Here is a 144,179-nt window from a genome sequence, read left to right as displayed (position 1 = left end):
TCTGTGTTCATCTTGATCAGCTGAATAAGGCTAAGCCAGATGCAGGGTATTCAAGGGCCAAGTAAACATGGTTGTAAATAAGAGTAGGGGGTAGTAGTTAGTTGAGAAACATACCATGTGTATATAGAAGCAGAGGAAGGGAGAAGTCAGGATGGGAAAGCTGGGTACTTATATCAATGCAGCTTAAGGCAGGAAAAAGACTGGGGAAAAGCCGGGGTTTGGAAGCCACTTACATTCCGGTTTCATGCTGGAGAAAATTATAAAAATAAAAAGTAAAAAAAATACATATAACAACAAAAAGAACCTCATGAGATTTCCATAACTTGCCATCAACTGCCCAAAAAATGCTTGACATGACCCTATTTTGCCTCCTTGTTTTTCTGCATAGAGATGGCCTGTGCTGAGCTCCGGGATGCAAAAACAATTTTAAAATGAAAGAAACAACGATGAACGTTTTAATCCTCTGCAGAACGCGAAGAAACAAACAGCAGGGTATAAACAATATATCTGACGAGAGCTGTATGACACATCGAGCCGCTGGCTAATGGGGGGAGGGCACCGGCTACATAAATTTAGTTAAAAGAAGAAATAAATCCCAAACTATTGGACACAATCCAGTCTGTGTACAAATTGCTGAGTCTGGATTTTCTGCAAAACGAGGAAAAAAGGGAAAAAAAAAACACATTTATAGTTCTCTTGGAGGTAATGATCACTGGCGCTGGGGAAGGGGGGCGCCATCTAAATGGGGGCGATCATTATTGTCAGTGACTAAGGAGCTGCGAGTTCCCAGTGGAAGTGTAATTAAAATGAATGGAGGCAGGAACATGTGTTGCTGATAAATATGCGATAGCACAAGGCGGTGTGGGATAATAATAAGAGCTATTATCCAAAAGGGTTTTTTTAGTTAAAGAGTCCTAGACTTCTCCACCTTGGATAATTATTAGAGAGATTAGCTGATCACAGGGCATCCTGCTGGTGGGAATCGCAGCGATCAGTTGTAAGGGGAACCTGTGCTATTTCCCTGCAGCGCCATCACAGGAGAAAAGAAGCGTTGCACCCGATGAAGTCAATAGCATGTGAGTGCATTACACAGAGCCAAAGACACTATTTGTAGCCATTCTCTACTCTGGATAATTGTTGCGGCTCCTGGATAGATATCCCCTTTAATATTTGGACAGTCCCTTTAATATTTAGTCACATAGCCCTATAAAGGTCTTTGGAGAAGTCTCCTTTCTGATAGAGGACCCTGCTTGTCTTTGAATTACATACAATTTGCACAAATACGACAAAATGGTGACCGGCCTCTGATCGACGGGGAATTGCCTCGGCGTTGGAATCAGCGTATGACAGGTGAGTAATTATTAACCGTTTATCATGCTTTGGGGTCAGACTGAATCATGCAAATCTGCCTGAAACGAATAATGGGAGGTCAAAGGTCCTAGATGGCTGATGATTAGGGGAGCAGTTTTGTGTCCCCTATTATGTTGCTGGATTTTGCCCCCCTGGACAGAAGGGCTCGGCGCTCATAGGAAGGGTAAATGTTCCATCCTTTGTTTGCTAACAAAGTGTTGGGTGTCCTGCAAAGGGAGCAGCCAAGGGCCCCATAGCAGTCGCATGGGCTTCCTCTATGATACGTTCGCCATTGTGTTGTGCACATCGCCGCCTCCTGACCGGACGTCTACTTTCTCACCAGGTCTCAAATTCTGGCACATTGTGGCAAGTTACAATTGTGTGAAAATTTTAGTAGAATGTGTCTGTTCACTGACAGAAAGCAGAGTCCTTGACAATAGTCGCAGTGCAAGATGGCGCTTGTAGGATAGTAAGTTTGGCGCAACGCACTCATATTCCCCCATGTTGCTCGGTTTTATCTTCCAGCCCTGGGTCACGGGACGTTCATATTCTACAACGAACAGAAGAGGATTTATATTTACAACCTGGATTATTAATGAAGAGACCAATGAAGAGTAAACATTTTCTGCCCAGTCCAGTGATGTCTGGTGGCATCTACAAAGCAGAACAGAACGGGTGGCGGAGTTATTCATCCTGAGTGGCTCCACCGACTTCAAAGCACCGCAGGATACTAAGCGCTTACTTGTCCGAGAATAGATACAAAAAGTCCTAATTAATTACAGATCTTGTGTGTAAGGCAAAGAAGACTGAAAGGAGAAGTATTCACCGAGCCGCAGCATCACCAAGCCATAGTGTCACCAAACCGCAGTGCCACTGAGCCACCTGTCACATTCGGCTCAGGAGATCTATCTATCTATCCCATATTTATCTATTATCTATCTATCTATCTATCTATCTATCTATCTATCTATCTATCTATCTATCTATCTATCTATCTATCTATCTATCCCTCTATCTATCTATCTATCTATCTATCCCTCTATCCCTCTATCTATCTATCTATCCCATATTTATCTATTATCTATCTATCTATCTATCTATCTATCCCTCTATCTATTATCTATCTATCTATTTATCTATCTATCTATCCCTCTATCTATCTATCTATCGATCTATCTATCTATCTATCCCTCTATCCATCTATCTATCCCTCTATCTATCCCTCTATCTATCTATCCCTCTATCTATCTATTTGTGGCTTCTCTGCGGGTTCAGTCGCCACAGAGGTACTGCACCTCACCCAGAGGTGTGGTGTCTCCTCTCAGGTAAGGATGGAGTACTACCCGGGACCCACCCACCTGCATCCAACACTACACCCTTCCAGACCAGCAGGCAGGGCAAGATGCACTGCCTTATGCTGAGCCCTGTCCCTGGTTGGAAGTGGGGGAAACGAGTGAGGGGGAACCATGTAGTGGGTGTGGGTGGAGGAAGCAGACAGGGGAGCATTTCAGTAGGAGTATAAAAAGGGGAGCCATCTTGGGAGAGAGAGTTCAGTGAGGAGAGAGTATGGGAGCAGGAGCTCTGCTCAGAGAAGAGGGCCTAGACAAAGAGGCCCAGGAGGACTGGCTGAAGAGGAAGGGAGCAGAGGAAGGCTCCAGGAGTGAGGGGATCCCAGGGGCACGGCGAGTGTGGAAGCCACCCGTGTGCCCGAATCTGCAGGAATGTGGAGGGATCAGGCCGCAGGGGGGACCGGCCCCTAACTAGTGGAGAACTACAAGGCTCAGCTAGAAACCGGAGGCTTCTGTACTTTCAGGGTGCAGCTGCTCACAACTGCAACTACATCGCTAAAAAGGTGGCCGCATAGGATTCAGGGGACTGCACGTTGCCCGCCAAGATCCGAGGCTACTGGCTTGGGACACTGGTTGCAAGGCGCGGGGCAGGAGGGTGAGAGCCAGCTCAGGAAGACGACCAAGGAAGGCACACAGAACGAGGTCCCATTATGTACCCCTGAAACACCTGGGAGTTTGCTGAACCCCTGCCTTTGTGAACGCAGGACGGCGTAGGAGGTTACCCTGGCGCTGGGAACCTGGAGTCTGACAACTGTGAGTAAATCTGAAGACTGCACCCCACTGTGTCCTAGAATTATTATCTGCACCATTACCTGCACTACACTGCACAGCAACATTAATCATCACTGCACCGCCCTGGAGCTAAGCTCTGCCTGTGGAGAGCTGAACCAACCCTGCTGCGTCACCATCAGCTCCAGAGGATCTGCACCGCAGCGGTGGCTCCATATAGCCGCATACCACAGGTGGCGTCACGAACTTTATATCTAAAAACTATATTCCCTTTTCTTTATTCTCCTTTTATTGACCGCCCTGGGTCACGGACCGGGTCACCGCCACTGTGACACCCCAGCACCGACCGGCCCAGCTATCGAGTACCCCATAGCCCAGGGGGCGGGTCATATCTATCTATCTATCCTCTATCTATCTATCTATCTATCCATCCTCTATCTATCTATCCATCCTCTATCTATCTATCTATCTATCCATCTATCTATCCTCTATCTACAGTGGTGGCCAAAAGTATTGGCACCCCTGCAATTCTGTCAGATAATACTCAGTTTCTTCCTGAAAATGATTGCAATCACAAATTCTTTGGTATTATTATCTTCATTTAATTTGTCTTCAATGAAAAAACACAAAAAGAATTGTCCTAAAGCCAAATTGGATATAATTCCACACCAATCCTAAAAAAGGGGGTGGACAAAAGTATTGGCACTGTTTGAAAAATCATGTGATGCTTCTCTAATTCGTGTAATTAACAGCACCTGTAACTTACCTGTGGCACCTAACAGGTGTTGGCAATAACTAAATCACACTTGCAGCCAGTTAACATGGATTAAAGTTGACTCAACCTCTGTCCTGTGTCCTTGTGTGTACCACATTGAGCATGGAGAAAAGAAAGAAGACCAAAGAACTGTCTGAGGACTTGAGAAACCAAATTGTGAGGAAGCATGAGCAATCTCAAGGCTACAAGTCCATCTCCAAAGACCTGAATGTTCCTGTGTCTTCCGTGCGCAGTGTCATCAAGAAGTTTAAAGCCCATGGCACTGTGGCTAACCTCCCTAGATGTGGACGGAAAAGAAAAATTGACTAGAGATTTCAACGCAAGATTGTGCGGATGGTGGATAAAGAACCTCAACTAACATCCAAACAAGTTCAAGCTGCCCTGCAGTCCGAGGGTACAACAGTGTCAACCCGTACTATCCGTCGGCGTCTGAATGAAAAGGGACTGTATGGTAGGATACCCAGGAAGACCCCACTTCTTACCCCGAAACATAAAAAAGCCAGGCTGGAGTTTTCCAAAACTTACCTGAGAAAGCCTAAAACGTTTTGGAAGAATGTTCTCTGGTCAGATGAGACAAAAGTAGAGCTTTTTGGGAAAAAGCATCAACATAGAGTGTACAGGAAAAAAAAGAGGCATTCAAAGAAAAGAACACGGTCCCTACAGTCAAACATGGCGGAGGTTCCCTGATGTTTTGGGGTTGCTTTGCTGCCTCTGGCACTGGACTGCTTGACCGTGTGCATGGCATTATGAAGTCTGAAGACTACCAACAAATTTTGCAGCATAATGTAGGGCCCAGTGTGAGAAAGCTGGGTCTCCCTCAGAGGTCATGGGTCTTCCAGCAGGACAATGACCCAAAACACACTTCCAAAAGCACTATAAAATGGTTTGAGAGAAAGCACTGGAGACTTCTAAGGTGGCCAGCAATGAGTCCAGACCTGAATCCCATAGAACACCTGTGGAGAGATCTCAAAATGGCAGTTTGGAGAAGGCACCCTTCAAATATCAGGGACCTGGAGCAGTTTGCCAAAGAAGAATGGTCTACAATTCCAGCAGAGCATTGTAAGAAACTCATTGATGGTTACCGGAAGCGGTTGTTCGCAGTTATTTTGGCTAAAGGTTGTGCAACCAAGTATTAAGCTGAGGGTGCCAATACTTTTGTCCGGTCCATTTTTGGAGTTTTGTGTGAAATGATCAATGATTTGATTTTTGCTTCATTCTCTTTTGTGTTTTTTCCTTGCAAGCAAATTAAATGAAGAGAATAAGACCAAAGAATTTGTGATTGCAATCATTTTCAGGAAGAAACTGAGTATTATCTGACAGAATTGCAGGGGTGCCAATACTTTTGGCCAGCACTGTATCTATCCTATCTATCCTCTATCTATCTATCTATCTATCTATCTATCTATCTATCTATCTATCTATCTATCTATCTATCTATCTATCTATCTATCACATACAGCTAAATTGCTGACCTGAAATAATACTAAAAATATGTATTTTTTTAACACTGGAAGAATGACTTTCTTTAAAGTGAAACTCCAGCAACACAGACCCATAAAATCACAAGGATTTGGTAAAAATTGTAGGAATCTTTTTCTTTTAAGGTAAAAATGCCTTACAATGTCCATGGAACACTGTACAGAAAAAGGGAAGGATTTTTTTTATCTCATCAAGTGTCAACCAAAAGGAAATAAAGATATACAAGATGTAGGATGGAAGAAGGGCTCCTGGGAACCTGCAGTTGTCTGTATGGGGCCAGATAAGTCTTATGGTCGCCTTGATATCAACATCCAGCAGCCTCTATTTCTTTGCTCATTAATCCAGAAGCTGTGAAAAAAATATAATGATGTTTCAGTAATTTCCCAGCAGGTTCTCAAAGGACCAGAACAACAGCGGAAAAAATGTAGATTCACAGAAAAACACAGCCACACGTTTTCCTTGAGGAGCTGCTCATGGGACGTGACCCGGGGGGTTGAGCCTCCCATTATCATCATCCTAATGCCATCGTCTATCATTTATTTATATTGTGCTGACACGTGTTATAGACGACACAGAACAATGATCTATAACATGATCATTTACATACAGAGAATGGAGACATAAGCACATCTATAGGGAAAGAGCAATGAGTAAGCATGAGAAAAGCTCAACACATCTGGAACTGTGTCCAAGAAAGCAACAAAATAATATTCCAGAGCTGCACTCACTATTCTGCTGGTGCAGTCACTGTGTACATACATTACATTACTGATCCTGAGTTACATCCTGTATTATACTCCAGAGCTGCACTCACTATTCTGCTGGTGCAGTCACTGTGTACATACATTACATTACTGATCCTGTACTGATCCTGAGTTACATCCTGTATTATACTCCAGAGCTGCACTCACTATTCTGCTGGTGCAGTCACTGTGTACATACATACATTACTGATCCTGAGTTACATCCTGTATTATACTCCAGAGCTGCACTCACTATTCTGCTGGTGCAGTCACTGTGTACATACATGACATTACTGATCCTGTACTGATCCTGAGTTACCTCCTGTATTATACCCCAGAGCTGCACTCACTATTCTGCTGGTGCAGTCACTGTGTACATACATACATTACTGATCCTGAGTTACATCCTGTATTATACTCCAGAGCTGCACTCACTATTCTGCTGGTGCAGTCACTGTGTACATACATGACATTACTGATCCTGTACTGATCCTGAGTTACCTCCTGTATTATACCCCAGAGCTGCACTCACTATTCTGCTGGTGCAGTCACTGTGTACATACAGTACATTACTGATCCTGAGTTACATCCTGTATTATACTCCAGAGCTGCACTCACTATTCTGCTGGTGCAGTCACTGTGTACATACATACATTACTGATCCTGAGTTACATCCTGTATTATACTCCAGAGCTGCACTCACTATTCTGCTGGTGCAGTCACCGTGTACATACATTACATTACTGATCCTGTACTGATCCTGAGTTACATCCTGTATTATACCCCAGAGCTGCACTCACTATTCTGCTGGTGCAGTCACTGTGTACATACAGTACATTACTGATCCTGAGTTACATCCTGTATTATACTCCAGAGCTGCAATCACTATTCTGCTGGTGCAGTCACTGTGTACATACATTACATTACTGATCCTGTACTGATCCTGAGTTACATTCTGTATTATACTCCAGAGCTGCACTCACTATTCTGCTGGTGCAGTCACTGTGTACATACATTACATTACTGATCCTGTACTGATCCTGAGTTACATCCCGTATTATACTCCAGAGCTGTACTCACTATTCTGCTGGTGCAGTCACTGTGTACATACATTACATTACTGATCCTGAGTTACCTCCTGTATTATACTCCAGAGCTGCACTCGCTATTCTGCTGGTGCAGTCACTGTGTACATACATTACTGATCCTGAGTTACATCCTGTATTATACTCCAGAGCTGCACTCACTATTCTGCTGGTGCAGTCACTGTGCACATACATTACATTACTTATCCTGTAGTGATCCTGAGTTACATCCTGTATTATACTCCAGAGCTGCACTCACTATTCTGCTGGTGCAGTCACTGTGTACATACATTACATTACTGATCCTGTACTGATCCTGAGTTACATCCTGTATTGTACTCCAGAGCTGTGCTCACTATTCTGCTGGTGCAGTCACTGTGTACATACATTACATTACTGATCCTGTACTGATCCTGAGTTACATCCTGTATTATACTCCAGAGCTGCACTCACTATTCTGCTGCTCCAGTCACTGTGTACATACATTACATTACTGATCCTGAGTTACATCCTGTATTGTACTCCAGAGCTGCACTCACTATTCTGCTGGTGCAGTCACTGTGTACATACATTACATTACTGATCCTGTACTGATCCTGAGTTACATCCTGTATTATACTCCAGAGCTGCACTCACTATTCTGCTGGTGCAGTCACTGTGTACATACATTACATTACTGATCCTGAGTTACCTCCTGTATTATACTCCAGAGCTGCACTCACTATTCTGCTGGTGCAGTCACTGTGTACATACATTACTGATCCTGAGTTACATCCTGTATTATACTCCAGAGCTGCACTCACTATTCTGCTGGTGCTGTCACTGTGCACATACATTACATTACTTATCCTGTACTGATCCTGAGTTACATCCTGTATTATCCTCCAGAGCTGCACTCACTATTCTGCTGGTGCAGTCACTGTGTACATACATTACATTACTGATCCTGTACTGATCCTGAGTTACATCCTGTATTATACTCCAGAGCTGCACTCACTATTCTGCTGGTGCAGTCACTGTGTACATACATTACATTACTGATCCTGGGTTACATCCTGTATTATACTCCAGAGCTGCACTCACTATTCTGCTGGTGCAGTCACTGTGTACATACATTACATTACTGATCCTGTACTGATCCTGAGTTACCTCCTGTATCATACTCCAGAGCTGCACTCACTATTCTGCTGGTGCAGTCACTGTGTACATACATTACATTACTGATCCTGAGTTACATCCTGTATTATGCTCCAGAGCTGCACTCACTATTCTGCTGGTGCAGTCACTGTGTACATACATTACATTACTGATCCTGGGTTACATCCTGTATTATACTCCAGAGCTGCACTCACTATTCTGCTGGTGCAGTCACTGTGTACATACATTACATTACTGATCCTGTACTGATCCTGAGTTACCTCCTGTATTATACTCCAGAGCTGCACTCACTATTCTGCTGCTCCAGTCACTGTGTACATACATTACATTACTGATCCTGAGTTACATCCTGTATTGTACTCCAGAGCTGTGCTCACTATTCTGCTGGTGCAGTCACTGTGTACATACATTACATTACTGATCCTGTACTGATCCTGAGTTACATCCTGTATTATACTCCAGAGCTGCACTCACTATTCTGCTGCTCCAGTCACTGTGTACATACATTACATTACTGATCCTGAGTTACATCCTGTATTGTACTCCAGAGCTGCACTCACTATTCTGCTGGTGCAGTCACTGTGTACATACATTACATTACTGATCCTGTACTGATCCTGAGTTACATCCTGTATTATACTCCAGAGCTGCACTCACTATTCTGCTGGTGCAGTCACTGTGTACATACATTACATTACTGATCCTGAGTTACCTCCTGTATTATACTCCAGAGCTGCACTCACTATTCTGCTGGTGCAGTCACTGTGTACATACATTACATTACTGATCCTGTACTGATCCTGAGTTACCTCCTGTATCATACTCCAGAGCTGCACTCACTATTCTGCTGGTGCAGTCACTGTGTACATACATTACATTACTGATCCTGAGTTACATCCTGTATTATGCTCCAGAGCTGCACTCACTATTCTGCTGGTGCAGTCACTGTGTACATACATTACATTACTGATCCTGGGTTACATCCTGTATTATACTCCAGAGCTGCACTCACTATTCTGCTGGTGCAGTCACTGTGTACATACATTACATTACTGATCCTGAGTTACCTCCTGTATTATACTCCAGAGCTGCACTCACTATTCTGCTGGTGCAGTCACTGTGTACATACATTACATTACTGATCCTGTACTGATCCTGAGTTACCTCCTGTATCATACTCCAGAGCTGCACTCACTATTCTGCTGGTGCAGTCACTGTGTACATACATTACATTACTGATCCTGAGTTACATCCTGTATTATGCTCCAGAGCTGCACTCACTATTCTGCTGGTGCAGTCACTGTGTACATACATTACATTACTGATCCTGGGTTACATCCTGTATTATACTCCAGAGCTGCACTCACTATTCTGCTGGTGCAGTCACTGTGTACATACATTACATTACTGATCCTGAGTTACATCCTGTATTATACTCCAGAGCTGCACTCACTATTCTGCTGGTGCAGTCACTGTGTACATACATTACATTACTGATCCTGGGTTACATCCTGTATTATACTCCAGAGCTGCACTCACTATTCTGCTGGTGCAGTCACTGTGTACATACATTACATTACTGATCCTGGGTTACATCCTGTATTATACTCCAGAGCTGCACTCACTATTCTGCTGGTGCAGTCACTGTGTACATACAGTTAGGTCCATATATATTTGGACAGACAACATTTTTCTAATTTTGGTTCTAGACATTACCACAATGAATTTTAAACAAAACAATTCAGATGCAGTTGAAGTTCAGACTTTCAGCTTTCATTTGAGGGTGTCCACATTAAAATTGGATGAAGGGTTTAGGAGTTTCAGCTCCTTAACATGTGCCACCCTGTTTTTAAAGGGACCAAAAGTAATTGGACAATTGACTTCAAGGCTATTTCATGGACAGGTGTGGGCAATCCCTTCATTATTTCATTCTCAATTAAGCCGATAAAAGGCCTGGAGTTGATTTGAGGTGTGGTGCTTGCATTTGGAAGGTTTTGATGTGAAGTAAACATGCGGTCAAAGGAGCTCTCCATGCAGGTGAAACAAGCCATCCTTAAGCTGCAACAACAGAAAAAAAAACATCCGGGAAATTGCTACAATATTAGGAGTGGCAAAATCTACAGTTTGGTCCATCCTGAGAAAGAAAGAAAGCACTGGTGAACTCATCAATGCAAAAAGACCTGGGCGCCCACGGAAGACAACAGGGGTGGATGATCGCAGAATAATCTCCATGGTGAAGAGAAACCCCTTCACAACAGCCAACCAAGTGAACAACACTCTCCAGGAGGTAGGCGTATCAATATCCAAATCTACCATAAAGAGAAGACTGCATGAAAGTAAATACAGAGGGTTCACTGCACGGTGCAAGCCACTCATAAGAATCAAGAATAAAAAGGCTAGACTGGACTTTGCTAAAAAACATCTAAAAAAGCCAGCACAGTTCTGGAAGAACATTCTTTGGACAGATGAAACCAAGATCAACCTCTACCAGAATGATGGAAAGAGAAAAGTATGGCGAAGGCGTGGTATAGCTCATGATCCAAAGCATACCACATCATCTGTAAAACACAGCGGAGGCAGTGTGATGGCTTGGGCATACATGGCTGCCAGTGGCACTGGCTCACTAGTGTTTATTGATGATGTGACACAGGACAGAAGCAGCCAAATGAATTCTGATGTATTCAGAGCCATACTGTGTGCTCAGATCCAGCCAAATGCAGCCAAACTGATTGGTCGTCATTTCATGCTACAGATGGACAATGACCCAAAACATAAAGCCAAAGCAACCCAGGAGTTTATTAAAGCAAAGAAGTGGAATATTCTTGAATGGCCAAGTCAGTCACCTGATCTCAACCCAATTGAGCATGCATTTCACTTGTTAAAGACTAAACTTCAGAAAGAAAGGCCCACAAACAAACAGCAACTGAAAACCACCACAGTGAAGGCCTGACAGAGCATCAAAAAGGAGGAAACACAGCGTCTGGTGATGTCCATGAGTTCAAGACTTCAGGCAGTCATTGCCAACAAAGAGTTTTCAACCAAGTACTAGAAATGAACATTTTATTTACAATTATTTAATCTGTCCAATTACTTTTGGTCCCTTTAAAAACAGGGTGGCACATGTTAAGGAGCTGAAACTCCTAAACCCTTCATCCAATTTTAATGTGGATACCCTCAAATGAAAGCTGAAAGTCTGAACTTCAACTGCATCTGAATTGTTTTGTTTAAAATTCATTGTGGTGATGTCTAGAACCAAAATTAGAAAAATGTCTCTGTCCAAATATATATGGACCTAACTGTACATTACTGATCCTGTACTGATCCTGAGTTATATCCTGTATTATCCTCCAGAGCTGCGCTCACTATTCTGCTGGTGCAGTCACTGTGTACATACATTACATTACTTATCCTGTACTGATCCTGAGTTACATCCTGTATTATACTCCAGAGCTGCACTCACTATTCTGCTGGTGCAGTCACTGTGTACATACATTACATTACTTATCCTGTACTGATCCTGAGTTACATCCTGTATTATCCTCCAGAGCTGCGCTCACTATTCTGCTGGTGCAGTCACTGTGTACATACATTACATTACTTATCCTGTACTGATCCTGAGTTACCTCCTGTATTATACTCCAGAGCTGCACTCACTATTCTGCTGGTGCAGTCACTGTGTACATACATTATTGATCCTGTACTGATCCTGAGTTACATCCTGTATTATACTCCAGAGCTGCACTCACTATTCTGCTGGTGCAGTCACTGTGTACATACATTACATTACTGATCCTGTACTGATCCTGAGTTATATCCTGTATTATGCTCCAGAGCTGCACTCACTATTCTGCTGGTGCAGTCACTGTGTACATACATTACATTACTGATCCTGAGTTACATCCTGTATTATACTCCAGAGCTGCACTCACTATTCTGCTGGTGCAGTCACTGTGTACACACATTACATTACTGATCCTGAGTTACATCCTGTATTATACTCCAGAGCTGCACTCACTATTCTGCTGGTGCAGTCACTGTGTACATACATTACACTACTGATCTTGTACTGATCCTGAGTTACATCCTGCATTATACTCCAGAGCTGCACTCAATATTCTGCTGGTGCAGTCACTGTGTATATACATTACATTACTGACCCTGTACTGATCCTGAGTTACATCCTGCATTATACTCCAGAGCTGCACTCACTATTCTGCTGGTGCAGTCACTGTGTATATACATTATATTACTGATCCTGTACTGATCCCGAGTTACATCCTGCATTATACTCCAGAGCTGCACTCACTATTCTGCTGGTGCAGTCACTGTGTATATACATTACATTACTGATCCTGTACTGATCCTGAGTTACATCCTGTATTATACTCCAGAGCAGCACTCACTATTCTGCTGGTGCAGTCACTGTGTACATACATTACATTACTGATCCTGTACTGATCCTGAGTTACATCCTGTATTATACTCCAGAGCTGCACTCACTATTCTTATGGTGCAGTCACTGTGTATATACATTATATTACTGATCCTGTACTGATCCCGAGTTACATCCTGCATTATACTCCAGAGCTGCACTCACTATTCTGCTGGTGCAGTCACTGTGTATATACATTACATTACTGATCCTGTACTGATCCTGAGTTACATCTTGTATTATACTCCAGAGCTGCACTCACTATTCTGCTGGTGCAGTCACTGTGTACATACATTACATTACTGATCCTGTACTGATCCTGAGTTACATCCTGTATTATACTCCAGAACTGCACTCACTATTCTGCTGGTGCAGTCACTGTGTACTTACATTACATTACTGATCCTGTACTGATTCTGAGTTACATCCTGCCTTATACTCCAGAGCTGCACTCACTATTCTGCTGGTGCAGTCACTGTGTACATACATTACATTACTGATCCTGAGTTACATCCTGTATTATACTCCAGAGCTGCAGTCACTATTCTGCTGGTGCAGTCACTGTGTACATACATTACATTACTGATCCTGTACTGATCCTGAGTTACATCCTGTATTATACTCCAGAGCTACACTCACTATTCTGCTGGTGCAGTCACTGTGTACATACATTACATTACTGATCCTGTACTGATTCTGAGTTACATCCTGCCTTATACTCCAGAGCTGCACTCACTATTCTGCTGGTGCAGTCACTGTGTATATACATTACATTACTGATCCTGTACTGATCCTGAGTTACATCCTGTATTATACTCCAGAGCTGCACTCACTATTCTGCTGGTGCAGTCACTGTGTACATACATTACATTACTGATCCTGTACTGATCCTGAGTTACATCCTGTATTATACTCCAGAGCTGCACTCACTATTCTGCTGGTGCAGTCACTGTGTACATACATTACATTACTGATCCTGTACTGATCCTGAGTTACATCCTGTATTATACTCCAGAGCTGCACTCACTATTCTGCTGGTGCAGTCACTGTGTACATACATTACATTACTGATCCTGAGTTACACCCTGTATTATACTCCAGAGCTGCGCTCACTATTCTGCTGGTGCAGTCACTGTGTACATACATTACATTACTGATCCTGTACTGATTCTGAGTTACATCCTGCCTTATACTCCAGAGCTGCACTCACTATTCTGCTGGTGCAGTCACTGTGTATATATATTACATTACTGATCCTGTACTGATCCTGAGTTACATCCTGTATTATACTCCAGAGCTGCACTCACTATTCTGCTGGTGCAGTCACTGTGTACATACATTACATTACTGATCCTGTACTGATCCTGAGTTACATCCTGTATTATACTCCAGAGCTGCACTCACTATTCTGCTGGTGCAGTCACTGTGTACATACATTACATTACTGATCCTGTACTGATCCTGAGTTACATCCTGTATTATACTCCAGAGCTGCACTCACTATTCTGCTGGTGCAGTCACTGTGTACATACATTACATTACTGATCCTGAGTTACACCCTGTATTATACTCCAGAGCTGCACTCACTATTCTGCTGGTGCAGTCACTGTGTACATACATTACTGATTGTGCAGGCTCGATAGTGTCAGATTCCCTCCCAGGCCCCGTTTCTGTGGGGCCCCTCGTCCTCGCCGTGCATTCAGGCACTTTACAATGGAGGAGAGCGGGCGCTTTGTGGCATAATTAAGCATGTGACAGCAGATAAGAGTCGGCCGTGGTGAATAAGAGGCCATTACTGACAGCTGCACAGAGAAGCCATACTTCACCACGAGGCTTCAACACTGTAAAAAACACTCCACTCCCTCACAGCGAAGTCTCTCCAGAACCCGAGAAACGCGGCTTCACCCTTGACATAAATTGTTTCCAAACTCACTTGGTCGAGAGACCAATGTTTACACGACATCTGATAAGTGGCTCTTGTTCAAACAGAAATTACATGGAGGTGATTAGGCGCGTATGTAGCCCTGACGAGACATGTGCCTCCGTGGTGAGGCTAAACACAAGGCAGCGAAACGCAAGAGGGACCTCAACTCGGGCCCCTCAGTGTCCTCCGGTGATCACACAGGTCAGAAATGTGCCCCCAGCCAAAGACCCGCCACTGATTCATGTCTAAATACGAGCCAGATGTGAGGGGCCGTCTCCGCATCACACTGGTAACATCACAGGATGGGAGCCGATAACTCCAGCTGGACCGCGCCCGCACCCATACAGCCAGGACAAGGGGCACTACAGGTCCCAGACACACTGGCATATCTGGCTGGACACAGCCTGTGCCACCCAGAGGTTCAGGTCCTTACGTCTCCTCCATCACCAGTGCCACCCACAGAATAAATGACATTTTTATGAAGAATGTGCTCAACGTAAAACGCGTTAGTGATCAACTTCCATTCGATTGCTGGACATGTAAAGACTGGGCAATGATTGTGATCGATCGTTCAGGTGATTATTGCCGCATGTCAGAGGTCCTCATACACCGGACCCTGTAAGGCCCCTTCTACACGGGCTTCGTGATCATCAGACCATGTAAAAAGCGGCCGATCAGCCGATGAAAGAGCAAACACTTGTTGATCGGCGAGTATAGCTGGCCATGCACCTGAGACATCTGTCGACCGAGCGTCCATTTAACAGGCACCCAACTCTCCCGATTCCCTGATACGAGCACCTGCATTGGGCGAGGCGAGAAGAGCCTCTGGCAGCGGGTTGTCTCCCATGAAAACAAAAAATTCCAACTTTTACCTAACGTCTTAAATGGGTCATAAACTTCAAAGATAAATTCCTCCATGAGCGATGGTCCTCCAGAAACTGTTCACGGAGGGTCTACTCTTGGAGGAAATCCATCTATTAAGAAGGTCCTAGGAAGTTCTATAGGTTAAAAAAAATTGGGAGAATGTGCGCATATTAACCCTTTCACGCTGCAGGCCTTTTCCATTTTTGCACTTTCGTTTTTTGCTCCCCTTCTTCCCAGAGCCACAACTTTTTTTTTATTTTTCCATCAATATGGCCATGCGAGGGCTTGTTTTTTTGCAGGACAAGTTGTACTTTTGAACGACACCATTGGTTTTACCATATCATGTACTAGAAAATGGGAAGAAAATTCCAAGTGTGGTGAAATTACAAAAAAAGTGCAATTCCACGTTTTTTTGTTGTTTTTTTTTACCATGTTCACTAAACGCTGTAACTGACCTGCCATTACGATTCTCCAGGTCATCATGAGTTTGTAGATACCAAACATGTATAGGTTCTTTTTTATTTGAGTGGTGAAAAAAAAATCAAAAATTTGTTTAAAAAAATAACGCCATTTTCCGAGACCTGTAGCGCCTCCATTTTTCGGGATCTGTGGCCGAGTGATGGCTTATGTTTTGCGCGCCTAGCTAACATTTTTATTGATACCATTTTGGGGTAGATACAATCTTTTGATCGCCCGTTATTGCATTTTATTGCACTGTTGCAGCGACCAAAAAAACGTAATTCTGGCATTTAGATTTTTTTTCTCGTTACGCTGTTTACCAATCTGATTAATTCTTTCTTTATATTGATAGATCGGGCGATTCTGAATGCGGCAATACCAAATATGTGTATATTTGATTTTTTTTGCATTGTTTTATTTTGAATGGGACGAAAGGGGGGTGATTTAAACTTGTATATATTTTTAAAAACATTTTTTCTACTTTTTACTTGATTGAATAGTCTCTATGGGAGACTAGAAGCTGCCACCGTCCGATTGCCTCTGCTACACATAGCAGGACTTCAGATGAGGACTTCAGATGAGCAAAAGTGCTCATCTGCTATGAATGCAGACCCCGGGTTGTCATGCCAATCCATCGGCGACTCGCGGTCATGTAACAAGGGCGCCGATGGGTGGAGCTAGTGACGCGCTTCTGGCGCGATCATGTTAAATTCCGCTGTCAAAGTTTGATAGCGGCATTTAACATATCAACAGCTGCGGGTGGATCGCAATTCCACCTGCGGCTGTTAGAGGCACATGACAACTGATCAGATCAGCTGTCATGTGCCTGGAAAGGTGCGGGCTCAACGCCCAGCCCGCACCGTAGGGGGAGGCACGACATGTGCCGTACATGTCGTGAAGGGGTTAAAGAAAGAACACACGTAATGCTTACGCGTTTCGGGTATAAAAACCCTTAATCGTAGCGGACAGCTTGTTGGGTCCCTCCTTCCATCAAAATTTTTATCCTCTTCACATATTGCAGTCATCATATTATATAGCAATGTATACTTGTATGTATTGTAACATACCTGGCGGCGTTCTTGCATAGGGCACCATCTCCCACTATGCAAGATCGCAAACTTGATCATCAGTCCAGTCTGCTAGCCTGGCTTCTTTCCATGCTGTCTGCTTGCCTCTGTTCTGGCTGCTTAGTGCGGCGGCCCGGTCACTTCCTGTTTCTTGTAGCTGCTGTGGGCACACCCCTAATGCGTCCTCAGCCTATTGCAGTCTGTCACTGGATATTTAAACCAGCTTCACCTGGAAGCTGATGCCTGAGCAACTCTATCATTCAGTGTGCTCCTTGTCTCTGAATGTGCCAGGTCCTGTCCTGTCCTGTTCTGCTCTTGTCTGTTTCCGCCACTCTGGGGACTGTATTCCCAGACTGGCTCCTGTATCTCTTTCAGTAGCAGTTCCTGTCTGAACTGTATTGTAGCCTGTTCGTCCCACCTTCTAGGGGCCACATACCTAGATCTGTTATCTGTGTTTTCTTGCCTGTCTGTCCGCCTTCCTGGAGGCTGTATTTCCAGGCCAGTCTGAACACGCTCCTAGCCTGTTCGTCCCGCCTTCTAGGGGCCGCATACCTAGACCTGTTGTCTGTGTTTTCTTGCCTGTCTGTCCGCCTTCCTGGAGGTTGTATTTCCAGGCCAGTCTGAACACGCTCCTAGCTTGTTCGTTCCGCCTTTTCTGGGGGTCGCATACCCAGACTCGCTCCTGTATCTCGCTGCAGTGTCAGTTCCTCTCTGAACACTCAGTCCCTGTCTGAACACTCTCCTAGCCTGTTCCTGTCTTTCTCTATGTCCGTACCTTCCCTTTTTCTGCAGAGTCTGCACCTGCACCTAACTCGTTGTCGCTGTACTTCCGTTTGTGAGTTTAGAGTCCACTCGCTACTTCATTGCAAGTATATTGTGTGTATCTGGTTCTGCCTTTCCCTTCCAGTCTGTTCTGTGTGAACAGAGCCCTGTCCCCTCTGCTCTGCCTTTGCTCACCGCTCCGGCGGTTCTTGCCTGCTCTGCCTTGCTCACCACTCCGGCGGTTCCTGCCTGCTCTGCCTTGCTCACCGCTCCGGCGGATCTTGCCTGCTCTGCCTTGCTCACCGCTCCGGCGGTTTTTGCCTGCTCTGCCTTGCTCACCGCTCCGGCGGTCTCTGCCCGCTCCGCCTTGCTCACCGCTCCGGCGGTTTCTCTCTGCTCTGCCTTGCTCACCGCTCCAGGCGGTCTCACTCTGCTCTGCCTTTGCTCACCGCTCCAGGCAGTCTCTCTCTGCTCTGCCTTTGCTCACCGCTCCAGACGGCCTCGCTCTGCTCTGCCTTTGCTCACCACTCCAAGTGGTCTCGCTCTGCCCTGCCTTTGCTCACTGCTCCAGGTGGCCTCGCTCTGCTCTGCTCTTGTTCACCGCTCCGGCAGCCTCGCCCTGCTCTGCTCTTGTTCACCACTTCGGCGGCCTCGCTCTGCTCTGCTTGTCTACGGCATCTGCAGTTCTGCTCCTGAGTCCCAGTCTGTACTGGACCTTATCCAGTCTGTGCTCCAACCTGCTAGTGCTTCCCTGTCGGCACTCCAGCCGTGCGTGCCAGTACTCCCTGCCTGCATACCAGTCGTGCTTACCAGTGCCCGCCTGTCTGCATACCTGTCGTGCCTGCCTATACCCACCAGTCAGTGTGCCAGTCTAACCTGCCTGTTCCTGTATTCTCCGGTGTGGGTCAACAGCCGTGTCCGGGGTCTGACCTGTTGTAGCACCTGGTCCCTCTGCTCGGTTCCTCCCTGGTGCACTGGCGTCGTTAGCCGTCGTGCGACCTTGGTCGGATCTGGTAGATACTTAGTTACGCCCCTCCAGGCATTCACTCTCCGGTACGGTCCAGTGGAATCACTACATATACACGCACACGCCAGTCAGTCCGGGCGTGTGCATAACACTCATTTTGCCTTTCTACCCAGATAATTCTTCTCTGGGTAGAAAGGTAAAGACAAGGTAAAGATCCCCAACTCACATCAGGACTACAAAATCCCAGGTACTTTCAGCTGCATCACATCTAATATAGTGTACTTAATTATATGCAGCTGGGGGTCTGTATGTTGGGGAGACAGGACAAAAACTTAGAACAAGGATGAATTCTCATCTCCACACAATAAAAGAAAAAAGATTAGATCTACCTGTGGCCAAACATTTTTGTATCTCTGATCAAAGCACCATGGACATTAAATTACTTGTATTAAAAGAAAAATAATAAGATTTGAGCGTCCTCAGTGATCGATACCTTTTAATGGCTAACTGAAAAGATGGTAACAAATTGCAAGCTTTCGAGACTACTCAGGCCTCTTAAATCAAGACTCTCAAATCGTAATATTTTTCTATCTACTGGCTAACACGGTACAAAGATATATCTTTTTCCTGGTATTAAAAGGTAACTTCAAATCTCAGAGAAACAGGAGAGTCTGGGAGTACAAACTTATGACAACCTTTGACACACTCAGTGCAGGAATGAATGTGTCTCATGGATTTATGTCTTTATATATCAACTAAGGAATGTTCTCCTCGGACCATGTGGGGGCATCACAATCATGGACCAGACCTCAATCAGAGGACTATAAAACTTTCACATTCCTTATCTATGAACTGTTCCAATATTTAGGGTCACAACTGTTTATCCAACTCCCACAATGATAGTTCTGCTTTACGTTACCTGTCTCATCTAGTGCATTATTTCTGTGCCCTATTGTGTATAAATATGTGACTCTTCAGATTTTGTGTTATACTATGCCTGATGAAGAGACCCTAGTAGTCTGTAAAGCTTGTGTTACGGGGCCGGGTGGTGGAACCTCTGTGCCGAGGTGCAAGGAGGGACCCAGAGGGGCGTGACTAAGTATCCACCCGAACCGACCCTGGTCGTACGGCAGCTAACGACACCGTGACCAGGGAGGATCCGGGCTGAGGGACCAGGTGCCACTCTGGGGACGACCTTGTAAGAGAGCAGGTGGCTCCCACGGGTCAGATGTCTGGAACTGACCGGTATGGCAGATGGACACGGCAAGCAGGCGGAAGTCTCTGGTAGCTGGCAGGTGGACACAGTTCGAGAAAGCAGGGCAGGTAGCAGTCTATAGGTTTTACCAGGAAGATGGTCACAACAAGTGACGGCAGGGTCTCCAGGCGGGCTGGCAGGAAACAGGCAGGTGCTCCCATGTGAGCGGGCAGACAGACGAGGCGGGTAACTGGCAGGTAACTGGTGGGCGCTCCCAGGTGAGCGGGCAGACAGACGAGGCAGGTATCAGGCAGGTAACTGGTGGACGCTCCCAGGTGAGCGGTCTGACAGACGAGGCAGGTAACAGTCAGGTAATTGGTGGACGCTCCCAGGTGAGCGGTCTGACAGACGAGGCAGGTAACAGTCAGGTAATTGGTGGACGCTCCCAGGTGAGCGGTCTGACAGACGAGGCAGGTAACAGTCAGGTAACTGGTGGACGCTCCCAGGTGAGTGGTCTGACAGACGAGGCAGGTAACAGGCAGGTAACTGGTGGACGCTCCCAGGTGAGCGGTCAAACAGACAAGGCAAGTAACAGGCTGGCAGGCGGGACGAGAAGTCAGGCTAGCAGCGGAACCTGAGGGCTGAAGCACAGGTGAGACACAGTGAAAACAACTTTGCTCGGGCACCTCCATTTTGGAGGAGGTGCCTTATATATGGGAAGTCCTCCGGCAATTGGCCGGGGACCCCTTAGGACGACACGCGCGGCCCCTTTAAGAGAGGGGGAGCGCGCGCGCGCCCTAAGCACAGTGCCCGGGAAGGAGCGCGCACCGGCAGCAGCGAGGGAAGGAGCGCAGGAGGACGCCGCGCGCTGAACAGGAGGTGAGAGGGACGGCGTCTCTGCCTAGCAGGAGGCAGAGACGCCGATGCTACAGCTTGCAATTTGTTACCATCTTTTCAGTTAGCCATTAAAAGGTATCAACCATTGAGGACTCTCAAATCTTACTATTTTTCTATCTACTAACACTGTACAAAGATATTTATTTTTCAAAGATATTTGGCAAACTTTAAACACAGGTTCTTTTTTTTTCTTCTTATTTTTTCCTTGAAGATTTATTACGCCCTGAAGACAGGGTAGAAGCTGCGAGGTTTCCACTCTACCACAGTCCTGACCTTCGAAAGAGGATTCTGTCTTTGAAACTTTGTCTTGATTACTTCCTCATGAAGTTTCATTAGTAGCTAAGCTCTTTCATCATTACCGAGCTTTGAAAAAAAATATCTGAATGGCCAAAAAAAGGAAACAAAAAAAAAGGATCATTATCACTCATTAGATACTCCAATAAGTCATTCTGGGAAAACCTCTCCCCATCAAACAGTGGAATAACTTGATCTTCTTGTAAGATATAGGCTACAGATGATATTAGTCACATAAAAGGACTTGAAATTGCAGAAATATATTATTTCAAAATATTCCCGCCACCTAATTGGAGAAAAAAGTGGCTACTTTGAGTCCTGGCGACCTACATGGATCTTAGGGGCTTGCACAAATCTTATGTCATTGTCTCATGCTTCTTGCATAGAGAGTGACCTGAAACAAGGCTGTGCAAGAAAGGAGGGTAGTCTCCTATATAGATGACAGTACATCCAGTGATATGACCTAGGCATTGATTCTCCATACGCAAGGAATCAAACAAAAGTTGTTCCTTTTGTCATGCTGGACCAGACGATTTTTATATAAAACGGACCCTTGAACAAATTAAATAAGTGGACCCACCCTCGACATTTTCAAAAATGGTTCATTGTAATGTCCCTGGTGATCTAGGGAAGCGAACGGATCAATGGCAGAGTTCTTGGTAGTTCAGGACATTGAAGGGATTAACAATAGAGTCCCTGGTGGGTTAAGGCAGTAAGCAAATTAAAAGTAGAGTCCCTGGTGGTGAGTTTGATCAGTGAAAGGATCAATGGCAGATTACATGGTGGTCCAGGGATCAATGGTTGAGTCTCTGATGGGTTAGAATAGTGATGGGATCATTGTCAGAGTTCTTAGTGGGTTAGGGCAGTGAGTGGATTAAAAGTGAGAGGCCCTGGTGGGTTAGGGCAGTACAGTGATCAATGGCAGAGTTTTCAGGACACTGAACGGATATATGGTAGAGTCCCTGGTGGTTCAGGGCAATGAAGAAGTCAATGGTCCCTGGTGGGCTAGGGCAGTGAAGGAATCAATGGCAGAGTTCCTGGAGATTCAGATAAATGGTAGATATCCTAGTGGGTTAGGATAATGAAGGGATAAATGGCAGAATCCTTGGTGGCTCGGGGCAAAAAGTAAGGATGAATGGTAAAATCCCTGGTTGGTTAGGGAAGTGAAGGGATTAATGGCAGAATCCCTGTTGGTCCGGGACAGTGAGGGGAATATTGGTATAGGTTCTGGGAGTTCGGGGCAGTGAAGATTTTCATGCTCTATTAGGTTATTCAGGACCCTAGTAAACAGAGGGGGTCTGGACAGTTGGTCAGATTTTATTACTACCTAAAACCTGTCCTGCACCCAACGTCCATTGACCGATTCCCTTTGCTGCAGACGTCCTATTCCACAGTCCCCGGCAGACAAAGCCGTCAGGAGCGGTGCAGTTTTAGTGATACTAGAAATTCCCGCTATTATAGCAGATGCTCAGGAGCGGTGCACACCTCACCTGTCGGGTATCAGATCCCTTACAGATCGGTGACATCTGTTGTATGAACGGATCGTGTTACTGGCCCCTTGTGTGAAAGGATTAGCACGACTTTAGATCCATCACTTGTGCCGCTCCTTGTTTTGTTGCCGAGTTTCTGTAAATAATGATCACTGTGCCTATTGGGATAGAGTTACACGGGTATCCGTGCCATGTGGCGCCCAGAGACGGTGGTGGATCAGGATGCAACTTTCACTCAATTCCGTTTCCGTTAGACTCTGTGACCAATTCTTGTGTAATGGCTGTAGGCAAGTGGACGGATGGGTAATGCAGCCCCTGGACAGCACGGTGGCTCAGTGGTTAGCACTCTTGCATTACAGTACTGGGGTCCTGAAATCAAATCCCACCAAGGACAACATCTGCAAAGAGCTTGTATGTTCTCCCTATGTTTGCGTTGGTTCCCTCTGGGTTCTCCGGTTTCCTCCCACACTTCAAAAACATACTGTGACAGAGTCACTGGTGAAGCATGTGAGGGGAGATATGTTTCACTATGGTTATTAGCCTTAGTGAACTAAACCTACAATTTCCTCCAGCATGTTATGTGTTGTGGGTTAAACCACCATGTTCAAAGGGAGTTTTTTTTGTGAATGACCATTGTGAAGAGCGGGAGGTCATTCACCATATCTCCACCTCAGGGTGTGGCTGAGCAAAGTTAAATGCTCAGTCCCTGTTTTTTTTTCTGTGTGGTGTGAGTCTAGAGAGGCAAGACTCCAGACTGTGGAACTTCAGCTCAGGAGGAGCTGAAGTGTGCTGCAACTTGTTCACACTTATGGACTGTGCTATTGTTTGTCTTTTGTGTCACCGTTATGCCAGCAAGGCTGAGTTTATTTTGCTGACCCTGCAGTGCTTTATGCCTTTATAATAAACCTGCAGCCATTCACAAGACCCAACTTTCAAGTGACTTAAGAATGTACCGCAGATGGCATCTCGTTCCAGCTACCTGACTGCTGCAGCCAATCACAAGCACCAGCGGTCAAGTGATTGAAGAACGGGATGTCATCACTTCCTGTTCCGGTGGAGCCTTCTGGAACATCCTAAACTAGGGTGAGAGGGACACAGCCATTTTCAAAAATTTTTGAGCAAGTTAGACAATGTTGCGTATGCTACACTGAAGTCCTATAGGATCACTATGGGGGAAGAGAAGCAAATAAAGTAGTCACACACAGGTCCTCATGTAGATCCCTGATGGTTGGATGACTACAAATCCAATATTGTTGGTCAATCTAAAGTCAAAACCAAGCCATCCATTAGCCAGGACGGAAATTGATAATCCTCTATCCAGACACCCCAGCCAAGGCTGCGTGAGTTGTTGGCGTTCCCACCGGCACCCATGACTTGGGAGTCGACTCCTGCTCCTCCAGCCCTTCCCCTACTATAAAGGATAAGAGTTAAAGCTATATTCTGAAGATGAGTCAGTTCTCTCCTTCCATCTGATCGATTCCCCGACTCCAACTGCAGCACCGGAGTAGATAAGTGATGGACTCCACCGTCTTTTGGGAGTTTTTTTTTGTCAGATTCTAAAAGCAAAATTCTACAGATGGAACATAAGATGACTCGAGGCGGCGCATCCTGAGGGCCGAGGAATGTTGTGAACAAGGGCTGGAGAGATCTCCCGCTGAGAGTGCAACAAAGGAGCCAAAATACAGACACTTAACTAGAGACTTACGTGGTTAAACCACGTCCTCATCTCTATTGTCAGCCAGACGGAAAGCAATTTTACTAGCCCCATCATCCAGCAAGTGGGTATTCATTCCCCGTCCACCTGGAAGAAGCTGAAAGGAGATAACGCATATTATTATATTCATCGTGAACAGAACGTTTTCACATAGCTTTTTGGCGCTGGAAATGTTCCTATTGTTTGTTGGTGTCAGACACGGATCTGCTTATATTCACATCTTGAGAACGTAGTACTTTTGCAAACAATGCATGACAGTTTTAAAGAAAAAAAAAGCTCCTACTGTTTAGTGTATGCAGCTCCTTTGAAAATCTATGTGTCTCCATGGTTACAGACTACAAACAACCCTGTGTGTAGTCAGATCCCGCAGTCATGTTTTTCCCCATTGCCTCTATCATCTCGTTGTGCAGAACTCTGGCCGTATCTGCGATATCACCGCTGGTCCATCACAATTTCTGCGCTGATGCCTGTTCGGCTTGTAGCCTATGATTACTGATAATAATGGAATATTTTGGCAGAACCTGGTGGATTTTACTAGCTATCTAAAGTCTATGTGTCCTGGAGAACTCATTTGAAGGCCGATATTGGGGGCTAAAAATAAAATCGGTCAGATGGGATGATCAATCCTATTCCTTATCAGGTCAGGGGTAACCTCAAGGAGACCTGCCGAGTATGGTTGACCCTTCAGGGTATCTCCCTCCACTAGGTGGTCTATTGTTCCTTCCTTCCAGGAGAGAGCTAATTTGCATGTTTTTCCCATGGAGCATTGCCATATTCAGCAGGTATCCTTAAGGAGAGTCAGAGTTCCCCTTCCAAAGCTCCACCGAGAAATAATTGGTTCCGGAGATGTCTGGATAATTCTTATCTCCCCCATATTGTTGGATTAGCATGCCCGTTGGGGTTGGTAGCTGTTGCTGAACGACCACTATCTTATGTATGGCAACCTCCCCAGTTTACCCGAACTAACCAATGGAATAAAATTAAAGTCTAAGCTACATTGGCCATACAACAGTACAGAACATTGAGACTTTGGGTGTAGGTTTACCCCAGGTTTTCGTTGGCATGGGACACTTATCTGGTCATTCATATGGGCCATTTGCTGCTGGGAAAGATCTACAGAATTCACTCATGGTCAACACATAACCAAGTCTTTATTTTGACACATAAATGACTACTATGATGGAAGTTGGCACCTAAAATGGTATTTGTACCAATATGTGCAGATAATTTCCCCTGTTGTTTTCAAAATCAGAATCCCACCCTATTCGCCTGTGTAAGGACCGGAGCATCTCTTGACCTGGAGGACCCATCACTGTTCCCCATGCAATACTTCATGTCCCCTGCGGAAGTGCTAAAGAGCAATTGAAAACAGATGAGAGCTGATTGCTAGGGGTCCCATTAGTGGAGCAGTCTTTGATCCTTCGAGTATCCTTCTCAAAATTGGACAGGCCCTTAAAAATGACCACGGCTTCCCCCACGATATGAAGTTTGCAGGTCCTTTACTAGATATGGAATGACCTCAGGAAATAGAAAAGGAAGGAAAAAAATATATATCACGCTGCAGCCTTTTGCTGATATGATATTCCAGCAGATGACATTCCCTGAATGCCAATGCGTTCTCCTTGGAGTATGGGGACACCCTCCTCTAGTAATCGAAACCAGAGCAAGGCTTGGAGCCGCATGTCTCCTAGCACAACCAGTTCATTTTCTCTGCTTAGATCACTGGGCTGACAGCGTAGAGTTACACCCTCCAGGGACGCTGGCACAGCAGAGTTTAGAGGCTGTACTAATGATTGACTAATTAACCAATTAAAGGGAAACCAACACCATTTTATCACTCTGAAATGACTACCTAGTTGTTGTCAACCTTGGTGAGAACAACACATTAATAACCGTCATGCCATGCAAAAAATGGCAACCCGCCACTGAAAGCATCGCCGTGGCGGCGGCTGCTATTGTGTCCAAAGGTCCACAGGTTGACAAATGGGCTATGATTATGATTATGAGGTCCTTGTCCTCGTCTGTGGTCGCAGGATTGTATTGCGGAGACACTATGTGCTTGCTAGGGACCATTGTGCAGACAGTCGTAATCCTGGGACTGGGCCAGATCAAGTCTGTACCTGTAGAGGCCACTGGACAAGAAGGTGTCTGGACCTCATGTTTCAGAAAGTAATACTGGCAAATATTTCCCAAAATGGGACTAATTGATAACGTCATACAATAGAATATATAGTAACGCCATATAGTGAGTATATAATATTGACACACTGGGATTATATAATAGTATGCATACAGTGAACACAAAATACTGTCATACAGGGATTATATAATAGTATCATGCAGTCAACACATAGTCCTGTCATACAGAGTACAGTATATAATAGTGCTACACAGTGAAAACCTAGTACTGTCAAAGAGTGAATACTTACTACCATGCAGTGATCACATAGTCCTGCCATATAGTGAGTAGATAATAGTACTATGCAGTGATCACATAGTCCTGCCATATAGTGAGGAGGTAATAGTACTATGCAGTGATCACATAGTCCTGCCATATAGTGAGTAGATAATAGTACTATGCAGTGATCACACAGTGCTGCTATATAGTGAGTAGATAATAGTATTATGCTGTGATCACATAGTCCTGCCATATAGTGAGTATATAATAGTACTATTCAGTGATTACATAGTGCTGCCATATAGTGAGTAGATAATAGTACTATGCAGTGATCACATAGTGCTGCCATATAGTGAGTAGATAATAGTACTATGCAGTGATCACATAGTCCTGCCATATAGTGAGTAGATAATAGTACTATGCAGTGATCACATAGTCCTGCCATATAGTGAGTAGATAATAGTACTATGCAGTGATCACATAGTCCTGCCATATAGTGAGTAGATAATAGTACTATTCAGTGATTACATAGTGCTGCCATATAGTGAGTAGATAATAGTACTATGCAGTGATCACATAGTGCTGCCATATAGTGATTAGATAATAGTATTATGCAGTGATCACATAGTCCTGCCACATAGTGAGTAGATAATAGTACTATGCAGTGATCACATAGTGCTGCCATATAGTGAGTAGATAATAGTACTATTCAGTGATTACATAGTGCTGCCATATAGTGAGTAGATAATAGTACTATGCAGTGATCACATAGTGCTGCCATATAGTGAGTAGATAATAGTACTATTCAGTGATTACATAGTGCTACCATATAGTGAGTAGATAATAGTACTATGCAGTGATCACATAGTGCTGCTATATAGTGAGTAGATAATAGTACTATGCAGTGATCACATAGTGCTGCCATATAGTGAGTAGATAATAGTGATAATAGTACTATGCAGTGATCACATAGTCCTGCCACATAGTGAGTAGATAATAGTACTATGCAGTGATTACATAGTGCTGCCATATAGTGAGTAGATAATAGTACTACGCAGTGATCACATACTTAAACAGGCCATTATACGTTAAAGCAGGTGGATCGTTCATGACACGAGTCGGCACACATCATATTTGGGCTCAAGGCCAATATAAACCTGCTCCAGGATAGTTTACATGGGATGAGTCATCTATACATGCCAATAAAACACAATGATTAGTCTTTAAAGAGAAGATGCACAACTGAAGAAAGTAGAAGACTTCAAGAAGCTCTGACCCTGCTGATCCGTCTCCTTCCAAGGTTTCCCGTCAGAGATTTTCACACCGGCCGATAAGTTGTCAGATTCTAACGTTAATGACCCATCATTCACGATGAATGTGTGACGTGAACAGGTAATCTGAAAGCAGCATAACATAGGGCAAGAAAGCCTGATTCCAGGGATGCGTCACTTACTGGGCTGCTTGGTTTCATTTTAATAGAATCCCCGTTTTATCTGTTGTAGATGTAGCAGAGCTCGGAATGCTGGACTATCTAAAACCCCGCCTACACTCCTGATTGTCAGCTTCCTGTGTACAGTGTCAGCAAACTGCCAATCATTAGTGGGTTACACAGATTAGCTGGACTGCTGTGCACATGAGACCTAGTCAGGCGGCGATAATCTCCTGCTGATTAAACACTGATTGTGTTGAAACTACAGCACACAGCATGATAAGTGACACATCGCTGGAATTAGGCTTTCTTGCCCTATATTATGTAATACAATAATACGGCCGTCTGTCTGCGCCCTTATACTGTGGAAGCCATGGAATGACTCTAGACATCTTCTGGGAATTTTAGCTGATTAGGAGCCCTTGATGTGACCTCTGAAAGATCTTCATAAGTGTGTAACTTACTGAAACTTGTCAAATAGCCTGGAGCTCCTCAACCACACGTCCACAACCCAAGCGACAGGTGTAACATGAGGTTTCTAGCCCCCGATGCAAAATCTAAAACTGGGGCTCTCAACCACCATGTGCCATTTATATAAAGGATCTGGGTATGACTGCTACCTCTATACTCTTGTATGGTTACACCATTGACTCTGGTGCTATAAGACAACAGGGACTTTTTTATTACTTAAATGCATGTATTTGAGGCTAAAAATCAGTTTTGCGATTGGGTTTCATTAAAAATTTTGCACCGTTAGGCTTATACTGGCTCTTCACATTCATCGTTGATGAGGTCTGTGGTCAGAAATGAGCTTAGAGAAGCTGAGAAAAAGACAGGTAAGAGGCACAAACTCTCCTGTCAGACCATTAGAATGAGCTCACTGATGGATTCTCAGTTAACTCATTCTGCAGCCAGTAAAAGGCAGTGCAACACAGTAACCTACGATGCAAAAATTTACATGAAACCCAACTGCAAAAATTATAGATACACACTTTTTTTTTGCAACAAGGCAATTCCTTTAAAGGGTTTGTCCACCTTTGGTTATTGCTTCTCAACCCCATTGACTGTAAGCTGCAATACCAGACAGAACCAAAAGCATCAGGGTGGCGCTGTTTATTGAAAAAAAAAAACCTTTATTTTTTAATCCAAAATAATCCTGGACTTAATCTCCTGAAGAAATAGTGTTAGAAAATGTCGATATCTTTGGATACGGATTAGTTACACACCACAGCTTCCCCCCCCCCCCCCCCAACATGTTGCAAACTAAACTGGTATCATTTCTGTAAATTGCATTTATTGACATCAGGATTAGGACGGCTTCTTGGCGAATGAGACAAAAGAGATGGATTCACAGATTACCAGTGTCAAACGATTAGCAATATAAATGGGTCATTGAAGTGATGGATCACTGTCACTTGTAATAATGTGCAAATGGCCCGAGCTTAGTTTACAGCCGTGGTCAGCAACCGGTGGCTTCCCCTTGGTGTAAAAGTACCACAACTGTCAGCATACCCTTCTAGCACCACCACTGGAATCCCCAAAAATGGGGGTCCTGTGTCAGTCATATCAATGTAATGGATCCTTATTACCCCTTTAGGCAAGTTTGTAGCGAGGATCAACTTGGTAGTTGGATTTATGAAGTTGTCTACTTTAGACCAATCCTACCTACTCTCCTGGAACTTCATGAAAAAATTAAAGACTTTTTGAACTCTCTAAGAAGTTTGCAAATCTTCTTGGCACTGCAAGTACCCTTACTGGAAAGCAATGCAAAATTTCTCCGGTGCATGACGTGGAGATGCACCTTCAGGGGGCTTGAGAAGTGGGAGCATGGAAGAGGTGCAAAATGGGGCATGGTTTTGGGGGAAAAAAAGTAGCATTGCACATCAGATTGGATTCTAAATATGGACAAGCCCATTCCATAAATACCATGAGGATACATATGGGGGCAGAAGACAGAGGTCCCCACAACTTTGGCAGAGCAGAAAGAGCAGTTCTTGCTTTGAAGGACCATTGGTGTTGGGCATGTAGCACCCAACATGTTAATATGATTAGACCTTCTACGTAGACCCCCAATGATCAGCTATTGCCAGTTGACTTACAACATGGGAAGAACCTGTCAAAAGTTGAAAAACCCTTTAAGGTACCCAAAACAGTATATATAAGGTCAATGATTCGGAAACAACCACTCAGCTAAACGAAGATCTCATAGATGATTAATAGGATGCCTTGACCTACATAAAGGTGCCTATCTGCCTATACTTCCGCTGAATACTGGTAACAGGTGTGATTTCAGCTCTGCAGCACCGACCATGGATATTAATCCTTCACTCCGTCCATAAAGTAGAAAATCTATGTATCCTTCCTTCAATACAGATAATAAAACAGATCTATAATCTCCTGTTATCGGTCCCCGCGCTTTTGTTTTCTTATCACCTGCGTAGTTCTACCTGCTTTTGTGTAACGGCAATCACACTTAATTAGCTAATTCGTCTAATTACCTAATTAACCGAAATTGCTAACAGCAACGTAACTTAATTAGGCTTAGCCAGTAGTGGGTGATTTAACTTTAACGTACGGCGAGGCAGTTAAGGTAAGGATCGTATGACTGAGGGCATTATATGGTTCTTCAAGATTAAGAAAATCAATTGGGTTTGCAAAGCGGCAGGCACGTCCTGCAATATCGCTTTTGGGATAAGAAGATTAGTTTTGCCAAGATGGGTTTTTTTTTCCCATCGAAATTAGGTTGTTGTAACGTAATGTGATTGTGTATGGTACAAGCTGGTGCATCACATTTTATTGGCATTTGGATCACCTTTGGTACCAGGGCAAAGGCGCCGCTGATGTTTTAGCTCCTCTTACCTCACTGGACTTATATCTAGAAGCCTTGATCTAACAAATACACATGATCAACTCGTCTGTTACTCACCTGTCCCAGCTCCATCACCGGGATCTGCTCCTTTTTTCCTTTGGCTGGTTCCAGTTACTACATACTCCTCTGAAGTCATCATCCAAGGCCTTTTAAGGTCAGCTAAAGCATATATTCAGGTTGTAATGCCCACATGCCTTTCAGGAAAATACCTACTTGGCACTGCTACAGCCGAATGTCTGATTTTCTACTCAGCTGCTCCTGAGTGCTACTCAAGCTCCTTCTACCAACTCAGCTCTGCTGTTCCTCATGCTGACCACATGCTCAACTCTACTGTATCAAGGTACTGTCGGCCTATTCGTCTCGGTCCTGTCTGCACCCTCAACTCTGCTGCATCAAGTTATCTGCAAGCCTATTCATCTGTGCTATTCCAAGTTAATATCTGCACCCTCAACTTTCCTACTTTAATGCCTACTCAACTCTGCTGTGCCTGTGTGCTGTCCACATTCCTGTATCAAAGTGCTATCCGCTCACATTTGGCTATGCTGAATGTAATACTTCAAGCTCTGCCGATCCACCTGCTGTTCTGGATTTCCATCTCTACTGGTCCACGCACCATCCGGCTGTTCTTCTACACCTCCGGTTTGTGCTGCTCACCTTGGCTTACGGCTTAATGGATTCACCTCACTAGGTGAGCCCATAACATCTTCAATACAGAAGGAAAACTACCACTTTGTCGGAGATGAGCAAAAATGGAGTGAGAACGACAAAAGTCGCTAAATTTTAGCACAGACTCAAGTTGCACCTAAATTTAGCGACTTTTCAAAAGCCTTTTACTCCAGAATTCTGATGTGAAAGCTTTGATGAAATGGGCTCTATGTTTCCACCAGACAAACATCTCCCAATAGCTCAGTTTACTGGATTTAAGTCAGGATGAATACATTTAAAGGGGTTGGACAGGGTTAGAAAAACATAACATGGTGGATTTCTTCCAAAAGCATCATAAGTGTCCACAGGTTGTGTCCGGTTTTGTCTATCAGACCGTCATTGTTACCTCTCCTAACATGAAGACTCCATCATTAGCAGGTGTGGATGTGTCATAATTCATTGGCAGTAGCCATTTTCCTACATCACGTTTACCATTTCATTGGAATCTTTGAACCCCCCCCCCCCCCAAAAAAAAAATATCACTATGCAGTTTTTTAAAACAAATTTTGAGGACTTTTATGGATTATGCTGGAATCCAGTGTATACTGGATCCAAATTCTGAACTAGGTGAGCCACTCCATGACAAGTGGACATGCTCCATACCCAATCATTTGGATCCTAAGGTGCCCATTCCTTTCAGAAATTCATTACGGTTCATTCAGTTTTGGCTTATTACTCCTTACTATCTTAGAAATGGTCTATGTCATTGGGTATAATGTCTCCAGGCATCTTCCATCTAACCTAGCATTAATGTACTAGAGATGGAGAAGTCCAACATGCCCCACCACTCCAGAAGATTTTGAGGAACAGCCAAGAGCCAGATATATACATCAGATTATTGGTCAACCACTATGAGATCAGCTAGTTTGACCAACTTTGAAGACCTTGAATGGCTTTATTGGTGGTGGACATATAGATGTGACAGCAGTGGGTGTGGACCCACTGCACTACTGGCCGGGCTTACTCTGGAGGGGCATGACTAAGTGGCTACGAGGTCTTCACTAGAGCCTCTGATGGTGAGGATAGGCTTGGGCTATTAGGGTAGCCATCAGGTGCCACTCCAGGGCAGTGCCCGGACCTGTTGGCTGTAGCAGCTGACCGAAGGGTCAGAGGCACAAATGTAAAGCACAGAGGGAGTAAACAGAGACGTGGTAAGGAAGTCCGAGGTCGGGGCGGGCAGAACAGGTTCAGAATACGAAGGCTGGGGTCACGAGTTGGAAGGTCAGACGAAACGAGTACAAAAGCTGGGTCAGTAACATGAGAGTCAAAAAAGGAATACACCAAGACAGGTAACTAGAAACGGTATGAAACTAGCAACCTAAGTTCAGGCAAGGTGTGGAGAGAGAAGCTGCCTAATATATCCCCTGCTGGCAGGAGATAGCCCAGGGAAGCAAAACTCTGCAGGACACAGCAGGGTTAAATTCCTGCAGAGTCTGGCCGTGCCTCCCTATAGCCAGGTGGGGGTATCTAGGTAACATGCACCCCGTTATGTGCTGATGGGGAATCTAGGTAACGTACACCCCGTTATGTGATGATGGGGGTATCTAGGTAACGTGCACCCCGTTATGTGATGATGGGGGTATCTAGGTAACATGCACCCCAGCTGGAAGATGCAGCACCTGGGATTGCTGCAAGAGGCCATGCAGCAAGACAGCCTGACACGAGGAGCAGCAGAGCGATGAACACAGTGGGTAGAACGGCGCCCACTAACTGTTCGAGTCACCAGGGTGACAATAGATAAGATAAATGTTGGTTGAACCTTTACGGAAAGCCAGGGGTATTTTTGGAACCCCTCAGAAGACATCAACATGTCTTACCTTAGCACTGGTGATCGACTGGTTCTTGGTCTTCTCCAGGAAAGAAATATTTTTCTCAAGTTCCGTTATGTAGAAATAGTTGGGATTACTGATCAAATTCTTTAGATATCTCTGAATAATACTTATGGTATAGGATCGAAATTTGCTCATGTTTGGACCCATTATCTGGAGAACCTTACCAACTCATTAAAGTTTGGTACAATAATAAAGACCAGACCCTTCCGATTTTTTATGGTACACTTTAACCATAGGGGGGTGGGCCGTATTACCCATTTTGGCATCTGTTGAGGAAAAGAAGGATTGGGCTGTTGGATTTCAACATGTCCAATCCTTTTGTCTTCAGTGGAGAAAAGCTTTGGCCAGAAGAGTCTAGCAGAGGCATATGACCCTCTCCCCATCCAGAAGACACACACAGTTGGTTGAACTGATTGTGCATGTGCTTGGGGAGGTCAGAAGGAGGAGTCGATGGTCAAACAAGTGTAAGGTGACATTTAGGCCTCAGATGTGCACAGGGAAGATCTTATTATGGATGAACTCCTCTGCAGCAATTGAGGTCAGGACATTAGAGCTTTGCCTCCATTGTGTCAAGTGCCGTTCTCCAGTGATCTTCCCCCAATTTTCCACTACCTCTATCACTCTCTCTTTCCACAATGTATGTACAGAGCACAGGTTAGATATTATGGAGCCATAGTGACTCCAAAAGGATTGGACATGTTGAAATAAATCAGCCTGATCATTTTTTCCCTTGCTCTCAGGACAGTGCTAACAATCCAGGCTGTTGCGATTTAGGCAAAATAGGTAATATCTCAGGTCAAGAAGAGGCAGGGTTTCCACAACGTAGGGCCCAAAAATTACTGATCCTGGTTAAATTGGAGGAGGGACCGAGCCAGGCTAAACCAGCAATGTTGGTAACTATAAGACGCCATACACATTAGATGCTCCTGAATGGGCACGACCCCCACCAGGAGTTTTCAGGAAATTACAGCACAGAGTATTTCAGGCAGCAGTCGATAGAAGACCCGATTTAACCCCTACTTGACATTTTATGACTTATTCTCCAATGTACATACTTCTCTATCATTAAGGTAATTCTAAAGCGTACCATTATGAATGGCACAATTTAAAAGCCGGCTGCCAGTCAGCGCGTGGCACGGGGGGCGCCCATCACTTAATATATTAGAGTTATTGCATCGGGCGCGGGAAATATATTTCCGATCACGATTAAGGCATCCGGGCTCCCGGCTCTGCTGCATTCAGAACGCGGAGACATAATTAAGGCTGTTAAATAAAAAGCTTTTTTTTTTTTTTTCCTCCTTTTCTTTTTTCCCCCTTTTATTTCACCCACAGAAGGACGGAGGCGAAAGAAGAGAATGTGTCTAACACTCACGCTGGTAGCCGGTCTGGTTGCCACAGAGACAACCAATACTATGGCAGAACCTGCTCGGCTTCTCCGAGAGCTCGCTCGCTAAGATGCTTATCCCTCTAAGTGCTGATCTGTGTATTTAGCATGCTCAATAGGCGCCGCGCCATTCTCTTGTGTCTGATAAGTGGACGGGCAAAGAGCGCCGCAACACTACTCAAGAACCTGCAAAGCGTTATTCAATGGTGGGCACTTGCCCATTTTATGAAGATGCCGTTGACTGGTGAAATGCCAGTCCTTGTGCCATCTTCAGGCCAGACCTGAAGAACAATGGTCAAGTGCAATTTATGGAATCAAAGAACAATGGGACACGGGAGTATTATAAGAATATTGAGACTGGCACAATGAGAACACTGACCCCGACTCTCACTCAGCCACAGGGGATTATGGAAACAAGGGGGGTGGCATTTATGGGGATAGATTTGCACCCAAGATTTGGGGATACCACAGACTGGAACTCGTCGGCACACTGAGGCTGGTACTTATGAAGACAATGGTAACGGCACTCATGCCAGAGGCACTGAAGCGGGTACTCTTGGTCATACTCCTGCCAAGTACTTTTGGGGGCAATACAACTTCTACATTTGAAGACTCTGCAGCTGACACATATAGGGATGACGCAGCAGGTATACAGGGGGCACTGCAGTGGGTACATGTGGGGATACTGCAGCAAATATATGTAGGGCACTGTAGCTGGTACATAGGAAGGTACTGCAAGAAGTGCATAAGAAGCACTGCAGCTGGTACACCTGAGACCGTGCAGAGGTTACTTATGGGGCACTGCTGCTGGTACATACAGGGGAACTGCAGCTAGTCCACCTAATACCACTGCAGAGGTTACTTATGGGGCACTGCTGCTGGTACATACAGGGGCACTGCAGCTGGTACACCTAATACCACTGCAGAGGTTACTTATGGGGCACTGCTGCTGGTACATACAGGGGAACTGCAGCTAGTCCACCTAATACCACTGCAGAGGTTACTTATGGGGCACTGCTGCTGGTACATACAGGGGCACTGCAGCTGATACATCTAAGACTGCTGCAGAGGTTACTTATGGGGAACTGCTGCTGGTACATACAGGGGAACTGCAGCTGGTACACCTGAGACCACTGCAGAGGTTACTTATGGGGCACTGCTGCTGGTACATACAGGGGCACTGCAGCTGGTACACCTGAGACCACTGCAGAGGTTACTTATGGGGCACTGCTGCTGGTACATACAGGGGCACTGCAGCTGATACATCTAAGACTGCTGCAGAGGTTACTTATGGGGCACTGCTGCTGGTACATACAGGGGCACTGCAACTGGTACACCTAAGACCGCTGCAGAGGTTACTTATGGGGCACTGCTGCTGGTACATACAGGGGCACTTCAACTGGTACACCTAAGACAGCTGCAGAGGTTACTTATGGGGCACTGCTGCTGGTACATACAGGGGAACTGCAGCTGGTACACCTGAAACCGCTGCAGAGGTTACTTATGGGGCACTGCTGCTGGTACATACAGGGGCACTACAACTGGTACACCTAAGACCGCTGCAGAGGTTACTTATGGGGCACTGCTGCTGGTACATACAGGGGAACTGCAGCTGGTACACCTGAAACCGCTGCAGAGGTTACTTATGGGGCACTGCTGCTGGGACATACAGGGGAACTGCAGCTGGTACACCTGAAACCGCTGCAGAGGTTACTTATGGGGCACTGCTGCTGGTACATACAGGGGAACTGCAGCTGGTACACCTGAGACCACTGCAGAGGTTACTTATGGGGCACTGCTGCTGGGACATACAGGGGCACTGCAGCGGGTACACCTAATACCACTGCAGAGGTTACTTATGGGGCACTGCTGCTGGTACATACAGGGGAACTGCAGCTAGTCCACCAAACGCCACTGCAGAGGTTACTTATGGGGCACTGCTGCTGGTACATACAGGGGCACTGCAGCTGGTACACCTAATACCACTGCAGAGGTTACTTATGGGGCACTGCTGCTGGTACATACAGGGGAACTGCAGCTGGTACACCTGAGACCACTGCAGAGGTTACTTATGGGGCACTGCTGCTGGGACATACAGGGGCACTGCAGCTGGTACACCTAATACCACTGCAGAGGTTATTTATGGGGCACTGCTGCTGGTACATACAGGGGAACTGCAGCTAGTCCACCAAACGCCACTGCAGAGGTTACTTATGGGGCACTGCTGCTGGTACATACAGAGGCACTGCAACTGGTACACCTAAGACCGCTGCAGAGGTTACTTATGGGGCACTGCTGCTGGTACAAACAGGGGAACTGCAGCTCGTACACCTGAAACCGCTGCAGAGGTTACTTATGGGGCACTGCTGCTGGTACATACAGGGGCACTGCAGCTGATACATCTAAGACCGCTGCAGAGGTTACTTATGGGGCACTGCTGCTGGTACATACAGGGGAACTGCAGCTGGTACACCTGAGACCACTGCAGAGGTTACTTATGGGGCACTGCTGCTGGTACATACAGGGGCACTGCAGCTGGTACACCTGAGACCACTGCAGAGGTTACTTATGGGGCACTGCTGCTGGTACATACAGGGGCACTGCAGCTGATACATCTAAGACTGCTGCAGAGGTTACTTATGGGGCACTGCTGCTGGTACATACAGGGGCACTGCAACTGGTACACCTAAGACCGCTGCAGAGGTTACTTATGGGGCACTGCTGCTGGTACATACAGGGGCACTTCAACTGGTACACCTAAGACAGCTGCAGAGGTTACTTATGGGGCACTGCTGCTGGTACATACAGGGGAACTGAAGCTGGTACACCTGAAACCGCTGCAGAGGTTACTTATGGGGCACTGCTGCTGGTACATACAGGGGCACTACAACTGGTACACCTAAGACCGCTGCAGAGGTTACTTATGGGGCACTGCTGCTGGTACATACAGGGGAACTGCAGCTGGTACACCTGAAACCGCTGCAGAGGTTACTTATGGGGCACTGCTGCTGGGACATACAGGGGAACTGCAGCTGGTACACCTGAAACCGCTGCAGAGGTTACTTATGGGGCACTGCTGCTGGTACATACAGGGGAACTGCAGCTGGTACACCTGAGACCACTGCAGAGGTTACTTATGGGGCACTGCTGCTGGTACATACAGGGGAACTGCAGCTGGTACACCTGAGACCACTGCAGAGGTTACTTATGGGGCACTGCTGCTGGTACATACAGGGGAACTGCAGCTAGTCCACCAAACGCCACTGCAGAGGTTACTTATGGGGCACTGCTGCTGGTACATACAGGGGCACTGCAGCTGGTACACCTAATACCACTGCAGAGGTTACTTATGGGGCACTGCTGCTGGTACATACAGGGGAACTGCAGCTAGTCCACCAAACTCCACTGCAGAGGTTACTTATGGGGCACTGCTGCTGGTACATACAGGGGCACTGCAACTGGTACACCTAAGACCGCTGCAGAGGTTACTTATGGGGCACTGCTGCTGGTACATACAGGGGAACTGCAGCTGGTACACCTAAGACCGCTGCAGAGGTTACTTATGGGGCACTGCTGCTGGTACATACAGGGGCACTAGAACTGGTACACCTAAGACCGCTGCAGAGGTTACTTATGGGGCACTGCTGCTGGTACACCTGAAACCGCTGCAGAGGTTACTTATGGGGCACTGCTGCTGGTACATACAGGGGCACTACAACTGGTACACCTAAGACCGCTGCAGAGGTTACTTATGGGGCACTGCTGCTGGTACACCTGAAACCGCTGCAGAGGTTACTTATGGGGCACTGCTGCTGGTACATACAGGGGCACTACAACTGGTACACCTAAGACCGCTGCAGAGGTTACTTATGGGGCACTGCTGCTGGTACATACAGGGGAACTGCAGCTGGTACACCTGAAACCGCTGCAGAGGTTACTTATGGGGCACTGCTGCTGGTACATACAGGGGAACTGCAACTGGTACACCTAAGACCGCTGCAGAGGTTACTTATGGGGCACTGCTGCTGGTACATACAGGGGCACTAGAACTGGTACACCTAAGACCGCTGCAGAGGTTACTTATGGGGCACTGCTGCTGGTACATACAGGGGCACTAGAACTGGTACACCTAAGACCGCTGCAGAGGTTACTTATGGGGCACTGCTGCTGGTACACCTGAAACCGCTGCAGAGGTTACTTATGGGGCACTGCTGCTGGTACATACAGGGGCACTACAACTGGTACACCTAAGACCGCTGCAGAGGTTACTTATGGGGCACTGCTGCTGGTACACCTGAAACCGCTGCAGAGGTTACTTATGGGGCACTGCTGCTGGTACATACAGGGGCACTACAACTGGTACACCTAAGACCGCTGCAGAGGTTACTTATGGGGCACTGCTGCTGGTACATACAGGGGAACTGCAGCTGGTACACCTGAAACCGCTGCAGAGGTTACTTATGGGGCACTGCTGCTGGTACATACAGGGGAACTGCAACTGGTACTCCTAAGACCGCTGCAGAGGTTACTTATGGGGCACTGCTGCTGGTACATACAGGGGAACTGCAGCTGGTACACCTAAGACCACTGCAGAGGTTACTTATGGGGCACTGCTGCTGGTACATATAGGGGCACTGCATCTGGTACACCTAAGACCGCTGCAGAGGTTACTTATGGGGCACTGCTGCTGGTACATACAGGGGCACTGCAACTGGTCCACCTAAGACCGCTGCAGAGGTTACTTATGGGGCACTGCTGCTGGTACATACAGGGGAGCTGCAGCTAGTCCACCTAATACCACTGCAGAGGTTACTTATGGGGCACTGCTGCTGGTACATATAGGGGCACTGCATCTGGTACACCTAAGACCGCTGCAGAGGTTACTTATGGGCACTGCTGCTGGTACATACAGGGGCACTGCAGCTGGTACACCTAAGACCGCTGCAGAGGTTACTTATGGGCACTGCTGCTGGTACATACAGGGGCACTGCAACTGGTACACCTAAGACCACTGCAGCGGTTACTTATGGGGCACTGCTGCTGGTACATACAGGGGCACTGCAGCTGGTACACCTAAGACCGCTGCAGAGGTTACTTATGGGGCACTGCTGCTGGTACATACAGGAGCACTGCAGCTGGTACACCTAAGACCGCTGCAGAGGTTACTTATGGGGCACTGCTGCGGGTACATACAGGGGAACTGCAGCTGGTACACCTAAGACCACTGCAGAGGTTACTTATGGGGCACTGCTGCTGGTACATACAGGGGAACTGCAGCTGGTACAACAAAGACCGCTGCAGAGGTTACTTATGGGGCACTGCTGCTGGTACATACAGGGGAACCGCAAATGGCACACCTAAGACTGCTGCAGAGGTTACTTATGGGGCACTGCTGCTGGTACATACAGGGGAACTGCAGCTGGTACACCTAAGACCGCTGCAGAGGTTACTTATGGGGCACTGCTGCCGGTACATACAGGGGAACTGCAGCTGGTACACCTGAGACCACTGCAGAGGTTACTTATGGGGCACTGCTGCTGGTACATACAGGGGCACTGCAGCTGGTACACCTAAGACCGCTGCAGAGGTTACTTATGGGGCACTGCTGCTGGTACATACAGGGGCACTGCAGCTAGTCCACCTAAGACCGCTGCAGAGGTTACTTATGGGGCACTGCTGCTGGTACATACAGAGCAGTGCTGCTGGTACACATAGGACCACTTCAGCTAGTACATTCAGAGGCACTGCAGCTGGTACATATGAGGGCACTGCAACTGGACATATGAGCACACTGCAGATGGTACATTCAGGATCACTGCAGATGATACATACGGGGCACCGCAGCTGGTACATATGGGGGCACTACAGATGGTACATATGGGGGCACTACAGATGGTACATATGGGGGCACTGCAGATGATACATACGGGGGCACCTCAGATGGTACATATGGGGGCGCTGCAGCTTCAGTTTTCAATGAAGGAGAGATGCTGTCTGGTTGCTGACGGTAAGGGTATGTGCACACAGTGATTTTCATGCGTTTTTGCTGCAGCAAATATGCGCAGATTTGGCCCCAAAAATGCATTGCAAACCTTATCCCAGCATTTTTATGGGATTTTGGAAGATCTGTGCACATGATCACGAATTTTCCTGACAGGATTTCATGTGCGGAAAAAGAAGCAACATGTCCATTCTTTGTGCGGATTTGCATGTGTTTTTCCTATACAATGCATTGGAAAAAACGCATGGCAAATCTGCAGGCAAAAATGCGCAAAAAACGCATGTAGATGCAAAAAAAAACCACATCAAAAGCGCGCAGAATATCCACAGCGTTTTTGATGCCAAGAGGTGCAGAACCTTGCAGAAACGCTTTAGAAAGTTCTGCAAGCAATTCCTGATCGTGCACAAGTAACCAAACTGTTCCACCTTTCATTGTGTTGATAAATTTCCTCCATTAAGCCTCTGTTTGTGTCAAAGAAGATGGAAGTTGTGCCCACGTTCCCCCTTGAAGATATGTAAAATAATGTAATGCATTATAGTATTTGAAATGTTTAATGATTACATTAGTGAGAGTTGTGGTCTGCCCAGCAACAGGTACTGAGTAGGTGTGGATAGAGTTAAGAGTTGGGACTAGCCCAGCGAGGAAGGGGCAATGTAGCAAGATCAGAGAGGACTTCCTGGTAGTGAGGGAGATAGGGCCCAACCGGTAGTAGAGGCAGACCTATGGCCTGACCAGCGAACAGAGCCGCATGAAGAGGGTTTCTCTGAAGTGAGAGGAGACCGAGGCTAGAGATAGCGTGATCCACGCTAGAGACGAGGAAAAGTGCTAGAAAAAGTGAGTGATTCTTTGGAGACGGGATCTGTGGCAGGAGGCCTAACAGGACGGTCCCGAGTTCACAAGCCAAAGAGGTAATGGGACAAATCAGAGCAGGGAACGCGAGATGATTAGAGTGCCCCGTGTGGTAGTTCTGAGGCGTTGGCAAGCAGAGAGCTAAGTACCGGCCACAGTGGCAAAAGTAGCTCCACTAAGGGGAAAGGATGCGGCACTACAGGTGGAGAATTAGGACTCTCGCTTACTGAACCATCTATGAAAATTTTCACCCTCTATCCACTGTACATACCCCTCCCCACGTTATGGTTTAGTTTACTTTTGAGTGGTGGTCTCCCTCATTGAACTCTATAACATCCGGTCCTGGCCAGTAGAAGTCAACGGCACCATGCAGTCTAAAAGGGCGTAGCACCCCCATAGACAAAGTCCACACACACAGCCAGGACCCCCATTTTCATGTAGCGTGAAACACAAGTGCCTCTCCCATGGCTTCCGCCACGTGCCACGTTTCACGTCATGTAAGACGTATACATCAGAGACATATTGTACGTCGTGTTCCCTGATATACTCCTCTGTACAGCCATGCCGTGACGTACAGCACGGTATACATTATTTTTTTTTCCAGTGTCTCTTGTGTTCTTTGGTGGCAGACATGTTGTGAAGTCGAAAGCAACCAATCAGGTTACAGCTTTAATTTTTCTAGGGCAGGTTAGAACATATAAGATGTGATCTGATTGGTTGCTATGGGTAACATTTCCAACTGTCGTGCCCTGTTTATATACACGAGACCCAAGATACGTATAGATAATCCCATGATGTATAGGTGATGCTACGCAAGGACTACTACTCCAGCATCCTATTATATTAATCAATTAAGTGACAAGTACCCGATATACCGACTGTAAACTGTCTAATCCCTGCATCACATATCCGCAGCCATGAGTAAACACAGGTAAGCATTTTGGGGGGTCCGGGAAGTCAATACATATAACGATCAGTATGTGACGCCATCACTGTAGTAGGAAAATCCCATTAACATTGATTATTTTCCTGTGTTTTTTTTTTTCTTGAAATTTGGGGGAATTTTATTCTTCTTATTGTGGCTTTGCTTTTTGTATTTAGTGTAGGTACTCGTAAGCATGAGGACCTTGACGCGGGTTACGAGCTTACGTATTTTGGCCAAAATATCAACTAATACCTCATATATTATATACAGTGGGGAAAAAAAGTATTTAGTCAGCCACCAATTGTGCAAGTTCTCCCACTTAAAAAGATGAGAGAGGCCTGTAATTGACATCATAGGTCGACCTCAACTATGAGAGACAAAATGAGAAAACAAATCCTGAAAATCACATTGTCTGATTTGGAAAGAATTTTTTTTTTCAAATTTTGGTGGAAAATAAGTATTTGGTCAATTACAAACAAGCAAGATTTCTGTCTCACAGACCTGTAACTTCTTCTTTAAGAGGCTCCTCTGTCCTCCACTCATTACCTGTAGTACTGGCACCTGTTTGAACTTGTTATCAGTATAAAAGACACCTGTCCGCAACCTCAAACAGTCACACTCCAAACTCCACCATGGTGAAGACCAAAGAGCTGTCAAAGGACACCAGAAACAAAACTGTAGCCCTGCACCAGGCTGGGAAGACTGAATCTGCAATAGACAAGCAGCTTGGTGTGAAGAAATCAACTGTGGGAGCAATAATTAGAAAATGGAAGACATACAAAACCACTGACAATCTCCCTCAATCTGGGGCTCCACACAAGATCTCACCCTGTGGGGTCAAAATGATCTCAAGAACGGTGAGCAAAAATCCCAGAACCTCACGGGGGGACCTAGTGAATGACATGCAGAGAGCTGGGACCAACGTTACACAGGCTACCATCAGTAACACACTACGCCGCCAGGTACTCAGATCCTGCAGTGCCAAACGTGTCCCCCTGCTTAAGCCATTACATGTCTTGGCCCGTCTGACGTTTGCTACAGAGCATTTGGATGATCCAGAAGAGTACTGGGAGAATGTCAATGGTCAGATGAAACCAAAGTAGAACTGTTTGGTAGAAACACAACTCGTCGTGTTTGGAGGAGAGAGAATGCTGAGTTGCATCTAAAGAACACCATACCTACTGTGAAGCATGGGGGTGGCAACATCATGCTTTGGGCTGTTTCTCTGCCAAGGGACCAGGACGACTGATCCGTGTACATGAAAGACTGAATGGGGCCATGTATCGTGAGATTTTGAGTGCAAACCTCCTTCCATCAGCAAGGGCATTGAAGATGCAACGTGGCTGGGTCTTTCAGCATGACAATGATCCCAAGCACACAGCCAAGGCAACGAAGGAGTGGCTTCGTAAGAAGCATTTCAAGGTCCTGGAGTGGCCTAGCCAGTCTCCAAATCTAAACCCTATAGAAAACCTTTGGAGGGAGTTGAAAGTCCGTGTTGCCCAGCGACAGCCCCAAAACATCACTGCTCTAGAGGAGATCTGCATGGAGGAATGGGCCAACATACCAGCAACAGTGTGTGCCGGCCTTGTGAAGACTTACAGAAAACGTTTGACCTCTGTCATTGGCAACAAAGGATATATAACAAAGTATTGAGATGAACTTTTGTAATTGACCAAATACTTATTTTCCACCAAAATGTGAAGAAAAATTCTTTCCAAATCAGACAATGTGATTTTTCATGATTTGTTTTCTCATTTTGTCTCTCATAGTTGAGGTCGACCTATGATGTCAATTACTGGCCTCTCTCATCTTTTTAAGTGGGAGAACTTGCACAATTGGTGGCTGAATAAATACTTTTTTTTCCCCACTGTATATGCATTTTTTCACTTTTTTATTCTGGGGTGTAGCCGGGCCCATTAGTGCTGGCATTGTAAACTGGGGTGTCTGTTCCCATGGGGTGCACTTGGATAGTACCGTGCAGCCCGCCTAATCTAATAGTATGGGCGTAACTAATAGGCTGTAAGCTGGATTTTGAGCACTACCCTAGTGTGAACAGCGCCCTTTACAAGCCTTTTTGTGTGCAATTCAAATGCTAAGCAGTCACCCCCTCCATGAAATGGTAGGTTGTTAGTGGTTGTCTCATCAGTATTTTGCACCTGTGTAGCCGCCATCTTTATGTGGGTCTGCTGCACCCTGGTAGTGTATTTTGGTCAGAAGATTTCAGCAGGTAAATACTGCTGATTATTTTGCTGTGTTTTTTCTTTCTTTGAATTTTGGGGGAATTTTAATTCTTCTTATTGTGGCTTTGAAAATCCCATTAACCCCTTAATGACGCAGCCATTGTTGGTTTTTCTGCGTTTTCATTTTTTCATCCTCTTCTTCCAAGAGTCATCAATTTATATATATATATATATATATATATATATATATATATATATATATTACAGCATTTCATTTTTACAGCATTCATTGTGCCATAAAAATGACCTGCTAACACGATTCTCCAGGTCAGAGCGAAAACGGCGATACCAAACTTTATAGTTTTTTTTATTATTATTTTAGTGACTTAAAAGAAATTCTAAACAAAGAAAAAAAAGTTTTTTGTCGTCTTTTTACAAAATTTGGAACTTTTTTTGAATTCTTCTATCGACGGAGCCGCGTGAGGGCTGTTTTATTTATTGCTTAGCTTTTCGTGATAGCATTTCGGGATACATACTAGCATTTGATCGCTTTGTTTTTCATTTTCTTTAGTATCGGAGATGTGGCCAGCAAATATCGGCAATTCTAGTATTTTGATTTTTTTCTTTTCTTTAAGTTGTTTATCTGGGTTAAATGATTTTATATTTTGATGGACTGGGCTTTTATAGACGCGGCGATACTGACTATGGTTATCTTTTTTTGAGGGGGCGATAGGGAAAAGGATATTTGTATTCCCCTCCCCCTCAACATTTCACTTATTTTTAAGGGACTTTGATAGTTAGTATTACAGTATATAGGAAGAATCACTGTCTCGTTAGAAAACCAACTTGAAGCCTAGGTTTACAGCAGCACCAAGATGGAGGTGACACGGGGCTTTCAGTACCCACCAATTGCATCAAGCAGGGGCTAATGGGTGCCCCACAGATGCCCCCACCAGGATCACATCACTTAAATGCTGCTGTTGGGGATAGAAAGTGGTATTTAAGTGGTTAAACAGCAATGAATGGAGCAGACTCTGGTTGTTGCTGTTAGAGATAGGTTCCAGCTGTATAGCACAGCCTTCACCTGCCCCCTGCGGAGAAGGCTCAGCTCCTGAGCCAGCTCCACACACCCACACCCACTCCATTACATAATAGTATCTCATGGTGCATTATGGGGGCAGGGTCTGTCTGATGAGGACAACCCTTGTCCATTTGCTCCGTTGGTCCATCATAAAGTGGACCCTGCTACATCCTCCCCTCTTGGAGCCAGGACAGCGATACATTCCTGATCTTTTGGGGTGGCTCCTATAATAGTGAACTCGAGCCATCCTATGAATGGCCGACATGTAATACTACATTTCCCCTGCAAGCAGTTTGCCGGCAATGCCAGGAGCTGGACTCAACATAAGGCCGATTGCCCCAGCGGCCATGTTTTAAAAGGGTTTTATCTCTGATAAGAGAGTGCCTTTAAAAGCGCAGTCAGACGACCATATAAATCAGACTGAGATCAGACCCCAATGCACAGACTGGCCGGCGGGTCTCCTGACCAGAGCGTGACCGATTCATCTATTTCTATGAGGCCGTCACGCTCGGGTCAGGAGACCCGCCGGCCAGTCCGTGCACTGTGAGTCGATCTGGGTCCAGACTATACGGTGTTCTGACTGCACCCAAATGGAGGGTCTTATTAGCGTCCTCCATCGCTTTGGAGGACCCAACTCGTCTGGGCAATGAATTGTGTAATACTTCATATTTCCTGTGGAGGTGCTGCAGGGAAAATGAATCGCTGCCAAGTTCTGCTGATCACTGGGGATCGCCAAGTGATCAGCTTATATTTAAAGACACATGCTAAGAAAAAGGAAGCTCCCAAAGTGGACAATCTTTACTTCCGCCATGTAACTGAAATCATCAGCTCTGGGATCCACTTCCTGTCCTCTACTCGTCATCGTATCCTTGTCTCTCACCCCGTCCTCTATCTTTCAAAGCTTCCTGTGCCATCTGCTCGCAGTAACATCCTCTTTTCTCGGCGGACCCCTCGTAGCTTCCTATACTTGTGGTATCCGCTGCTCTCCGGCATCCTCTGTGGGTTTTTAATTAGCCTTTACATTTTTTCTTTTATTTCTTTCTATCTCGTTCGTTATGCTCGCTTTGATCGTACATAGTCATTTTATATTTCAAGGGAGTGAAAAGAAAATCCAAGCAATCAGATCATTGCAAACCTCTAGGGTACTGCGACCACGGCAAGCAAGTCACAAAACGGCTTCCGGGGCCCCTTCTGATTAGTAGGCGCCTGCAATGTCATTACACTATGGAGCAAGGCATGATTGACTTCCACGTAGCCTACTGGCCAGTGGAGATGCTGGGAAAGTTGCAGGTAGGAGCAGGCTCGGACTGGCCAACAGGCAAGCAGGAGAATCCTCCGGTAGGCCGCTCTGAAGGAGTGCTGATGAGCAGTGCTATTACACTTGAAAAAAGGTATCATCTAATCATTCATTAAACAAGCTAGGCAAATTAATATTACATAGAAGCAAAAGTAAAGTTGTGTGCTAGGGTCCGGTCACTATTGCATGTAGCTGAACAGTGGCCCCAAGAGTCAATGTTACTGGTGGGCCTTTGCCATCCCAGTCCGGCACTGGGTAAGAGGAGGTTCGCAGTGATCTGGCCCAGCGGCAATAAACTACCGACGTGGCCACCGTGCCAGGATCTTGCAAATCTTTTTGCTCAACTCTAGTGGTCACGTGTTCAATTTCCTTTGGATTGTCACATACCCAAGCACCATACTCACACAGCCTTTGCAAAAACTACAACTCCCAGCATGCCCTAACTGCCTACATCAGATGTACAAACATTAGGGGGTGAAGATGTTCATTCAATGGCAAGGGAAAACATCACGTCTGGCGGTCAGCACATGCTGGGAATAGTAGTGCTACAATAGCTACAGAGCTGCAGGGAGGAGAACCCTGGCCTAGGGCAATGTTCCTACAAGCAGAATTTAAAGGTCCTATTAAAGTGATGTCATGTATTTAGGGGTACGCATCCATAGGTCTCCTTTAGCTGCTTATAATACTTGCCATTCCTCCTGGATTGTCCTGGAGCCTCATGAAATCTACAAGGCTCTCATATACATTCCAGCTTTTTTTTTTTGCCAAAAATAGCGCCACCCATGTCTAGAGGTCATGTGCGGTATTACACCTCAGCTTCATTTTCTTCAATGCTGCTGAGCTGTAATACCAGACACAACCTATGGACAGGTGTGGCGCTGTTTCTAAAGCAGCCGTGCTTTTCTATTCCTGGACAGCTACTTTAAAGGGGTATTCCAGTCTACACTTATCCAATGGATAGTCATAATTGATAGATTGGTGTGGATCCCACTGCTGGCGCTTTGCATCTTCATTCAGAGTTTATGTCGGTGACGGAAGAAGACAGATGGGCACAGTGCTGCGCTCGGCCATCTTTGTATCCGTAGCCTTATAACGAAGGGGTAGGGTCCATGCACGACCAGAAGCTCCATTCAGCTGTAGTCTTGTGGCCAGTATGCAATCAGTATGCATTTCCCTTCTATGGCCCGTGCATTGCACTGTCTATTGCTGACTGCAGAATGAGTTAACTGAGAATCCATCAGTGAGCTCATTCTAACTCTTTTATCTGTCTTTTTCTGAGCTCCTCTCAGCTGATCTATGACCACAGACCACATCAAAGTTGAGTGTGCAGGAAACAAAGAGCCTTTAAAAGCCAAAGGGTGCAAACATTTTAACAAAAAAAAAAAAACTGCAAAAATGATTTTTAACAAAAAATATATATTGTCCCCTTTTATATCCATATTCAGCACTTACTTCAATGGTGACAAGTGACTTTCAGACACGACCGGCGACGTTTATCACGTCCATCTTTAGGTTTTCTACACTCAGTAGATGGAACAAAACAAGTCTGAACATGTGCAGCTTAAAAAGAAAAAAAAAGCATGGCCTACATTGCTGAGAGAGTTGCAGTAAAATGGTGTCTGGGTGTGCTGGGACTTGCAGTTCTACAACTTCTGGAAATGCTCCAAAAGAAAATTGTTTTAATGAACGCAATAGTTCTAAATTAATTTTGCAAGATCTTAAAGTGACAGGAATCCATTCTCTGCAGTTCTGTCTTCAACAGTCCCGATGACCAGATATCTCCTACCAAGAGGTTCCGCAGCAGCTGATACCCATATCTTCGCTTTCCACAGCTAGCAATCTGAATATTAAGGTGCTTGCTGTGAGACTGTCTCTCAAGCTGGGCTTTTTAGTAAAAATGTCAGTGAGACAAACTACCTGCTGAGACTTGTAGTTCTACAAGACTTGAAATGACAAGAGACTAACACATAAAGCTGCAAGAAAAATCTGGGACAAGAGTCCAGTGTTGAAAATTTGCTGACACAGTCTTTGCATGCTGGAACTTGTAGTTCCACGCTACGATTGGAGCCTTCTATTATCCCGGCACGCTGAGTCTTGTAGTTCTACACTTAGAATGATACACGATTCCCAGACTTCTTAAATTGGCATCAAGAAGTACTAAAGAGATTGGACACTGTTCTGAAACTCACACCCAGAGTTATATGAGAATGCTGGGACTTGTAGTTCTAGGGTAAAGGCTGCCCAAACCTTTCTGACACTAGCTGAAAGTGTACAGAGAGCAGACAATTGAGCTCTGACAGTTACAAACCATCTGTAGCTGCTGCGGAACTTCTTTCCTAACATGACATTCAACCATTCCTCTGCTTTATCAAATCACAGCTGCAGAAAGAAAACGCCAGATTACTACAATTCTCCTACCAAGAGGTTCTGCATTAGCTGGTACCTATATCCTCTGAATTTAAATACTGAAGGAGACAGCCAGAAAAAAAAGTGATCAAAGCTGTGAGACTGACATGTGTGCTGGGATCAGTAGTTCCACAACGCCTGGGACAACTTTTAAAGTGACAACTTTTAACTTGACCTGCTGGGTCCTGTAGTCCTACTGCAAAAAAAAGTTGTCAAACTATCCAGAACTAGCACAAAAGAGACAGGTGACAGTCACAATACACCTGTAGCTGCTGCAGAACTTCTTTGCCAGACAGGTGACAATGACAATACATCTGTAGCTGCTGCAGAACTTCTTTGCCAGACAGATGACGGTCACAATACATCTGTAGCTGCTGCAGAACTTCTTTGCCAGACAGGTGACAATCAGAATACACCTGTAGCTGCTGCAGAACTTCTTTGCCAGGCAGGTGACAGTCGCAATACATCTGTAGCTGCTGCAGAACTTCTTTGCCAGAGAGGTGACAATGACAATACATCTGTAGCTGCTGCAGAACTTCTTTGCCAGACAGGTGACAGTGACAATACATCTGTAGCTGCTGCAGAACTTCTTTGCCAGACAGGTGACAGTGACAATACATCTGTAGCTGCTGCAAAACTTCTTAGCCAGACAGGTGACAATCAGAATACACCTGTAGCTGCTGCAGAACTTCTTTGCCAGACAGGTGACAGTCACAATAAACCTGTAGCTGCTGCAGAACTTCTTAGCCAAACAGGTGACAGTCACAATACACCTGTAGCTGCTGCAGAACTTCTTTGCCAGACAGGTGACAGTCACAATACACCTATAGCCGCTGCAGAACTTCTTTGCCAGACAGGTGACAGTCACAATACACCTGCAGCTGCTGCAGAACTTCTTTGTCCAATTACTCCTCTGCTCTATGGAGTCATATGGACCTCCCAGATCACATCTGGTTCAAAGAGGTTCTGCAGCAGCAGCTTATGGCCCACCCCTCCCATTTTGGGGCAGTTGCACACCGACCCCCCATCAATTCTAAGAATATTTCACCTTCCCCACTTGCTGGACTTTTAAATCCCCCACGCGCCGCGATTGGCTGCCGGGAGCTGTGACGTCACGGCGGCTGCGCCCCGCCCTTCCTTCCGTCCCTGAGTCTGTGCAGTCTGGCAGCGGATCGGCGAAGGAGAGAGAGCACGGCTGGGGCTGCTCCCGGACCTACCGAGGAGGACCTGCCAGCCCCCCTCTCCCCGACCACACCATACCTCCACAGCTATAGCCCCCTCACCTCCAATCCACATACCTCCCCCCCTGGAACCTCCCTTTAAATCCCCATTTATTTATAGGTGTTGGGGGGGTTCCCTGCAGAACACAAGAGGGGGGAGGGTGCACCAGGCGTGCAGGATTTTACCTTCATGATTATGGGCGACAAGAAGAGCCCGACCAGGTACAGTGCAGCAGGGGACGGGGGGAGGGGAATAATAATAAGCCTTAAAGGGGAGGGGGTCGGTTTATTTATATACCCCCCATTACCATGTAGACAGATGGAGGCATAATCCCCCCCCCCCCCCCACCTCCTCCTCCCCAATCATCTCCCTGCCCTTGTAAGTGGAGGCTGCAGTACCACCACCCTGCAGCCCCCTCCCCAGTATAGAGCATATAGGCTGTATATAGGGAGCTGTGTGTGCTGGGGAGGAAGTGCACAGCTCCACTATGGCGGCTGATCCTCTCTCAGACACATAACACACACTCCCTGCACAGAGCCTCAGACAAAGAGAATATTTACCAGGAGAGAGAGGAAAAAAAAAAGAGAGGGCAGGGTGGAGAAAGAGAGAAACGCCTCTGCTACCCTTAAAATCTAAATAAGTCATTACCCCCCCACCCCAATATCCTTTAGTATTATTTCATTATTGATAGGTGAATGGGGAGGGAACGGGAGGCGGTGGGTGGCAGGAATGTCTTGTGTCGGCTACTGCTTCTTTGTCTTTTGTGTGTTATTTTCACAGTGGGGTGTGTTGTGTTTTTATAATGCATTATTCCTTGCAAAGCCGCCCCCCCCCCCCACCCTTCTCCAATCCACCTCCCTTCCTTTTCCGTGACCATCATCTTATTTCTATAGGAGCATGTAAGGGTTAAACATGACGGTGACGGCTTTAGAAGAAGGCGGAGGGGGGGGGGGGTAGTGTTGTTGGAATGGCTGCATGTCATAATGGGGGGGGGGGCAGATCATTGGGGGGGTAAGGTGAGGGCATAGCGGAAGGCTACAAGGGTAAGGGTAGATGGTTGGACTCTTCCTTGGGGTTGTTTTTAACCCCATCCCTCTCTCTCGACACCGTAAGGTTAATTTGAAGGGCAGGAGGTCGGATATGGCAATTTTTCGCGTCAACCTGCTTTTAGGATGGGCTGCAAAGTTTGGGATTTCTATCCCTATGGTGGTGGAGAGGTTGGGGGATTGTGGTAGATGATGGGCTCATTTGACAGGTTCTGATATTTCTTGTCTCTTTTTTGCTTCCCAGGCCAAAGCGGCAAGCGAAACCGTCAGCGGATGAGGGATATTGGGATTGTAGCGTGTGCACTTATAGGAACAGTGCAGAAGCCTTTAAATGCAGTATATGCGATGTCCGGAAAGGAACGTCCACAAGGTACGGTGCCCGCTGCTGCCAGGTCTCAGTCCTGCATGGAAATGTTGCCTTTCTCTTGTGTAAATATTTACATGATACATTTCTTGGTTGTTACTTTTTTTTTTCTCTGCCTGATACATTTGTTTATCCTTTCCCAATGATATTGAGACAGCGTGTGCCATGTGGTGCCCATTGCAAATATGTCATGCCCATTTCCTCCTTTCATGCCACTTTGCATTATGTCATACAACCATGGACTTCCATGGATTGTGCAAAAGTTGTCAAGTTGCGCACATCAGTGCCTTCCTATAAAATGCAAATGTTACTGGGCTAGAATATATTGTTTAATGATGACCTAAGATGCCGTTTAACTCTATAGGGGCTGAATTGTGGTGATGGAGCATAAGTGGTGCCATGTGGCAATCTGCACTCTGATATATGATCAGTTTATGTGAAATGTGGCATTTGATAGCAGGTGATGTCTAGACGGTTATTTTATTTTTTTTTTTTTTACCTCTCTGCAAAATGACATTTCCAGGTGTTTCTACGTTCCATAGGTGACATATTACTATTGGTTGCAATGAGAAAAAAAAATGCATATCTTAAAATGTTAATTTTAATATCTTTATTTGTCTCGTGACTTGTACGATTGTTAACCCTTTAAAAGCCTATCAAATCAAGCACTGCTCATCTATAGAGTGTGACTATGAATTACAGTATGCAACGCAGTATGCTGGGAATTGTAGTTCTTCACAGTGGGAAATGTTGCCATCTTTTGGATGCTTTTTGTCTTTGCTTGATATAATTTGTATTATGGACCGTGCCAATTATGTTCTTTTTTTGCTTTCATTGCTGGAGTTTTCTTTATCCATAGATTGGCCTGATCCATAACAGGTGGTTGAAGCAATAATCTGAGCATCTGTTGTTGCTTCCACCCCCAATGACGATTGGGGTTTGTTCTTGGAGATATCGGTGTTTTGGGAATTTGTACTGTTATTTTTCTAAATATGTAATTATAAGACAATTGTTACCACTATACGTCTTATAGGGGCTTTCCACTTTATCTTAATTTGGAGGTCGGCAGTGCTTAATAAAGTGCTGAATCCCCTTAGCTATTTGACATTGTATAAAATGTCTGTTTTTTTTTTTTTTTTTCGTGATGTATTACCATTGATACTAACTTGGAGATTGAATTTCGGAAGTCTCTGACCAACACCATAGGGGTCTGACATCTACAATCTGTATTATCAGTGGGGGCTTAAGCTCACAGCCGCCATTGATGTTGCCTTTGGATATGTGGATAGATTGACATGAATTCGCTCTTCTAAGAAACTTCTTTGTCAGGGCAGAACACATGTAAAGAGTATGTGATATCAAACTTATGGTCGGACAGTTCAAAGATAAGTCATTGAGGTCAGCGCTCCCCTCCCCCCTATCACGAGTGCCTATTCCTGTCCCTTTTACATGCTGAATTCGCAGAATTTTTTTGACGTTGCTCGACATGACACACGGGATTCTCTACAAACCGAATGATTCATGTGAAACTTCCAGCATGCGGCCAGGAGTTCTTGTTTTGAGCGTATGCGAGTATTTCCTGCACGTGATTGACAGTTAATAATAAACTAGGTGCAATTCGTGAGCGTTTATTGACTCGTAATGATACCGAAAGTGTGTTGGTGTTTGTGCAAAGCCAAGACAGAAATCACTCATGTCGTGTCCTTCAGAATTTAGAATGTTTTGGAAATAAAGTAAAAAAAACAAACAAGCAAGAAAAAACAACTTTTGGAATTCAAAGGAGTCTTCCTATGAAGAAATCACCTATCCACAGGATGGGTGGTAAATGTATGATCGCTGGGGGGTCTGACTGCTTGGACAAGAATAGGCGTGCGGGAATGAGCATGTACGACCATCGCTCCATTCTTGGTCTTAGGGGGGTATTGGTTGTGCAGACGCTTTACCGGAGTGGTGGCCATACATGCTCACCACTGCTCCACTCACAAAGGGTTATTTGCAATCCCCATCCCTAGGACTGGTGGAGGGCCCAGTGATCATACGTTTTCTTATGTATTCTATGGTGAAGAGATAAATGTTTATTAGGGGAAAACCTCTTAAATGGACCTGACCAGTTCCTTAAGTCTGGTTTACACAGCTGGCTCTACTCTTCATTAGAGTGCGTCGCCCTCTGGCATAACGGGGTCTGCTTAGGCCATATCTAATTATAGGTATAGACATAACCCAGGGAGATCTTGCTTTCTGCAGTTTTTTGTGTCATTCCAATGACCTCCCTAGACCTGGTAATATGACCTATAAGTGTTTTTGTTGAAAAGTTTAACACTTGGAGATTTCCCAAATGTGGGACAATATGAAAGGTCATTTGTAGGGTGATCATGGCTGTCTGGTGACTGTCCATCATGAACAATCCAGTTCTCTTTATCAGCACCAGCGAGTGCGGGCTCTGGCTATTGGATTTGAGGAGAAATATAGGTGCTCTACCCTTTTAAGTATTTTCTAGTTTTGATTCCCATGTGACCTTGGTTGTCTTTCACTTGCTGTATAGGAAACCTCCCCCCTTCCCCTAGGCAAATCTAAATGACTCTGGTAAAATAGGATTCCTTCTCGTGATGTCATGATTGGAGGAGGGTAAAGCATAGTCAGACATTTGACTCATGACAGGTGTGAAAGCCCTTAAGGTCTATTCAAGTGCCGAGGTCATATGGCAATTTCAGAAGTGGGTTTTGTGGCAGAATAAGACCTTTCCACCATAACTACAAGGATACATCACCAGAACCACTATCAGTCCAGAAATATACCACCAGGAACCACCATCAGTACATGAAGTGCCGGAAGTCATAGCTTCAATTGTACTCAAACCTAAAAGAAGAAAAAAAAAAATTGAGTTGAAGCATATCCTTGTAATGGCTTTTGGGTTATTTGCTAAGGTGCGTTGTCAATTGGTTCAGAAGGCAAGACTGGAGTACATTTATTACGGTCCATTGGGTGATCATTTATAGAGCAGAACTGGATTTTGACTCCGTAGTTCTTAAATGGTACCTGTACTGTAGGATTTCAGAATACGTTGTCCTTTGTGTGAACCTGAGAGATAACACTATTGTTGGCCATTACATGACTTGTATGCTGCACATTCACTAGTTTCCCCTCAGCAGGCACTATGTCTTATTTGCAATTTTCTCTGAGCTGGTGCGAGGAGATTTTGGGCTAGTTATCTAATGTGTATGGGGGCCTTCCAACTCTCCTCTGTCAGATGATGCTGGATATGGTAAATTTATCTGCCCGATTCCTTAGTTCTCCCAGAAGTCAATAATCCACTTATTCCCTTTTCCCAATAGATAACACATGAACACTTGGCTGAGCTGAGCGTGCTTGTGTACGGGGGAGCAATAGATGCATCTGAATGCTGCCTAATGTGTATGGGCATCTAAAAAACAAAAGTTGTGTAATGTCAAAGGTTTTGCTCAACTTGTAGCTCGTGTTTTGTGCCAGTCCAAGCCATCTGCGCCAACTTTTTCTAAAGAAGTATGTGACCCAGCACAACCGGAAACCTCATTATAAATTATGCCAAAAAAGTGGCGCATCTTAGGGCAGAAAAGTACTCTGTTCCGATTGGAGTAAATTTCTTGAATTGGCGCACAGAAACCAAAAGATGCGCCTAGTAATGCATTTGGCACTTATTAGTCGAGCTCAAGATTAAAATGCCTGTCTTGATGAATCGTGGCCATTGTTTTTAATATATATATTTAATGAGTTTCCTGGAAAGCGGGGCGTGCTAGCTCTTAAGGAATGTTCCTCGTACATAATGTCACAGTGATATAACTCGTTCCTTATAATGAAATCACCCAGTTATAGGGCCTCCTCTATGTTCTACCCAGCCATCTAAAATTTGGGGCATCAATACCCATTTCACAATCCAGTTATGGCTTCCATCGGGCATGATTCTACCTGTTGTCTTTGGGTTTGGTTATTTTGTGCGTCAGTCGCAGCCCGACCACATTCACTTACTTCATAGCACAATTTTTGCCTGAAATCGCTGTGTAACCCCCAGATTTCTAACTGTTGAACCAATGGAGCGGCTACCTAGGCTGCTGATTTTCTGCGATACATTGTTGCAAACTCTAGAGTAAATCTTTTTGTTGCTAATGTATCTAGAATGGATGCAATTGTAACAAACTCTCTGCCTAAGGCCTCAGGATAACAGGGATGTTTCCATTCACTGATGTTCAGCAGAGATCTTACAGATGATGGAAGGTTATTCTAGGCCGATGTACATGATGATTTATAGAATTCTCCACACAGGTAGTTCATCAATCCAGTCTTCCCTCACCGTGTTGGCTGATGATTTTTTTTTTCATACCTCCATTTGCCAATCTTTAATTTTGGAACTTCCATTTTTTATTTTGCCTTTTTATATTAGTATTTTCATGATTCATGAACTTTGTAAATTGAGATGATGTCGAGCCGCTGCCTCCTGTATGCTTTATTCAGATGTTTATGTTGCTCGTGGGGTTCTCGGTGTTTTTAGTAAAATGATCCGGCTCGTTCGGTGTTTGGCTGATTCTGCGCTCGTCTTGTTAACACTTTCCCTCCCTGTCCAGTTGTAGTATGTGCAGGCATTTAGTCTGAATGCAGAGGCGGCTTCCTTGGAGTAAAGCTCGGGAAGCAATTTTTTACGCCTATGTGAAACTATGGAGGTATGCCTTTTAAAGGGTAGGTTCACCATTGCGACAAACTTTTAACTACTATTCCTATACACACAGAATAATAAATGTAGCAACGAGTCTTGATTTACTGATTAAGACCCGGGAGATATTTGCAACCCATCTGGGTGCATAGCTTGAAATGCAACAGTGTGCAGCAAATTGCACCAAAACTTAAATGCAAAAATTTGCCCCATGTAAACCAAGTGGTGCAAAGTCAGAAAAGAGTGCCAAATTTACCATCCAGCATGCTCTACTGTGATAAATTTTGGCTTATTGCACAGGATTTAGCAAATATGTTCAGTGTTTCTGTTTTACCCGGAGTGTTTTCAGAAAGGCGCTCTGCCAGGATGTGCACACAATTCCTTCTGGAGTGTCACTACGTCATCAGTGCCATCAATGCAGAAGTGAGTGGTTCCGGAGAGCCTTTTTTTCTTGTTGTTTGCTGCCGGAGAGCCTTGTTTTTAAGAAAACTGATCCTACAAAATAAAATCAAGCCTTGATATTCCCTATCCAATGCTGTAGCCCCCCTTAAGGTTTTATATGTATGCTGTTGTTTTAACTTTTACAAGAAATCCTTTTTTAATTACACGCAGCCCGTCGTCACCGAAGGGCATTGTTAACATCTATGTAAATGCGTGCTTATTAATTTGTACAATTAACGCCGGTCTTGTTCCGTATTGCACGTTAGACTTTTGTTTTTGTGCAGCTTTCCCCCCTCTCCCGTCACACAGCTGCATTCGGTGGCTTCGCACTGTCGGAGGCGCTGGCAGCGAACACTATATGACAAGGGCAAACGAGGTGATGAAAAGATGATGCATTGAGCGGGACTCTCCAACCATTCTTATAGAAAATCACTTTAATTTCTTCCAGTCGAGGACTCCGCTTGTTAATTGATCCGTGGACGCGGCATGTGTCTTCTCCATCGAGCTGTTACTGCTTCACATTTGCTGTATTTTATTAAATTTCCATTCTTAGGAGGAAGAGTTTTGTATTGTGGACCTGATCTAGGAATAGATTGACTTTGTAGGACTCATTAGCTAATCATAAATGTTGTCTGCATGGCTGCTTTCTTTAGAAAATAGCGCCACACTTGTTTACTGGTTGTGTGTGGTATTGCAGCTTAGCCCCAGGGCTCAGCCATTGCCGTCCCTCCCTATGGCACGGGGCTCAGCCATTGCCGTCCCTCCCTATGGCACGGGGCTCAGCCATTGCCGTCCCTCCCTATGGCACGGGGCTCAGCCATTGCCGTCCCTCCCTATGGCACGGGGCTCAGCCATTGCCGTCCCTCCCTATGGCACGGGGCTCAGCCATTGCCGTCCCTCCCTATGGCACGGGGCTCAGCCATTGCCGTCCCTCCCTATGGCACGGGGCTCAGCCATTGCCGTCCCTCCCTATGGCACGGGGCTCAGCCATTGCCGTCCCTCCCTATGGCACGGGGCTCAGCCATTGCCGTCCCTCCCTATGGCACGGGGCTCAGCCATTGCCGTCCCTCCCTATGGCACGGGGCTCAGCCATTGCCGTCCCTCCCTATGGCACGGGGCTCAGCCATTGCCGTCCCTCCCTATGGCACGGGGCTCAGCCATTGCCGTCCCTCCCAATGGCACGGGGCTCAGCCATTGCCGTCCCTCCCAATGGCACGGGGCTCAGCCATTGCCGTCCCTCCCAATGGCACGGGGCTCAGCCATTGCCGTCCCTCCCAATGGCACGGGGCTCAGCCATTGCCGTCCCTCCCAATGGCACGGAAAGCACGATTCCTGGCCCTGGTTGGGTAGAACTGGGGACATGAGTAAATCGTTCTGGTCATTAGTGGGACCCCATCCGATTGAACAATTATTATTTTTCTAGTATATAGATTTATTTTTGCAAATGGATCTTAGCTGCAATACCAGGCATGACCCACAGGCAGGGGTGTCGCTGGTTCTGAAAGAAAACTGCAATGTTTTCCTGATTTGTACAATCCTTTTAACCAAATGTATGCCTGTCACTTGTTTGTGGGGGCTTTAATTGGCGGTGATCACCAGGTCCCCTCCAGCATTGCAAAATCGTTTTTTTTTTTAGAAGGATTTTGAAGTGGATCCACTTCAGATACTTTGAATACTCTTCCTATTCGTTTCAGCTGAAAATACACTTTAATTAAATGAAGTTGTTTTTTTTTTTTTTTTTTTTTTTTTTTTTTTGCAAAACTAGTTAGAGAAAAAAAGTGTCACTTCTATGAGGCTGTATCCTGATGGAATCTGCTGAAATTGTGATGCCAGCTAGTCAAAAATCTGCAAAAAGCAAAGTGCGGAGAACAAAACTTTTCAATGTTGCGTAAAGAAAACGTTTCTGGATTTAAAAAGCCTCAATGTTAAAAAAAAAAAAAAAAAAAAATGTTTACTGAACTCCTCTTGGAAAAATTTGTCGTTTTTTTTCCCTTCCTCTATGTGAACATATTATAACAGACCTAGATCTACCAGTGCCCGCTGTCACAACAGGGGGCGGTTTCCTCCTAGAAAGCCCAAACAAATGCTCTGGGTGCTTTAGTTTCAGGAAGAATCTGCAAAATCAGACTACCGTATATTAAAAAAACAAAAACCTCTATAATGAAAAAAAAAAGCCAAGATAAAATAACTGTAGGGTCGTTAACCTTCCAAGTGCTCAAAGTAGCCCAAAGTGTCTCATTTAGGACCAAAACTCTGACCTTTTAACCTCTTAGCTCGGGGTGAAAAAGAAATCCTGTCCAGATCTATTTGTTCCCGGCTGGGATCTTCTGTCCTGCTATGTGACCAGGTGTGTATATATAAATATATTCAGCATGTCGTTAATATCTGGTAATTTTTTTTGGTCATTACTCTGTCTAACTTTGTAACTTTTAGGAAGATCTTGTTGGTTCCTAGGTTTCAGTCATTGGTTTCTCAAGTTATTTATTTTTATTTTTTTAACAAGCCCCCAGGCCAGAAGAGCTGTCCCCCTAAGCCTCCATTGTCCTCTTCAGCACTCTCCCTTTCTTGACCTGCTCTGGTTATCGGAAGCGTCTGCACCTTCAGCAGCAAGTGAGGTCAGGACATAAAAACTTTGGTCTCCACTGTGACCCACGCCCCGTCCCTTAAGTTTTCTACTGCCCCGTGTGCGCTTGGTTTCCGTCATACAAGATCTACTACCGTGTGATCCTTTATCGTCGCACATAAAGTTCCTGGGGTTCTGTATTAGAATCATAGTCCCTTAAAGCGGGACCTGTCACTTGTTAGAAATGTTATTTTTCTTACCTGGTGTAAATGCTGCTGTTCTCCTGAATCCGGCGATTGTTTTTCTCTTGTTCCTGCTCCTCTCTGTTCCTCGAGATATGGCCACCTTTTTCCCTGTATAAAATTGCATATATATTTTTTATAGCCAAGTGGGCATGGCCATCAAAAAGACTCCCACAGATGATAAGGTGACCATGCCCACTTGGCTAATAAGACTAGATTTATATACAGGTAAGAAGGGGCTATATCTCAGGAACGGAGAGGAGCAGGAAGAAAAGAAAAACAATCGCCGGATTCAAGTAAAGAAATACATGTTTATGGCAGGTGACAGGTCCTATTTCAGATGGTTGTTTTTCCTAACCCCTCTAAATACACACGCATTCTCAGCTTTGCCGAATGTACATGAGTTTAATTGAGGAAAGGGAAGTAGGCAGCGATTATTCTTATTTTTTTCTTATTATTCTGAGAACAAAAGGATCAGGCATGTTGAAATCAAACTGCCCATTCCTCTCTCCTGATATTTTTTTGCAGAGAAAAGTCAAAACTCTTCATACACATTTGATGGCTAAATCATCCGTTCCGGTCCACCTTAATGAATCTGGCTAACCTTTTAGTGCTCTTTCTATAGATGAAAACATCTGTAATGGAGCATGCTGAGAAATGTGCAGAGAAATTGGCGTCACAATGAGGTCCAATATGGGTCCGTTAATTTCCCAGGCTGATCCCTTCAATATGGCTACGCCTTATGGTTCTGAAGTAGATCGCGGTCACCTGTAAAGTTGAGACTGCACCGCCTAAGCCCGACCCAACCCTCCCCTGCAGGACCCCCCCCCCCCCACCTTGCTGGATCCAGGGACGGCACCGCCTAAGCCCGACCCCGCCCCCCCTCCCCCTTGCTGGATCCTGAAACTGCACTGCCTAAGCCCGAAAACCCCCCCCTCCCCCTTGCTGGATCCAGGAACTGCACCGCCTAAGCCCGAAACCCCCCCCCCCCTTCCCTGCTGGATCCAGGGACGGCACCGACTTAGACCCGACACCCCCCCCCCCCCCTCTTTGCTAGATCTTGGGACTTTACCGCCTAAGCCAGAAACCCGACCCCCCCCCACCACCTTGCTGGATCCAGGGACGGCACCTCCTAAGCCCGACCCCCACCTTGCTGGATCCAGGAACTGCACTGCCTAAGCCCGACACCCCCCCCCCCCCCCCCCTCCCTCACCTTGCTGGATCCAGGGACGGCACCGCCTAAAACCCGAAACCCCCCCCCCTACCTTGCTGCTGGATCCAGGAACTGCACCGCCTAAGCCCGGCACCTCCCTCCCCCTTGCTGTATCCTGGGACTTCACCGCTTAAGCCCGAACCCCGCCCCCCTCCTCCTTGCTGGATCCTGAAACTGCACTGCGTAAGCCCGACCCCGCCCCCCCTCCCCCTTGCTGGATCCTGAAACTGCACTGCCTAAGCCTGAAACCCCCCCCCCTCCCTTCCCTGCTGGATCCAGGGACGGCACCGACTAAGACCCGACACCCCCCCCCCGTACCTTGCTTTGCTGGATCCAGGGACGGCACCGCCTAAGCCTGACACCCCCCCCCCCCCCCTCCTTGCTAGATCTTGGGACTTCACCGCCTAAGCCAGAAACCCGACCCCCCCCCCCCCCCCACCTTGCTGGATCCAGGGACGGCACCTCCTAAGCCCGACCCCCACCTTGCTGGATCCAGGAACTGCACTGCCTAAGCCCGACACCCCCCTCTCCCCCCCCCCCCCCCCTCACCTTGCTGGATCCAGGGACGGCACCGCCTAAAACCCGAACACCCCCCTCCCCTACCTTGCTGCTGGATCCAGGAACTGCACCGCCTAAGCCCGGCACCTCCCTCCCCCTTGCTGTATCCTGGGACTTCACCGCTTAAGCCCGAACCCCGCCCCCCTCCTCCTTGCTGGATCCTGAAACTGCACTGCCTAAGCCCCAACCCCCCCCTTCCCTGCTGGATCCAGGAACTGCACTACCTAAGCCCGACCCCCCCCTTGCTGGATCTAGGGACGGCACCGCCTAAGTCCGACCCTCTCTTCCCCCCCCCCCCCTTACTGGATCCTGGGACTTCACCGCCTAAGCCCGCCCCCCGCCCTCCCTTCCTGCTGGATCCAGGGACGGCACCGCCTAAGCCCGACCCCCCCCCCCTTGCTGGATCCTGGGACTTCACCGCCTAATCCCGACCCCCGCCCCCCCTTCCTGCTGGATCCAGGGACGGCACCGCCTATGGCCGACATCCCCCCCCCCCCCGCCTCCCCTGCTAGATCCACCAGGGACTACACCGCCTAAGCCCCCCCCCCCTCCCCACCTTGCTGGAGCCAGGGACGGCACGCCTAAGCCCTCCCCCCTGCTGAATCCACCAGGAACGGCACCGCCTAAGCCCGACCCCCGCTGGATCCATGTTTCTGTATCTTGCACTGATGAGGATCATCATCAAGGTCTTGCTGTTCTCATGAACGAAAATTTATGGTCTTCTGGCCTGGTGGGCCATATCTTCCCTCAGGTCCTTGACCTTTTCAGGTCAGGTTGAAAGGTCAGAAGAAAATGTTAGATAAGATCAAGGAAATGGATCAGGCGTGAATGGAACAGGAAAGATGAAAGCAGTTCTTTAATATCCTTTTTACAGGCCAAGTCCTTGTGTGTTGCAGATGGGCCAATTTTTTTATTCCTTCGACCTAGAAATACCAGCCATACTAATCCATACCTGCCTGGTGACAATATGTATTTTATTTTGCGGATTGACCCCCATAATAATCATTAATCTACATGCAGCCATTGTGCTTTTGCATTAAAACCATAGGAAATGGTATGTAGGTTTAAATTCTTGCTGCTTCTTATCCTTTTGATGCCCAGTGACTTGTTTTTGCTGAACTTAATGATCTGTTTGGAGATGGGGGATATATATACATTTTTTGCAATTTCTTTTTCCCCATGTCAGAAGTTTTGATGGGTGGGGGGTCCAGCAAATTAGTAAAATAAGGGCGCGGAAACGTGTAGCAGAGCGCTGATCTCCGACCAGACGTAAGATAAGAGCTCGGCTGAGCATTTCTGCAGTTGTGTTAGCGATTGTTGGAGGTGTTGGCACCTGACTGTGACTCTGTATTTTTCACCTTTGTTTCTGTAGATGTCCCCACAATCTGGCTATTCTTATGGCTATGTACCACCGGCTCCTTATGTTGGCCACATCTTCCATGGCCAATGACTTTCTCCACTTTTTTTTTTAAAAGTGATATTTATTATATATATATATATATATATATATATATATATATATATATATATATATATATATATATATATATATATATATATATATATATATATATATATAATAAATATTATATTTATTGACGTTTCCTGGGGAAAAAAAACCATCTGGAATCTTGTGTACATTATGACTTTAACCAATGGGTCCCAGGATGGCACAAGTCATTGCCAGAAATCATACATCATCCTTGTACATGTTCCTCTAATTGTGCTTTGGGCACATTTCTTGCCAAACACCTATTGATCCAAAAAAGAGATGAATTAAAAAAAAGTAGAATTGGCCTAGACTAGCCTGAATTTTGCCTTCAAAAAGGTGTCTAAACTTGATCAAAGAGTCGCCAGATGGTGGTACAAGTGACTAAAGTCCTGCAAACTCCCTCCTGCCTGATGGCTTCTGATTGGAAGGCCCAGCGCGGCGTCTAGCGTATGTTGCTCCACAACGGGGTCGTCGCGCTGGGAATGGCGGCAGGTAGGAGGAGGTTTGGAGAGTTCTGGTCTGGTAGCCTCAAACTATCAATGACAGATTTTAGCTAGGCAGAAAGAACTCTCATAGAAGTCAATAGAATAATTTAAATCCCCCAAATTCTGTCCCCAGTAGCAAATTTTTGGGTAAACCTGGTTCACGATGAATCAATGCTGCAGTGTAGGGAAATAGTTTGGACAATTTGCTAGGATATAGTGAAATCAAAATGTGACTCGAGGAAAAAAAGGCTGAGGGATCATTTGGTGCCTTCACCCAACCTTGAGCATCATCCTAGGACGCCCCCCCATGCCCAGTACAATTACTGCCACCCTGCAGATCACAAGGGTTGCGGTAGCAGTTGTGTGAATCATGGCCGACGGCTATACCCCAGTGACTTGCATGCTCAGTTTAGCCGATCGTGCATGTGCTTCCAATAGTTTTTCTCTTTATTTCCTCTTCTTTCTGACTACATCGGGGATAGTCTGAGGCCCTAATGAAATCAGCGGGTTCGGCTGACTTTGCTCTATATAAGGACATCTTTACCAGGAGCTCAACGTTTAAAGGGGGTTATCTCATCATAACTCCTTACTTATGACCCCTTACATGAATGTTGTTCAGTCGACATCCATCTTGGCACAACCCTCTGTCGTTGGAGACCTTCTAAAAAACAGTGATCCTAGCGGACTGAGTGCATGTAATACCACTTTTCCCCTGTAGTGGCCTCTGCAGGGAGAATAAACAGCTGATGTCCCCTCATGAGCTGGATCTGCAGCGATCAGGTGATTGCCTTGGCAGATACCTTGGAAAAATGGTAACGGCCCTTGCACCGATGACATTAATGATTATGGGAGGATATAAAAGGAATTGGGAGCAGAAGCTAGAACTCCTTTAAATGTGGCACGTGGATGTAGAAGAAGGGACTCCCAAACTTGGGACACCCCTGTGTGAGTGGACACTTGATAAAGTGTCCATATAGTCCACGTCACAGGCATTTGTTTGGCTCACTAACTGCATGTAATACCTCTTTCCTCCTATAGTGGCCACTGCAAGGAGAATCAGGAGCTCATTGCTTCTCTTGCACTCGATTTGCAGCGATCAATTGATCGCCTATGAAAATTCTCCTATCCAGCAGGTTGCGTGTGATTTGGAAAGGTGGTGGAGAGCTGTGGACTGGTGGCCATGATAAAAAAAAAATAAATAAATTGGTGGAGTATACAGAATTCTGCCCATTCTATAGGTTCCAGTAGAATATTTTTACCCAATTTATATATAGAGAGATGGAAATATGGCGGATGTGTTTTTAAGTACACCCCTGCAACTGGCTTAATCCATCTCAATAAAAATGTATACAGCTCTGTCGCCGCTCGCTCCCGGAGCCCGCACCGCGTGGTATAACGGAGATACATTTGCCCTGTATGCAGCAATTAGAATGGTGACAAATTTTCACCTCCGCAGCACATTCGGCTCGTTTGTCTGCGGCGATGTCTGCAGTCTCTAATGCACAGTATATTACATTTTCCACGAATCCCCGATCATTCGTCTGGATTAAATTTAGATATATGCACAGCTTGAGAAGTGTGGATTGAAGCATCCGTGTAAATCCAGGCGATGATGGATGCGTGTCGCGTGCCAATAACTTCAGGCAGTAGGTTAAAAAATACATTGTAAATATAATGTACTGGATCGTCCTCTTTTAAAGGGATATCTGGGATTGGGGGGGGGGGTTAAAGGAGCTGCTCAAGGGAGAGGTTCAGTGGGGGGAGTGAGGAAGATACATGACATTGTGGTCTTCTCCTAGGTGTCGTGCACCGCTGTTCTCCGCTTTTTCCTGATAATGTTATGCAGTGCAAAGTCTGTTTTTTTTTTTTCATTATGAGATTGCCACCAACAGGTAACCCCATCTGATGTCCAAGCCGTGGGTCGTTAATCTGGCACGGCTCTACCAAATTCTTCTGCTAATTTTCATTATTTCTTTCCATGGTCTCTTCTCTGATGGGTCGGTCACTTCTCAACCCTAGTGGAGTTCTTGTACGAAGCTGCAGGCCTTAGAAGGTCCATGGCTGCTTTCCTCTGGTCCTGAGGCTTATTTGGAAGTTCCAGGGTATTGACCTGATCAATGGTTGGAGTTGAACGCTTTGGATGATGTGGAGTGGGCTTGTAAGTTTGGTTTGGCATTTGGATGTGGCTGAGGAGCAGTTCCAAGGATTGGCATCTGGATTATGGTCTGGATTGAGTTGAAGAGCACTTGCAAGCACTCGCATCCTGGTAATGGTCCTGATGTGGTTGAGGAGCACTGCCAAGGGCTGGCATCCTAATAATGGTCCTGATGTGGCTGGGGAGCTTTGCCAAGGGCTGACATTATGGTACTGGTCCCAATGGGGCTCGGGAGCTTTGCCAAGGGCTGCCATCCTGATAATGGTCCGGGTGTGGCTGAGGAGCACTGCCAAGGGTTGGCATCCTAATAATGGTCCTGATGTGGCTAGGGAGCACTGCCAGGGGCTGACATTATGGTACTGGTCCCGATGGGGCTGGGGAGCGCTGCCAAGGACTGGCTTCCTGATGATGGTCCTGATGTGGCTGAGGAGCACTGCCAAGGGCTGGCATCCTTATAATGGTCCTAATGTGGCTGGGGAGCTCTGCCAAGGGCTGACTTTATGGTACTGGTCCCAATGGGGCTCGGGAGCGCTGCCAAGGTCTGGCTTCCTGATAATGGTCCTGCTATGGCTGAGGAGCACTGCCAAGGGCTGGCAGCCTTATAATGGTCCTGATGTGGCTGGGGAGCACGGCCAAGGGCTGGCATCCTAATAATGGTCCTGATGTGGCTGAGGAGCACTGCCAAGCTCTAACAACTAGATAATTTGAAGTACCAAAAAAAACCTGATGCCAGTAAACCCTTTTTTTACCCAGTTACCTATAATGAAGTCTGTTGGGGTTGTGATAATTTTGATGGCAAAAATACTGAACCACACTCAGATCGCCCCTATTATCACTATCTAGAGTAGTCTTAACCATGAACCAGTTGGCTCAGGATGAGCGCTCCTACATATCCTGTGTTGCCTCCTGTGCTTTTCCAATGCAAATTTTAGATAGACTTTCACACCATGGGATTGTTTGCTTCTTTCTTGTCAGCATAAGTGTCTGTATTGTCTGAACAGACTCCGCACAGCTTGAAGGCGGGCGAATGGAAGGTGACGGAAAAGGAACAAGGTTGGAAAGATTGTCAGGAAACTGATTCCTTGTATGTAAGGAGTAATGACATCGACTTGAGTATATGGGGGGACAAAAGAGTTTTTAGGGAATCTGTCTGCAGGATTTTGTTAGTAAGCATACAGTCGCATGGTGTAGGGACAGAGAGCCTGATTCCAGCAATGTATCACTTAGTTTACTGGGTGCAACGGTTGTGCTAGAATCAGTTTTCTCTGCTGCAGATCTTGCAGAGCTCAGAATGTGGAGCTGTGTATAACCCCGCTCACTCCACTGAGTGGCCACTTTCTACCTTTGCATACAGGAAGCTGCCAATCGGTGGTGGGGGTGTGGTTGCACAGTAGGAGGACTAGGAGACATCAGACACCTAGTCCTGTAGTGATGATCTCCTGCTGATAAAACACTGATTGTATTGAACAAAAATAGTCTATTAAGTGATACATCCCTGGAATCAGGGACTCTGCCTATATATCATGCAGCTTTCAGATTACTTAACAAAAAGCTGCTGACCGATTCCCTTTAAATCTTTCCACATCTATATGTTGGCGTTATGGGATATAAGTAATTGGTCATGGATTCTGGATCCACTACTTTTCACCACTACGGCTTACTTTCTAGGTAGCGGTCTCCTCATCCTGTAGAGCATGTTCCGGCGTCATGAAGGGGTTAACAGACTGTCGGAGTCGCTTCTCCCGCTCTCCATCTCTGGAGGACTGAAGCGCGCAGCATATTATTAGTCTGTAAAGTGCCTCTCCTTCCATGTAGCGTTTCCAGAGGCCCCGGACGCGGCGTTCTCATCTACAATAGCGGATAATTCCATTTGGCTCATGTCACATATTACTAAGAGACAATCTCGCTTCTCTTAAACTATTGCATTAGTGCCATGATCTGTTCAATTACCGGCCAAATCCATAAATCAGCCAAATTACAATATCATTCAATTTTATTTTAGTTTTCCCCTCCACCCCACCTGCATGGCGGCTTTAAACTCCTAAATGTAAGGAAAAGATCATTTATGGCGGCGCGTTTCCCCACGGGGTCCGGTTCCAATCGTTCTGAGCGTGAAGTCGAATCATGAAATGAAACGCGCTTTGATTTTTATTAGAGAAGATGCCGCGTCTAGAATTTAGTCTGAAACGCTAAAGAAATGGAAAGAGTTTTTTTTTTTTTTTTTTTAGATTTTCCTCTTCTGTGCGAGATCGGCAGAGAAGGGTTTTAGTCCTCCGCAGCCGTTTAATGGGCTCGTTATTACTATGATGTGGCTAACACTCTGATTAAGGTTTTTTACATTTCACAAACCCCAGGAAATGAAAGAGCAGAGTCATTACCGTGCTTCTGAAATGTGTGTGTTTTTACATTCGCTGATACATTGTAGCAAAAAAAGTCAGGAGGTTTAGTTACTGGAAGGTGTACCATTGTAGCAAACCCTCTGCTGTGAGAAGTGCCCTATGAAAGTGGAGCCTTCTCCCTGGTTGCACGATCATATAATGTGGCAGGACATAAACCCTAGATAATTGGGCAGTCCCAGTGGGTCTTTTGTAGAAGAAAATAAGGTTTGGCATGGCTTTTGGATATTTTTTTTTCTATTTTTTAATACTATATCCCATGATTAATAAAGAGATAAGAGGAGCCATTGGTGAGTGGCCGCTGCTCATCTCCAATGGCCAAAAATCGAGGGCATATTTGTCTCAATTCTGGGGCAATTTGCACCCCCTAAAACTTTCATGACTTGGACCATTTTTATTCCGAGAAAAAAAACAAAAATGAGCATATACCCTACAGCAAGTAAATAGTAATAGTACATGGAAATACTATGACATGGGGTACTTGGTTAACGCGGTTTTGATCAAAAAGGCATAAAGCCATCCCACCACGACAAGGTGACACCCATCGGGTCGGTCCTAACCGGTCTCTAGTATTAAACCTTACCTTGTGTCAAACGACGTCAATGTGAATAAGGGCAGAGCAGGACGTTTGGAGTTTGACACTTTTTTTTCCCCCCAAATTGTCCGACAAGAAGGCACCGAAATGAGGTGTAGTTTCAATAAATAAGGGCCACAATGCTCAAACCATTTTGGCTCAAATTTTTGGCATTAAGTGGTGACTAGAAGGTCTTAAATTTGCACGGTCTAAGAATTCGTATTGATCAATCTGCCCCATTGTGTATCTGTCAGCCAAATTCTGACTGCGCTTCTTTCCACGAAGTCCTTCTGACGCCAAGAACATCTGTCTGGGAGAGTCAGAAAAGCCCCCATAATAGGGATGAGTGAATCGATTCGTATATCCAGTGGCCACATCAGTATTCTGTGGCCACCAGACGGGAGCCTCACGAACCTTCTCCTATAAGCCAGTGTCTCTGGCTCTTGGTGATTAGCCGGCCAAGTGTGACGCCATGTGTGCATCACACTACAATATGTAATGATGTCCCGCCAGGCTGGCTAATCAAGAGAGGAGACGGGGATATAGGTAGGAGTATTTTGGAAAGTTGCTGAACTTTTTATTAATGGCGTCTTCTTCCAAAAGAGAGTGGCTAAAGATTAGAATTATGGTTTCACCTTTGTTGCTTAGTCAATAGGTGTAGGGCCATTCTCGGGGGCACCACTTTATGGATGTGTTTCACCCTGTGACCCTTCATATAGGAGGATCATATAGGATTATCCCCTATTCATAGGATTGGGCATAGCCTATTGATCACTGGAGGCCAACCACTATGACCTCAAACGATCCCGAGAACTGGCTCTGCAGATCCCCCCCCTATTGAGCCTTTACTTAATTTATTGTCTATGGGATTGCCAGAAATAGCAATGGGGATCCCAGTGGTCAGACCCCAAGTGATCTTTAAGTTATCCCCTATTCATATGGCCCCACAGACTTGGCAAATACCTTTTAATAAATCTAATAGGAGGTAAGGAAAGCCATGAGCTATTGGACCCCTGGATCCTAATGGAGAAGTTTACCACCCATCAACCATAGTCTGGTGAATTAGTCAGATCAAATAAAGATCCAGTTAGTCGAATCAAATTTGGATCTCTCGATCAGGCGCTCATAGGGGCTGCCGGTGTACTGCACGTGGCTCCATGTGGATATTAATTCCAATAGAGATGTTGCTCTACTGACTCCAAAAATCTCGCAGTAGGACCAGTCTTGGTGTCCATCTTGTGGTACGTGGTCATCCTTTGATTTAGTTGCTGGCTGACGTCGGTGATCCACGAGCCTCTGCAGTCTCCACCTTGTCTATCACTAGACGCGGGCGGTGGGGTGTAATAGCTTCTTGCGGTGACAGCTGTCATCGTGACGCGCAGTTTCATCGATGCGATTACATATAATGCCAGTCTCGTTTCCTCCTGTTTTCGCTTTAACACCTCGTCTGCCATGATACTTCCTAAGGAAAATTGAAGCTTGAAAAAATGTTTTTTAGGTTTTTGGGATCCCCTCTCCAATCTGGCACCGCATTAATATTGGTCCGTGTAAACCTATTTAGTGACCCATCATCTGACCCCAATGTGTCATCATCCCTAAAAGATATCGTCTTTGCCGCCCACTGTCTAACATAGAAACTTCAGTGCTTTTTGGAAAATCTCCTGTTTAAAGTTCCCATACACCACCGATCTCATCAACTCGGCCATACACCTACATGCTGGACTCTGCCGAGTGTGCATGTGTTTTCAGTGGGGAAAGGGAAGGAAGCTGCTGTCAAATCCTTCTGGCGATGGCTTCTCTCCTATGGGAACAGGAAGATTGGATATGTAGATGAGCAAATTGATCTGTAATAGATTGAATTAATTTATGAAATTTCCAAAAATTTGAGATTCTGGTGAATCTGAAATTTTTGATTTGACTCTAGTCCAGAAAAATGGCAGCCAGCTGGCCTCCATTATACTGGGTCTTTTTGAGGGTAAAGGAGTTAAAATAGAAAAACCCATCATATTTATTGATCGTAGACCCTTACCGGACTCTTCAAGCCACCTCCACTGCCCCTACAGCACCCCATTCTTCCACATTGCTTCGGTCCTTCCTGCACTGAGGCTGACGTGGTCACCTGTCTCTAACCTAACGTGTACGGGGGTCTTCATGCCCCTAGATGTGTAACTTAGAGTTTCTTGGTCCCCGATTGCAAAATCTGTATTTATACATCCATGATTTATCAGGGCACTCATTTCACCTGAAGAACACCATTTACATCGGAACACGGCACAGAGAGTTCAATAAAGCGATACAACACGTTTCATAGTCAAAACCGATGAAATACAACTTTGCGATCTTTAGAATCCACATCATCTGGAATCCTCCCGCCGTCACATTTCCGGTTTCGATGTATTCATCCAATGATGTTGCTACCAGTCCTGCTCAGACCAGTAGTTTCACAAGCGATCACTGCCACCAACCCCTTTATGGGTTTCCGTTAAAGAACTGCCAGATAGTTGGCTTTCCATAATTTATTTTTTTTTTATATATTCTAGCAAGAATAAATTACAATTATTTTAAGAATATATCACACGCTGCCTGCCCAGCTTTTACTTGACCCTGGGTTTCGCCTGTTGACTTCATCCTGGGGCAAGCCCTTATATGGGAATTTTGCAGATCTTTTATTATTGTTGGTGTAGGTTTTTTTTTTTTTTTAACTTTATTTGAAAGAAAATTGGCCGTGCTTTTGTGTGGCTGTACTTTATCTCATGATAGTATTGTAGACGGTGACCAGTGGCTGTCACGCAAGGTGTGGGAAAGGCTTAGTGCAACACAGAGGGAAAGGCAACCCAGACACTAGGGAAAGGGGGAGTGGAGACCTCCTAGTCTGGTCTAGTGTTACCCTGTCTCAACTACCATCCCTATATTGGCTCTTCACAAATCGCCGCACGCGTGCCTCGCCCTGTCTTTCCCTGGCGTATGGCTAAGGAATCAGATGAGCACTAGTCGATGTCTACTAAACTCTATAGACAACAAGGGTAGATAAACAGGGGGGAATTGCTTAGCTTTTGACGACTCCAGACAAATGATAACTTGGCCTCAAGCTCCAGAGAGGAAGGAGTACTGCTCTTGCTAAAGCCTCACAAGTAGTAATGAATATCGCCGGCACCTCCCTCTCAGACACACCAGGTATTTATACACCCAGGCCAGGGAACTAATTAGCTAGAGGGAGGTAGCCGCTGGGTCCTAGAGACAGCCAGCCTCTAAGTCTGTAATGGCAAACGTAGAGGTCTCCTGCAACCAACTGCAGGGCGACTGTCTGTCACCTCTGACACACCCGTGACAGTGGCATAGCGTTAAAAATAGCAAGGGGGGTTAAGGGTTGCCCCGGCTGTTAGATTATACGGGGGTGCAAAATGTCATGCCCCCACCTATGTCAGTTTGATTCAGGGTGGCAGGACCACCCTTTTTGAGAGTCTTTTATAAAGTGGCCTACAAGTGCCACTTCTACTGGCATCGAATGGGAGCAGTGAGTGCCCGGCCCCCAGTAAGACAGCCCACTCCCTGCCAACTGCAGTGACTATGTGCATTGGCATTGACCAAGCAGACAAAGCTCTTAGTATGATTATACTGAGCGCTTTGTCATCGGTCACTACCGATGCAGAGTGCAACACCTTAACAAAGTCATCTCTACTGCTGAGCTCTGCATAGGCAGAAGGACTATACTCAATCAGGGGAATAAACTCATGGCTGAGTATTCCCATACAGAAGAACATCCAATGTTTCCCTGCTCTGCTTATCAATCTATGCAGTCTGCAGGGCAGGAGAAGCGGGATGACTGTTTACTGAGGCGTTGGACCAGAGTGGGGGCCAAGATTAAACAAAGATGTAATTTAGAGGAACCGGCGAATACGATTCACAATTGCAATGATGCAATTGTTTTGGGGTTTTGTATTTACCCTTAATTCCCTCTGATATACAGATTAGGTGCATCAACATTTTCCAGATTATTTTTAGGCGATGTATTAAAGTTTTTGGACGCCGGCGCAGAACTCCGTGTACTCGGCTAGAAATTGTAAGACGCTCTGCACCAGCTGGAACTAAACAAAGTGGATCGCAGAGGAAAGTTTACATTTTTAAAATTGCTCCAAGTTTCTTCTAAGTTTGAGTAAAGACTCGTATTTACATGACATCATTCATTGTTTCATAGTTCGGTTATTTATCTGGTAAGTTTCCTTAGTTACAGTTTATGGTTAGAAGTCTACTTGATGCTTCGGGAAACAGTCAGCAAGCGACTTGTTTAATCTGAGCATTGACGTGGGTTCGTGGACAGATTTGATGAATTTGGTTACGGTTTTTGGGGTCTAAGGGATAACATTTGTCCTTGTGTAGAGTGACCAGCCAAGCCTTGCATGTCAGAGCGAGGAGACTTGAAAGCCATGCATGCTCCTCTGGGAAATTTAAATATGCAAATTGTCTCTTCGGAGAGGAAGAGGACTAGAGCTCCAGCGTCACCTATTGGAAACAGTGACTCTAAAGGTCAGTATCGATACCTTAACAAACCTTGCAATATGACTTGGGATAAAAGCCAAACCAGAATCTCAATTTGCAGACAGGGTTTCAGGGTGTTGCCCCTCATCAGTGCAAAGTATAAGATCTGATTTGGCTAGGTGAGAGGCTCTGGATTGGGGTCTAAGGGGTAATGTTTGTCCTTGTGTAGAGTGACCAACCAAGCCTGGCATGTCAGAGTGAGGAGACTTATAAGCCATTTTTGACGTTTAACAACGTTATTTGGGAAATTATAGTTTGTCATAAAGGTGGGGGATGCAAGACGGTTGTGGGAATAAGCCTTTACTCTATAAGTAACTTGCAGACCTATCTTAATTCTCCAGGAGCCGGTCGATGCTGTGGATGATTTCTGTCCGTGCCATATATTACCTTTCCTGTAATCGACCCCTCTATAAAAACGATCGATTTTTGGAGCCTGAACTGTCAGGTTGTCTCTCGATTTTTTTTCCTTTTGCTCTCCGCACAGATCATGTTCTAGGTTTTGCATGACAACACGGCAGGGCTGATGAGAGCGCACATGACGTTTCTGAAATCGGAGGCGCTAACACGGACGCCGTCTCGTTGACAGCTGTAAACATCCACGTCTGATAGAAGCCGTTCCTCCAGGCGGTTAGGGGAGCAACACGAAAATTCAAGCAAATGTATATCTGCTCCCAGATGAGGAGTCGAACAGCAATCCTCCCCTCCACGGCTTGCTCTGATCTCCCGCAGAACAGCAGAGTCTGAACAGGTCACCAGGGGCTTCTCCTGACAGCCGTCTGTCACTTTCCATCATTGCTCTACCTGCTGCAGGAGAAGCATCTTCTGGGCAGACGGAGGAACGTCTCCGAGCCGCTTTCATATCTAGTGCCGCGAGTTCATCCAAATTTCCCCAAACTTCAGTCTGAGCCGCTCAAGTCATAATACGAGCTGCAGGCAAGTCGTAAACTATTAAGGGAGCCCCTCAACCATCGCCTCTCCGCTTCCCGCTTGGTGGTTTATAGATGAAATGGACCCTCTTAGTGCCTGCGCGTCGTCGAGCGGACTGCTACGTGCAAATTTATTTGCTACGTGAAAAATTATTCGCGTATTTCTCTTTTTACATTGCATTAGTGGGATCCCCGTCTTTGGGTTTGGGATGCCATTTATGAAATGGGACTTCATTGTTATGCATGGGAGCTATACTGTAGGACTTGCCATGTGGCTGCTTGGAGGGTCTCATAGGTTGGACCGGACAACTGGGGAAGCCAATAGGCGTGAACATTTTTGAATGGTGCACGGCATCACAGAATAGAGGCGCGAGAGTAATTTTTGGTTTTGGTAGTTGAATTTTTAGTGTTTTTGGGGTCTGTTTCCGCTTGTGATTTGGTTACTTTCAATGAAGCACAGTCACTTCCATTATTCCAGTAATGTAAATAATCAATTTGGAACGTTTTTCTGCTACTAAACGGCAAGGCGACTTTTTTTTTTTTTCTCTACAAAAACTCTTGGGCTTCATTCAGACGTCCGATGTTCTCGTACGAGTGCTCTCCTTGGTTTTCACGGATTGCACTCCTTCTTCTGATAATCTATGGGGCCATTCACATGTCCGTGATTTTTTGCAGTCCGCGGACAATTGCATAGACCTGCCCAAGCATTAGATCAAAATCTGCAATGCAAGTCTATGGGTTCATGTAAAAAAAAAAATCGGACCGCAGTCAAATGACATCTAAGTGCAGCATGATTTTTCATGGACTGTCACATAGGAGACTGTTGAAACCCCCCCCCCCCCCCCCAACATGCAAGAAAAACTGACTCAGACCACACTCTTGAGGGGGGAAAAAAAAGGAACAATTTTTTTTATGTATGTGGAAATACTAAATGAGGCACTTTTTTTTTTTTTTTATAAGTTTTTAGAACAGAAATGAAGCGTAAACTCTCCAAATCCTTCTCCAAAACTTAGTTTCTGCTTCCAAACAACTCTGCAAAAAGACTCTGAACTGATGGATTTTATTTTTTTAAGGGATCATTCAAAGCAGTTGGGTTTATGCAAGGCAAGCTTAGCAGAACCCACGTCATTATGGTACCTGCCGGGATAAAAGGCTCTGGGCCACTTTTGACCTCCTCTTAGGTTATTGTTGGACTCCTTCGTCTTTCCAGTTTGTGTCGCGATTATTTTCCCTGGTGTAATTGTTTCCTCTTCTTCCATCCCACGTAGCCAAAGGCGCGTGTCGCTGTTATCCCACGGATTTATTGTGTAGCTGATATTGGGCAAAGAGCTGAATCCTGGCAAATTATCTACCCTAGAGGGGCATAGTCAGTAGCGGAGGTAGCACCCATGTTCCTATGCAGGTAGACATTTATCTTGAATCGTTGTCTTTCCTCCTAAAGCGGCACCTTTTAGCTAGAGCAGAATAAGCCATTGCCAGATACCTGGTAGTCCCCTTTCTCCCTTGAGTGCAACTGATCAGGCATGTTGAAATTAAACATGCCTGATCTGTCATACCTTCTTCTTCGTGCAAACCTGCCAAGTTTTTCAAGAGGAAGAGTCTCCAAGAAATGCCAGATTTTGTTTTCCTTCAGGTGTTTTGTCGTTTCCTGAGTGTTTTTCGCCGCCAGCATTTCTTTTTTTAAGTGTTTTTGTGTTGTCTATTTTACTTACATTTTCCAGACTTTATTATATTATTATATATTTTTTTTATTATTCCATTCACCAAAGCAGAAATCACAAGTGTTTTTTCAAGCAAAACGCTCAAAAGGACACCTGGCTGTCCCATTGATCTCTATTACAAAATATAGAAGCACCTTCAGTCCGGGAAAATGCCGGGGGAATAGTTCCCTCGCTGCTTTTAACCACTTGACGTCTTCGGAGACCTGAAGCGGTTAAAAGGTGCTGAACAAACAAACATCAAGTCATTTTTAATTAGAAATGCTTATGTTCAATCTTTCTGAGCGTTTCGCTAACGCTTTTTCAGGTGGTTTTCGGAGTTGAATCCACCTGAAAAAGACAAAGTATACCCCCTTATGGCTCTTACTGGACAGAACGTTCCTTTAATTCCTCTTTTAGATTGGGGTTTGTGAATGAACATTATATGAAGGATAAAGGACCCGTGTTGCGTTAAGCGATAGTCTCAGATGTTCAGAAGAGTCTGTCCTCAATCAGCAGGGAGAGGCTACACGGAGGGACGTTTCGCACAATGACGGAGCCTCCTCTCCACAGACCTTGCTGTTGTGATACTTTTTGGGAGATTTTGCTAAATTATAAAAATAGGCTTAGGTCTAACATCAACCACTAAGTTGTGGTCAGCGTCTCAGACCGCCACTTATAGTTATGGTTATTGTTGGGAAGGAGCCAGCCGATTGGAAAATGTCCATATGAAACCGGAGTAAGTGCGATTACTTTAGGGCTTTCAGTGCTTGGATGGGCTGACGGAGGTGACAGGCAGGAATGCCCTGACTAATACTCGGCTTGTCCTTTCACCACTCTGTAACGGAGCCGCCTGACGTGATCAGTTACATTAAATGATGAAAATAATCCTTTTTTAATGGTCCCACAATACGATTTGATCAAATGGCGATCATTTAGAAGTTGGTCTATCCGAGGCCTTAGACACTAGATATTAGTTGCCTAATCTAGTAACTTTTTACGTCTGTCCTATAATACTGGTTCTGCCCCTTATGTATTCCCCAAGTATTGGGTTGCAACTTCTCCGTTGTGACCATTAAAGAGTTGTTTTTGTCAGATCTTAAGGAGCGCACCGCTCCTCTACCTTCCTGTTTCCTGGGGGCGGTGCTCTCCTGAAGATTGACAGTTCACTCCAGTGGCACACTGCAGCATCAGAGGAGCGCAGGGACACTAAAGCCGTCCGAATCTCGCTCTCCAATTATCCGGCATCAGTGCTCCATTGAAAAGAGCATGTAAGCACTATGCACGCTCGACCACCACTGCTAGACTACAGGGTGGGACGGTAACCTAGACGCAAGCATTAGACAAAACACGTGTAAATTAAAAATCCTATTTTTGAGAACAGAAAGGATTTAAAACTGCAAAGTTTATTTTTTTTTTTTTAGCACAACTCCTCAAGAATTGACATGTTCACACTTTTTTTTTTTGCCTTTTGATTTTTAAAATTGACAATTAAAAAACAACAAACTTTAAATACTTTCGATGTAGATTTTGAAGCCGATCCACTTCAAACTTTTTGCAGCTTTTTCCAAGTGGGGTGGGGGGAAGAAAAAAGGCACCATGTGCGCTGCAAGCGTTTCTCATTGAAATGAATAGGAAGCAAATTCAGAGTATTGGAAATGGCTTTTTTTTTTTTTTCCTGTGGATTTTGGAGCAGAATATTCAAAATCCACATCCAAAAAAACTGTGCACATACCCTTAGGGGTTCGTCCATATGGGACCTGCTGGAAAATCTGTTCTAATTCTGCTGTGGATTTACTGCCCCCATAATGCCAGTGTTGATATGCGCAGCTGATTTCTCCCCAGAAAAGACTAAATTGTGGTATGTTCACATGTGTCTGATTTTCTACCTGCAAATCAGGATGGAAAATTCATACTGTAACAGCACGACATGAAATCTCATTCATACACCGTGGAACAAATCTGCAACATAAATCGACTGGTTCTGCTGATTCGCAGCATGTCCATTTATGTTGGGGTTGTTGCCACAGATTTCCCGCGATTGAAATCCTCTGCGGAAATTCCATTGTATTCCCATCTCCAATATCCTATTCCAATATGCAGTAGGTGTAATAATAATCATATTATTAAATACCTCCAATTAGAAATGCAGTATAGTCCTTCTGATAAGCTAGGTCTCTTTCCTCATGTGCAGGGCAGTGCAGTAGCTTACGACCACTAGCAACTAGGTAACTGTCACTATATGAGTGGCTGTAACCATGGATACCTAAGCGACTGCAATACCCTGGACATGGCTTATCAGGAGAACTATACTACATTTCTAATTGGAGGTATTTGCTAATGTTATTATTATTATGCCTACTACATATTGGGATAGGATCTTGGAGATGGAAATACTCCTTTAAGTCTTTGGCTGGTGGTAAATAAATGCGAATAAGTAGAGAAAATCCTTGGATAATGTGCCATGGTCGGAGCTGAACTCGCGGCCCCTGACACTGCATGGCGGTAATATTAACCACTGTGCCACCATGCTTTTTATTCCCTCGCGAGTGACATTTAAATGGTTAGTGGCTGCGGACTCTCGAGCCCGGGGGCTGTAATAAAAACGACAATACCTAGATCGACTCCAGCTTCCCCTTCCAGATGACACGCTGCGCTGGCTGTACAATTCCGCACATGTTGTGGGTCAGGCAAACAGCCAGGAGTTCTGTGTTTAGCCAGCAGGAAAAAATAAGCATTAGGATTCCCAGTAAGCCTCACATCCGTCTGTGTGCGCCTCACGGTCAGAGCCGCCCGAGCCAGTGAACTGCGGGGAGATTGCCGCTATTAAGTGGGATGGGTAATGAAAGGCTTCCTTGCCTCCAATGTGCCAATTTTTTTTTTTATTTTTTTTTAGATTGAAAATCGCTTTAAATGCCGGTATCAAGGGCCGTCCTGTTCCCTTTCCATCTGCCTGTAACAAAAGAGAGGGAAAAGCCCATTAGGGCGTCCTGATTTGGGCTTTATCTTAAAGGCGATGTCCTTCTTTATTTTAATTTTTTTTTTTTAATTGTTCCTCCAGTGCTCTGAGAATGAAAAATAAAGTAACTTTACGATAGGTCTTGATTAAAACTTTTTTCTAGTTTTGCAACAGCCTCTATGCAGAAATTTGCATCTCCATGGCAACAGACAACAAACTCTGTGTAGTCAGGTTCTGCATACTTTTTTTTTTTTTTCCCCATCTCTTAGCTCTTGGTAAACGACTGCGTAAAAATGTTAAAAACTTTACACATAAGGCTAGTTTACCATTGATATGCTTAAGAACTGTATATCCAAAACAATAGGTTTTTTTTTTTTGAAGACCTATAAAAAATTAATCTACTGTTGCATTAATACCTTGGAACAGTGATTTTTTATTTTTATGAAAACCTCCTTGACATACTAGATTCACTTAAGCCAAAGCTTATAATTGGGAGGGGAGTGTGTGTAATTTTTCTCTATCGCGCCCCCTTACTTCTAAGTGTCCGTAAAGTGGATGCGGCAGAGCAAAATTCAGAAATAACGCCTGACCCTCTTTTTCTGGACCTCTTTTTAGCCACTGGATTCAAAAGCTATTACCGTCTGTTATCATCCCGGCTGAGAACTTTTACGGACACCTTTCCAAGAGGTGATTGAACCTTGCGCCATAGTTGTTTTGTTTGTTTTTTCCCCAGTGGCCATGCTTTGTCTTGCCCCTTCCACACTCCCTGAATGTGCAACCAGAGGTTTTCAACAGCGCATGGGAGAGTTTGGAATATCTACCATAGATATCAATGGGGAATTACCACGTGATTACCTCCATGCCTGGCAGCGAGTTGAATAGTGGTGGTTCTTTCAATATCCCACCGATGAGGCATATCAATATGAGCATGCACACTCGAAGGATTGGTGATCACGCGCTCATTAGCGCCCCAGTCACACGGGATTCTGGGGGGTCTCAGACCCGCTGTGATCATACCTTTTATCATCTGCCCTGTGCATACATGATAAATTCTGTCAATGGGACAATCCCTTTAAGGATGAACAGTAAAATTGCTATTTTCCGAAGAGTAGTGAATATACAAATAAGGCAACCATTCCCCCGAGGTTAAGCTGAAATTTCATGCTAAAACCTAAGGACTTTGAATTGAATGTTTAGTTCTGGCTTGGTAAGGGTTAATCATTATCATCGCTTATCCTGAAATAATAAAGCTTTGATTTATCCTCCGGTGACTTTTTTTTTTTCAGCTTTAAAAATGAATCCTACGTTACTAATTAGTTTAATAGAGAAGGAAAAGTGGAGGATTGAGAGAAATTTCCATTAACGATGTCTAAACGCGAGGCCTAGAACCTAGATACCGCTGCCTGTCCTGTACTTAAAGGGGTTAAATGAACTTTTGTTTGTGAGAAAACACCTTTAAGGCTGGAAAACCCCTTTTTAAGGCCGCGTTCTTATGTTACCAATCCCCACCACCACCCACACACCCACTCAACACCCCTAAAATGAGAAAAGAAGCAGCAGGTGATCATTAAAAATTTCCTATCATGTTGCTTCTCTAAATTCTACACGTCTCCGTGGTAACAGACTACAAACCCTGTGTAGTCTGACCTTACCGACAGAGATGCTTCCATTTTTGTCCCCATCTTTATCCGACCGTACAAATGGAAGGAAAACAGAGGGGAAAAAGTGCTAGTTGGTGTATGACTGCAGGATCAGACTGTACGAGGATGTTTGTTACCATAGAAACGCATAGGTCTGTAGAAGAGCTGTGGAGACTAAACGGAAGGAAATTTTTTAAGGATGACCTATCGCAGAGACGCTATTGCCATTTCTGATGCTCTCATCAATAAAAAGTGGTGGATATAACTTTAGGTCTTAGCATTTGTTTTGGACTTGAGGTACTACAGAACAAGATCTTAAAGGGACGCCCACTGTGATGGAATACCTTAAGGCTGCAGTGGTCACGTGACGCTGTGCCAGGAATCCCAGCGTCGAAACTGCAGGTGTAGCGCCAGTCCGGTAGGTAAGTATCAATTTTTTTTTATTATTATTTTACGTGAGGCACGCTAAAAATAAAAGGGTTATCCACCATATGACAACCCCTTTAAGTAAATATTATCGTGGAAAAATGGATTTAGATGCTGCAGAGTTCAAATTTTTCTTCCTTTTGTGTATTACTCCCCAGGTCAGTAATATTGAAATTACATATCGCCAAATGCGCTATGGCGGAACGGAACTCTGCCTTAAAGGGGTTGCCACTGTGACTGCCAGACAGTCCGACTGGCTATGAGTCGATCCCGGCTTCCCTACTGATTGCCGTCTGACCTTTTTTTTTTTTTTTTTCCTGAAAAGGCCACCGTAGGAGAAATGTAGTATTGTGTAGTGGCCATATATTACATAGCTTCCTGTGTATTACGTCTCATGTTCCCAAGTAAAAAAAAAAAAAAGTCATCCTGAGATCCTTTAAATTTTGCTAACAAAAGTTCAGAATCAAAGAAGCCAAAAACTTAAAAGCGGAAGTTTTTTTTTGTCTGGGATTATTTAAGAGTTTTAATTTTTTTTTGGACATTTTTATGGTTTTGCAAGCCATTTTGTTCCGTATTTATGGCCGCCTTATAACACTGGTTGCTCCGTGTATTTATGGAGCACAATGCAGGAAGAATTCGGCGTGCGTTCGGCCTTGCGGCCCGTGTTCTTTGTCCTTTTTAATACCAGCAGTTCTGAATGATTAGCCATCCCTCCTCAGCCCCGGAGCAGCGCTCATCTAATAAGCTGGAGAGCAGATCAAGTAACAGGAAATTCTCCCTCTCTCTCTGGGTAAGGGTCAGGCGAGGAGAGGAGAAGAATACGAAGAAGTTTCACACCGACTCCCCGTGTGCAGTTAAAATCCTGCGCTCATTCAATGTGGACGGCCTGCATTCTTCCAGCGCTCGCTTGTATTGTTCGCTGCAGCACTCTCGTAAAGTGGTGGCGGCTTGTTCCCCTCCCCCATAGCTTCTGTAGCACGTACTAAGCATTTGCAGCAAAACGCCGCGTAGGGCAGGTTGGGATCTCTGATGGTTGGTGTTTTACACCGCCTGATCCCACAAGGTTTTACCTTTTCTTTTTTTTTTTTTTTTAACGGAAAAAGCCGTCTTAAAATTACCCCTCTATATTTGCACGGAATATGCATGAAATGATCAATTTTAAAGGGACGCTCCACTTTTGACAATCCCTACTAGAAGGATTCCCCTGCTGGGACCTCCATTGATCATCTTCAATCACCTGGCAGTGTTAGATTTCCCTGCAGTGCCACCCCAGGGACAGATGAGGCGTTGCACAGTGTGCATTCTACTCCATAGATTGTTGTCTTGCAGAGCGAGAGACTTTGACCCCTCTCTAATATGTCCATTTTTGCGGCAGAAAAACGCTTGTTTTTGCTGCGTTTTTTGCTTGCGTTTTTTGGTGCAGATTTTCCCCCACTCAGTGTGGATAAAAGCTGCAGCAAAAACGCTTAAAGAATTGACATACTGCAGGTTTAAATCTGCACCAAATCTGAAAGTCACAAAAAAAAAAGCTGCGTGTGCATGAGACTTCAGGATTCTCATTCACTTGGTGGGGGCGTTCACAAACGTGGAGCTGGGTTCGGGTCTTAAAAATCCATAAAAAATAGTGGCAACTATTGTAACACTTATTCTTGTGAATGATACAGTACCAGCCGCAGCCTGTGGACAAGTGTGGCACTGTTGTAATCTTTAATACAACATGCTTAAAATCCATTGCTTAAGTTGACTCCAGATATATTATTCCATTGATTGGAAACTCTGTGCTGTGCCTTTCCTCAATTGTTCACCTAGAAATATATGAATAAATTGACAACTGGACATTACCTTTCCCCTTGTTAATAATTGGTGCCCCTACCCAGTGTCAGATTCGCTATATTGATTGGACAACCACACCCCACTATAATTCAGATTGTAATTCATACATTTCCAAGAAGAGTAACAGAAGAACAGCAAAATGGAAAATTCTAAGCAAGGATGCTCCAAAATGTGCAGTTTTTATATACAATTTGAAGAAATAATCCAGTTTAAAGAAAATCTGTCACTTGCCATTAAGATGGATTTTTTTCACCTGGTGTAAATGCCGCTGTTCTCCTGAATCCGGCGATGTTTTTCTTTTGTTCCTGCGCCGCTCCGTTCCTGAGATATGGCCCTCTCTTCCCTGTATGTAAATTTTGTCTTGTACAGGACCACGCCCACTTAGTAAGAAGACAAGATTTGCATACAGGGAAGAGAGGGTCATTTCTCAGGAACAGAAAGGAGCAGGAACAAAAAAAAACATTGCCGGATTCAGGAGAACAGCGGCATTTACATCAGATAAAAAAATGACTTATTTATGACAAGTGATAGGTCCCCTTTAAGGATCCCTGTTATGATCTCACCTACACGTCTGGCGAGTCAGTATGGGTACTGCATGGAGGCACGTCATATGTTTTTATATAGTGGGAGCATAACCTGTACTTTTTATCTCTTCAATAAAATTTATTGACTCAGCTAATATTAAACTGCATTTACAAGGCAAACTTTAATATCACAGGTAACATTGAGAGAACATTTTTATTAGCCTATTTGTCCATTAATAGGGTCTACTAAGTGTTGTTTTTTTTTTTCTTTCTCTTTTTAATATGGGCTCCATTCCAAAAACAAAAAATGGAAAATAAAAAGTTATTAGCTGTAGAGCAGATGCTTGGATCTAAAGCAGCATGTTACTCTTTGATTAGGGGCAAGTCCTGAATTGAAGGGGAGAAAAAAAAAAAAAAAAAGCACCCTGCCAAAGTTACCTGCACCCTCTAGTGGCAGCCGTATCGTATATTGGCCCTGGTCAATTTTGCAAAAAATGTGAGAGTAGGTCCATTAGTGTAATTACATGCTGGCTATTTTGCAAGCAGTGAGGGGCATTTAATTTTCTTCGAAAGTGGCAGTGCAACCCAACAACTACTACACCTATCTGCAACTGCACAGGTTGCCTACATCTTATGTTGACCTCTGCAATGGCTGATAGGGGGAAAAATTGCAGATCGGTAAATATGACCTCAAATATAATCAATAGTTCATTGATGCAGACTTTCTTATACAGGAAGGCAGCACCTCTTTCCCCTAGTTCTCAGCTCAACTCCATTCACTTCAATGGGACCGAGTTGCAATACCAGATACAGCCAATCATCAGGGGAGGTGCTGTTTTTGGAAGAAAGCAGTCATGTTTTTCTAATCCTGGACTACTCCTTTAATATTTTTTTTTTTTGTGGGGCCTACACATAAAATATCCTTGTGTACATACCCTTAAACTGTGGGATTGAACATGGCTACCAATTTTATTACAACTATGAACTGCGTCGTCTCCACTTTTCTTTTTCCTGCTCTTCAAGGGGATTAGATTTGTTGCAACTTGGCATATCCAAATGAATTGTCAGAGACAGGTTGATCTGCAGTACCACACACTGCCACATTCCTACAGAGGTCGCTGTGCACCTGGAGGGTCCAACTAATCCTTTAAGAGCCACCAATATTACGATCTTCTGATCCTTCATACATCCTACCTAGAGGACCATGAACATAAGATCTTGGAAAACCACATAATCCGCCTAACCCTAACCCTCTAAATGTGTTTCCCCTAGGCATGATCCATTTATAGTGGAGAAGCGAGGCAGCTAAGTGGAAAGTAAACAGTGATGAAGAATTGCTAAGAATTGTCTATTGTTTACTCGTTCATGAAATAGATTGACCTGCAAAAAAAAAACTTGTGCACCCCTGAAGGGTCATCATTATGTTCATTAGGCGAAACCAGAAGTCCTAATGAATGGATGGATCTGAACATGAATTGTCAATCATGACACTGATGATCATCATCAATTCGAGTAAAACCAGCCCTCAACTGGAAGTATGGTTTAGGAAGATATTAGAATCATTTCTCTAATAACCAATGATGGGGACTTCTTGCCCACAAATTGTCCCCACAATGGCCATATTGTCACCCCTTAGTACTAACTGTGATCAGATCTGTTATCTATCAATCTTTCATAGTTTATGTAATCCTGTTCGATTTGATGTCACCGGAAGCATTTTTACAGGTGGAACCATCCTTTACGTAGACTTTTTTCATATGTCCTGCTTTTCCCTGCCATATAAAGGGTTTAAGGGCTTCAGAAGACTAATTTTCCATCTTCAAAAATACAGGTTTTCCCTTAGGCATCCATTTTTATTTTCTATCGGAGTCTTTTCAGGTAATCTAATTACATTGAGACTGGATAAATATCTTTGTAATTGGTATTCATGACTTGTTTTTGACTGGAGATGAGCAGATTCCCAATGAGTCAAATCAATGGACAACTGTCTGTAAAGAAGCTATCAATTTTTAGAGTTCCAGCCATACATTTTGGAAGTTGGCTGGGATTTTTTGTTTTTCAGGGATTGGACTCTTTTTAGATATGTAGTCCACTCGTATGTGACTCTGGTGAAAGTCCTCTTCGAGAATCCATCCAGTCTGATGCTCCTAATGTTCTCGTTTGCGCTTCCTCACCTATTGTGAGCATGTTCAGAATACCTGATCCGGCCCAAGTGGAAGATGACATGTTGCCCGTAAGGCACATTTTGTGATACTTTCATACCACAAACATTTCATATTCTATGGCGATTATCCACCAAACTGGCCGAGCTGAGTGCAATCAAGGGTCAACTCTACATTGTATAAAACAAGCCTTTACAGGGCCATGGAGGGTTGGATCTCTGGTTGGCTCCAATTTTTTTAGGGCAATTAAGGATGCAAAATTGGCTGCTTATTTTAACCATTTTTTATTTGCAATGTCCCTACAAAGAGGTCAAGGGAGCAGTCATGAACGAGCACTATAATGTCGCCCCTCAAAAATAACAAAGTTCCCGGAACATTTTATCGGCAAACCACCTGCACCTCCAAAAGATTTTTCCCATGAATGGAGTATGAGAGAAAGGTGGAGTTCATGTGGCTTGAGAAATATTATAGTTACTTTAATTTATGGTGAAAAAATTGTCAGCGCCTGAAAAGCATGCCCCAAACTTATTGCTACCACCACAGATCCAGTTAATGGATCATAAAGTTCTTTACATTTTTCTTCTTTCATCTCTGACTCTTTTTTTTTCTTTGTCCTCTGAGTAGCCAGACATAGGACGCATCACCACTGCCCACATGTAAACGATTTCACAGGAGAACGTCTTCCATGTGTAGCCAGTCACTTACTCTACAAAGACAATTCATGAGGACCAAATAATCCCCAGAAATAAAGCGGCGGGTTTGGTTACATTGAACATGTGGTTGGTTATTGAAAGCAGATTACATTGGGTCAAAGTAGAAATGCTCTACAAATTGCAGGGTAAGAAACTTCTCCGACGGACTTGAACTTATTAAAACAACCAAAGATCTTTTACTGTTCTGCTGGGGACAACGATAAATGTGGAGGTTGTAACAGTGCGGTTGGCATGTTTGTACTGAAACATCTAGCGCATATTTTACATAGTTCACTAACGACCTAGGTATAGTAGGGAGAGGGAATATGGATCTCATTAAATCTCCCCACAGAGAGCGTTTGACTTCGGTTTCGTTCCATTACTTTGTGGTTCATGAATGACCCGGAAAGTGTGTAGATGTTCCACAGATTGTGGTGTACGAGTTGCACTTTGGTGAAATCTAAAAAAGACCAAGCCTCATTGGTGTATTGCAGTTTACAGATATATTTTTCAGTTGGAAAATTCTACCTAGAGAACTTACAAGTCCAGAACCATAGGACTCCATGAATCTCTGTACAGGCTATCATTTTTCGTGTAGCTCGTAACTACCCAACTCCATACCTAAGAAGTCTTCTGAATTGGTGATACCTGCTGATGTTAGCTACCATATAGATCTGACCCTTTTATGAGACCAAGAATGTCATCCAAACCAGAATTCTATCTGAGGAACGTGTTGCTTTGAGGTACTTGCCCATCATTAGGATGGTTGGCAGGACGAGATGCCAGCTCTAGAGAAAGGTACTGGTATGCAGGGCTGTGGAGTCGGAGTGGTGAAGTTGGAGTCTGTCCATTTTGGTGGAGTCGGAGTCTGTATAAAATGGACCGACTCCAACTCCTAAAATATATAAATTGGGTACAGTAGTTCTATGCAGTTTGTGGGGAATATTTTTTATAAGAATTTGAGAAAGTTATGAAATGTCCTATAAATGTCTGTCCTATTCCTGATCTAATGGTCTGGACTTTTAGCTGAGATGAATCTGTGCTACAGTAAATTTATCGCTTAAACATGAGCCATGTATGAGGGAGTTGGAGTTAATGTCATGGAAATTGAGGAGTCGGAGGTTTGACTTAACGACTCCACAGCCCTGCTGGTATGGCGGCTTCATGGGGAAAACATGTGCAAATTAGTTCTTCCCCGGAAGGAAGGAAGAAAGTGTTTTTCTACTTTTGGAGATACTGTATCTTCCCTATATATCGATGTCTGATCTTGATTAGGCCTATTTTTTCCCCTATGGAGCATTGCTTGAAAGTCTCCTTAATTCAGAAGGCACCAAAATGAAAAATGTTTTGAAACTTCAGATATCCACGACCCTTTCCCGGTGTCTGGCTGCAGACTTGGGATGGCTTTATGTTGGTGGCTGCGGATAAATGTATGATGAATAATTGTAGCTGGCACTTTTGTATGGTCGCTGGCATAACTTTTATGTGCACCGTTATAGCAGTAACTACGCTGTGGGCACTGCGATGTGATTGGAACTATTTAATGGCACTGCTGTGCGGCCGGCACCGTTTTATGAGTAATTCTGTGTGGCGGTACGGGCATTTGTGTGCTGTTGATATTACTGTACTGGCTCTACGCCTGAGGGTTGGGACTGTGGATTGATGCATTTGTAGACGTGTGTTACCTCTGTCTGCACCTGCCCCTGTAAGGTTTAATGGGAACTCTCTGGCTGGTTTTTATTTTCGTGAATTGATGAAAGACGTGTTTTGTCGGCTCTATTTGCACACCGCTGTCAGTGTTTTTTACCGACGTGCTGGTGACAAAGTTCAGAAATCAAACTTTGCTTCTCGCAGGCCAAAACCTTGTGCGTGATCTTCAGCGGTGACACCTGCAGCCGGTTAAGAGCTGAGAGGGTTTGCGGTCGCTTCAGGTCAAGGCCATAGTTGTTCGGAAGCTCACTTGTTCTTAGGCTGGGTTCATAGTTTTGCTGCAATTTTTGGAAATTTTAAATTAAAAAAAAAAAAAAATGCACCAAGGAGGCGAAGGTCAACCCAACCTAAGATTTTGCATCTGGCATAAAAATTATCGGCAGCGTTATGCTGAATGTGAACAGAACGATCGCATTTACAATCATTTTGTCCGATGCAAATTGTTGGCTCATGTAAAGAGGTGAGTATACGGGTGCAGATTGGCACTAGTCAAAGGGCCAAAATCGGCCATTGTAAATGGGCGCATAATTCTACTGTCTGGCACCGAGCATTATTTGGGGGAATATGTGCCTGACTGGCAGACGAGTACTGGAAATTAAGACTTTCAGGTGCGAGAGAAGTTAGTGGTCCTATTTGTTCTATTCCTTCAAGGAGTTGTCCACCTTTTGGACAACCCCCTTAAGTGCAATTGTGTCCCTTAGGAAAAAAATTAAAATCGTATACTCTCCTCCTGCACCATTGCAGTTCCAACGATTTCTGTGCTGGGTCTGCTGGAAATGTTTTTTTTGTTTTTTCTCCTATGGTGCACTTTTTTGCATTTAAGAAACGATTATCTGGATAATGGTCAGCCCCTTTTATTTAGTTAACCACTTTTGAGTTAGGAGGAAAGAAAATGACCAGTGATGGTAACCTCCATAGTGGTCATATTTTGCAGAGTCTTTCTTTTATAGGAATCCTGAAACTGTTTTCTGTTCCTCATTCTTGCCAACTTTTCAAAATGGTCTTCCAGGCAATAGAGGACTGGAATAACAATTCCCCTTTTGACAGGGCACACCTGTCTCCTGAATGTGAAAGTTTGGGGGAACTGATGCTTTCTGGGAGTTTCCTAGAGCCTTATGCGGCAACCGCTATATGTGCCATCTCATCTAGGAGATCTCCCCATTTTGGAAAGCCATGCTGTACACCTGCTCAGAAGGGGCCATGGGGCTTGCACCAAAATAATCCTCCCCTCCCCCTTCTACTAATACTTGAAAACCTGCATCTTGGTCGCCAGTCACCCACCACACTCGTCCATGTGAATAGCAATTGGTGTAGAAAGTCGAAGGCTAATTGGCACCTCTTATAAGGTGGCCCACATGTCTGTTCCTACCTGTAGCATTTATATTTTACATTCTGTTTTAAAACTAATCCTCTTACCCCAGATGCATAAAGGATCTGACTTATTTTTAAGTTATCGAATACATGCAGGAATCTGGCCGCCACTCCGAGCAATGGGACGTAGTGGTTGTTAGGGTCCAATAGAGAAGTTGAAGACCATGGCTGATTCAGACGTTACTGCTGTTTTTGAGCTTCTGTAGGAGCCAATAGGGATAAAAATCATTATTGAACTTAAATTTGGAAATATCCAGCATCTTCCCCCTCCATCTGGTGAATGGTGACCTATGGGAAAGTTTTTTTACCTTTTCTACTGCAGCGCAACGTGCACGTACCCTTAAAGCAAGAGTTGTGTTTTTTTTTCCGATGACAATCTAACATAACACCGCGTCTCTCATCTCGGAGAATGCACTTTGCTCCAGGAAGAATGTCACAAATGTAGTTTCTTTTCCAAAGATGTTCTTTGTTCCAGTCCTTATCTGTATCTATAGGACAGCACTAATTAAAAATGTAGGGTCAAGAGCATAGGCCATTGTAACAAGATTCTTCCGCAGCAAGTTGCTAAGCGCTCGGTGACAATTACCCTTGACTCCATGTTTCCTTTGTTTTTACGGTGAATCGTCTGGGCTCGTCATAATGTAGACTCGATGGAGGCAGTCTGAGGCTTACAAAGAGCAGCAGAGAGAACTTCGAGAGCCAATAAACCGACTATATGTGTGCTGAAGAGCTTTTCGTTTAATGTACGAGGCCATCAGTCTGGCATCTACGGCGTAGGTGCTGGATTATCAAACGGAGACCAGAATGAGCGCTTAATCCTCCATCGACTTGTGAACAGGATCCTTCTCTGTGGTCTTCGAAAACCTAAGGATCGTGTTAATCACACCTAGCTTTTCCAAGGTAGTGGAATGTCTCCTACTTCCAAGTATTGGGCTTGTTGGCTTCTTTTTTTTTTTTTTTTTTTTTGTATCTGGTCATCGTACCAAAGTTTGGTCATGTGTGGATGATGTGAAACTTCATCTCTGCTTTTCCTCCTGGTTGTGCAACATCAATCGTGTGAGCGGAGTTGCTCTTTCTACTCAAGTAAAATTTTGCAGTGTGTATGGTCCACATTAGAGAGCAACCATGTCAAAGTGCCCCACAGTAGTAGATTCTGCTTTGGGATCCAACTAGTCTTCAGTGACCATGTGTCTATGCCAATAAGTATGATTGTCATCAGATGTTGAAGTTCTTTGAAACTGTCTCTGTCCATAGCATTACAAGCATCGAGCTTATGGAATTTTGGCATGGCCAATCATTTGTTGATCAAAGTTCTTGGCAGTTGCATGTTTCCTTCTATATCATCCCATTAATGGGGAGAATGGAGAAGACAGCCACCTTCTTGTGTTTATAAAGATGTGGTTGATTGGGCATGGACTAGTAGTGGTTGTGTTGATTGGTTTGAAGGGCTTTGTTATGGGGCATTTGGCCTTTCCTGACCATGTTTTGCCATATGCATAAGCACATCAAATATCAAACCTCTTTGAGAACTTTGCCTAAAGGAGTTGTCCACATAAAGTGTTTTTCTACTTTTTAAGAAAAGTGAACCAACATAACAAAGAAGTTACTCTCCCTCACAGGTCCACTGTCAAACAGGTCCACCGTCAAACACCTCCAACCCCATTGGGATTATTATTGGAGTGGTAGTCCACCACTCCATACACTTATATGGTATTGATGGAACAGTTACCTGTTGGAAGAGAATAAAGCGGTGGTCACACATTAGTTCCACCACTGCTTTCAGAAGGGGGACTTTGGGACTGCCAATGTCTCGTACGGTATGGATTCTGGCAGCCGAACTTCAAGAATCGTGCATCTGTCGCTCTGGAGGACCTGTTCTGTCAGCAACCAATTAACTTCAATGTGTACTGGGTAATGCTGGATTTCCCCTGTTGAGGCGCTGCAGAGGAACTCATCATTTACTGCCAGGGTTCCTCACAAATTGCAGTTGATCACTGGGTGTCCCAGGTGGGCGGCATCGGCTTACTGTCCACAAAGCCTTCAAATAGGTAGGGATTGTCCAAAATGGGCGCGTTTGTATAATGATTACATAAAAGCCTATAAATTGCTCAGATTTCTCGCCCTTTTGCTCGGCAATGGTTTTTGGTTGCCGGTATATTATGTTTTACTGACAAAAGCAAGAAAACCACAAAACCAGATATGAGATTATACATTTGTTTAACTTGATGACTAATTTCTGGTAAATGTGGAAGACTTCTTCTGTCTATACTTTGCATGTGAGATTTTCCCTCAAGGATCATAATGTATACGCCACTTACACAGCGACTCGGTATTTTTCATGAAAAACACGAGTTGAAATCCAGCTTCAAAGGCCGATCTAAAGATTGGATTGTGACTGATGAAGCCGAGTATAACACGGCCCTTATGTGGTGGACCAACTTATACCACTCCATTCAGACTCCATTTTGCTGCATCCACCTCTTGATTAGTCTGGCTGGCTCGCGACGCCCGCCTTGCCTTGCCTGGCTGGCTCGCGACGCCCGCCTTGCCCTGGCTGGCTCGCGACGCCCGCCTTGCCTTGCCTGGCTGGCTCGCGACGCCTGCCTTGGCTGGCTGGCTCGCGACGCCCGCCTTGGCTGGCTGGCTGGCTCGCGACGCCCGCCTTGGCTGGCTGGCTGGCTGGCGACGCCTGCCTTGGCTGACTGGCGACGCCTGCCTTGGCTGGCTGGCGACGCCTGCCTTGGCTGGCTGGCGACGCCTGCCTTGGCTGGCTGGCGACGCCTGCCTTGGCTGGCTGGCGACGCCTGCCTTGGCTGGCTGGCGACGCTTGCCTTGGCTGGCTGGCGACGCCTGCCTTGGCTGGCTGGCGACGCCTGCCTTGGCTGGCTGGCGACGCCTGCCTTGGCTGGCTGGCGACGCCTGCCTTGGCTGGCTGGCGACGCCTGCCTTGGCTGGCTGGCGACGCCTGCCTTGGCTGGCTGGCGACGCCTGCCTTGGCTGGCTGGCGACGCCTGCCTTGGCTGGCTGGCGACGCCTGCCTTGGCTGGCTGGCTGGCTCGCGACGCCCGCCTTGGCTGGCTGGCTGGCTCGCGACGCCCGCCTTGGCTGGCTGGCTGGCTCGCGACGCCCGCCCTGGCTGGCTGGCTGGCTCGCGACGCCCGCCCTGGCTGGCTGGCTGGCTCGCGACGCCCGCCTTGGCTGGCTGGCTGGCTCGCGACGCCCGCCTTGGCTGGCTGGCTGGCTCGCGACGCCCGCCTTGGCTGGCTGGCTGGCTCGCGACGCCCGCCTTGGCTGGCTGGCTGGCTCGCGACGCCCGCCTTGGCTGGCTGGCTGGCTCGCGACGCCCGCCTTGGCTGGCTGGCTGGCTCGCGACACCCGCCTTGGCTGGCAGGCTCGCTCGCGACGCCCGCCTTGGCTGGCTCGCGACGCCCGCGCTGGCTGGCTCGCGACGCCCGCCTTGGCTGGCTGGCTCGCGACGCCCGCCCTGGCTGGCTGGCTCGAAGCCGAATATAACACGGCCCTTATATGGTGGACCAACTTATACCACTCCATTCAGACTCCATTTTCCTGCATCCACCTCTTGATTAGGCTGGCTGGCTGGCTCCTCCACTGCTTCCACTAATCCATGTGCATTTCTCTTTTTACAAAAATGGCCAACATTCCAATAAGATAGCTATGATTGTGTATATTTTACTTGTTTTACTACTTCTTATCTCTTAGACAAATCCCCAGTGCCAGGGACTAAAGTTTTTTATAAAGTTTTTGGAAGTCTTTTACTTTTATTTTGTCCTGCCCTGAAGTGGTGAAACTGGCCCCTAAAGCCATCAGCTTGCCTGCCCATCCCTTTTTTTAGACTATTCAAACCATTAGGCATCTGGCCAAGCATGCAATTGAATTTCCTTACCTCCTAGCTCACCACGGTCTGTCTAGTCAAAGGTCAGTGAACTCTTCCACTTTAACCTTTTGGGCATTTTAGCACTACAGAACATCCATCCCTGAGGAATCCCAAAGACTATATGGTCTTAGATCAAAAGAAGGGGGGTTTTGAGTTAACTTTTACTAGAACAAGGAGCATGAAATACTGTGCAAGATAAAGAGTCCGAACTATCAAGCAGTTTGCCAGGATTGTGGCATAAAAATGTTTTAAATGTTCTAAAATTTTTGTGCAACGTGTAGTTGCTCAAATGTTTGTGGACTTTTGCCGTGTTTTACAGCATCTGACAACTTTTTGAAAAGTAGTCGGAGATTAGCAGCGATGGAAATATCCAAGTGAAGCCAACAAATTCATCGTAATTTACACCACATAAATTATAATTTACTGCTGAATGGACTGTGGTAAGCACACGGTGGCTCAGTGGTTAGCACTGTTGCTTTGCAACTCTGGTGTCCTGGGTCCAAATCCCACCAAGGACAACATCTGCAAGGAGCTGTTATGTTCTCCACGTGTTTGTGTGGGTTTCCTCCCACACTCCAAAGACATACTGATAGGGAATGTAGGTTGTGAGCCCCAATGGGGACAGTGCCCATAATGTCTGTAAAGTGCTGTGGAAATTAATGGCGCTATATAAGCAACTGCAAGAAATATTTCTTATGCTGGCACAAAGATGTGCCCAGTTCATTAGGAAGCGCACGCCTCTTTTTCTGGTGCTTCTTGCAGAAATACTGGTCTTGATGAATGAGAGCCACCATAGTATTTCTTCTCCTTTTACTTAGAAAACACATGCATTCGGCCAAGTGTCCATGTGTTGGGTGGGTGAGGGAGTCAGGAGCCCCCCAACACTAGATAACTGTCCGCTCATTCAGCTGATCCTTTGGCTGACAACTCTCTCTCCTGACTCCCCTATGTACAGGACCGGTTGGCTCAGCCGAGTGCTTCTGTATCCTGAATGAGAGAGCGACTGCCAGACGACTTGTGGCTACTGACTTTTGGTCATTGCTCGTCGGAGATCAGACATACCAGATCCTTCTCCCACCCCTCAAGCATCATCTGCTGAAGTTAGTCTAATGCGTATTGGAGCGTTAAGCCAGCGTCAGACACTTGTAGAAGAAAGGAGATCATGCTTTGAAATTCAGTCGACATGCCCAATTCTTCATACCCAAGTATTTCAGGAGAGTCAGGAAGCGGCCAAACGTAATAGATGGTCATCCAGTCCTACCAAAATCTGCTCTTTGAGTTGACTTTTCTCTACGGTGTTTGGAGGCCTTTGTCGAGTACACTGTCTTGTGCCTGGTCGTCCTGACCATTCTAACAAAAATAGACCACGTATGTTTTTGGCACCAAATGTTGGAAGCCCCAACTATTGCTCAAAAATATTCCGAACCATCCAAGTTGGTTGCATATAGATTGGTCTTGGTCAGATAAATGCCTTGGCTGCTGGTTGTGTGGAGACATCTGCTCATCTATAACCGAAAGTCGAGTACAGCGGCCGGCCATCTTCTCATGTCACTTAGAGAGTTCATAGCTCGGCGCAGCTCTTTCTCAAGTAGAGCCACGTTCTCTGAGTTGCTGGAGGTTCCAGTAGTCGAATTCCAAGAAATGAATGTTAGCCCTTATATTATGGAGAGGAGATGGCTTACAAACTTGGCGCAAAGCCTTTAATTCTCTGTTGTCCACGATTACATTCACGGGTGCTTTTTTTTTTTTTTTTTTTCTAAAACTGCGCCACATTTATCTACAGGTTGTGTGTGTTATTGTCTCTGGACGGAAATGACCAAGATTTGTTTCTTCTTGTAAAAATTCAATACAAATAATGACTCGGCCAAAAAAAAGTCCTCTTTCTTGTGTTTTGTAGTCTGGTGCCCTTTGAATGGAAGAGGAAATATCAATGTCGGCACGTATGCGAATTTCTTTTTGTTTTTCGCAGTTCTACATATGTTCTCTCTTAGCCACATCAGAACTACATGTGCAGATTATTTCGGCTCATTCTTGACTGTCCTCAAATCTCCTGAAAACGTAAAGGCGGTCAATTAATTGAATTTCCATTTTGGGTTAACGATTTCTGCTTTTGAAGCTCGGATTAAAGGAGTCTTCCGATCAGTGCCTAAAGTTAGGAAAAAAAATGACCAAAACGGAGTAGGAAATGCTAATTTTTTTTTTATTAGTTTTTTTTGGAAAAGGGAAGGTGGGACATTGAGTTATTGGATCCTTTAAGATCCATCAACGCTTCTACCAGTGCCTACTCTCACAATTTCTTTCAATAAGTATGAAACTGTCATTCCCGAGACAAAATAATCATTCCGACTCCTTGGAGAAAAGCGGCAGCAGCTATTGTTGTGTAGAGCAATGCTGCGCTGCGATGAAGGCACTGCTCGGAACAAACGTGCTCTGAATCGGAGATTAGCTTTTGGACGCCTTCACCTCCTCTCAGACTTAAAGTATCTTCTTTCACTTCTTCCATTGCTGGAAAGTAGCACAATGCGACTGATACTTTTGTCGGGGCTACTCCTGATGTCTGGCCCCCGAATGCTACAGTGCAGCATGACTCCTCCAGTATCTCCTTATTCCCAAATCACCCTGGTATGGAATATTTGACATTTGTGCGAGTGCGACCAAAATATGTGTCCTCATATAATTATAACTATATGGCGGAGGGGAATACTGCAGATTGTGGAAACCTGTTATACTACTCCAGGAGCCTGTTTTTTTTTTTGTGTTTTTTGTTTTTTCTCCGTTGCCAAAAATGGAACACAACCAAATCCACATTTTAGGAAGATTGGCTAAAATAGACGTGCAGACGCCTTTTAACATATTGAATTAGTCTACGAAAGAGTTTATACATTGACTAAAGGTGCCAATACACCTAAGATGGGGGTTGGTCAAACCAGCCAATTTTAGGCTGACAACGTGGTGTACTTATACTCCGACCCCTCCTTGTCTACCATGTTTGCTTTCGATATGCACTATACTTTTGTTCCTGGATGAGTATTGCATGGCCTATAAGTCTCCTTACACTGACTGGTATGTAACTCTCCACATGGAGAGAAGTTACCCCAGTCAGAGTCTTCTTAAAGAGCCAAATTAGAACGTTTGCTTTGCTCTGAGGAAGGGCAAACACCCCGAAACGTGTCTGCAAATAGAGTATCTGGTTTGGCTTTTATCCTAAGTCATGTGGCAACGGACTAGATTTACTTTTAGAATTGCTACTTCCAGTAGATGGCACTACAGTTCTAGTCCTCTTCCTTTCTGAAGAGGCAGTTTGCACATTTAATTGCACAGTATGGCCTGTAAGTCACTGGCATGTGGCCTGTAAGTCTCCTTACAATGGCAAAGAGAATTGATACCCTTTTAGACTCCACTTTAGCTTATCCCACCAAAGAGAATACATGTAAAGCCAAGTGTACTTATGTATAGGCAGGGACCTGGGATGAATAAAAAAATATTTAAGAACTTTTTAAGAAACTACCTGTCTCCTGCATTACAGGTATTCTGCTAAAGGCCCCTATACACATTAGACTAAAGTTGGCTGATTCAGTGTATATCAACAGTCTAATGTATATGGGAGTGTCACGACTCTCATATGTTGAATGAGAGTAGGATCTGGCCTTTTGGATTTCCAATGACCGATCCTTTTGTTCTTCCCTCAGATGAGCCATTGTCAGATGAGATGGGCAGTGATTCTTTATTAAAAAAACACAGGAGTGTACAGCCATGCCAAGTGTTCCTGTGTATACTGGATTCGGGAGAGATTGTTGTATATAATATGTATGGGGAGAACCTAAGTTATGGTGTGTCTGATAACAAGTTCACTATTTCTATTGGCAATCAGTAGCATTATGAATGACCCCCTGGACTAATAGATTGAGAGTCAATTTACATATTTAATTTCCCAGAGCAGCATCGAATGGCCTATAAGTCTCCCTACACTTACATGTCGGGCATATCACTCTCCACAAGGAGAGACGTTGCCCCTTAGACGCCAAATCGATCTCTTGCTTTGCTCTGAGGGGGGGTAACACCCCGAAGCATGTCTGAAAATAAGAGATTCTGGTTTGGCTTCTACCCTTTGTCGCGTGGCAAGGCTCTTTACATGGACTTTTTGGATTAGTACTTCTCGTAGGTGGCGCTAGAGTTTAAGTCTTCTCTCTGTGAAGAGGCAATTTGCATATAGATTGTAATGGCCGGTACAAAGATCAAAATTGTTACTGGATAATCTGTATTTTTTCCCATTGGCAGTCGTTGTGGGTATACTTTTTGGGAGGAATTTACACTCTGAAGATGAAGGCAGACTTTTGGTAGTGATATTTGCAAGTAGTTGGCCACTAACGGTTTTGTAAAAATGGCACTTTAAGGGGCAATGTTTTTCCCATTATGGAATTTTAACAGTTACTTAATTTTTCTTATTGGTGGAAGTCTTTTTAGTTGTTGCTTTACACTAGTTCTGTAGTAATTATCATAAACCACTATGGAGTCTGCTTGGACGGAGGGAGACTCCTGCTGCAGCAAGTTGTCTTATAGCCAGACACACAGTGAAGAGAAGGAAGGGAGACGTAGGGGAATTTTTTATTTATTTCTTTTTTTTTTAATAATTGTTGGAGAGATATTGGATAAAACAGTTTATTTTTTCCTATTTAACTTCAGCACCCTTATCCACAGGTTTTATTGTAGATCAACACCAATACATACTTCACGGATGACTGGTTCGTTTTTGTTTTTCTGCAGATCGTAGGTGGTGAAGCAACATAAATCTGTCGTCCTTCTCTCCAAATATTCGCTTCCTTATTGGATCTTATAAATTTATGAACCGCTTGTAAAAGTAATCTTTAGGTCTGTGCCTGTTTTGCATATCTAATGTCCTTTTTGTTTCTTTCATAGGAAGCCTAGAATAAACTCCCAGTTAGTGGCGCAGCAAGTTGCCCAGCAGTATGCCACCCCGCCACCTCCAAAGAAGGAGAAAAAAGAGAAAATTGAAAAACCTGAAAAGGAGAGAACCGACAAAGAAAAACTAGAAAAGGAAAAACCTGAGAAAGACAAGCTGGACAGAGAGAAACTGGACAGGGAAAAGCTGGACCGAGAAAAAATGGAAAAGCTGGACCGAGAAAAAATGGAAAAGCTGGACCGAGAAAAAATGGAAAAGCTGGACCGAGAAAAAATGGAAAAGCTGGACCGAGAAAAAATGGAAAAGCTGGACCGAGAAAAAATGGAAAAGCTGGACCGAGAAAAAATGGAAAAGCTGGACCGAGAAAAAATGGAAAAGCTGGACCGAGAGCGAATAGATCGCGAGAAGATAGACAGGGAAAAAATAGACCGGGAGAAAATGGATCGTGAAAGGCTAGACCGCGAAAAAATGGACAAGGAAAAGATAGACAGACAAAAAACAGAGAAGGATAAGACTGATAAAGAGAAACCTGAAAAAGAGCAGAAAGTTGAAAGAGCGAGGCATGAAAAAGAAAAGCCGGAGCGGGAGATTAGTACAAGTGTTGTCAAGAAGACGACTTACAAAAAGACACGGTAGGTGCAGGACATTGGGTGGCCACTAATTTTTGTCAAGTGATGGTTACGATTGACCACATAACTTTCTTCACAACTTCTGATGTGCTCCAGTCTTGGTGTTAAAATGTCTCAAAAATGTACTTTTAAGGCACTATTCATTACGCTAAAGCAGGAGGTTGTACACTATGACTACAACCACGGTCTCTTTCCTTACCCAATCTCTCCCTATTGTATCTTATCAAGAACTTGGCGTCGAGTTGGGCTGTGTAACTTTTTGAAAAAAACCTTTGGCACAGAATGAGAGCAAAAAGGAATTTTTTTTCCCCCAAAGCTTGTGTTTTAGACCGACTAATGAGAAATGGACAAGATGCCAACGTTTCGACCTTTCCGGTTTTTACCAAGGTTATCTGTCTAGGTGTGCGTCGGTGTTCAGGAAAAGTTTGAAAGTGGCGTGTGTAGACACCATGACGTGTCAGCGTACCTACACATGCCACTCTCTTGGGGCTCAAACTTTTCCTAAATACAGATGGACGCTTAGACAGATAACCTTGTTAAGTGCCGGAGTGAAAACCCTTATTGTTAGAGAATAAAAGTGCTCTCATTCTGTGCCGAAGGTTTTTTTCATATGATTTCTACCTCTTCCGCTCTGAGCACTACTGACTTTGGCACCTTTACATATATTGTGTACCTTTTTGGCCAGTTACCCTTCTTCTCGTCTTACAATGCCGTCTTACGATGCAGAGTGGTTTGCTCTTTGCAGGTTCACGCCACCTTGTGTGATATATCTAGACTAAACCGGGTCACCACCTCTGTGTCTCTCACAGCAGGTTCAGGAGTAGCAGCTATGGTATGCGTGACCTTACTCCAACCAGATGTTGGTCAAATGTGACTTGTATGCAAAACTTTTCAAAACTAGTAGGTACAGTTTTGTTTTGTTTAAGGGGGTTGTCCACTTAAAACCTTAAGATGTGTGAGCGTTTACCCAAAATATTCATACTTCCCTGGCTCGGCGTGTCCGGATGTCCATCGCAGCCAAACCAGGACAATCTACACGTCTGCGGGTGCCATTCTAGGCTCGACTTGTTTTTTTTTTGTTTTGTTTCTTTAATTTGATAACCCCTTTTGTTCATTCAATCACACTTTTTGTTCCGATTCATCAAAGTGGTTGTGTAAAACACTTCAAAACGTCGCTAAACTTTTCCACAACGCAAAGTGGCACAAAAATTTAGCAACGTTTGGCTTTTTCACGTCCTTTTCAGGCAGCTCTGCCAAAATGGGAGAAGCTGGGGATGAGCAAAGATGGAGCGTGGCAATGTCTGCCCATCAAATTCATAATTCATCAATAGTAACAGCATTTTTTACGCCAGAAATATTACTTCAGTCTTCGACTTGAGTAGCATTTCTGGCAAGACGTAAGAAAGAGCAGACCACTGAGAAGATGCACCAAATTCAGTAACTCTTAATTAGTGTTGAGCGAGTATGTTCTGTCAGAGTATGCTCGGGCCGAGCTCCGAGTATTTATAGCTGCTCGGTGATATGCTTGAATCGCTCCGGTGTGCATGATTTGCAACGGTTTGACAGTTTTATTACATGTGAGGAATGTGTAAGAAAGACATTCCTCCCATGTAATAAAGCTGTCAAACAGTTGCAAATCATGCACACGGGAGCGATTCAACCTTATCACCGAGCAGCTGTAAATACTCGGAGCTCGGCCCGAGCATACTCTGCGAAAGGGTTAATAGAACATACTTGCTCAACACTACTCTTATTGCATTTGGCACATCCTACTCCAAAACATCCCTTGATTAGGACTAACATATAAAATGCCAGACTTAATGAATCCCATCTTTTCGTGTCTAATGTCACAAAATATTAAGGTTCTCAGTTACCCGATCATTTGCTGCGTTTGTACATAGTTGGCATTTGGAATTTTTCAGTGGTGGGGGAAATATTGTGAGTGGAATTGAAAAATCGCCGAGTGAACACAAGATTGTTTACAATTTGAAAATTTCCCTCTTGAAGGCTGTTTTCTTCTTCTTAGTCTAAAGAAGTTCTATTCCTCTCTTGAAAGGATTATTACTGCACTGCTCAAGAAAATAAAGGGAACACTCAAATAACATATCCTAGATCTGAATGAATGAAATATTCTCATTGAATACTTTGTTCTGTACAAAGTTGAATGTGCTGACAACAAAATCACACAAAAATCATCAATGGAAATCAAATTTATTAACCAATGGAGGCCTGGATTTGGAGTCACCCCCAAAATTAAAGTGGAAAAACACACTACAGGCTGATCCAACTTTGATGTAATGTCCTTAAAACAAGTCAAAATGAGGCTCAGTATTGAGTGTGGCCCCCACGTGCCTGTATGACCTCCCTACAACACCTGGGCCTGGGCAACCGCACCAGCATATGGTCTCACAAGGGGTCTGAGGATCTCATCTCTGTACCTAATGGCAGTCAGGCCACCTCTGGCGAGCACATGGAGGGCTGTGCGGCCCTCCAAAGAAATGCCACCCCACACCATTACTGACCCACTGCCAAACCGGTCATGCTGAAGGATGTTGCAAGCAGCAGATGGCTCTCCATGGCGTCTCCAGACTCTGTCACGTCTGTCACATGTGCTCAGTGTGAACCTGCTTTTATCTGTGAAGAGCACAGGGCGCCAGTGGTGACTTTGCCAATCCTGGTGTTCTGTGACAAATGCCAAGCGTCCTGCACGGTGTTGGGCTGTGAGCACAACCCCCATCTCTGGACATCGGGCCCTCATACCACCCTCATGGAGTCAGTTTCTAACCGTTTGTGCAGACACATGTACATTTGTGGCCTGCTGAAGGTCATTTTGCAGGGCTCTGGCAGTGCTCATCCTGTTCCTCCTTGCACAAAGGCAGAGGTAGCGGTCCTGCTGCTGGGTTGTTGCCCTCCTACGGCCCCCTCCACGTCTCCTGGTGTACTGGCCTGTCTCCTGGTAGCGCCTCCAGCCTCTGGACACTACGCTGACAGACACCGCAAACCACCTTGCCACAGCTGGCATTGATGTGCCATCCTGGATAAGCTGCACTACCTGAGCAACTTCTGTGGGTTGTAGAGTCTGTCTCATGCTACCACAAGTGTGAAAGCACAACCAACATTCAAAAGTGACCAAAACATTGGCCAGAAAGCATTGGTACTGAGATGTGGTCTGTGGTCCCCACCTGCAGAACCACTCCTTTATTGAGGGTGTCTTTATAATTGCCAATAATTTCCATCTATTGTCTATTCCATTTGCACAACAGCATGTGAAACTGATAGTCAATCAGTGTTGCTTCCTAAGTGGACAGTTTGATTTCACAGAAGTTTGATTTACTTGGAGTTATATTCTGATGTTTAAGTGTTCCCTTTATTTTTTTGAGCAGTGTATATTCATAAGTTATCCCCTATCAATTTATTTATTGCTGTGGGGTCTAACTACCAGGACTATCCTATGTGTGTCTGTAAGGCAACTGACTGCAGTAGGACTAAAATATAGTCAAAACCCACCCACTTGATTAGTCCAATTTTTCATTTGTGCGAAAATTTAACAGATCTGCAGAAGATTAACCAAATTCCTCTGCATGATTTCTTCCGGAGTTATTTTTTTCTTTCCAGGATCATGTACATGATTCTGTAGACTGACAGTGGGGTGGGTTGCAGAAGGTTATGGTTTCCTGTCTACTCCTGTCATTCATTTATAGGGTTAGTATTCTTTTAGCACATTGAACTCCATAATAAGACATCCAACAATATTCTGTATGTATTAAAATATACCAACCAATACCTAGAACAGTCAACTAAGCTGTCGGGGTCCGGGAGCCAGAGTTAAAAATTATTTCCCAAAACAGCAATTATAAAATCATAAGACTCCTCTCTACCACTCTACGTTGTCACATGAAGCGTCCCCATATAATCAGGATTGTTTTCTTTTTTTCACCTGGAGAAAATGCTCTTAGACAGATCTTGTCCAGTATTTGAGTCGTTGTCCTGTGGTTACACGCACTTGTTTAGAGGATTTAGGTTTTACACCACTCTGCTTCCTTTCTGGATTTTCGCAGGATTTCTATGCAAACCTCAGTTGTTTGATGAGAGAAAGCTACATGGTGAAAAACAATTATAAGATTCGGATTCCAGTAAGGTTCATTCAGAATACTCACAAGACTAAAATACAAGTTCACCATAAAACATTTGAAACCGCTGTATACTTTGCACAACCAAACTAAGAGTTTCGCCTTTAGGCTTCTTCTGGAGAACAAGCTTGACAAAGGGTTTCGGCAGAAGAAACAGTGTTTTTTATACCTCACTTGGATTTTAATCTTGAGTATATTGAATCAACCTTGCTGTAATCTAGACATTGTGATTAGTTTGCACTGTATACAGCTTTATCTCTTAAAATAAATTAGGTTTGCAAAGAAATCCTGCGATGGTTGCAGAAACAGAGGAAGACGACAACAAGAAAGTTTTAGGAGATCTGTGTAACAGTAGTTTCCTGAGGTGAAAAATAGGGAATTCTTGATTATGCTGGGATGCGCTAGGAGAGTTTCACGTCAAAATGTAGAGGGCACAGTTGTCTGGTGTTTTTTTTTATATATATTTTATAAGACAGTATGCAGTAGCTCTTAAAGGGAAGTTATCACCTATTCATTATTGGCTGTCTGACTGCTGGTACCCCCCAGTGCTTCTGAGAAACAGAGCACTGAGAGGCCGATGTGACTGGAGCGGTGGTCGGTGGTGGACCTCTGCTCCATTAATTCTTGATTGGAATGTCGAAGAACAACTGGACAATGTTGTTGTCTATCTCTGGTGGCCCCATAGAGTATGAATGGAGTGGAGGACCGCATGATCGGTCATTGCTCCATTCACACGGGGCTCTTCCAAGATTGGGATCGTTAGAAGGTCCCATCAATCAGACCACCCCCCCCCACCCCCTTACCGATCAGGTAGTTATACTCTGCCCATAGGATAACTTCCAAACTTGGGTCCCTTTAGTGTCATGTTATCAATTAAGTCGATGCAGGAGATGTTGACAAACTGAGCTCCGACTGCTTTACAGATGTATTAAAAATTTGAGCTCGCCATTTTTTTGGACCTAAATAATGTCCCCGACCGAAAGACTTAATGTGATGCTTGCTTAGGGGCTAAGATTTCTCTTCCAAAAATGTCTTGAATCCTCTGAAATGGCTTCTCTACTGCAAGTTAGACATGAATCCGGCAGGCCCGTAGGACTGAGGGGCAGGGAATAACGGGGAAATAGTCTTCTCCGCAGTAGAAAGCCTCCCACAGAGCGGCCTCTTCTGTCACGTACTCGAGGCCGGGCCTAGACCAGAAAGCGTGTGTGTGTGCATTACACGCTTCAGTAACTCTAAGAATTGCGGCTCTATAATTTTCTCCTTAGTCCCAAGATGTCGATCGTCTGAATCCTGGGCCCGGTTTATTTAGAAGCCTTTATTATCAAATGGAGGGCTGGGAACAGAGAGAAGAAAAAACGGGGCCCCCGCTTCCATCTCTGACAACAAACCTTCAGTTCTGTATAAGTGTAAATTGTGTCATTGTAAACATGGCGGGCCGAGCAGCTGTAGGAACCAAGACTGGGAGTGAAAACCCTTATTGTTCGGGAATAAAAGTGCCTCATTGTTTGCTCTCGCATGTGAGAAACGCTCACATTTGGGGCTGAAGAGACCATAATTACTTTATATTGGGAGGCTGTGTATTTGTTGCCACGGTTTCAATAGCTAATTTACATTCCAAAACACAGGCGCGAGGGGAATTCTGGGATACATCGGCCACAAGATACGCGTATGTTGACGTGAAGGATTCCTTTGTGTGTTCGGAGAAAGCACTTGGCTCCGAGTTCGGGTTTTTTGAATCCCATTTCACAGGCCCGAGAGGCATCGCTGGAAAAATTATTGAGCGAAGGCCTAATTGGGATTATTAGTAGTTGGAGTACAGGGAACAATATATCTAAAAAAGACCCTGGAAGGGATTTATCTGGGAATTTATAGATGTTTCAAAAGTAACAGAGGTCTGAACAGCTTGCAAAGAGGGTACGGAGAGGGCACATATTTCATGAAGGGGATGACTACCTTTTTCTATAAGTCCATACATTCACACTGAAGGCATCAAAACTATGAATTAACACGTGGAATTATATACTTAACAAAAAAGTGTGAAACAACTGAAAATATGTCTTATATTCTAGGTTCTTCAAAGTAGCCACCTTTTGCTTTGATGACTGCTTTGCACACTCTTGGCATTCTCTTGATGAGCTTCAAGAGGTAGTCACCGGAAATGTTCTTCCAACAATCTTGAAGGAGTTCCCAGACATGCTTAGCACTTGTTGGCCCTTTTGCCTTTACTCTGCGGTCCAGCTCACCCCAAACCATCTCGATTGGGTTCAGGTCTGGTGACTGTGGAGGCCAGGTCATCTGGTGTAGCACCCCATCACTCTCCTGCTTGGTCAAATAGCCCTTACACAGCCTGGAGGTGTGTTTGGGGTAATTGTCCTGTTGAAAAATAAATGATGGTCCAACTAAACGCAAACCAGATGGAATAGCATGCCGCTGCAAGATGCTGTGGTAGCCATGCTGGTTCAGTATGCCTTCAATTTTGAATAAATCCCCAACAGTGTCACCAGCAAAGCACCCTCACACCATCACACCACCTCCTCCATGCTTCACGGTGGGAACCAGGCATGTAGAGTCCATCCGTTCACCTTTTCTGCGTCGCACAAAGACACGGTGGTTGGAACCAAAGATCTCAAATTTGGACTCATCAGACCAAAGCACAGATTTACATTGGTCTAATGGCCATTCCTTGTGTTCTTTAACCAAAACAAGTCTCTTCTGCTTGTTGCCTGTCCTTAGCTGTGCTTTCCTAGCAGCTATTTTACCATGAAGGCCTGCTGCACAAAGTCTCCTCTTAACAGTTGTTGAAGAGATGTGTCTTCTGCTAGAACTCTGTGTGGCATGGACCTGGTCTCTAATCTGAGCTGCTGTTAACCTGCGATTTCTAAGGCTGGTGACTCGGATAAACTTATCCTCAGAAGCAGAGGTGACTCTTGGTCTTCCTTTTCTGGGGCGGTCCTCATGTGAGCCAGTTTATCAGCTGTGTATCCACCTAACTTATGCACAACACAACTGATGGTCCCAACCCCATTTATAAGGCAAGAAATCCCACTGATTAAACCTGACAGGGCACACCTGTGAAGTGAAAACCATTTCCGGTGACTACCTCTTGAAGCTCATCAAGAGAATGCCAAGAGTGTGTAAAGCAGTCATCAGAGCAAAAGGTGGCTACTTTGAAGAACCTAGAATATAAGACATATTTTCAGTTGTTTCATACTTTTTTGTTAAGTATATATATATATATATATATATATATATATATATATATATCTCTCTTTTATGAAACTTTGAGAATCACCTTAATTGGAGACTTATAGTAAAAGGCAGACAGCATGCTGGAAAAAGACCTATATTAAGTCGAAACATTGCATCTGTTTGGTGGAGTGAAGACATTTTAAATTTTTTCATCACCCCCTGGACGCTGTCTAACTTTTTGTATCTATGCGGTTGGTTTCCACATGGACTCCTTTGGGATCTTGGAATTTGATGATGGGTAAAATACCCGGATCCATAGATGTCAAGCCATGAGTGTTGCGGAACTTTTTTGATACTAAAGGACTTCTCTTCATTCCTGTAAAAAAAAAAAAAAAAAAAAAATTGCATGCAAGTGTGTCTGTCTTTCAAGCCCCGGCTTTACCCCAGTCTATTTCCCTTCCTTCAGCTTCTGTGACATCAGAACTTATTCATTTAGAGTACAGATGATGGCAGTGATGTGTCAGCTCAGCACTGGAGTCTCACTAAGGTCACATTCAGACGTCTGTACAAATCAATCCGGGACAGGACCACAATGCACTGACTGACCGCGGCTCTCCTGACCAGAGCATGATGGCCTCATAGAAATATATGAAGCTGTCACGCTGGGGTCTGGAAACCCACAGCCACTTTATGCCTTGATTGCAGTCCGATCTTGGACTGATTTGCACGGACGACTTAATGTGTTCTAATGCTGAGGAGAAGCTGCTGCTGCCGGACATTGTTCAGAGGAGGACAGAGGTGCTGAGCCTTTCACTGCCATCAGCTGTACTCTAAATTTGAGAACATTCTGATATCCTTGCTGTTGGCGGTGGGGGGGGTGGGGGGGGGGGGGGGGGGGGGGTTGGAAGCCGCTTGCATTATTTTTTTTTTATAGGAATGAGGACAAATCCCCTAACTAAAATTGTTTGCAGTCTCATAACTTTCCATGTTGGATAAAATTATTAAAAATAATAATAAAATCAGTTTAGTTACTCCTTTTTAAAGGAGTTGTTTCATGAAGATATCCCCTGTCCCATAAGCTCTATACTGGGATAGAAAAGGATCCACCACTTTGAGCCAGAATGGAAAGTTGCTTTGCAGGTGGCCCCCGCTCTGACTCACTTGAGCCATTTTTGCATTATATGGACCATTTTAATGGCTGCCAGGTAATACTACATTTCCATATTATTGGGTTGGCAGCAGCTTCCTTCCTGGCAAAATCAGCTTTATTGCCAGGGGTGCTGCTAGTCTAGATGCATTTTAATAGGGGACTTTGAGACAACCTTTTTAATATTTTTCATGATTTTTTTTTTTTTTTTATTTTGGCTTTCTAAGTTCATGAAGGAAGGTCCCTCATTCAAGAGACCACCGTCGGCTAATCTTGTAGAAAAGGGGATCCTCAGAGCTTCTCCTTAAGCCTTTTCTTTCCCATTGCAGTCGAAGGGATATCCAAATTATCATGTCGCCTTCCTCCTTGTAATATATAAAGTTCTAGAAATATAATGGGACAGTCAGCAACGACCTCTCCTAATTTCTAGCCAAGGAGAGACTGGACCATGAGGAGATGAGGAGGGCGCTGGTCTCGCAGTCACATTCTTGCAGGAGTACTTTTCTGAAAGCCTTGTCTTTTTTCCATGTTACTTATTTAATGTTTCTTTTAAGTGCTGTTATTCCCTTTTGGTAGAAGTAACACATTTAAAGGGGTTATTAGATGATATCTTTCTTTTTTAATTTTACAGCGTTCAGGTAGGCTTTAAAGGTTTGTTCTATGGCCCTCTGACCTTCTGGGCCCTCACTGATGCAAAGAACAAGTGGCCCCACAACCCTTTAGGACGAGTGTGCGTTGTGACTCCCTATGGAGATGAGAAGGCATTTCAGGAAAAAAAAAGCCAGTTGCCCTTTTATGGCCCAATCTTTGTGAATCTGGGCCCATTATTTTGAAGTCTCAGAGGTTGAAACTTTCCCTAACTTTTATTTTTAAATATTAAGGGATTGTAAAAGTTATTTTTTTTTGGATTATGGCTGACTTTCTGCTTGTTTCTGTCTATGTTAATGTTTTAGCAAAGTTGACTTTGCATGGGGCACCATTAAGACAAGTGAGTGGACCTTCCACCATGCTCACATTACCAGTGGTGATGATGGAATACGCCAGCTAACATGACGGCAGCTGCCATCGGCTCTCCACAACACGACTTGTGTTAGCCAAACTGATAATCTTACACAATTGCCTGTATGGACCAGTTCTAAATACACGATAATGTTGGTTGTGTCCCCACAGACCAAAGCCGGATATACACCGAAACCCTGAACATGAAATGAACAGTATTCAGTCCGCAAATGCAACAAAGATCAGTAACTTTAACCACACTTCAAGGTGAGTTCGAGGAACGGTAAAGTTTACTTTTTTTTCTCTTTTGGAAAGACCAATTGGGACTTCAGAAATTCTGTTAGAATTTAGAAGCCATCATCAAGTCATAGTGCTTGTACTTGAGATTAGCCAAAAAAGATCGGCTTTTTTTCTCTTTTTTTTTTACGCTAACCAAACTATGGTGACATCAGTGCCATGTAGATGTCCAAATCCCACAGTGCCCACATAAAAATGCCAACCCCAATGCTAGCCATGTTATACCCCTTGCTTCCTGCAGTTCCCCCAGTGTCTACCATAGTTCCTCCATTTGGCACAACTTGTAGCCATTACAGAAGTGTCTATCGTTGACTTATTGACTCTTCCCATGGTCTGGTTGAATGTGCATGTTCATGGAGGAGTTGGAAAGGATAGTGTAGCCCACTTTTAGTCAAACTAGATCTATTAAAGGGTTGTTCTCATTTCCAATCTTCAGAAGCGCCCTACTCTCTTACATCCCAGCATCCTGCGCTCATGGAGACTGACCTGTTGGACCACCGGCATGATTTTGTCTCTAGTTTGATCTCCATGCTCTCCGATGCTTTGCCTCTGCAGCATTGGAAAACCACAGTGACGCTAAAGCCCCTCGGATCCAGTGACTGGTCCGCTTCAGAGCAGCACTTGCAAGCTATAAAGCAAAGCGCTTGTAAATGCTGCTCTCCTTGCCTAGGAAACCGACCACCTTCTGATAGACTGCAGTGATGGCCAGTAACCTAAGCAACGAGTAGTAATCAATAAAAAGCTTCCATTCTTGAGAACGGTGAGGATTTTTAAAAGTTTTTACATGCGCTTTGAAATGATGAGTATAACCTTTTAAAGAAGATTTGTTCCATCTTCGCCCTACTCACCGGGATGAGATGATTTTTTTGCCAAGTATGAAGACCCGTATGTGGTGAAGTAATAATGAATCGTCATTTTTGATCTGATGGGTCCGTTATGTTCTCTTCATTTATCTTCATGTTGCGGTTAGGTTGCTTTTTATGAATATATTGTATGATGTGGCAACAGTGCCATCTAGCAAAAATTGCCTCTTCGTTCCTCTTCTTGTCCTCGATTTTGCACTAATTTTAAACTTGACCCACAAGTTGCCAGCGACATTCGTGGGTAGGAGAAGGGTCTGAAAGGTTTGTCACCATCACATTATTTTGTACTAAATACATGACTTTTTTTTTTTAGGATGTTTTTTGTGATTTTTTTTTTTTTTTTTTGCTTGATTAGCTGTTCTAAAACTAAATCTAGCCTATCATGACACCCTTTTGACTGTTGGCATCATGGAAGTTGCATCAGTTGGAGAGCTATCTAATGAGTTGTGTCCTAAGGTCACCCCTTGACTAACTTATAAAGGGTTGTGTGAAATGGGTCCTATAGGTGAAAAAAAAATGTGCAAAGCGCAATGGGGTCTTATCCAAGTGTATGCGACACAGATAAGTGTAAATTGTACTATAAAGCCAGGAATAGTGCACTTCAAATGTGCTGCTGATTCCAAAAAGAATCCTAAGACCAGATAAAATGAACAGTGGTTTATTATCAACGCGTTTGAAAGTCAAAACTGACTCCTTCCTCAGGATAACCACATGTCATGTGGTTTGCCATGTGGTTGTCCTGAGGAAGGAGTCTTAGCTCTGGCCCCCTGAGGAAGCCTGTATAGGTGAAACTATTCGGGACAGATGTGTGTGTGTTTTAGGTTCTTAAGTGGAACTTGCAGGAAGGAGAAATGACATGTTAAGAGAGTGCTTTGACATGTGGTTGTCCTGAGGAAGGAATCAGTTTGGACTTTGATATTAACACATCAAGGTGCTAGCACCCCTTTAGGGATGAAAAATTCTAAACAACATATTACCCAAAGGGTAAAAGGACCCTATTTAAAGGATATGCTAAAAATAACCTTTATTAGTTTTCAGTTAAAAGTAGTCAGAACAGTTTAAAACTACTATAATGGACTTGTATTCCTTCAATGTGTTTAGATCAGCTACAATTCTTTAGGCTTTACTATATACATGTATTCTCACATCCAGATCATGGCTGCAGTCCATAGAGGTGTGTAGCACTCTTTAACATGTCAATTCTCCCCCGACTAGTTTCACCTATACAGGCTTCCTCAGGGGGCCAGAGCTATAATGACTCCTTCCTCAGGACAACCACATGACATATGGTTGTCCTGAGGAAGGAGTCAGTTTTAACTTTGAAACCACTATTCATTTTATCTGGTCTTTGGTTCCCTTTTGGAATCGGCAGCGCATTTGAAGTCCACAATTCCTGGCTTTATGGTACAATAGGTCCTTTATTGGCACGCTGGCCCAGTGATCTCCTCTAGGCGTGCTCTTTGCATGTGTCAGGGGCCGACTGATTTCCCGTTAATGAATCTGTACATTCACTGTGGTTCTTTTTTTTTTTTCCCTTGTTTCAGGCCCAGACTGAAGAACGTGGACAGAAGTACTGCACAACAGCTCGCAGTAACGGTGGGCAACGTGACCGTAATTATCACAGACTTTAAAGAAAAGACTCGTTCTTCCTCCACCTCGTCCTCCACAGTCACCTCCAGCGCGGGCTCGGAACAGCAGAACCAGAGCGGCTCTGGCTCAGAATTCACAGACAAGGGTTCCTCCCGCTCCTCAACCCCTAAGGGCGACATGTCTGTTGTGAATGACGAGTCTTTCTGAAAAGAACAGAAAAAAAATATTGCACATACATTGGGCAGAAGAGACTCCGAATCATGGTCAGGAATTCCCAGACACCCGCCTGCCTCGTCTTTCTATTCCTGGATTATTATTATTTTTTTGGTTTCCGTTGACTGAATTAGTTTTTATTTTGTTTTTTTCCTGGACCCCCAATGAGTGCTACTCTCCCAAGACCAATTCTGCTCCACTTGGGAACCTGGCTATCATAAAACATCCTACCATCAAGATTAACCCTTAACAATTGCATATTCCATTATAGCATTTCCCTAGCGATTATTTGTCATTGGATGTGCGCCTAAATCTACTTTTTATACAGATCTGTTTTTTTTTTTTTTTTATTTTTTTATTTATTGCATTGACAACTCCTTTTATTTGCTTTTTTTTCCCCTAGGTTTCGCCCACTCCTGGTTCCTTTCCTATAATACAGCATATTATCAATTTTTATACATCAATATATATATAAAAATATATATAAATATATATAAATAAATGGTTATTTAAAACCAATACATAGAAGAAGAAAAAAACGAAAAAAAGAAAAAAAACACTGGTGCTTGATACACTGTGAAGTGAAGAATTAAACACAGGCCCGAAGGTTTCGATATTTTAGTGCCAGAAGTTTAGGATTGAGGGTGCAAAAAGATAGTGACAATAAAAAAGAAAATATAAAAAAGTGTGAACCTTCTGCTTTGTTCCAGCCTCTATACCAACTTGTGTTTTCCATGTCGTCCTCTTAGTAGAAATTGTTTGTCGTGGTGAACAGGAAATGCAAGTCTTTGATAGAAGGGTGGCTTGTAGCATTCACAAATAGGTATGCAAAAAGTTTATAAAGTAACACAAAATGATGGCCTTTCCAGCCAAGATCCTGGGCTGTGGTTCCATGGTCATGATGAGCCTTGTAGACTCCCATTTGGTGATATAAGCATCTGCATTTTTCCACTTTCGCTTCTTCATAGAGCAATGCATTTCAGAATCTCGTGCTCAACACGATAAGTACATGGAGCTCTTTTGGGATTTAAGGGGTTAGAAAATAGCATCTTAAGAGGGTACAAAAACTTGGGTTGATTAAAAGTTGCCATTGACTGCTGTTTTCCCCTGTCTTCTAGGTCAACAAATTGGTTGTCCTATCTTGGGGAAACCATGATACCATCTGGGCTTTAGATGACAACACGTTGACATACAACCCATAGCTTATTTGAGTCAGAACAAGCTTTCCTATGCATATCAGACCCTTTAGTAGTAATGTCAGGTGGTGGGACAATGATTTTTACGGATTAGCAAGAATGTCATCTAGATTGGTCACCTATCACCGAAATCTGTTGGGACGTAACTCAACTTTGATTCATGAAACTTATCTTCGAATTGTCAAACATCATTTCCCAGTAGAGATTTGGGAAAGTCCACATTTTTCTCTCTAGAACGGCCAAATTTACCAGATTAGGATGCCGAATACCATGTACCTAATCCTTTTCCTACTAAGAGAAACTTTTTGTTCTATTGGTGTAGGTAACTTGTCTAGAAGACGTACCACTTCCTATGTATTTGTGACTATTACAAATTACCTTGATAACTCGTTGTAATTTCAACTACCCAATGGCGTAAACCCAACCCCCCTCTCAATTTTTCTTCACTGTATCGGTAGATATGTGACTTTTGCGAGTCACCGTGAATAACTCCTGGTTATTAGGAGGCATAACTTTACTTCGTATGAATTACTTTAATCTTCAGTAGACTGTTGTCTGAATTATTTGTCTATGCAATGACTTCGGTACGACCGAGGTTTCATGTCAAAAATCTTTGAGGAATTCTGAAAAAAAGAAGGAAGACTAAGAAAAGGCTTCTTGTAACATTCAGAAGATATATTTTGTATGAATCGTGCTGGTAGGTTTTATAAACCTCTTAATGTGATGTTTTGAAGGGTCTTTTTACCAAGGCAGATCAACTTATATTCTAGATATGGACTGGGACTTGAGTCATGAGCTTGAGGAATTAAATTGGACTTGTCACTACAGAATTCATTGATTCATCCTTATGTAATACTTCGGAAGAATGGAAACCACTTTGGTTAAACACCTTTTACAACTTGGTGTACGAAGAGATCTTGTGACCAAAAAGTTGCATCTAGAATCCCACGTACACTATATTCTTTATTGACTTTGTGGGTACAGTCATTAGTTTACTAATGTCATCTCGAATCCATAAAGCCACATCTTTTCCATGACTAGTTTGACTGGTACGGCAAAGATTCATGGCCCAAAACCTGAAACTACAAGTCCATCCAACTTCTGCCTCTCCTGAAGTCCATAGTTGTTCTATTACTCTGAAGACAATAGTGAGTTATTGGATGACCTTATGTACAGATGATCCAAGATTTGTCTAAAGCCTAAATATCATGGACGCCTTGTAGTTATTTACCATGTGAGGTGTTTCGAAAAGGAATTAACAATCACATTAGCGTTCTAATTGTTCTTGATTCCACCAGTGCCTGGTAAGTTTCCAGATGATCCAAAGAGCGGTCTGTCCTACCAAAGTTAGAACCAGATGCTCAATGGCTTAGTGCTCAGGCCAATCCACCATATGGCTTGATAAATAGTGGTCACAAATTGACTTTTATCCACTGCAGTGGTATCTTATGTGAGAAGAGCCAACTTCTATGTTTTTAGATCCTCAAAAGATAGTACACACTAGATTTCCTATTATTGGACAAACGAGCGGTTCCTGAAACCTTACCAAAGCAGATGAGGAACTGTGACTTTTTGGGAACATCTAGGGCAATGATCTTCTGCTGTTGCGAAACCTCCACTCCCGATGGAGACATTTTAGTTTTCAAAGTTCAGGAATCTTTTAGATCTAAATATAAAATTATGATCATGAAATACAAGATCTTTTCAATCACTAGGTTCTTATTTTTCCGCATCCTAAAACTGCTCGTGCTGGAAGTGAGGGGATAGATTGCTCAAATTCACCGGTCCTCAGAAATTTCCATTTTTGTGTTTTTTTTGTTTTGTTTTTTAGGCTCCTCAAAATATACCTTTTGTGAATGTTACAATTTTGCCTTTTCTCAGAACATCTTGTATTTTGTGATTTCCAGTCTATCACAAAACTCAACACAAGTTATTAGTTTATGGATGTGGTAAAAGTCTGAATTCTTGGTGTTGCGTATTAAACTTTTGACCTGTTTTTCTGCCGTGAATTTTACTTTTGCTCCGTGATGAAGGTCTTTGGTTTTGATGGGACCATAACACCCTGGTTTAGGACAATCTCTTGTTAATCGCTAACAACTGTGTGCGGCGTAAACTCTTTCGATCTACTTCAACTTAATTTTGCGAATATAATTGTCCAACCTTTTTCTGGTAATTGATCGATGTTGATTTGGCATTTTAGTGTATGTTCTGCTTAATTTTTAAACAAATGGTTGTCCACCGTCAGATGGCTTTCATTTATTGGCTTGTGCACTCTACGGTCAATGGTTTTCCTTCTCAGAATTGCTAATCATTGGTAGCTGATAATTAAATAATCCTTCAATATTGTGTCACATCAGTTTAGATGAAGGTAAATTATACAAGCTTACTTGTATGGACACAGCGTAAAGCTAGTCAAAAGCGAGTCAATATGTTAAATGGGTACTGAATTTGATCATCTTCAAACAATTCTGCTTTCTCCCGACATCTGCGGTAAAGAGAAGGTCAGGACACTTCCAAGATAGTCTACTGGTTCCACCAAAATCGTTGGGTTAAGCCTGCTTACATCTTGTGTTTTAAGTACTTTTGGATCATGTCCATTGTGCTCCAATCTAATTCCAAACCATTTTTCATACTGGCCATTTGATACTAAAAAATTTTTTTTAATGTCGTCATATTAGTTTGAGTATGTGGAATTGCTTGAGTACACCCGGACCCGAAGAGTCAAAACGGACCACTAATTTACTCCAAATCAAAAGGCTTGTTTTTAGATTAAGGGCACACAACCCATTTTTCTAAACTGTCACTCGTACCTAATACCTGCAGGAACAATTGGATTGGTTTTCTCAGATGTGGAGAAAACTGTTGTGACCCTACCCCAAGGGTTATCAAAAAAGGGCTAGAGGCTGCCACTATGACGTCTGAGCCTGTGATGGCCACCACAATGTCCATTGACCTAGGTATATAGGCCTCCTGGATCTTTGAAAATGGGCACCAAGGAATTGTTTTGAAGGATGAATGATTTGGAGCTCATTTGATGTCACCACCTACATGTTGTCCAAATTAATGCTTTAGGTTTATGTTCTTTTTTTTTTTTTCGTCTAAGCTGGAGATAACCATTTGTACCTAGGGCTTCAAAAGAGGTTCAGGCTGTCCCTCCAATCCAAACCGTTGTATGATGTACACAAGCCAATGAAGGAGTTATCTCGCAGTGGAACACCCCTTCGTGGGTGAATATGACAATAGGTGGGTTTGCTGGCACAGGGCTATATCACAGAGCACAGTGTTTAAATTGTTTTATTTTTATTTTTTCCCCTTCAAGTATCATCGATATTAACAATCTAACTTTATACAAGTTGAGATGTCGCATCATTAAATGGTTAAACATTCAACTATCTTTTCTCCTTTTCCTCCCTCCCCCATCATCAAAACACTTGGTTAGGTCCAAACATCTTTTTAAAGTTTACCCGTTGCCTAACAGTCTGTACAAATACCCGGCAAAGTAAAGCGTCACCTTGGAGCCACTTAAAGTCCCTAACAATATAATATTGCTTTCAGAATTTACTCACTTAAAGAAACACTCCAGGTAGAATTGATCCACTGTTGATTCTAATGCTGGTTCCTAGTGGGTTGGACCTTTCTCTAATGCTCCGCCCCTGAGGTTCCTCTTCTTTTTTCTTCTTTTTTTTAAAGGGCTTCAAGTTTGAAGTTGTTTTTTTTTTTTTGTTTTGTTTTTAAATCACCTGTTTCTTCACTTAAAATTTGGGTAGTGAACCAATTTATAGTAAATATACATCCTCCAGCATCATGCTCGCCTCTGTTGCTCCGGCGATGGGTGCACTTTAAATAATTGACCCCACCGTGTGTGAAACTTTTATCACCTGCCTTACTAATTTTTTTTTCCTTTTTAAGCTTATTGTATCTTAAATTATTGAAAATTTAAATAATTGCTGACTGTATAATATGAACTTTTTTTCTTTCTTTTGCGTGTATGTAACCAAACATGGTTTCAGAGCCAACGTTTCGATAGGCATTGATACTTAGAAGTATTCAATGCACAATCAATTTTGTTGTTATGTATAACTTGTAACCTTTATTTACTGTGTAAAGCTGGTTACATTCTGTCTTTTTTTTTTTTTTTTGTAGGTTTTTTTTTCCTGGCAAGTCCTATAGAATGCTTGTTTATGTCAAACATGATCTTTGTAAAACCTTTTTGGCTTGTATTCTGCTTTTGACAGTTACTACTGTACAGTCTTTGAAGCATTTAGGATTTTTTTTTTTTCCAGCTTTTTTTTTTTTATTTATTTTTTCATTTTATTTTACGGTATTTTGTTATGCTTAAAGAAGTGTCAATTGGTGTTTTTTTGTGAAATGGTCAGAAATTCACAGGTCTCTTAAATGTTTTCGGAAAAAAATTTAATTAAACACTGCTTTTTTTTTTTTTTGTCTAGCAAAATAAAAAAAAAAAAAGATGTTAATATATTACTGTTGCTAGCATGTGCACGGCTGTCCTAGAAACCTCTTATCTTTTTATTTTGTTAATTTTTACTTTTTTTTTTTTTACTTTTTTTTGTTTCCCGCTTTAATTAGAAATGTCTATTTATGAATCTCTTGCTTGTAGTTTTTTTTTTCACAAATAAAATAGTAAAAATGACTTTAAAATATCTACGTTTTATTGAGTTGCATTTCTTACTATTGAAGGTCACAAAAATGTGATATTTTAGCAATTTACTATGCTATAGCGAATATAATACATTGGGCCTTAAAGAGAACTTGTTACCGGGTTAAAAAGTGGGACAGTTTTTGCTCTTTATTTTATTCTCACTTTTCCCATTAATTATTATGATTATTATTATTAAAATATATATTTATTTTCATTATTTTTAATCCACCATACGGTTCCACAGATATGGACTTTTTTATATATGCACATATTTATGGGTGGTGGTTATATTGAAATTTTGCAGAACCGCCTAAGGACGCCCCCAGAATCCTGTGAGCAACGCCCACTTGGTAAAGAACATAATTTGTATATTAGGCATGCTAAAAAGGCCCATATCTCTGGATTTAAAAAAAAAAACCATCAGGGGAGTAGCAGGGATAAAATGTCAAAAACTGGCCACATTCAACATGTTCTCCTTTTAAAGGGTATGTCCTTTATTTTTAGATTGATAATTTAGCATTAGGAAAGGTCACCCAGTATCAGATCGATGGGGTTCCGACACCCTGCGCCCCATCAATTATCTATTAGTATTATATTTATTGTAGTATTATTTTATTGCTATTTTATTTTCTTAACATTTTATTAGTTTTATGATTTAATTTTATTTAGTATTTTTATTTTTTATACTCTTTTACGATTTTACTAGTATTTTGTTATTGTATTTTTATTTTATTAGTATTATATTTTTGTACATTTTTTATTAGCTTTAGTATTAGTTTAAGTATTAGTATTTTATTAGTATAATTTATTATATTTTATTAGTATTATATATTTTATTTTTGTAAACTTTATTGTTTTTTTTTATATTTTTTACTGTTCTATTTTTGTTACAATAAATAAATTAAAATAAAGTTAGCAAAAATAAAATATTAATTTAATATTAATGCAATAATATACTAGTATATTATTATTATATTACACAGTGGGGGGGGGGGGGAGTAACCTAGAATATTGTAGCCACCAGCGGTTCCGGTGCTTCCGGTGTCTCCACATTCTCTGGTTTCATGTCATATCTAATGTGCCAAGCTGGGAAACATGATCGGTCTTATACACCTAAAAATTAGAACAATTGCGTTAAGGCTTAGCAGGCATTAATTCAATAACGTGCAAAACCTCCTGGCATCGGCCGGGAATCCTTTTAATCAATACACTTAGTGCAGTGCAATATGAGCTTTTCACAGCAGGTAGTCGTTCCGGGGACTGCGGGATCACATTTAGCGCGTGACTTGTACTAGAAGCAGATTGTTTGTAGTAATTGAGCGCTAGAATTTTTTTTCCCTTTTTGGGTTAAAGGGGTTGGATATGATTTAAAAAAATGGCATCTTCTAGAAACAGCGCCCCACTTACCTTCAGGTTATGCATGGTATTGCTGTTTGGTCCCTTTCACTTCAATAGAGTTGCAATACCAGACGCAACCAATGATCAGGTGCTTCTCTGTTTTTGGAAGAAAGCAGCCATTTTTCCCATTCACTACTACCCATTGGCTGCTTCACTGAACCACATTTATGCCATGTTCCACTGGGGGAATTTTTTTTTTTTTTTTTCAGTTTTCATTTTTTTTATGCTGCAGATACTCGCAGAAAAACAGCACTAGCAATCTGACCCGATTATTGCATTTTTTGCTGTTTTTTTTCTTAAATATATACATTTTTTATGTAGATTTCTTGGGTTTCTGCACTTAAAAACTCAACTGAAATTTTTATTTCTTGCTTTTTTCTTGGCTCTATAGTGAAAAAAAGTCCACCAAAAAAAAAACTACAGTTCAATGGCCTCTTTAAATGCCCAGTAGACACGTGATTAAGTACAAGTTTTCTCTACAAAAATAATGCATCATTTTCAATTTGTGGGAACATGGCCATAGGGCTATTTGATGCTTAAAGGGTGATTCCACTCATAACTTGCAATTAAAGGAGCATAGCGTATATTAAGAAATAGTTAAATTACCAAAATTGTGACTCTTAGGCCCTGCCCCCGAGGTTCGCTGCTCAAAAACACAACTTAATTTTTGCTAAAACTCAGATCTATCATTGGCAGATATGAATGTTATTTCTAGTAGTGGGGCAGGACTTTTCATGGTCTTCGGTACTGCAGCAAAACTCCACTTGCTGCATAAAAAGGAATGGCGCCAACAATCCCTTTAAATCTGTTATGCACCTCCCCCTCAGCCTCGTTTTATAATAAAGTTTGAGGGTCTTTTAGAGCAAGTATGCTATTACAGAGCTGAAGTCCAATGGGCGGATTTATTAGTGACTGGTAGCCTCATTGTATAAGGTATACATTAATAGGTAGGACCGCCCACTGGACTCCTAAGATCAGAATGTGCAAGTCGTGCTGAATCTTTTCCCACAAAACTTTCTTTCCGCTCAGCATTTCCTGCACTTTGGACTCCATACTACAATGTAACAAGTTCTTTTTAGAGATTTGTATGACCATACTGTCACTGTAACGACCAAGGCAGCTGTGTCCATGACCTGACCAGGATGGATTCGGATCTACTGACTGTAAGAATTGTAGAACTTCTCCTTGCACTGAATAGTTGTCCCTTTAAATTCTAGAATCTTTAACAATTGTCACAGCAGCTCAAGGCGAAAAGCAAATAAATGAAATTCTACGGATGAGGAAATTGCATTTCGTTCCATTTCTCCGGCTCCATAATTTCCTATATGGATGGAGAGGTAATTGATGCCGGTGACATGGAGATTTGCAGCGTAAGACAAAGCGCTGAGGAGGCTGAACGTTGTCTCCTTCCAGCAGGCTGAGGCTGATGCTGACGTGTGTGAGCTGGTGATTGGGTACTACTGTATTTCCAGAGCTGAGTATCTGCACGTTTGTAGCCAGGGTAAGAGGGTCCGTTTTGCGGCGTGTTCCCTACAACCCTAAACGGGGATCCCCAATCGAGGATGGAGCAGTGACTCTCAGACATAGAAAGGTTCAGGTGGAATGAGCTTCACGGTAGAGTATTGTTAGAATATTTTATGAAAGTATTAACTTGGCGGTTGGTGTGGCACAGAGCTATATGATTGCTTTTCGCAGTTGAAGCAAAATTCTTGGTGGTCCTAATTCATACTAGTGGCGCACAACTTGGTAGTTAGACGTCACACTTGTGGGGCACAACTTGGTGGTTGGACTTTGACTTTAAGCACAGAGTTTGGTGGTTACACTTTAAACTAGTAGAATAGAGCCTGGTGGTTACATGTCAAGCTTCACACACAACTTGGAGGTTACATTTCAGAGTTGAGGCACAGACCTTAGTGGTTGCGCTTCACACTTGTGGCACAGAGTTTGTTGGTTACAGTTCAGTCTTGCGGCATGGAACTTGGTGGTTACATTTCAGTCTTCACACATATTTTGGTGGTTACACTTCACAGTTGAGACAAAGATCTTGGTGGTTCCAATTCAGACTTGTGGCGCACAACTTGATAAACTTCAAACTTGCAGCACACAAGTTGGTGGTTTGAGTTGAGGCACAGAGTTGGGTGGTTGAACTTCAAATTTGAGGCACAATGTTTGATGGTTACAGTTCAGTCATGAGGCATAGAACTTGGTGGTTACATTTCAGTCTTCATACATATTTTGGAAGTTACACTTCACAGTTGAGGCAAAGATCTTGGTGGTTCCAATTCAGACTTGTGGCAAACAACTTATTGGTTTGACTTTAAGTTGAGGCACATAATTTGGTGATTACACTTCAGACTTGAGGCACAGAGCTTTATAGTTAAATTTCAGAGTCGAGGCATAGACCTTAGTGGTTACACTTCACAAAGTTTGGTTACAGTTCAGTCATGAAGCATAGAACTTGGTGGTTACATTTCAGTCTTCACACATAATGTGGAGGCTGCACTTCAGATTGGAGGCACAGAGCTTGAGCTTCCACTTTAAAGTTGAAGGACAGAGCTTAGCAGATACTAACCAGAACAATCTCTTGGTATGGTTCACACATTATTTACAGCTGCTTCACTCCTGGAGTATAGTTTAGGAATACATATGCCGGTGGTTCAGTGCTTCGTTTTCGTCTGAGAACTCCCTGACAGTCTGGGTGTACAACTGAAAAATGGAGAAATTCCAAATATTTAGGTGGCAGAACATCTCACAGAACCACGGCTGCGGGTTAGAGGGAATGTTTAGTGTCTTTGCCGGTCCTGTCCACGGCTGCTGATCGCACCCTGACTGAAGTGACTCGTGGCCGCTTTAGACTAATTATGATCAGGTCACTGTTTACTATGGTTTTACTGCTGCCTACATCCTTTTATTCAATAATTAATCATTATTTATAGTCCGTTGTTTTTGTAGCTCCAACATATTCAGCGATGTACAGAGATTGTCATCATTCCTTATCTCCCAGTAATGTTTTTCTTATCTCCATGAGCTAAGAAGCCAATTATCAGTGCATTCTTCAGTAGGGATCAAATAAGTTTCACTATCTATTTTTCCTTTTTTTATTTTGTTGTAAAATACGACCATACAAAATCCAAAGCAATCCAATGCATATATACTGTGTACATCAACCTAAGATAAAGCTAGTGTCCAAATAATGCCGCCAAACAATGCTTAAATACTTTTTTTCATGCAATATCTATATATTACTGAAAACACAACATATGCAATACTGCCACACTATTGAAACTGATAGTAAAGGGAATATATTTCTGTACCATTTTGTCATACTACTGGACCTGATACCAGAAGGAAACTATTTCTACATAATGCCGCCATACTACTGGACCTGATACCAGAAGGAAACTATTTCCACATAATACCGCCATACTACTGGACCTGATACAAGAAGGAAACTATTTCTACATAATACCTCCATACTACTGGACCTGATAGCAGAGAGGATGTATTTCTGGATAATACCGCCATACTACTGGAACTGATAGCAGAAGGGTTGTATATCTACAGAATACCACCATACTACTGGAACTGATAGCAGAGAGGATGTATTTCTACATAATACCGCCATACTACTGAAGCGGATAGCAGAAAGGATGTATTTCTGCTCAATACCGCCATACTACTGGACCTGATAGCAGAGAGGATGTATTTCTACATAATCCCGCCATACTACTGGAGCTGATAGCAGAGAGGATGTATTTCTGGATAATACCGCCATACTACTGGAACTGATAGCAGAGAGGATGTATATCTACATAATACCGCAATACTACTGGAACTGATAGCAGAAGGGTTGTATTTCTGCTCAATACCGCCATACTACTGGACCTGATAGCAGAGAGGATGTATTTCTACATAATACCGCCATACTACTGGAGCTGATAGCAGAGAGGATGTATTTCTGGATAATACCGCCATACTACTGGAACTGATAGCAGAGGGGATGTATATCTACATAATACTGCAATACTACTGGAGCTGATAGCAGAAGGGATGTATTTCTACATAATACCGCCATACTACTGGAGCTGATAGCAGAAGGGATGTATTTCTACATAATACCGCCATACTACTGAAGCTGATAGCAGAAGGGATGTATTTCTACATAATACCGCCATACTACTGGAGCTGATAGCAGAGAGGATGTATTTCTACATAATATCGCCATACTACTGGAGCTGATAGCAGAGGGGATGTATTTCTGGATAATACCGCCATACTACTGGAACTGATAGCAGAGAGGATGTATATATACATAATACCGCAATACTACTGGAACTGATAGCAGAAGGGTTGTATTTCTGCTCAATACCGCCATACTACTGGACCTGATAGCAGAGAGGATGTATTTCTACATAATACCGCCATACTACTGGAGCTGATAGCAGAGAGGATGTATTTCTACATAATACCGCCATACTACTGGAGCTGATAGCAGAGAGGATGTATTTCTGGATAATACCGCCATACTACTGGAGCTGATAGCAGAGAGGATGTATTTCTGGATAATACCGCCATACTACTGGAACTGATAGCAGAGGGGATGTATATCTACATAATACCGCCATACTACTGGAGCTGATAGCAGAAGGGATGTATTTCTACATAATACCGCCATACTACTGGAGCTGATAGCAGAGAGGATGTATTTCTGGATAATACCGCCATACTACTGGAACTGATAGCAGAGGGGATGTATATCTACATAATACCGCAATACTACTGGAGCTGATAGCAGAAGGGATGTATTTCTACATAATACCGCCATACTACTGGAGCTGATAGCAGAGAAAATGTATTTCTGGATAATACCGCCATACTACTGTACCTGATAGCAGGGAGCAATGTATTTCGGCTCCACGCTTACACAGTTCCTGGGGGTCCATCCCTGAGCGTCGCCTGAGGTCTGAACGACTGCAGCAGCTGGAGACTTTTTTTAGGGCTATCTCTTTCTGAATGTCAGAATTTATGGTTTTCATTAATAGAGATATCCGGTGAATGCGCCACAGATGCGCGCTGACCTCGCCGCTCCTCCTCCGCAGGCAGCGGGAATAATTGCGGTGTGATAAGCAGACGCAGCTGACCTCTTATTTTCCTATTAGAAATAAACCCCCCGTCCTGTGCCGCCGCGACGCGCGCCCTTATTATACACGGCTCATTTGTATTCCTCCGACACCTGCCTCCGCGAAGTGATGTTGGCCGCCGTCCACAGGAACGCTGCACCCGCCGCAGAACGGACGGAGCCTCCTGGACTTAATTCCTCTTCCGAAATTTACCGTTTACCCTTCACAATCGCCTCCTATCCGGGGTTAACCCTTCAACGCCTGCAGGGAATTTTGACTTAATATTAAAATTCCTCCAGTTTCGCCGCCTCATTACTATGTATAAGATTGAGCCGGGGAGCGAAGAGGAAGACGAGGGGTCAATACGTTTAATTAATTACAGGCAGCGGCTTAGAAGAATCGACTCCTGGAGTCGGAGGAGACGGTCAATAAATTACTGATACTTTGGCCGCAATCTAATGGTCTTCGAGGAGAAAGCGCCGCTTACGTGTTTCATCTCGGGACATTGCGATTTTTTTTTTCTGGGATGTGGTCATTGAATATTTTGTCTTCCAGGCTGAGTTTTATATCTCAATCATTTATTTATTTATTTATTTATTTTTTTTTGGGGGGGGGGGACCATATGTAGGAAAATGTTCTCCCGAGCGCAGGTTGTGTCCCTGATAATCTAGGGGTTAATAACCCCTTCCAAAATTGTTTTCTGCTCCAGGCAAAATCTAAAGTGCTACGATTACAGTGAAAAGACGGTTATTGCGCCCTGCAGCAAAATAAACGGAAGGGAGGGAAGGGGTTAAAAAAAAAAAAAAAAAAAAGTACCCCCGCTCCCCCCCCCAGTCCTAAACACTCACCTATCTCATTACGGCCAGGAGGGCGCGCTGTACGGCATTGACGCGTGGGCATCAGCGCTGGAAAAAAACAAAAATACTTGCACGGATGATCGGGGAAAGCTGCGGAATCAGGTGAATGTTTATTTTAACCCCTTCCCAGCACTAGAAAAAAATTCAGCAAAAATGGCTGCCAACGCAAATCGAATGTCAGATGTGCTGGATTCCGAAACTTTCATGAAATTTGTAACTATTTCGATTCGTTACGGATCAATTAGTTCGATCTGTATTAATAAATAATATTTTTGGGGTGGTCTGTGGTGGTGAAGGAGTTAATGGCGCTCTCCACGTTGTTAACTCTTAATAATCCGTCGTTAAAAAGCACGATGAAAACATTGCCGGGGGGGGGGAGGGAGATTTTGGCCCCAGATCAGATAGAGGATGAACCCGACCAGCTTGTGAATGGCATGACTGTCCTGCCCTGACTTTTGGAGTCCAGTGGGCGGGAATAAATTAAATTCCTCCCAATTGACTGATATTATTTGTGGGAGGGGACTAAAAAGTTCCTAACTTACCAACAGGAATGTTAATAACTATGATATGGGGGCGTCCTAAATCTCCTCTGATGGCAGAAAATTGGTGGATAAAGGATCGGGTGTGCCGGACCTGTGCCGGGATAGAGCCGTCTGGCAGCTGCTGATCCCCCCTCTCCCTGGGGAAGACCCAGCAGCTGTCGACCAATCCAGCGTCTAGACAGCTGCCCTATGGGGTGCATGGGCACCTTTAATAATGTGGCCCTCCCTCTGGAGGACCCAACATTTTAATGCATTACATCAACAGTTGATTTCTTTGAGTAACTTGTAATGCTTCATTTTCCCTGTGGTGGCGCTGCAGAGGAAATCAACTTTTGAATTCAGGGCCGTCCTGGGCCTGGAAAGTGGTAGGATTAGGTAAAATGGGTGGGTCTGTGTAGTGTCTGGCAGTAAGGGAAGCTATCGATAGAAAATTACTTATGTAAATTACATTTTTATGTTGCATCTATTTATTTTTTAATTTTGGCAATTTTATTATTTTTCTTTCATATCATGATCTTTATTAAAAATTAAGATGAATAATCTTGCAGTTTTCATCCTGGCCACTAGGGCTGTTTTAGACTCATATTTCCTGTCTTTCCAGGAAGAATTTTCAGCAGTCTCATTATCATCAGAGGCAGGATTACAAATACAGATAACACCTCTATTGCACAGGTGATAGCACGGAATCCAACAATTCTCAATAGGTGATGTCACAGCTCACCTCCTCCCCCCTCATGTACAATGACTGATAACACCTCTATACAAAACTGATAACACAGGATCCATCATTCACAATATGTGCTGTCACAGCTCACCTCCTCCTCCTGTACAATGACTGATAACACTTCTATATACAGTAGATAACACAGGATCCACCAATCACAATAGGTGATGTCACAGCTCACCTCATCCTCCTGTAAAATGACTGATAACACTTCTATATATAGTAGATAACAGATCCACCATTCACAATAGATGATGTCACAGCTCACCTCCTCCTCCTGTACAATGACTGCTAACACTTCTATATACAGTAGATTACACAGGATCCACTATTCACAATAGGTGATGTCACAGTTCACCTCCTCCCCCTCCTGTACAATGACTGATAACTCTATATACAGGAGATAATATAGAATCACCCATTCACAATAGGTGATATCACAGCTCACCTCTTCCTCCTTCTGTACAATGACTGACAACACCTCTATATACAGTAGATAACACAGGATCCACCATTCACAATAGGTGATGTCACAGCTCACCTCCTCTTCTATTATTTATTTTTAATACAGTTTGCGAAATGGGGCAAATAAAAAAAATTGCTTAAAAATAAATAAAAATACATCCATACAAAAAACCATACAACACAAAACTTACATCCCTTTAATTATCCCTATTTTTGCAATGTCAGGTTCTTTCCTCAGTGTCGTCACCAAGCTTTCCCAGGCCCCTGACACATTTTCCTGGCATGCAATATCATTTTTAACATTATTTTTCATTTAAAAGGAATATTTTTTTCCATTAAGAATTGGAAAATGGAGTGTGACAAGTGTGCACAGCTCCGCTGCGGAGGTGTACACGAGACACAATGTGACGCTGATTTCGATCCGCCGCCATCTCTTAATGTTTGGATAATCCGTCACTTTATTGTGCTGACAATTTAGCTGCGACAATGAGACTAAATCCTCCTCGTCCTCGTCTCTGCCGCTCATCCGTCTCGTCCTGGCACTTTCTCCGAATCCTTGTCAAAATTTCTTGTAATCAGGCCAAGACTAATTAATGCCGCTTCTCCGCATATTCAGCAGGGAAATTGTCCTTGTAAGTAAAAGCTAAAAGTATTTGCAAACAACGGAAATAAATAATGAAGAGTGAAACCCATCCACTTATTTCCTGTTTGGACAGAAAAAAAATGCATTAAATCCCTCTAATTCAGCATTTGATAGTCCGGAAATTCAGATTTTTTTTTCCAGCAAGGACCTTCCTAAACTCCAGAGCAGATAGGAGTGATTATAAATCTCCCACTTTGCTATGACTAGCCTATGATCCAAACATTTGATGATCCAGCACTTCTTAATTCTGAATTAAAATAATTTTTTTTTATAAAATTCCACATGTGAGTTGAATTTTTTTCCCAGCCTAGGCCTTTAATGATATTTTGTTTTAGACTCGTATTTTTGCAAAATTTTCTCTAATTTTTTCTAAATTTTTTTACGTGGGCATCTTTGGTTTTTAGTGGCGACTACAGGATAAGCGGCAACACATCTGAGGCAACACTTATCTTAAGGGAAAATATAGGTGCTACACACCTGTCCCGGGTCCAGGCTCTGCTCCCTACACCTTGGTCCACTAAACTTTCTTGTGCTCCATGTCGGGATTTGCAAGTAGCCCGGTGTGCTCCCATGTGTTGACCTACCTAAGCCTATATAAGGCCCACCAAGACAGACTCCTGTGCACAGCTCCCTGTCTGCTGTCTCCAGCACGTCTCCTGGCTGCCAGCAGCTTCCAGTACCTCTTCCAGTCCCTCAGTTACCTGTCTGCCTGCAGCTTCCAGTACCTCTTCCAGTCCCTCAGTTACTTGTCTGCCTGCAGCTTTCAGTACCTCTGCTACCTGTTCCTGGTCTTCCAGGACATATAGTACTTGTCCGCCTGCGGTTTCCAGAAAATCTCCTGTCTGCCCGTGGCTTCTCGGACCTCTGCTACCTGTCCGCAGTCTTCAGGACATCTCCTGTCTGCCTATGGCTCCGAGTGCCTCTGTTACCTGACTGTGGTCTCCTGGACATCTCCTCTTTGCCTGCGGCTCCTAGTACCTCCGCTACCTGTCTGTGATTTCCAAGATCTCTGCTACGTGTCAGTGATTTTCAGGATGTCTCCTGTCCGCTTGCGACTTCCAGGACCTCTGTTACCTGTCTGCAGTCTCCTGGATGTGTCCTGTCTGCCTGCGGCATCCAGTACCTCTGCTACTTGTTCCCTGCCTTCCAGTATCTCTGCTACCTGTCTGCAGCCTCTGTGATGTCTCCTGTTTGCCTGCAGCTTCCAGTACCTCTGCTACTTGTTCCCTGTCTTCCAGGACCCCTGCTACCTGTCTCCGGTCTCCAGGACGTCTCCATGTGCCTGTGGCTTCCAGTACCTCTGTACAGGGTTGCCACCAGGAATTTCAGGGCTCCATACTGGCAAAATTTTCGGGTCCCCTTGAGGCTCCGCTTAGGCTCCACCCCAGCTACGCCTCCAACCCTCGAACCTTCCACAGTCCCACCGCCCACTATTGGAAAAACTCCACTTCTGCACCACGTCCTCAACAATCAAACATGAACAATTCCCATGGAACACTATATCACATACATAGCCAGCAGCTTTTGATTTGGCCAAAAGATTTTTTAAACCGTCACCATGACAAGGAGACTCTTTTGGCCGGGCCATACTCTATTCTAACCTATTAAACATTTCTTAAAATATCCAATACTCTTTTTAGGTATATTTTTCTTTAAGGGAATGTGTCACATACATTTTTTAAAATGACCAATAATATCATATACAAGGGAAAAATACTGTCACACCATGGCCGGACCACATATTACGACCACATAGCGACCGAATAATACCACATACAAGGAATGAATACCGCCACACTATGACCAGACCACATTTTACCACCACATAGTGACTGAATAATACCACATACAAGGAATAAATACCGCCACACCATGACCAGACCACATATTACCACCACATACTGACTGAATATTACAATACTGATCTTTAATAAAAAAAAAAACACAATACTAAGTGCCATTATACACAGGAGCTCTATATACAGTGGTGGCCAAAAGTATTGGCACCCCTGCAATTCTGTCAGATAATACTCAGTTTCTTCCTGAAAATGATTGCAATCACAAATTGTTTGGTATTATTCTCTTCATTTAATTTGCTTGCAAGGAAAAAACACAAAAGAGAATGAAGCAAAAATCAAATCATTGATCATTTCACACAAAACTCCAAAAATGGGCCGGACAAAAGTATTGGCACCCTCAGCCTAATACTTGGTTGCACAACCTTTAGCTAAAATAACTGCGAACAACCGCTTCCGGTAACCATCAATGAGTTTCTTACAATGCTCTGCTGGAATTGTAGACCATTCTTCTTTGGCAAACTGCTCCAGGTCCCTGATATTTGAAGGGTGCCTTCTCCAAACTGCCATTTTGAGATCTCTCCACAGGTGTTCTATGGGATTCAGGTCTGGACTCATTGCTGGCCACCTTAGAAGTCTCCAGTGCTTTCTCTAAAACCATTTTATAGTGCTTTTGGAAGTGTGTTTTGGGTCATTGTCCTGCTGGAAGACCCATGACCTCTGAGGGAGACCCAGCTTTCTCACACTGGGCCCTACATTATGCTGCAAAATTTGTTGGTAGTCTTCAGACTTCATAATGCCATGTACATGGTCAAGCAGTCCAGTGCCAGAGGCAGCAAAGCAACCCCAAAACATCAGGGAACCTCTGCCATGTTTGACTGTAGGGACCGTGTTCTTTTCTTTGAATGCCTCTTTTTTTCCTTGTACACTCTATATTGATGCTTTTTCCCAAAAAGCTCTACTTTTGTCTCATCGGACCAGAGAACATTCTTCCAAAACGTTTTAGGCTTTCTCAGGTAAGTTTTGGCAAACTCTAGCCTGGCTTTTTTATGTCTCGGGGTAAGAAGTGGGGTCTTCCTGGGTATCCTACCATACAGTCCCTTTTCATTCAGACGACGACGGATAGTACGGGTTGACACTGTTGTACCCTCGGACTGCAGGGCAGCTTGAACTTGTTTGGATGTTAGTCGAGGTTCTTTATCCACCATCCGCACAATCTTGCGTTGAAATCTCTCGTCAATTTTTCTTTTCCGTCCACATCTAGGGAGGTTAGTCACAGTGCCATGGGCTTTAAACTTCTTGATGACACTGCGCACGGAAGACACAGGAACATTCAGGTCTTTGGAGATGGACTTGTAGCCTTGAGATTGCTCATGCTTCCTCACAATTTGGTTTCGCAAGTCCTCAGACAGTTCTTTGGTCTTCTTTCTTTTCTCCATGCTCAATGTGGTACACACAAGGACACAGGACAGAGGTTGAGTCAACTTTAATCCATGTTAACTGGCTGCAAGTGTGATTTAGTTATTGCCAACACCTGTTGCAGCCTCCTCCCCCCTTCATCATTTGCAGTCCCACGTCCCCCCTCACTCCATCATTTGCAGTCCCCCGTCCCTCCCTCACTTCATCATTTGCAGTCCCCCATCCCCCTCACTTCATCCTTTGCAGTCCCCTGGCCCCCCTCACTCCATCATTTGCAGTACCCCGTCCCCCTCACTTCATCATTTGCAGTCCACCTCCCATCATCATTTGCAGTGCCCCTCCCCTTCATCATTCGCAGTCCCCTTCATGATTTGCAGTCCCACGTCCCCCTCACATCATCATTTTCATTCCCCCATCCCCCTCACGTCATCATTTGCAGTCCCCCGCTCCCCCCTCTGCACTTCATTTACTCCCCCCAGCCTCAAAGTTCATCATTATTTGCTATCTCCCAGCCCCCCCAAATCATTATTTGCTCTCCCCACCCCCACCTTCAATTCATCATTTGCTCTCCCCACCCCTCACCTTCAATTGAATTGCTGTCCCCCACCCTCAATTCATCATTTGCAGTCCCCGTCCCTCCCTCACTTCATCATTTGCAGTACCCTGTCCCCCCACTCACTTCATCATTTGCAGTCCCCCCCTCACTTCATCATTTGCAGTCCTCTGCTCCCCCTCACTCCATCATTTGCAGTCCCCCTGTCCTCCCTCACTTCATCTTTTGCAGTCCCCCTCTCTTCATCATTTGTAATCCCCCTCCCCCCTCACTCCATCATTTGCAGTCTCTCTCCCCTCCATCATTTGTAGGCCCCCTTCCCCCTCTCTTCATCATCTGCAGTCCACCTCCACCTTCATCATTTGCAGTCCCCCTCCTACCCCCTCACTTCATCATTTTCAGTCCCCCTCCCCCCTCCCTTCATGATTTGAAGTCCCCTGTCCCACTCACTTCATTTGCAGTCCCCCTCCCTCCCTTCATCCTTTACAGTCCCCGTCCCTCCCTCATTCCATAATTTGCAGTCTCCCCCCACTCCATCATTTCCAGTCCCCCGTTCACCCCTCACTCCATCATTTGCAGTACCCTGTGCCCCCCACTTCATCATTAGTAGCCCCACTCCCTTCATCATTTGCAGTCCTCCTCCCCGTCACTCCATCATTTACAGTCCCCCCTCACTCCATCATTTGCAGTCCCCACTCCTTTCATCATTTTCACTCACCCTCCCTTCATTTGCAGTCCCCTGTACCCCCCTCACTCCATCATTTGCAGTCCCCCGCCCCCTTCATCATTTGCAGCCCCCCTTCCCCCTCACTTCATCATCTGCAGTCCACCTCCCCCCTTCATCATTTGCAGTCCCCCTACCACCTAATAACTTCATCATTTCCAGTCCCTCTCCCTCCTCCCTTCATAATTTGCAGTCCCCGGTCCCCCCACTTCATCATTTTCAGTCTCCCTCCCCCATCATTTGCAGTTATCCTCCCATCATCATTTGCAGCCCCCTCCCCCCTTCATCATTTGCAGTCCCCCTCAAAATTCATCATTTGTAATCCCCCTCCCCCTTTATAATTTGCAGTCCCCCGTCCCTCCCTCACTTCATCATTTGCAGTCCCCTGTACCCCCCACACTCCATCATTTTCCACTGTACCCAGGGGCGGAACTACCGCCCGTGCAGCCGGTTCATTGAATGGGGGCCCCGAGGGAGAGGGGGCCCCTCCAGCCTCCAGCAGGGCCGCCATCAGGGCATGTCTGCCCTGACTCCAGTGTGGGGCCCAGCCGGTAGGGGCCCCCTTGGAGCCCCGTTGGGGGCCCCCTCTTGTGAGTCTCTCTCCTCATGGGGCCCCCGGCCCCATGCTAAGCGCCGGGTCCGGGACATCTCAGCGCTGCGCTGCGCTCCTGCGGCAGCGCCTTCATGATTCCCCTGACTTCCGGTCATGTGACGGCGCCGTCACATGGCCGGAAGTCAGGAGAACCTGGTGTCAGCGATTTGGACGAGCGCCAGGATTCTGCAGGGATCGCATGGGGCAGGGGCGGAACTACCGCCCGTGCAGCCGGTTCATTGAACGGGGGCCCCGAGGGAGAGGGGGCCCCTCCAGCCTCCAGCAGGGCCGCCATCAGGGCATGTCTGCCCTGACTCCAGTGTGGGGCCCAGTCGGTAGGGGCCCCCTTGGAGCCCCGTTGGGGGCCCCCTCTTGTGAGTCTCTCTCCTCATGGGGCCCCCGGCCCCATGCTAAGCGCCGGGTCCGGGACATCTCAGCGCTGCGCTGCGCTCCTGCGGCAGCACCTTCATGATTCCCCTGACTTCCGGTCATGTGACGGCGCCGTCACATGGCCGGAAGTCAGGAGAACCTGGTGTCAGCGATTTGGACGAGCGCCAGGATTCTGCAGGGATCGCATGGGGGTAAGTATAACAAGTTTTGTTTTTTTAAAAATACAATTTACTAGGAGTGGGGGGAATGGGAGGTGTGTGTGTGTGTGTGTGTGTGATAAGAGATGCACATGGGGGGGTGATGATAAAAGATGCACATGGGGTGGGGGGGATGAGAGAGGTGCACATGTGGGGGGGGGATGAGAGAGGTGCACATGTGGGGGGGGGATAAGAGGTGCACATGTGGGGGGGGGATAAGAGATTCACATGGGGGGGAGATAAGAGATGCACATGGGGGAGGGGGATAAGAGATGCACATGGGGGAGGGGGATAAGAGATGCACATGGGGGGGAGGGGGATAAGAGATGCACATGGGGGGGAGGGGGATGAGAGATGTGCACATGTGGGGGAGGGGGATGAGAGAGGGGCACATGTGGGGGAGGGGGATGAGAGAGGGGCACATGGGGGGGAGGGGGATGAGAGAGGGGCACATGGGGGGAGGGGGGTGAGAGAGGGGCACATGGGGGGGTGGTGAGAGCTGCACATGGGGGGGATGAGAGAGGGGCACATGTGGGGGAGGGGGATGAGAGAGGGGCACATGTGGGGGTGGTGAGAGCTGCTCATGGGGGGGTGAGAGCTGCACATGGGGGAATTGGGAGAAAATGAGCTGCACATGGGGGAATTAGGAGTAGGGGGATAATGAGCTGCACATAATGAATGTTGGGTGGGGGAGAGTAAATGATAAATGACGATGGGGTGGGGAGAGCACGGACATGATATAATGAATTGGGGCAGGGGGTGCATGTAAATAATGAATGCGGGGAGCAGGAAGTATAGAGTAGAGGTTCTAATTAAATTATATATTAAGTGCCTATTTACAGTTAATGGGGGCACCGTGGTGGATTAAAATTTATATTTGGAATGGTAGGTTGCATAATAACTAACCATATATTGATGGTGGATGCACGTCTGTATTCAGCTGCGTAATGTAGAAGTTGGGGAATGTGCTCTAGATAACTGTGTTATTTTATGCAGAGACGAGTCCTGGCTGGAAGACGTGATGGCGGTCTGTGCTGGATGAAGGAGAAAAGCGTAGCTGAAGGACTTCACCTAGAGACGTCACCAGTGAGTCAGTGCATTACATGTACACTTACACTATATACTATGTACCGGGCTCCTGTGTATAATGTCACTGGTGATCACTATTACCTGTACACTATATACAGAGCTCCTGTGTATAATGTCACTGGTGATCCCCGTATTACCTGTACACTATATACAGAGCTCCTGTGTATAATGTGTAGCGTCGGCGTCCCTGCCTCCTGCTGGGCAGGGACGCTGTTCCCCTCACCTCTCTGCTCCGTGCCCGGCGGCTTCCTCCCGCTCTGCTTGCAGCGCCCGCTCTCCCCCGGTCACTGTGCTTAGGGCGCGCGCGTGCGCGCTCCCCCTCTCTTAAAGGGGCCGCGCGCGTCGCCCTAAGGAGTCCCCGACCAATGGCCGGAGGATCCCTCCATATATAAGGCACCTCCTCCAAAATGGAGGTGCCCGAGCAATGTTGTTGCACTGTTCACTACTCTGCTTCAGCCCTCAGGTCCCGTTGCCTGTTACCTGCCAGTCTCCTGCCTGTCATCCGCTTTCCTGCTTGCTAGCCTGAGGTCCGACGGTCTGCCTTCCGACACCTGTCAGTCTGTCTATGGACCAGCTTGCCCGCTCACCTGGGAGCGTTCACCTGCTACCTGTCTGTTAGCCTACCTGGAGGCTCCGCCGTCACGTGCTGTGACCACCTGCCAGTCCAGAGACTCTTGCCCGCTCACCTGGGAGCGCTCATCTGCTACCTGCCTGTTAGCCTACCTGGAGGCTCCGCCGTCACGTGCCGTGACCACCTGCCAGTCCAGAGACTCTTGCCCGCTCATCTGGGAGCGCTCATCTGCTACCTGCCTGTTAGCCTACCTGGAGGCTCCGCCGTCACATGCTGTGACCACCTGCCTATCCAGAGACTCTCGCTTGCTCACCTGGGAGCACTCATCTGCCATCTGCCTGCTAGCCTACCTGGAGGCTCAGCCGTCACAGGTCGTACCTGCCCGTTTACCCAGAGACTGTCCCGGTCACTTGCTGTGACCTCCTGCCCGTTTACCCAGAGACTGTCCCGGTCACTTGCTGTGACCTCCTGCCCGTTTACCCAGAGACTGTCCCGGTCACTTGCTGTGACCTCCTGCCCGTTTACCCAGAGACTGTCCCGGTCACTTGCCGTGACCTCCTGCCCGTTTACCCAGAGACTGTCCCGGTCACCTGCTGTGACTGCCTGCCTGTCTTCCCTGGTCGCCACCCGCTTCCTTACAAGGACCACCCCCTTGTATAAGTTGCTCAGAGGTTCCGCCTCCCAGACCCGTTACATAATGTCACTGGTGATCACTGTATTACCTGTACACTGACAATATATACAGAGCTCCTGTGTATAATGTCACTGGTGATCCCTGTATTACCTGTACACTATATACAGAGCTCCTGTGTATAATGTCACTGGTGATCACTAGATTACCTGGACACTTACATTATACATACCATGTATAGCGCTCCCGTGTATAATGACACTTATGGTAATATTAGTAATGTGGTGGTAATATTAGTAATGTGGTGGTAATATGTGGTCTGGTCATGGTGTGGCAGTTTTTCTCCCTTCTGTGTGGTATTATTCGGTCACTATGTTGTGGTAATATGTGGTCTGGTGATGGTGTGGCGGTATTCCCTGTATGTGGTATTATTGGTCATTTTAAAAAAAAATGTATATGACACATTCCCTTAAAGAAAACTAAATAAAAATATATCTAAAAAGAGTATTGGATATTTTAAGAAAATTTTAATAGGTTAGAGTAGGGCCCGGCCAGAAGAGTCTACCTTATCGTGGTGGCGGCTTTAAAAATCTTTTGGCCAAAACAAAAGCTGTTGGCTATGTATGTGGCACCGTCACATGGCCGAACGTCAGGAGAGCCTGGTGGCAGCGACGTGGATGAGCGCCAGGATTCTGCAGGGATCGCATGGGGGTAAGTATAACAAGTTTTATTTTTCTTAAATACAATTAATTAACTAGGAGTGGGGGGGATGAGAGATGCACATGGGGGGGGGGGTGAGAGATGCACATGGGGGGGGGATGAGAGATGCACATGGGGGGGGATGAGAGATGCACATGGGGGGGGATGAGAGATGCACATGGGGGGGATGAGAGATGCACATGGGGGGGGATGAGAGATGCACATGGGGGGGATGAGAGATGCACATGGGGGGGATGAGAGATGCACATGGGGGGGGATGAGAGATGCACATGGGGGACACATCTGTGTCCGCCCCTGGCATGGGGGTAAGTATAACAAGTTTTGTTTTTTTAAAAATACAATTTACTAGGAGTGGGGGGAATGGGAGGTGTGTGTGTGTGTGTGATAAGAGATGCACATGGGGGGGGGTGATGATAAAAGATGCACATGGGGTGGGGGGGATGAGAGAGGTGCACGTGGGGGGGGGGAGATGATAAAAGATGCACATGGGGTGGGGGGGATGAGAGAGGTGCACATGTGGGGGGGGGTGAGAGAGGTGCACATGTGGGGGGGGGATAAGAGGTGCACATGTGGGGGGGAGGATAAGAGATGCACATGGGGGGGATAAGAGATTCACATGGGGGGGAGATAAGAGATGCACATGGGGGGGGAGATAAGAGATGCACATGGGGGGGAGATAAGAGATGCACATGGGGGAGGGGGATAAGAGATGCACATGGGGGAGGGGGATAAGAGATGCACATGGGGGGGAGGGGGATAAGAGATGCACATGGGGGGGAGGGGGATGAGAGATGTGCACATGTGGGGGAGGGGGATGAGAGAGGGGCACATGTGGGGGAGGGGGATGAGAGAGGGGCACATGGGGGGGAGGGGGATGAGAGAGGGGCACATGGGGGGGAGGGGGGTGAGAGAGGGGCACATGGGGGGGTGGTGAGAGCTGCACATGGGGGGGATGAGAGAGGGGCACATGTGGGGGAGGGGGATGAGAGAGGGGCACATGTGGGGGTGGTGAGAGCTGCTCATGGGGGGGTGAGAGCTGCACATGGGGGAATTGGGAGAAAATGAGCTGCACATGGGGGAATTAGGAGTAGGGGGATAATGAGCTGCACATAATGAATGTGGGGTGGGGGAGAGTAAATGATAAATGACGATGGGGTGGGGAGAGCACGGACATGATATAATGAATTGGGGCAGGGGGTGCATGTAAATAATGAATGCGGGGAGCAGGAAGTATAGAGTAGAGGTTCTAATTAAATTATATATTAAGTGCCTATTTACAGTTAATGGGGGCACCGTGGTGGATTAAAATTTATATTTGGAATGGTAGGTTGCATAATAACTAACCATATATTGATGGTGGATGCACGTCTGTATTCAGCTGCGTAATGTAGAAGTTGGGGAATGTGCTCTAGATAACTGTGTTATTTTATGCAGAGACGAGTCCTGGCTGGAAGACGTGATGGCGGTCTGTGCTGGATGAAGGAGAAAAGCGTAGCTGAAGGACTTCACCTAGAGACGTCACCAGTGAGTCAGTGCATTACATGTACACTTACACTATATACTATGTACCGGGCTCCTGTGTATAATGTCACTGGTGATCACTATTACCTGTACACTATATACAGAGCTCCTGTGTATAATGTCACTGGTGATCACTGTATTACCTGTACACTGACACTATATACAGAGCTCCTGTGTATAATGTCACTGGTGATCCCTGTATTACCTGTACACTATATACAGAGCTCCTGTGTATAATGTCACTGGTGATCCCCGTATTACCTGTACACTATATACAGAGCTCCTGTGTATAATGTGTAGCGTCGGCGTCCCTGCCTCCTGCTGGGCAGGGACGCTGTTCCCCTCACCTCTCTGCTCCGTGCCCGGCGGCTTCCTCCCGCTCTGCTTGCAGCGCCCGCTCTCCCCCGGTCACTGTGCTTAGGGCGCGCGCGTGCGCGCTCCCCCTCTCTTAAAGGGGCCGCGCGCGTCGCCCTAAGGAGTCCCCGACCAATGGCCGGAGGATCCCTCCATATATAAGGCACCTCCTCCAAAATGGAGGTGCCCGAGCAATGTTGTTGCACTGTTCACTACTCTGCTTCAGCCCTCAGGTCCCGTTGCCTGTTACCTGCCAGTCTCCTGCCAGTCTCCTGCCTGTCATCCGCTTTCCTGCTTGCTAGCCTGAGGTCCGACGGTCTGCCTTCCGACACCTGTCAGTCTGTCTATGGACCAGCTTGCCCGCTCACCTGGGAGCGTTCACCTGCTACCTGTCTGTTAGCCTACCTGGAGGCTCCGCCGTCACGTGCTGTGACCACCTGCCAGTCCAGAGACTCTTGCCCGCTCACCTGGGAGCGCTCATCTGCTACCTGCCTGTTAGCCTACCTGGAGGCTCCGCCGTCACGTGCCGTGACCACCTGCCAGTCCAGAGACTCTTGCCCGCTCATCTGGGAGCGCTCATCTGCTACCTGCCTGTTAGCCTACCTGGAGGCTCCGCCGTCACATGCTGTGACCACCTGCCTATCCAGAGACTCTCGCTTGCTCACCTGGGAGCACTCATCTGCCATCTGCCTGCTAGCCTACCTGGAGGCTCAGCCGTCACAGGTCGTACCTGCCCGTTTACCCAGAGACTGTCCCGGTCACTTGCTGTGACCTCCTGCCCGTTTACCCAGAGACTGTCCCGGTCACTTGCTGTGACCTCCTGCCCGTTTACCCAGAGACTGTCCCGGTCACTTGCTGTGACCTCCTGCCCGTTTACCCAGAGACTGTCCCGGTCACTTGCCGTGACCTCCTGCCCGTTTACCCAGAGACTGTCCCGGTCACCTGCTGTGACTGCCTGCCTGTCTTCCCTGGTCGCCACCCGCTTCCTTACAAGGACCACCCCCTTGTATAAGTTGCTCAGAGGTTCCGCCTCCCAGACCCGTTACATAATGTCACTGGTGATCACTGTATTACCTGTACACTGACAATATATACAGAGCTCCTGTGTATAATGTCACTGGTGATCCCTGTATTACCTGTACACTATATACAGAGCTCCTGTGTATAATGTCACTGGTGATCCCTGTATTACCTGTACACTATATACAGAGCTCCTGTGTATAATGTCACTGGTGATCACTAGATTACCTGGACACTTACATTATACATACCATGTATAGCGCTCCCGTGTATAATGACACTTATGGTAATATTAGTAATGTGGTGGTAATATTAGTAATGTGGTGGTAATATGTGGTCTGGTCATGGTGTGGCAGTTTTTCTCCCTTCTGTGTGGTATTATTCAGTCACTATGTTGTGGTAATATGTGGTCTGGTGATGGTGTGGCGGTATTCCCTGTATGTGGTATTATTGGTCATTTTAAAAAAAAATGTATATGACACATTCCCTTAAAGAAAACTAAATAAAAATATATCTAAAAAGAGTATTGGATATTTTAAGAAAATTTTAATAGGTTAGAGTAGGGCCCGGCCAGAAGAGTCTACCTTATCGTGGTGGCGGCTTTAAAAATCTTTTGGCCAAAACAAAAGCTGTTGGCTATGTATGTGGCACCGTCACATGGCCGAACGTCAGGAGAGCCTGGTGGCAGCGACGTGGATGAGCGCCAGGATTCTGCAGGGATCGCATGGGGGTAAGTATAACAAGTTTTATTTTTCTTAAATACAATTAATTAACTAGGAGTGGGGGGGATGAGAGATGCACATGGGGGGGGGATGAGAGATGCACATGGGGGGGGGATGAGAGATGCACATGGGGGGGATGAGAGATGCACATGGGGGGGGATGAGAGATGCACATGGGGGGGTGAGAGATGCACATGGGGGGGTGAGAGCTGCACATGGGGGGGTTATGTTTACATAACTTTGTTGCCTTATGAAGCGCGGGGCGGGGGCCCCCAAAAATTTCTTGCACAGGGGCCCACTACAGTCTGTGTCCGCCCCTGACTGTACCCCCCTCACTCCATCATTTGCAGTCCCCTTTCCCCCTCCCTTCATCATCTGCAGTCCACCTCCCCTTCGTCATTTGCAGTCCCCCTCCTACCCCCTCCCTTCATCATTTGCAGTCCCCGGTCCCCCCCACTTCATCATTTGCAGTCACCCTCCCTCCATTATTTGCAGTTCTCGTCCCATGATCATTTGCAGCCCTCTCCCCCTTCATCATTTGCAGTCCCCCTCCCTCCATCATTTGCAGTCCCCCTCCCTTCATCATTTTTAATTCCCCTCCCCCTTTATCATTTGCAGTCCCCCGTCCCTATCTCACTTCATCATTTGCAGTCCCCCCTCTTCATCATTTGTAATCCCCCTCCCCCCTCACTCCATCATTTGCAGTCTCTCTCCCCTCCATCATTTGCAGTCCCCCTTCCCCCTCCCTTCATCATCTGCAGACCACCTCCCCCTTCATCATTTTCAGTCCCCTCCCCCCTCCCTTCATCATTTGCAGTCCCCTGTCCCCCTCACTTAATTTGCAGTCCCCCTCCCCCCTCCCTTCATTATTTTCAGCCCCCTTCCCTTCATAATTTACAGTCCCCTTCCCTCCCTCATTCCATAATTTGCAGCCCCCCCAACTCCATCATTTCCAGTCCCCCATTCCCCCCTCACTCCATCATTTGCAGTACCCTGTGCCTCCCACTTCATCATTTGTAGCCCCCCTCCCTTCATCATTTGCAGTCCTCCTCCCCCTCACTCCATCATTTACAGTCCCCCCTCACTCCATCATTTACAGTCCCCCCTCCCTTCATTTGCAGTCCTCCTCCCCCTCACTCCATCATTTACAGTCCCCCCTCACTCCATCATTTGCAGTCCCCACTCCTTTCATCATTTTCACTCACCCTCCCTTCATTTGCAGTCCCCTGTACCCCCCTCACTCCATCATTTGCAGTCCCCCGTCCCCTTCATCATTTGCAGTCCCCCTTCCCCCTCGCTTCATCATCTGCAGTCCACCTCCCCTCTTCATCATTTGCAGTCCCCCTACCAGCCCCTCACTTCATCATTTTCAGTCCCCCTCCCTTTATCATTTGCAGTCCCCGGTCCCCCCACTTCATCATTTTCAGTCTCCCTCCCCCCATCATTTGCAGTTCTCCTCCCATCATCATTTGCAGCCCCCTCCTCCTTCATCATTTGCAGTCCCCTTCAAAATTCATCATTTGTAATCCCCCTCCCCCTTTATCATTTGCAGTCCCCCATTCCTCCCTCACTTCATCATTTGCAGTCCCCTGTACCCCCCACACTCCATCATTTTCCCCTGTACCCCCCTCACTCCATCATTTTCAGTCCCACTTCCCCCTCCCTTCATCATCTGCAGACCACCTCCCCTTCGTCATTTGCAGTTCCCCTCCTACCTCCTCACTTCATCATTTTCAGTCCCCCTCCCCCCTCCCTTCATCATTTGCAGTCCCCGATCCCCCCCACTTCATCATTTGCAGTCCCCCTCCCCCCATCATTTGCAGCTCTCCTCCCATGATCATTTGCAGCCCCCTCCCCCTTCATCATTTGCAGTCCCCCTCCCTTCATCATTTGCAGTCCCCCTCCCTTCATCATTTGTAATCCCCTTTCCCCTATATCATTTGCAGTCCCCCGTCCCTATATCACTTCATCATTTGCAATCCCCTGTACCCCCCTCCCTCCATCATTTGCAGTCCCCCGCCCCTTTCATCATTTGCAGTCCCCCTTCCTCCTCCCTTTATCTGCAGTCCACCTCCCCCCTTCATAATTTGCAGTCCCCCTCCCACCCCCTCACTTCATCATTTTCAGTCCCCCCTCCCTTCATTTGCAGTCCCCGGTCCCCCCCACTTCATCATTTGCAGTCCCCCTCCCCCCCATCATTTGCAGTCCCCCTCCCCCCATCATTTGCAGCCACCCCCCTTCATCATTTGCAGTCCCCTTTACTTCATCATTTGCAGTCCCCCTCCCCCAATCATTTGCAGTCCTCCTCCCCCCATCATTTGCAGCCACCCTCCCCCCTTCATCATTTGCAGTCCCCCTACCAGCCCCTCACTTCATCATTTTCAGTCCCCCTCCCCCCTCCCTTCATCATTTGCAGTCCCCGGTCCCCCGACTTCATAATTTTCAGTCTCCCTCCCCCCATCATTTGCAGTTCTCCTCCCATCATCATTTTCAGTCCCCCTCCCCCCTCCCTTCATCATTTGCAGTCCCCTGTACCCCCCTCACTCCATCATTTGCAGTCTCCCGCCCCCTTCATCATTTGCAGTCCCCCTTCCCCCTCCCTTCATCATCTGCAGTCCACCTCCCCCCTTCATCATTTGCAGTCCCCCTCCCACGCCCTCACTTAATCATTTTCAGTCACCCTCCCCCTCCTTTCATCATTTGCAGTCCCAGCCCCCCCACTTCATCATTTCCAGTCCCCCTCCCCCCATCATTTGCAGTTCTCCTCCCATCATCATTTGCAGTCCCCTTTACTTCATCATTTGCAGTCCCCCGTCCCCACCTCACTCCATCATTTTCAGTCCCCCTCCCTTCATCATTTTCAGTCCCCCTCCCCCTCTCTTCATCATTTGCAGTCTCCAGTCCCCCTTTCATTTGCAGTCCCCCTCCCCCATCATTTGCAGCCCCCTCCCCCTTCATCATTTGCAGTCCCCTTTACTTCATCATTTGCAGTCCCCTTCCCCCATCATTTGCATTCCCCTCCCTTCATCATTTGCAGCTCCCCTCCCCCCTCACTCCATCATTTGCAGTTCTCACTCCCTTCATCATTTGCAGTCCCCTTCCCCCATCATTTGCATTCCCCTCCCTTCATCATTTGCAGTTCCCCTCCCCCCTCACTCCATCATTTGCAGTTCTCACTCCCTTCATCATTTGCAGTCCCCCTCCCCCCATCATTTGCAGTCCCCCGACCCCCTTCATCATTTGTAGTCCACCTCCCCCCTCCCTTCATCATCTGCAGTCCACCTCCCCCTTCATCATTTGCAGTCCCCCTCCTACCCCCTCACTTCATCATTTTCAGTCCCCCTCCCTTCATCATTTGCAGTTCTCCTCCCATCATCATTTGCAGCCCCCTCCCCCCTTCATGATTTGCAGTCCCCTTTACTTCATCATTTGCAGTCCCCCGTCCCCCCCTCACTCCATCATTTGCAGTCCCCCGTCCCCCCCTCACTCCATCATTTGCAGTCCCCCGCCCCCTTCATTATTTGCAGTCCCCCTTCACCCTTCCTTCATCAACTGCAGTCCACCTCCCCCCTTCATCATTCGCAGTCCCCCACCCACCCCCTCACTTCATCATTTTCAGTCCTCCTCCCCCTCCCTTCATCATTTGCAGTCCCCGGTTCCCCCCACTTCATCATTTGCAGTCTCCCTCCCCCCATCATTTGCAGTTCTCCTCCAATCATCCTTTGCAGCCCCCTCCCCTTCATCATTTGCAGTTCTCCGTCCCCCCCTCCCTTCATCATTTGCAGTCCCCCTTAAAATTCATCATTAGTAATCCCCCTCCCCCTTTATCATTTGCAGTCCCCTGTACCCCCCACACTCCATAATTTTCCCTTGTACCCCCCTCACTCCATCATTTGAAGTCCCCCTTTCCCCTCCCTTCATCATCTGCGGTCCACCTCCCCCTTCATCATTTGCAGTCTCCCTCCCCCATCCCTTCATCATTTGCAGTCCCCGATCCCCCCCACTTCATCATTTGCAGTCCCCCTCCCCCCATCATTTGCAGTTCTCCTCCCATCATCATTTGTAGCCCCCTCCCCCCTTCATCATTTGCAGTCCCCTTTACTTCATCATTTGCAGTCCCCCTCCCCCATCATTTGCAGCCCTCTCCCTTCATCATTTGCAGTCCCCCTCCCTTCAACATTTGTAATCCTCCTCCCCCTTTATCATTTGCAGTCCCCTGTACTCCCCTCCCTCCATCATTTGCAGTCCCCCTTCCCCCTCCCTTCATCATCTGCGGTCCACCTCCCCCTTCATCATTTGCAGTCCCCCTACCCCATCCCTTCATCATTTGCAGTCCCTGATTCCCCCCACTTCATCATTTGCAGTCCCCCTCCCCTCATCATTTGCAGTTCTCCTCCCATCATCATT

General features: G+C 45.1%; 1 protein-coding gene across 1 annotated transcript; it reads left to right on the top strand.

Annotated features, from left to right (window-relative positions):
- The first annotated feature begins 51,225 nt into the window (after positions 1-51,225).
- On the top strand, positions 51,226-117,675 carry RYBP (RING1 and YY1 binding protein). The gene is made up of 5 exons (XM_073644763.1): positions 51,226-51,531; positions 52,601-52,726; positions 98,809-99,444; positions 109,078-109,173; positions 111,611-117,675. The coding sequence occupies exons 1-5, from the start codon at positions 51,500-51,502 to the stop codon at positions 111,861-111,863; spliced, it is 1,143 nt and encodes a 380-aa protein (XP_073500864.1). The 5' UTR covers positions 51,226-51,499; the 3' UTR covers positions 111,864-117,675.
- The last annotated feature ends 26,504 nt before the right edge of the window (positions 117,676-144,179 follow it).

This window comes from Phyllobates terribilis, unplaced genomic scaffold, assembly GCF_046119375.1.
Source record: "Phyllobates terribilis strain yellow unplaced genomic scaffold, ASM4611937v1 Scaffold_8__6_contigs__length_399053987, whole genome shotgun sequence".
In the NCBI taxonomy this organism is placed as follows: domain Eukaryota; kingdom Metazoa; phylum Chordata; class Amphibia; order Anura; family Dendrobatidae; genus Phyllobates; species Phyllobates terribilis.
The sequence above is the reverse complement of the archived record's forward strand: the minus strand, read 5'-3'. Positions and strand labels throughout refer to the sequence as shown.

What these genes read in the sequence shown, in the direction of transcription:
- RYBP (XM_073644763.1), top strand. Translation starts at nt 51,500, where the DNA reads ATGATTATGGGCGACAAGAAGAGCCCGACCAG. An exon ending in GACAAGAAGAGCCCGACCAG is followed by an intron (nt 51,532 to 52,600) that starts GTACAGTGCAGC and finishes TTTGCTTCCCAG; the next exon opens with GCCAAAGCGGCAAGCGAAAC. An exon ending in AACTTTAACCACACTTCAAG is followed by an intron (nt 109,174 to 111,610) that starts GTGAGTTCGAGG and finishes CCCTTGTTTCAG; the next exon opens with GCCCAGACTGAAGAACGTGG.